The sequence below is a fragment of the Somniosus microcephalus genome, unplaced genomic scaffold (genome assembly GCF_052327205.1).
Source record: "Somniosus microcephalus isolate GS21.2 unplaced genomic scaffold, FLI_Smic_1.0 scaffold654, whole genome shotgun sequence".
Taxonomy (NCBI): domain Eukaryota; kingdom Metazoa; phylum Chordata; class Chondrichthyes; order Squaliformes; family Somniosidae; genus Somniosus; species Somniosus microcephalus.
The window spans coordinates 10,546-138,434 of NW_028225841.1; the positions used below are offsets into that span (position 1 = coordinate 10,546).

The 127,889-nt window shown below is 56.9% G+C and overlaps 1 protein-coding gene across 1 annotated transcript; it reads right to left on the bottom strand.

Annotated features, from left to right (window-relative positions):
- Positions 1-46,183: 46,183 nt before the first annotated feature.
- LOC147081222 (calmodulin-binding transcription activator 2-like) lies at positions 46,184-113,502 on the bottom strand. The gene is made up of 11 exons (XM_085980881.1): positions 113,291-113,502; positions 111,825-111,903; positions 109,246-109,549; positions 107,061-107,551; positions 104,096-104,283; positions 91,392-91,638; positions 58,352-58,423; positions 55,520-55,540; positions 51,453-51,646; positions 49,574-49,648; positions 46,184-47,974 (listed from the first exon to the last, which is right to left on the bottom strand). The coding sequence occupies exons 1-11, from the start codon at positions 113,500-113,502 to the stop codon at positions 47,911-47,913; spliced, it is 1,947 nt and encodes a 648-aa protein (XP_085837007.1). The 3' UTR covers positions 46,184-47,910.
- Positions 113,503-127,889: the final 14,387 nt, after the last annotated feature.

A 127,889-nucleotide genomic window follows, 5' to 3' on the forward strand; every position in this document is an offset into this window, starting at 1 on the left:
TCACAGTGATAAGGAGTGTGAGGGCTGCATGGTCAAATAGTTAAGTGAATGTGACCATAGAGAGAGAGGGAATGGGTAAGGGTGCAGGAATGTCAGTGTGAAGTGGGATGTGGAGGAAGAGGTTGGCAAAGCTGAGTGCTGGTGAGGAGAGGCGATGGGGATCAGATTGAGGGTGATGAGAAAGTCATACTCACTTTTCCTGTGCGGAGAAGGTCATGAAACCTCTTCCTGCATTGCAGCCAGGTTCTGTGGAACATAGAGATGGAGTTGACCTCCTGGGCCACTTGCAGCCACACAGCTTTAGTCTGCTGGGGAGGCTTTTTTCTCCCTGAGGAAGGGAAGAGCACCTCCTTATTTGCTCTTGCTCCCTGCACCAGAGCTTGGAGGGAGGGCTCATCAAAGCGAGGTGCACACTTTTGCTAGCTGGTGGACATGGTCGGTAAATGAAGTCCTTCAAACAATGTCCAAAGCATTTCCAGTCTCCAGAAGAAGCAAGGCTGCTTGCAGGCCTTAAATTCAGCAGCACTGATGATGTAATCGGAGGCGACTTTCTGGATGGAAAGACTAATTGGGCCAGGGGTTCCCACACACTGGAAATCAAGTGCCCAATTAGGGGAAAATCGCTCTTTTTTCCCACATTACACTGGAGTCAGCAAAAGGAAGCACTGGGTCTCTGCCGCGGTTCTGAGTCTCCCGCTTAGGGAGGGCGGTCAGGCGCTGGTGTGCCTTCGCACCCAGGCTGCGACTTTCCGTCTTCAGACGCTGCAGATACATGTACGTCGAGAATCCTCCGAGATGGTGTGCGCTGGCGACGTATTTCTTCCGCCAGCTGCACGGCCTCAATTACGACACGCAGCTCCTGTTTGTGAAAGTGGGCGGTATGCGTGCCAGCCTGCGGGAGCTGCCTGTCTTCTACCAGGAACTGCTATGGGTTTGGAACTACGTCGCTTCCAGGCGGAGCTCTCCCCCGTCAGGAGCGGCGGCTCTCCTTCGGGAGCCGCTGCTCAGGAATCCGCACCTCCACGACTGCGGGTTCGGGTGGCTGGCAGAGTCGGGGACCTGCTCGATGGCGGAGGAGCGGGCTGGATGGCGCCGGAGAAGCTGGCGCGGCGCCTGTCTTGGGCCAACGTCCGGCTCGCGGTCAAAGCCATCGAGTCGGTGAAAGTGGCACTGGGCCCCGGCTCCACTAGGTGTATCGAGGTGGCTCAAGCGAGTGGGGCGATCCCGTCCGAGCTTTCCCCCGTTCGGACGGAATTCCTCATCAGCGCCCAGCCCCGAAACTCCCCTCGGGAACCGGCGCCTCACAACTTGAGCCGTCTCGAGGAAATACCCTCCGTGCCTTTTCATTCTGCACGGAGGTGTTTCCTGTACGGGCTGCTCCTGCACACTCTCCACTTTGCCATCTTTGCCTGCTGTCTGGACACGCCTTGGCGTGCCGTCTTGCCTTCCGGCGGAGGCGGAGGTCCCCAATGGAGGGCTCTCTATGCGGGAGTCCTCCCTTGTTCTATCGGGGACTTGGCCTGGAGGGTGTTGCACAGAGCAGTCCCGTGCAATTTGGTTTTAAATAGGTTCACGGACTCCCAGGCCGCCTGCATTTTCTGCGGCCTGGAGGAGTCCGTGTTTCATATATATACGGAGTGTGAGAGGTTGCAGCCCCTCTTTCATTACTTGAAGGGGCTGCTCGATTTTTGGTTGCACTTCAGTCCCACGCTCCTGATCTACGGTCACCCGGTGCGGAGGGGAGCGGGCAGGTTGGAGGACCTCCTCGTGGGACTGCTCCTGGGCCTGGCCAAAAAAGCCATCAATTGGTCCAGGCAGCGGGTGGTCGAGGGGGTCGTTCAGCCCGATTGCCTGCCTCTCTTCCGCGGCCATGTTCACGCCCGGGTGGCCCTGGAGATGGAGCACGCGGTGTCCGGCGGCACGCTTGAGTACTTCCGCGACCGGTGGGCGCTGCGGGGACTGGAGTGCATAATCAATTTGGACAACCAAATTTTAATTTGATTTGTTAAGGTTTATTTAAAATTTGATTAATTTACAGACAATTTGTTTTTGGTCCAATCAGAAAAGTACACTGGAGTCAGGTTCAGAACTCTAAAAACACGTGACAGGCCCCAGCCCGCCCACACTGGCAAAACCGAGCCCGTTGTATTTGAGAGAGCGGCTGGGGGCCAGGACCGGAGAACCGTTCCGCCTCTGCCCCTGACCCCCACCCCGTCCAGGTCCGTGTCCTGGAGTCCCCGGGGAGGGCGTGTGATTTGTTAGGGCTTCGGACTGGTTTCCAGTGAAGGGTCAGTGTCGGCAAACCGCGCTATCCGGGCGGGGAAGGACATTCGGCCCATCAAATTACCCTAAAACAACATACATTCATATAGCGCCTTTAACAGGAAACCATCCCAAGGCGCTTCACAGGAGCGATTATCAAACAAAATTTGACATCGAGCCACATGAGATATTAGGACAGGTGACCAAAGGCTCGGTCACAGAGGTCGGTTTTAAGGAGTGTCTTAAAGGCGGAGAGAGAGGCGGAGAGGTTTAGGGAGGGAATTCCAGAGCTCGGGGCCCAGGCAGCTGAAGGCACGGCCGCCAATGGTGGAGCGATGGAAATCGGGGGATGCGCAAGAGCCCAGAATTGGAGGAGCGCAGCGCTCTCGGAGGGTTGTGGGGCTGGAGGAGGTTACAGAGATAGGGAGGCGGGGGGCGAGGGCCATGGAGGAATTTGAACACAAGGATGAGAATTTTAAAATCGAGGCGTTGCCAGACCGGGAGCCAATGTAGGTCAGCGAGCTCGGGGGCGATGGGTGAACGTGACTGGGTGTGAGTTAGGACACGGGGCAGTGAGCACAGGGGGCGATGGGTGAACGGGGCTCGGTGTGAGTTAGGACACGGGGCAGTGAGCACAGGGGGTGATGGTTGAACGGGACTGGGTGTGAGTTAGGACACGGGGCAGTGAGCACAGGGGGCGATGGGTGAACGGGACTGGGTGTGAGTTAGGACACGGGGCAGTGAGCACAGGGGGTGATGGGTGAACGGGACTCGGTGTGAGTTAGGACACGGGGCAGTGAGCACAGGGGGTGATGGGTGAACGGGACTGGGTGTGAGTTAGGACACGGGGCAGTGAGCACAGGGGGTGATGGGTGAACAGGACTGGGTGTGAGTTAGGACACGGGGCAGTGAGCACAGGGGGCGATGGGTGAACTAGACTGGGTGTGAGTTAGGACATGGGGCAGTGAGCACAGGGGGCGATGGGTGAACGGGACTGGGTGTGAGTTAGGACACGGGGCAGTGAGCACAGGGGGCGATGAGTGAACGAGACTGGGTGTGAGTTAGGACACGGGGCAGTGAGCACAGGGGGCGATGGGTGAACGGGACTGGGTGTGAGTTAGGAGACGGGGCAGTGAGCACAGGGGGTGATGGGTGAACGGGACTGGGTGTGAGTTAGGACATGGGGCAGTGAGCACAGGGGGTGATGGGTGAACGGGACTGGGTGCGAGTTAGGACACGGGGCAGTGAGCACAGGGGGTGATGAGTGAACGAGACTGGGTGTGAGTTAGGACACGGGGCAGTGAGCACAGGAGGCAATGGGTGAACGGGACTGGGTGTGAGTTAGGACATGGGGCAGTGAGCACAGGAGGTGATGGGTGAACAGGGCTTGGTGTGAGTTAGGACACGGGGCAGTGAGCACAGGGGGTGATGGGTGAACGGGACTGGGTGTGAGTTAGGTCACGGGGCAGTGAGCACAGGGGGTGATGGGTGAACGGGACTCGGGGCGAGTTAGGACACGGGGCAGCGAGCACAGTGGGTGATGGGTGAACGGGACTGGGTGTGAGTTAGGACACGGGGCAGTGAGCACAGGGGGTGATGGGTGAACGGGACTGGGTGTGAGTTAGGACACGGGGCAGTTTGCACGGGGTGATGGGTGAACGGGACTGGGTGTGAGTTAGGACACGGAGCAGTGAGCACAGGGGGTGATGGGTGAACGGGACTGGGTGTGAGTTAGGACACGGGGCAGTGAGCACAGGGGGTGATGGGTGAACGGGACTGGGTGTGAGTTAGGACACGGGGCAGTGAGCACAGGGGGTGATGGGTGAACGGGACTGGGTGTGAGTTAGGACACGGGGCAGTGAGCACAGGGGGTGATGGGTGAACGGGACTGGGTGTGAGTTAGGACACGGGGCAGTGAGCACAGGGGGTGATGGGTGAACGGGACTGGGTGTGAGTTAGGACACGGGGCAGTGAGCACAGGGGGTGATGGGTGAACGGGGCTGGGTGTGAGTTAGGACACGGGGCAGTGAGCACAGGGGGTGATGGGTGAACGGGGCTGGGTGTGAGTTAGGACACGGGGCAGTGAGCACAGGGGGTGATGGGTGAAGGGGACTGGGTGTGAGTTAGGACACGGGGCAGTGAGCACAGTGGGTGATGGGTGAACGGGACTGGGTGTGAGTTAGGACACGGGGCAGTGAGCACAGAGGGTGATGGGTGAACGGGACTGGGTGTGAGAAAAGACACGGGGCAGTGAGCACAGGGGGTGATGGGTGAACGGGACTGGGTGTGAGTTAGGACACGGGGCAGTGAGCACAGGGGTGATGGGTGAATGGGACTGTGTGTGAGTTAGGACACGGGGCAGTGAGCACAGTGGGTGATGGGTGAATGGGACTCGGTGTGAGTTAGGACACGGGGCAGTGAGCACAGGGGGTGATTGGTGAACGGGACTCGGTGTGAGTTAGGACACGGGGCAGTGAGCACAGGGGGTGATGAGTGAACGAGACTGGGTGTGAGTTAGGACACCGGGCAGTGAGCACAGGGGGTGATGGGTGAACGGGACTGGGTGTGAGTTAGGACACGGAGCAGTGAGCACAGGGGGTGATGGGTGAACGGGACTGAGTGTGAGTTAGGACACGGGGCAGTGAGCACAGGGGGTGATGGGTGAACGAGACTGGGTGTGAGTTAGGACACGGGGCAGTGAGCACAGGGGGTGATGGGTGAACGGGACTGGGTGTGAGTTAGGACACGGGGCAGTGAGCACGGGGTGATGGGTGAACGGGACTGGGTGTGAGTTAGGACACGGGGCAGTGAGCACGGGGTGATGAGAGAACGAGACTGGGTGTGAGTTAGGACACGGGGCAGTGAGCACGGGGTGATGAGTGAACGAGACTGGGTGTGAGTTAGGACACGGGGCAGTGAGCACGGGGTGATGAGTGAACGAGACTGGGTGTGAGTTAGGACACGGGGCAGTGAGCACAGGGGGTGATGGGTGAACGAGATTGGGTGTGAGTTAGGACACGGGGCAGTGAGCACAGGGGGCGATGGGTGAACGGGACTGGGTGTGAGTTAGGACACGGGGCAGTGAGCACAGGGGGCGATGGTTGAACGGGACTGGGTGTGAGTTAGGACACGGGGCAGTGAGCACAGGGGGCGATGGGTGAACGGGACTGGGTGTGAGTTAGGACACGGGGCAGTGAGCACAGGGGGCGATGGTTGAACGGGACTGGGTGTGAGTTAGGACACGGGGCAGTGAGCACAGGGGGCGATGGCTGAACGGGACTGGGTGTGAGTTAGGACACGGGGCAGTGAGCACAGGGGGTGATGGGTGAACGGGACTCGGTGTGAGTTCGGACACGGGGCAGTGAGCACAGGGGGTGATGGGTGAACGGGACTGGGTGTGAGTTAGGACACGGGGCAGTGAGCACAGGGGGTGATGGGTGAACAGGACTGGGTGTGAGTTAGGACACGGGGCAGTGAGCACAGGGGGCGATGGGTGAACTAGACTGGGTGTGAGTTAGGACATGGGGCAGTGAGCACAGGGGGCGATGGGTGAACGGGACTGGGTGTGAGTTCGGACACGGGGCAGTGAGCACAGGGGGCGATGAGTGAACGAGACTGGGTGTGAATTAGGACACGGGGCAGTGAGCACAGGGGGCGATGGGTGAACGGGACTGGGTGTGAGTTAGGAGACGGGGCAGTGAGCACAGGAGGTGATGGGTGAACGGGACTGGGTGTGAGTTAGGACATGGGGCAGTGAGCACAGGGGGTCATGGGTGAACGGGACTGGGTGCGAGTTAGGACACAGGGCAGTGAGCACAGGGGGTGATGAGTGAACGAGACTGGGTGTGAGTTAGGACACGGGGCAGTGAGCACAGGAGGTGATGGGTGAACGGGGACTGGCTGTGAGTTAGGACACAGGGCAGTGAGCACGGGGTGATGGGTGAACGGGACTGGGTGTGAGTTAGGACACGGGGCAGTGAGCACAGGGGGTGATGGGTGAACGGGACTGGGTGTGAGTTAGGACACGGGGCAGTGAGCACAGGGGGTGATGGGTGAACAGGGCTTGGTGTGAGTTAGGACACGGGGCAGTGAGCACAGGGGGTGATGGGTGAACGGGACTGGGGGTGAGTTAGGACACGGGGCAGTGAGCACAGGGGGTGATGGGTGAACGGGACTGGGTGTGAGTTAGGTCACGGGGCAGTGAGCACAGGGGGTGATGGGTGAACGGGACTCGGGGCGAGTTAGGACACGGGGCAGCGAGCACAGTGGGTGATGGGTGAACGGGACTGGGTGTGAGTTAGGACACGGGGCAGTGAGCACAGGGGGTGATGGGTGAACGGGACTGGGTGTGAGTTAGGACACGGGGCAGTGAGCACAGGGGGTGATGGGTGAACGGGACTGGGTGTGAGTTAGGACACGGGGCAGTGAGCACAGGGGGTGATGGGTGAACGGGACTGGGTGTGAGTTAGGACACGGGGCAGTGAGCACAGGGGGTGATGGGTGAACGGGACTGGGTGTGAGTTAGGACACGGGGCAGTGAGGACGGGGTGATGGGTGAACGGGACTGGGTGTGAGTTAGGACACGGGGCAGTGAGCACAGCGGGTGATGGGTGAACGGGACTGGGTGTGAGTTCGGACACGGGGCAGTGAGCACAGGGGGTGATGGGTGAACGGGACTGGGTGTGAGTTAGGACACGGGGCAGTGAGCACAGAGGGTGATGGGTGAACGGGACTGGGTGTGAGTTAGGACACGGGGCAGTGAGCACAGGGGGTGATGGGTGAACGGGACTGGGTGTGAGTTAGGACACGGGGCAGTGAGCACGGGGGGTGATGGGTGAACGGGGCTGGGTGTGAGTTAGGACACTGGGCAGTGAGCACGGGGGGTGATGGGTGAACGGGGCTGGGTGTGCGTTAGGACACGGGGCAGTGAGCACAGGGGGTGATGGGTGAACGGGAATGGGTGTGAGTTAGGAGACGGGGCAGTGAGCACGGGGTGATGGGTGAACGGGACTGGGTGTGAGTTAGGACATGGGGCAGTGAGCACAGGGGGTGATGGGTGAACGGGACTGGGTGCGAGTTAGGACACGGGGCAGTGAGCACAGGGGGTGATGAGTGAACGAGACTGGGTGTGAGTTAGGACACGGGGCAGTGAACACGGGGTGATGGGTGAACGGGACTGGGTGTGAGTTAGGACACGGGGCAGTGAGCACAGGAGGCAATGGGTGAACGGGACTGGGTGTGAGTTCGGACACGGGGCAGTGAGCACAGGGGGTGATGGGTGAACGGGACTGGGTGTGAGTTAGGACACGGGGCAGTGAGCACAGGGGGTGATGGGTGAACGGGACTGGGTGTGAGTTAGGTCACGGGGCAGTGAGCACGGGGTGATGGGTGAACGGGACTCGGGGCGAGTTAGGACACGGGGCAGCGAGCACAGTGGGTGATGGGTGAACGGGACTGGGTGTGAGTTAGGACACGGGGCAGTGAGCACGGGGTGATGGGTGAACGGGACTGGGTGTGAGTTAGGACACGGGGGCAGTGAGCACAGGGGGTGATGGGTGAACGGGACTGGGTGTGAGTTAGGACACGGGGCAGTGAGCACAGGGGGTGATGGGTGAACGGGACTGGGTGTGAGTTAGGACACGGAGCAGTGAGCACAGGGGGTGATGGGTGAACGGGGCTGGGTGTGAGTTAGGACACGGGGCAGTGAGCACACGGGGTGATGGGTGAACGGGACTGGGTGTGAGTTAGGACACGGGGCAGTTTGCACGGGGTGATGGGTGAACGGGACTGGGTGTGAGTTAGGACACGGAGCAGTGAGCACAGGGGGTGATGGGTGAACGGGACTGGGTGTGAGTTAGGACACGGGGCAGTGAGCACAGGGGGTGATGGGTGAACGGGACTGGGTGTGAGTTAGGACACGGGGCAGTGAGCACAGGGGGTGATGGGTGAACGGGACTGGGTGTGAGTTAGGACACGGGGCAGTGAGCACAGGGGGTGATGGGTGAACGGGACTGGGTGTGAGTTAGGACACGGGGCAGTGAGCACAGGGGGTGATGGGTGAACGGGACTGGGTGTGAGTTAGGACACGGGGCAGTGAGCACAGGGGGTGATGGGTGAACGGGGCTGGGTGTGAGTTAGGACACGGGGCAGTGAGCACAGGGGGTGATGGGTGAACGGGGCTGGGTGTGAGTTAGGACACGGGGCAGTGAGCACAGGGGGTGATGGGTGAAGGGGACTGGGTGTGAGTTAGGACACGGGGCAGTGAGCACAGTGGGTGATGGGTGAACGGGACTGGGTGTGAGTTAGGACACGGGGCAGTGAGCACAGAGGGTGATGGGTGAACGGGACTGGGTGTGAGAAAAGACACGGGGCAGTGAGCACAGGGGGTGATGGGTGAACGGGACTGGGTGTGAGTTAGGACACGGGGCAGTGAGCACAGGGGTGATGGGTGAATGGGACTGTGTGTGAGTTAGGACACGGGGCAGTGAGCACAGTGGGTGATGGGTGAATGGGACTCGGTGTGAGTTAGGACACGGGGCAGTGAGCACAGGGGGTGATTGGTGAACGGGACTCGGTGTGAGTTAGGACACGGGGCAGTGAGCACAGGGGGTGATGAGTGAACGAGACTGGGTGTGAGTTAGGACACCGGGCAGTGAGCACAGGGGGTGATGGGTGAACGGGACTGGGTGTGAGTTAGGACACGGAGCAGTGAGCACAGGGGGTGATGGGTGAACGGGACTGAGTGTGAGTTAGGACACGGGGCAGTGAGCACAGGGGGTGATGGGTGAACGAGACTGGGTGTGAGTTAGGACACGGGGCAGTGAGCACAGGGGGTGATGGGTGAACGGGACTGGGTGTGAGTTAGGACACGGGGCAGTGAGCACGGGGTGATGGGTGAACGGGACTGGGTGTGAGTTAGGACACGGGGCAGTGAGCACGGGGTGATGAGAGAACGAGACTGGGTGTGAGTTAGGACACGGGGCAGTGAGCACGGGGTGATGAGTGAACGAGACTGGGTGTGAGTTAGGACACGGGGCAGTGAGCACGGGGTGATGAGTGAACGAGACTGGGTGTGAGTTAGGACACGGGGCAGTGAGCACGGGGTGATGGGTGAACGAGATTGGGTGTGAGTTAGGACACGGGGCAGTGAGCACAGGGGGCGATGGGTGAACGGGACTGGGTGTGAGTTAGGACACGGGGCAGTGAGCACAGGGGGCGATGGTTGAACGGGACTGGGTGTGAGTTAGGACACGGGGCAGTGAGCACAGGGGGCGATGGGTGAACGGGACTGGGTGTGAGTTAGGACACGGGGCAGTGAGCACAGGGGGCGATGGTTGAACGGGACTGGGTGTGAGTTAGGACACGGGGCAGTGAGCACAGGGGGCGATGGCTGAACGGGACTGGGTGTGAGTTAGGACACGGGGCAGTGAGCACAGGGGGTGATGGGTGAACGGGACTCGGTGTGAGTTCGGACACGGGGCAGTGAGCACAGGGGGTGATGGGTGAACGGGACTGGGTGTGAGTTAGGACACGGGGCAGTGAGCACAGGGGGTGATGGGTGAACAGGACTGGGTGTGAGTTAGGACACGGGGCAGTGAGCACAGGGGGCGATGGGTGAACTAGACTGGGTGTGAGTTAGGACATGGGGCAGTGAGCACAGGGGGCGATGGGTGAACGGGACTGGGTGTGAGTTCGGACACGGGGCAGTGAGCACAGGGGGCGATGAGTGAACGAGACTGGGTGTGAATTAGGACACGGGGCAGTGAGCACAGGGGGCGATGGGTGAACGGGACTGGGTGTGAGTTAGGAGACGGGGCAGTGAGCACAGGGGGTGATGGGTGAACGGGACTGGGTGTGAGTTAGGACATGGGGCAGTGAGCACAGGGGGTCATGGGTGAACGGGACTGGGTGCGAGTTAGGACACAGGGCAGTGAGCACAGGGGGTGATGAGTGAACGAGACTGGGTGTGAGTTAGGACACGGGGCAGTGAGCACAGGAGGTGATGGGTGAACGGGGACTGGCTGTGAGTTAGGACACAGGGCAGTGAGCACGGGGTGATGGGTGAACGGGACTGGGTGTGAGTTAGGACACGGGGCAGTGAGCACAGGGGGTGATGGGTGAACGGGACTGGGTGTGAGTTAGGACACGGGGCAGTGAGCACAGGGGGTGATGGGTGAACAGGGCTTGGTGTGAGTTAGGACACGGGGCAGTGAGCACAGGGGGTGATGGGTGAACGGGACTGGGGGTGAGTTAGGACACGGGGCAGTGAGCACAGGGGGTGATGGGTGAACGGGACTGGGTGTGAGTTAGGTCACGGGGCAGTGAGCACAGGGGGTGATGGGTGAACGGGACTCGGGGCGAGTTAGGACACGGGGCAGCGAGCACAGTGGGTGATGGGTGAACGGGACTGGGTGTGAGTTAGGACACGGGGCAGTGAGCACAGGGGGTGATGGGTGAACGGGACTGGGTGTGAGTTAGGACACGGGGCAGTGAGCACAGGGGGTGATGGGTGAACGGGACTGGGTGTGAGTTAGGACACGGGGCAGTGAGCACAGGGGGTGATGGGTGAACGGGACTGGGTGTGAGTTAGGACACGGGGCAGTGAGCACAGGGGGTGATGGGTGAACGGGACTGGGTGTGAGTTAGGACACGGGGCAGTGAGGACGGGGTGATGGGTGAACGGGACTGGGTGTGAGTTAGGACACGGGGCAGTGAGCACAGCGGGTGATGGGTGAACGGGACTGGGTGTGAGTTCGGACACGGGGCAGTGAGCACAGGGGGTGATGGGTGAACGGGACTGGGTGTGAGTTAGGACACGGGGCAGTGAGCACAGAGGGTGATGGGTGAACGGGACTGGGTGTGAGTTAGGACACGGGGCAGTGAGCACAGGGGGTGATGGGTGAACGGGACTGGGTGTGAGTTAGGACACGGGGCAGTGAGCACGGGGGGTGATGGGTGAACGGGGCTGGGTGTGAGTTAGGACACTGGGCAGTGAGCACGGGGGGTGATGGGTGAACGGGGCTGGGTGTGCGTTAGGACACGGGGCAGTGAGCACAGGGGGTGATGGGTGAACGGGAATGGGTGTGAGTTAGGAGACGGGGCAGTGAGCACGGGGTGATGGGTGAACGGGACTGGGTGTGAGTTAGGACATGGGGCAGTGAGCACAGGGGGTGATGGGTGAACGGGACTGGGTGCGAGTTAGGACACGGGGCAGTGAGCACAGGGGGTGATGAGTGAACGAGACTGGGTGTGAGTTAGGACACGGGGCAGTGAACACGGGGTGATGGGTGAACGGGACTGGGTGTGAGTTAGGACACGGGGCAGTGAGCACAGGAGGCAATGGGTGAACGGGACTGGGTGTGAGTTCGGACACGGGGCAGTGAGCACAGGGGGTGATGGGTGAACGGGACTGGGTGTGAGTTAGGACACGGGGCAGTGAGCACAGGGGGTGATGGGTGAACGGGACTGGGTGTGAGTTAGGTCACGGGGCAGTGAGCACGGGGTGATGGGTGAACGGGACTCGGGGCGAGTTAGGACACGGGGCAGCGAGCACAGTGGGTGATGGGTGAACGGGACTGGGTGTGAGTTAGGACACGGGGCAGTGAGCACGGGGTGATGGGTGAACGGGACTGGGTGTGAGTTAGGACACGGGGGCAGTGAGCACAGGGGGTGATGGGTGAACGGGACTGGGTGTGAGTTAGGACACGGGGCAGTGAGCACAGGGGGTGATGGGTGAACGGGACTGGGTGTGAGTTAGGACACGGAGCAGTGAGCACAGGGGGTGATGGGTGAACGGGGCTGGGTGTGAGTTAGGACACGGGGCAGTGAGCACACGGGGTGATGGGTGAACGGGGCTGGGTGTGAGTTAGGACACGGGGCAGTGAGCACAGGGGGTGATGGGTGAACGGGACTGGGTGTGAGTTAGGACACGGGGCAGTGAGCACAGTGGGTGATGGGTGAACGGGACTGGGTGTGAGTTAGGACACGGGGCAGTGAGCACAGAGGGTGATGGGTGAACGGGACTGGGTGTGAGATAGGACACGGGGCAGTGAGCACAGGGGGTGATGGGTGAACGGGACTGGGTGTGAGTTAGGACACGGGGCAGTGAGCACAGGGGGTGATGGGTGAACGGGACTGGGTGTGAGTTAGGACACGGGGCAGTGAGCACAGGGGGTGATGGGTGAACGGGACTGGGTGTGAGTTAGGACACGGGGCAGTGAGCACGGGGTGATGAGTGAACGAGACTGGGTGTGAGTTTGGACACGGGGCAGTGAGCACGGGGTGATGAGTGAACGAGACTGGGTCTGAGTTAGGACACGGGGCAGTGAGCACAGGGGGTGATGGGTGAACGAGATTGGGTGTGAGTTAGGACACGGGGCAGTGAGCACAGGGGGCGATGGGTGAACGGGACTGGGTGTGAGTTAGGACACGGGGCAGTGAGCACAGGGGGCGATGGGTGAACGGGACTGGGTGTGAGTTAGGACACGGGGCAGTGAGCACAGGGGGCGATGAGTGAACGAGACTGGGTGTGAGTTAGGACACGGGGCAATGAGCACAGGGGGCGATGAGTGAATGAGACTGGGTGTGAGTTAGGACACGGGGCAGTGAGCACAGGGTTGATGGGTGAACGGGACTGGGTGTGAGTTCGGACACGGGGCAGTGAGCACAGGGGGTGATGGGTGAACGAGACTGGGTGTGAGTTAGGACACGGGGCAGTGAGCACAGGGGGCGATGGGTGAACGGGACTGGGTGTGAGTTAGGACACGGGGCAGTGAGCACAGGGGGCGATGAGTGAACGAGACTGGGTGTGAGTTGGGACACGGGGCAGTGAGCACAGGGGGTGATGGGTGAACGGGACTGGGTGTGAGTTAGGACACGGGGCAGTGAGCACAGGGGGTGATGGGTGAACGGGACTGGGTGAGAGTTAGGACACGGGGCAGTGAGCACAGGGGGTGATGGGTGAACGGGACTGGGTGTGAGTTAGGACACGGGGCAGTGAGCACAGGGTTGATGGGTGAACGGGACTGGGTGTGAGTTAGGACATGGGGCAGTGAGCACAGGGGGTGATGGGTGAACGGGACTGGGTGTGAGTTAGGACACGGGGCAGTGAGCACAGGGGGTGATGGGTGAACGGGACTGGGTGTGAGTTAGGACATGGGGCAGTGAGCACAGGGGGTGATGGGTGAACGGGACTGGGTGTGAGTTAGGACACGGGGCAGTGAGCACAGAGGGTGATGGGTGAACGGGACTGGGTGTGAGTTAGGACACGGGGCAGTGAGCACAGGGGGTGATGGGTGAACGGGACTGGGTGTGAGTTAGGACACGGGGCAGTGAGCACGGGGGGTGATGGGTGAACGGGGCTGGGTGTGAGTTAGGACACTGGGCAGTGAGCACGGGGGGTGATGGGTGAACGGGGCTGGGTGTGCGTTAGGACACGGGGCAGTGAGCACAGGGGGTGATGGGTGAACGGGAATGGGTGTGAGTTAGGAGACGGGGCAGTGAGCACGGGGTGATGGGTGAACGGGACTGGGTGTGAGTTAGGACATGGGGCAGTGAGCACAGGGGGTGATGGGTGAACGGGACTGGGTGCGAGTTAGGACACGGGGCAGTGAGCACAGGGGGTGATGAGTGAACGAGACTGGGTGTGAGTTAGGACACGGGGCAGTGAACACGGGGTGATGGGTGAACGGGACTGGGTGTGAGTTAGGACACGGGGCAGTGAGCACAGGAGGCAATGGGTGAACGGGACTGGGTGTGAGTTCGGACACGGGGCAGTGAGCACAGGGGGTGATGGGTGAACGGGACTGGGTGTGAGTTAGGACACGGGGCAGTGAGCACAGGGGGTGATGGGTGAACGGGACTGGGTGTGAGTTAGGTCACGGGGCAGTGAGCACGGGGTGATGGGTGAACGGGACTCGGGGCGAGTTAGGACACGGGGCAGCGAGCACAGTGGGTGATGGGTGAACGGGACTGGGTGTGAGTTAGGACACGGGGCAGTGAGCACGGGGTGATGGGTGAACGGGACTGGGTGTGAGTTAGGACACGGGGGCAGTGAGCACAGGGGGTGATGGGTTAACGGGACTGGGTGTGAGTTAGGACACGGGGCAGTGAGCACAGGGGGTGATGGGTGAACGGGACTGGGTGTGAGTTAGGACACGGAGCAGTGAGCACAGGGGGTGATGGGTGAACGGGGCTGGGTGTGAGTTAGGACACGGGGCAGTGAGCACAGGGGGTGATGGGTGAACGGGGCTGGGTGTGAGTTAGGACACGGGGCAGTGAGCACAGGGGGTGATGGGTGAACGGGACTGGGTGTGAGTTAGGACACGGGGCAGTGAGCACAGTGGGTGATGGGTGAACGGGACTGGGTGTGAGTTAGGACACGGGGCAGTGAGCACAGAGGGTGATAGGTGAACGGGACTGGGTGTGAGATAGGACACGGGGCAGTGAGCACAGGGGGTGATGGGTGAACGGGACTGGGTGTGAGTTAGGACACGGGGCAGTGAGCACAGGGGGTGATGGGTGAACGGGACTGGGTGTGAGTTAGGACACGGGGCAGTGAGCACAGGGGGTGATTGGTGAACGGGACTCGGTGTGAGTTAGGACACGGGGCAGTGAGCACAGGGGGTGATGAGTGAACGAGACTGGGTGTGAGTTAGGACACCGGGCAGTGAGCACAGGGGGTGATGGGTGAACGGGACTGGGTGTGAGTTAGGACACGGGGCAGTGAGCACAGGGGGTGATGGGTGAACGGGACTGAGTGTGAGTTAGGACACGGGGCAGTGAGCACAGGGGGTGATGGGTGAACGGGACTGGGTCTGAGTTAGGACACGGGGCAGTGAGCACAGGGGGTGATGGGTGAACGGGACTGAGTGTGAGTTAGGACACGGGGCAGTGAGCACAGGGGGCGATGGGTGAACGGGACTGGGTGTGAGTTAGGACACGGGGCAGTGAGCACAGGGGGCGATGGGTGAACGGGACTGGGTGTGAGTTAGGACACGGGGCAGTGAGCACAGGGGGCGATGGGTGAACGGGACTGGGTGTGAGTTAGGACACGGGGCAGTGAGCACAGGGGGCGATGAGTGAACGAGACTGGGTGTGAGTTAGGACACGGGGCAGTGAGCACAGGGGGCGATGAGTGAATGAGACTGGGTGTGAGTTAGGACACGGGGCAGTGAGCACAGGGTTGATGGGTGAACGGGACTGGGTGTGAGTTCGGACACGGGGCAGTGAGCACAGGGGGTGATGGGTGAACGAGACTGGGTGTGAGTTAGGACACGGGGCAGTGAGCACAGGGGGCGATGGGTGAACGGGACTGGGTGTGAGTTAGGACACGGGGCAGTGAGCACAGGGGGCGATGAGTGAACGAGACTGGGTGTGAGTTGGGACACGGGGCAGTGAGCACAGGGGGTGATGGGTGAACGGGACTGGGTGTGAGTTAGGACACGGGGCAGTGAGCACAGGGGGTGATGGGTGAACGGGACTGGGTGTGAGTTAGGACACGGGGCAGTGAGCACAGGGGGTGATGGGTGAACGGGACTGGGTGAGAGTTAGGACACGGGGCAGTGAGCACAGGGGGTGATGGGTGAACGGGACTGGGTGTGAGTTAGGACACGGGGCAGTGAGCACAGGGTTGATGGGTGAACGGGACTGGGTGTGAGTTAGGACATGGGGCAGTGAGCACAGGGGGTGATGGGTGAACGAGACTGGGTGTGAGTTAGGACACGGGGCAGTGAGCACAGGGGGTGATGGGTGAACGGAACTGGGTGTGAGTTAGGACACAGGGCAGTAAGCACAGGGGGCGATGGGTGAACGGGACTCGGCGCGAGTTAGGACACAGGGCAGTGAGCGCAGGGTTGATGGGTGAACGGGACTGGGTGTGAGTTAGGACATGGGGCAGTGAGCACAGGGGGTGATGGGTGAACGGGACTGGGTGTGAGTTAGGACACAGGGCAGTGAGCACAGGGGGTGATGGGTGAACGGGACTGGGTGTGAGTTAGGACACGGGGCAGTGAGCACAGGGGGTGATGGGTGAACGGGACTGGGTGTGAGTTAGGACACGGGGCAGTGAGCACAGGGGGTGATGGGTGAACGGGACTGGGTGTGAGTTAGGACACGGGGCAGTGAGCACAGGGTTGATGGGTGAACGGGACTGGGTGTGAGTTAGGACATGGGGCAGTGAGCACAGGGGGTGATGGGTGAACGGGACTAGGTGTGAGTTAGGACACGGGGCAGTGAGCACAGTGGGTGATGGGTGAACGAGACTGGGTGTGAGTTAGGACACGGGGCAGTGAGCACAGGGGGTGATGGGTGAACGGGACTGGGTGTGAGTTAGGACACGGGGCAGTGAGCACAGGGGGTGATGGGTGAACGGGGCTCGGTGTGAGTTAGGACACGGGGCAGTGAGCACAGGGGGTGATGGGTGAACGGGACTGGGTGTGAGATAGGACACAGGGCAGTGAGCACAGGGGGCGATGGGTGAACGGGACTCGGCGCGTGTTAGGACACGGGGCAGTGAGCACAGGGGGTGATGGGTGAACGAGACTGGGTGTGAGTTAGGACACGGGGCAGTGAGCACAGGGGGTGATGGGTGAACGAGACTGGGTGTGAGTTCGGACACGGGGCAGTGAGCACGGCGAGTGAGGGGTGAACGGGACTGGGTGTGAGTTAGGACATGGGGCAGTGAGCACAGGGGGTGATGGGTGAACGGGACTGGGTGTGAGTTAGGACATGGGGCAGTGAGCACAGGGGGTGATGGGAGAACGGGACTGGGTGTGAGTTAGGACACGGGGCAGTGAGCACCGGGGGTGATGGGTGAACGGGACTGGGTGTGAGTTAGGACACGGGGCAGTGAGCACCGGGGGTGATGGGTGAACGGGACTGGGTGCGAGTTAGCACATGGGGCAGTGAGCACAGGGGCTGATGGGTGAACGGGACTGGGTGTGAGTTCGGACACGGGGCAGTGAGCACAGGGGGTGATGGGTGAACGAGACTGGGTGTGAGTTAGGACACGGGGCAGTGAGCACAGGGGGTGATGGGTGAACGAGACTGGGTGTGAGTTCGGACACGGGGCAGTGAGCACAGGGGGCGATTGGTGAACGGGACTGGGTGTGAGTTAGGACACGGGGCAGTGAGCACAGGGGGTGATGGGTGAACGAGACTGGGTGTGAGTTAGGACACGGGGCAGTGAGCACAGGGTTGATGAGTGAACGGGACTGGGTGTGAGTTAGGACACGGGGCAGTGAGCACAGGGGGTGATGGGTGAACGGGACTGGGTGTGAGTTAGGACACGGGGCAGTGAGCACAGAGGGTGATGGGTGAACGGGACTGGGTGTGAGTTCGGACACGGGGCAGTGAGCACAGGGGGTGATGGGTGAACGGGACTGGGTGTGAGTTAGGACACGGGGCAGTGAGCACAGGGTTGATGAGTGAACGGGACTGGGTGTGAGTTAAGACACGGGGCACTGAGCACAGGGGGTGATGGGTGAACGGGACTGGGTGTGAGTTAGGACACGGGGCAGTGAGCACAGGGGGTGATGGGTGAACGGGACTGGGTGTGAGTTAGGACACGGGGCAGTGAGCACAGGGGGTGATCGGTGAACGGGACTGGGTGTGAGTTAGGACACGGGGCAGTGAGCACAGGGGGTGATGGGTGAACGGGACTGGGTGTGAGTTAGGACACGGGGCAGTGAGCACAGGGGGTGATGGGTGAACGGGACTGGGTGTGAGTTAGGACACGGGGGCAGTGAGCACAGGGTTGATGGGTGAACGGGACTGGGTGTGAGTTAGGACACGGGGGCAGTGAGCACAGGGTTGATGGGTGAACGGGACTGGGTGTGAGTTAGGACACGGGGCAGTGAGCACAGGGGGTGATGGGTGAACGGGACTGGGTGTGAGTTAGGACACGGGGCAGTGAGCACAGGGGGTGATGGGTGAACGGGACTGGGTGTGAGTTAGGACACGGGGCAGTGAGCACAGGGGGTGATGGGTGAACGAGACTGGGTGTGAGTTAGGACACGGGGCAGTGAGCACAGAGGGTGATGGGTGAACGAGACTGGGTGTGAGTTAGGACACGGGGGCAGTGAGCACAGGGGCTGATGGGTGAACGGGACTGGGTGTGAGTTAGGACACGGGGCAGTGAGCACAGGGGGTGATGGGTGAACGAGACTGGGTGTGAGTTAGGACACGGGGGCAGTGAGCACAGGGGCTGATGGGTGAACGGGACTGGGTGTGAGTTAGGACACGGGGCAGTGAGCACAGGGGGTGATGGGTGAACGGGACTGGGTGTGAGTTAGGACACGGGGCAGTGAGCACAGGGGGTGATGGGTGAACGGGACTGGGTGTGAGTTAGGACACGGGGCATTGAGCACAGTGGGTGATGGGTGAACGGGACTGGGTGTGAGTTAGGACACGGGGCAGTGAGCACAGGGGGTGATGGGTGAACGGGACTGGGTGTGAGTTAGGACACGGGGCAGTGAGCACAGGGGGTGATGGGTGAACGGGACTGGGTGTGAGTTAGGACACGGGGCAGTGAGCACAGGGGGTGATGGGTGAACGGGACTGGGTGTGAGTTAGGACACGGGGCAGTGAGCACAGGGGGTGATGGGTGAACGGGACTGGGTGTGAGTTAGGACACGGGGCAGTGAGCACAGGGGGTGATGGGTGAACGGGACTGGGTGTGAGTTAGGACACGGGGCAGTGAGCACAGGGGGTGATGGGTGAACGGGACTGGGTGTGAGTTAGGACACGGGGCAGTGAGCACAGGGGGTGATGGGTGAACGGGACTGGGTGTGAGTTAGGACACGGGGCAGGGAGCACAGGGGGTGATGGGTGAACGGGACTGGGTGTGAGTTAGGACACGGGGCAGCGAGCACAGGGGGTGATGGGTGAACGGGACTGGGTGTGAGTTAGGACACGGGGCAGCGAGCACAGGGGGCGATTGGTGAACGGGACTGGGTGTGAGTTAGGACACGGGGCAGTGAGCACAGGGGACGATTGGTGAACTCGACTGGGTGTGAGTTAGGACACGGGGCAGTGAGCACAGGGGGTGATGGGTGAACGGGACTGGGTGTGAGTTAGGACACGGGGCAGTGAGCACAGGGGGTGATGGGTGAACGGGACTGGGTGTGAGTTAGGACACGGGGCAGTGAGCACGGGGGGCGATTGGTGAACGGGACTGGGTGTGAGTTAGGACACGGGGCAGTGAGCACAGGGGGTGATGGGTGAACGGGACTCGGCGCGAGTTAGGACACGGGGCAGTGAGCACAGGGGGCGATTGGTGAACGGGACTGGGTGTGAGTTAGGACACGGGGCAGTGAGCACAGGGGGTGATGGGTGAACGGGACTGGGTGTGAGTTAGGACACGGGGCAGTGAGCACAGGGGGTGATGGGTGAACGGGACTGGGTGTGAGTTCGGACACGGGGCAGTGAGCACGGGGTGATGGGTGAACGGGACTCGGCGCGAGTTAGGACACGGGGCAGTGAGCACAGGGGGTGATGGGTGAACGGGACTGGGTGCGAGTTAGGACACGGGGCAGTGAGCACAGGGGGTGATGGGTGAACGGGACTGGGTGTGAGTTAGGACACGGGGCAGCGAGCACAGGGGGTGATGGGTGAACGGGACTGGGTGTGAGTTAGGACACGGGGCAGTGAGCACGGGGGGTGATGGGTGAACGGGACTCGGCGCGAGTTAGGACACGGGGCAGTGAGCACAGCGGGTGATGGGTGAACGGGACTGGGTGTGAGTTAGGACACGGGGCAGTGAGCACAGGGGGTGATGGGTGAACGGGACTGGGTGTGAGTTAGGGCACGGGGCAGTGAGCACAGGGGGGTGATGGGTGAACGGGACTGGGTGTGAGTTAGGACACGGGGCAGCGAGCACAGGGGGTGATGGGTGAACGGGACTGGGTGTGAGTGAGGACACGGGGCAGTGAGCACAGGGGGTGATGGGTGAACGGGACTGGGTGTGAGTTAGGACACGGGGCAGTGAGCACAGGGGGTGATGGGTGAACGGGAATGGGTGTGAGTTAGGACAAGGGGCAGTGAGCACAGGGGGTGATGGGTGAACGGGACTGGGTGTGAGTTAGGACACGGGGCAGTGAGCACAGGGGGTGATGGGTGAACGGGACTGGGTGTGAGTTAGGACACGGGGCAGTGAGCACAGGGGGTGATGGGTGAACGGGACTGGGTGTGAGTTAGGACACGGGGCAGTGAGCACAGGGGGTGATTGGTGAACGGGACTGGGTGTGAGTTAGGACACGGGGCGGCAGAGGTTTGGATGAACACGGAGGGTGGAAGGTGTGAGGCCGGCCAGGTGAGCGTTGGAATAGTCGAGTGTCGAGGTTTCAGCAGCAGATGAGCTGAGGCCGGGTGGAGACAGGCGACGTTACGGAGGTGGGAGGAGGCAGTCTTGATGATGGAGAGGAAATGGATTTCGGACCTTCAGCTCGGGGTCAAATAGGATGCCAAGATTGCCCAAGAATTGCCCTATGGGGCAGACGTGATGGACCAGCTGTCCTTTCCTGCCCAGCGTTTTCATATCATCGATCCAGGAATCCATTCCAAGAAGGGACTTGCATTTATGAAGCACTTTTCACAACCTCAAGATGTTTCACAGCCAATGAAGGACTTCTTGAAGTGTGGCCACAAACAGCAATGTGATAATGACCAGATCATCTGTTTTTAGTGATGTTGATTGAGGAATAAATATTGGCCCCAGGACACCGGGGAGAACTCCCCTTGCTCTTCTTCAAAATAGTGGCTGTGGGATCCTTTCCGTCCACCTGAGAGCAGACGGGGCCTCAGTTTAACGTCTCATCCAAAAGACAGCCCCTCCCACAGTGCGGTGCTCCCTCAGTACTGCCCCTCCGACAGTGCGGCGCTCCCTCAGTACTGCCCCTCCGACAGTGCGGCCCTCCCTCAGTACTGCCCCTCCGACAGTGCGGCCCTCCCTCAGTACTGCCCCTCCGACAGTGCGGCCCTCCCTCAGTACTGCCCCTCCGACAGTGCGGCGCTCCCTCAGTACTGCCCCTCCGACAGTGCGGCGCTCCCTCAGTACTGCCCCTCTGACAGTGCGGCCCTCCCTCAGTACTGCCCCTCCGACAGTGCGGCGCTCCCTCAGTACTGCCCCTCCGACAGTGCGGCGCTCCCTCAGTACTGCCCCTCCGACAGTGCGGCCCTCCCTCAGTACTGCCCCTCCGACAGTGCGGCCCTCCCTCAGTACTGCCCCTCCGACAGTGCGGCGCTCCCTCAGTACTGCCCCTCCGACAGTGCGGCGCTCCCTCAGTACTGCCCCTCCGACAGTGTGGCGCTCCCTCAGCACTGCCCCTCCGACAGTGCGGCGCTCCCTCAGTACTGGCGCTCCGACAGTGCGGCGCTCCCTCAGTACTGCCCCTCCGACAGTGCGGCACTCCCTCAGTACTGCCCCTCCGACAGTGTGGCGCTCCCTCAGCACTGCCCCTCCGACAGTGCGGCGCTCCCTCAGTACTGCCCCTCCGACAGTGCGGCGCTCCCTCAGTACTGCCCCTCTGACAGTGCAGCGCTCCCTCAGTACTGCCCCTCCGACAGTGGAGCGCTTCCTAAGCAATATTCCCGCTAAGCCACGCTGCCGGGTGGTCTGGGTGTCCCGCGCAGGCGGCTCACGGGCTTTTACATTGAAGAAACCGTGCATGCATGTAAATTTTAATGGTCTGTGTCGTCAATTAACGGGAACGTTGTCCCTCCGGACTGCCTGGGCCCTTTCTGGTCTGTGTGTCTCACCCTCTCACCGTGCCCTGGGGCCCAAGGCCAGGGGTTATCATATATTTCTTAAGGCTAAAGGGATCATGGGATATGGGGAGAAGGCAGGGACTGGGTACTGAATTTGGATGATCAGCCATGATCTCATTGAATGGCGGAGCAGGCTCGAGGGGCCGAATGGCCGACTCCTGCTCCTATCTTCTATCTCCTCCCTCCCTCTCCCCCTCCATCTCCTCCCTCCCTCTCCCCCTCCATCTCCTCCCTCCCTCTCCCCCTCCATCTCCTCCCTCTCCCCCTCCATCTCCTCCCTCCCTCTTCATCTCCCTGCCCTCCCCTCTCCCCATCTCCTCCCTTCCCTCTCCTCTCCCCATCTCCTCCCTTCCCTCTCCTCTCTCCATCTCCTCCCTTCCCTCTCCTCTCCCCATCTCTTCCCTTCCCTCTCCTCTCCCCATCTCCTCCCTTCCCTCCCCTTCCATCTCCTCCCTTCCCTCCATCTCCTCCCTCACCTCCCCCTCCATCTCCTCCCTCACTCACTCTGCTAGCACAGACCAACAGTGGGACCCTTCAGCTCCTGGAGCTGGTTCAATGTCTGACGTCGAGAGCGCACACCTCCAGGAGCAATGGTTTACGATAAATAACTTGCAGTATTCTGTAAAAATCCCTCAGCATCAAGTTATTGAAAAATTATAAGCAAAAAATGAATGAAAGATGATCTCAAACATTAAAATGAGGCAAGGGTGAATAGAGCAGCAGTGACACCAGCAGGCTTCCCGCAGGCCTGCACCCGGCTATCAGTGTGTCTAAAATCACCAGTCCATCCCAGGGCAGGTACAGCACGGGTTAGATAGAGTAAATCTCCCTCTACACTGTCCCATCAAACACTCCCAGGGCAGGTACAGCACGGGTTAGATACAGAGTAAAGCTCTCTCTACACTGTCCCATCAAACACTCCCAGGGCAGGTACAGCACGGGTTAGTTACAGAGTAAAGCTCCCTCTACACTGTCCCATCAAACACTCCCAGGGCAGGTGCAGCACGGGTTAGATACAGAGTAAAGCTCCCTCTACACTGTCCCATCAAACACTCCCAGGGCAGGTACAGCACGGGTTAGATACAGAGTAAATCTCCCTCTGCACTGTCCCATCAAACACTCCCAGGGCAGGTACAGCACGGGTTAGATACAGAGTAAAGCTCCCTCTACACTGTCCCGTCAAACACTCCCAGGGCAGGTACAGCACGGGTTAGATACAGAGTAAAGCTCCCTCTACACTGTCCCGTCAAACACTCCCAGGGCAGGTGCAGCACGGGTTAGATACAGAGTAAAGCTCCCTCTACACTGTCCCGTCAAACACTCCCAGGGCAGGTACAGCACGGGTTAGATACAGAGTAAAGCTCCCTCTACACTGTCCCATCAAACACTCCCAGGGCAGGTACGGCACGGGTTAGATACAGAGTAAAGCTCCCTCTACACTGTCCCATCAAACTCTCCCAGGGCAGGTACAGCCCGGGTTAGATACAGAGTAAAGCTCCCTCTACACTGTCCCATCAAACACTCCCAGGGCAGGTACAGCACGGGTTAGATACAGAGTAAAGCTCCCTCTACACTGTCCCTTCAAACACTCCCAGGGCAGGTACAGCACAGGGTTAGATACAGAGTAAAGCTCCCTCTACACTGTCCCATCAAACACTCCCAGGGCAGGTACAGCACGGGTTAGATACAGAGTAAAGCTCCCTCTACACTGTCCCATCAAACACTCCCAGGGCAGGTACAGCACGGGTTAGATACAGAGTAAAGCTCCCTTTACACTGTCCCATCAAACACTCCCAGGGCAGGTACAGCACGGGTTAGATACAGAGTAAAGCTCCCTTTACACTGTCCCATCAAACACTCCCAGGGCAGGTACAGCACGGGGTTAGATACAGAGTAAAGCTCCCTCTACACTGTCCCCATCAAACACTCCCAGGGCAGGTACAGCACGAGGTTAGATACAGAGTAAAGCTCCCTCTACACTGTCCCATCAAACACTCCCGGGGCAGGTGCAGCACAGGGTTAGATACAGAGTAAAGCTCCCTCTACACTGTCCCATCAAACACTCCCAGGGCAGGTACAGCATGGGGTAGATACAGAGTAACGCTCCGTGTAGATCCATTGTTTCAGCCTGTTCTTGCCCAACAGAACTGATTTCTTACAAAAAAATACCCAGATGCTGGAAATCTGAAATAAAAAGAGAAAATGCTGGAGATATTCAGCGGGTCAGGCAGCGTCTGTGAAGAGAGAAACCGAGTTAACGGTTCAGGTCAATGACCTTTAGTCAGAACTGGAATAAAGCAGGAAATGGAACAGATTTTTAAGCGAGTTTAGGGGCTAGGAAAGGGGGGAGGGGATGAAAGAACAAAAGGGAAGGTCTGTGATAGGACGGAAGGCAGGAGAGATTAAGAGACATTGAGAGATATTCAAGGCGAGCGGAGATGGTAATGGGACATGTTAAGAAACAGGCTGGCTCTCGATGAAGTATAAATCGCACTGGCAGAGTGAAAGATAGCTGCCCTGTGGGAGAGAAGAACAGGAGGCACAAACAAAAAGTGTGGATAAAATATATATATATGATAGGGGCCGAGGTTATGATCTGAAATTGTTGAACCCTATGTTGAGTCCAGAAGGCAGTAAAGTGCCTAATCGAAAGATGAGGTGCTGTTCCTCGAGCTTACGCTGAGCTCCGTTGGAACAATGCAAGATGCCGAGGACGGTGAGGTCCGAGTGGGAGTGAAGCGGAGAATTAAAGTGACAGGCGACCAGAAGCTCGGGGTCACCCTTACGGACTGAACGGAGGTGTTCCGCAAAGCGGTCACCCAATCTGCGTTTGGTCTCCCCAATGTGGAGGAGACCGCATCGTGAGCAGCGAATACAGTATACTAGATTGCGAGAAGTACAAGTAAATCGTTGTTTCACCTGGAAGGGGTGTTTGGGGCCCTGGACAGTGGGAAGTGGGGAGGTATAGGGGCAGGTGTTGCATCTCCTGCGCTTGCATGGGAAGGTGCCAGGGGAAGGGGTGTTGGTGGTGATAGAGGAGTGGACCAGGGTGTCGTGGAGGGTGCAGTCCCTACGGAATGCTGAAAGGGGAGGCGAGGGGAAGATGTGTTTGGTGGTGAGATCACGTTGGAGGTGGCGGAAATGGCGGAGTATGATCCGTTGAATGTGGAGGCTGGTGGGGTGAAAGGTGAGGACAAGGGGAGCCCTATCATCTCATCATAAGTCAACCCCCTCATCTCTGGAATTAACCTAGTGAATCGTCTCTGAACTGCCTCCAATGCAAGCATATCCTTTCTTAAATAAGGAGACCAAAACTGTGCGCAGTACTCCAGCACGGTGGCATAGTGGTTAGCACTGTTGCCTCACAGCGCCAGGGACCCGGGTTCGAATCCGGCCTTGGGCGACTGTCTGTGTGGAGTTTGCACATTCTCCCCGTGTTTGCGTGGGTTTACTCCGGGTGCTCCGGTTTCCTCCCACAGTCCAAAGATGTGCAGGTTAGGATGATTGGCTATGATAAATTGACCCTTAGTGTTAGGGGGATTAAATACGTGGGGTTACGGGGATAGGGTGGGATATGTGTTGGTGTAGGGGTTACAGGGATCGGGTGGGATATGTGTCGGTGCAGGCTCGATGGGCCGAAATGGCCTCTATCTGCACTGTGGGGTTTCTGTGAAAAAAAAATTCTGTGTGGTCTCACCAATACCCTGTACAGTTGTAGCAGGACTTCCCTGCTTTTATACTCCAACCCCCTTGAATTAAAGGCCAACATTCCATTTGCCTTTTTGATTACTTGCTGTACCTGCATGCTAACTTTTTGTGTTTCATGCACGAGGACCCCCAGGTCCCTCTGAACTGTAGCATTTTGAAATCTCTCTCCATTTAAATAATAATTTGCTTTTTTATTTTTCCTGCCAAAGTGGATAACCTCGCACTTTCCCACATTATACTCCATCTGCCAAATGTTTGCCCGCTCACCTAGCCTGTCTCTATCCCTTTGCAAATTCTTTGAGTCCTCTGCACAACTTGCTTTCCCACCCATCTTTGTGAGACAGTACGAGCTCGTCTTCCTCACCGACAGCAGGATCAGCACGACCTACAGACATGCAGTCATTGTGAGATTTTGTCAGAGCCCAAACATTTTTTTCTGGTCAAAAAAGTGAAATAGACACAATGGAATCAATTCATATTTTTATGAAGTTTAAATTAGCAAACATTTAGTAGTGCATCACAACCAGCATGTAACCATCCATCGGGTTGAAAGTTGCATTCCTGTACATAAACAATCCTATTATATTATCGTGATATATCACAGTCTGAAAAACATGTTTAGCTTTACATACAATCCTTTTCAGTGCAAAAATAGAAGCATTAAAAGTGATTCAGAAAAACACCCGGGTCAGGAGAAGATCAACAAAATGCGGGGCTAGGGAGTGGGACCTGGGAATGTCACCCTTGAACCGCCAACCCTTGCCCGAGACTCCCCGTCGACTGAACGGCTGATTCGATTGCACCCTTTCATGTTGCAGCTGTGCCTGTGGCCCTGCTTGCACACTCATGGAGCGGTGACACACACGCGGTGACACACACGCGGTGACACACACACGGTGACACACACACGGTGACACACACAATACAGTACAAGCTGATCACCCCTCAGTGAGGAACCCCTATGGACCAGATGGTGGCTGCCCATCATGGGATGGTGCAATCAAATCATGCACAATATTTACATTTCAAAAGTAATGCGCTTGTTTTATTTGCCCCACGTCTGTCAAATTATATTACCCCCACCTCCACTGTGAAATGTTTTATTATCTCCACAAAAGGCAGTTTTTAACAGTAAACATTTCTAATAGTTTCGGCCGAACCTGCAATCAGCATCCCGCCCTCCCCTGGGTTAATGCTTTCTCACATTGCAGTCGGCCAAACTCAGACACTCAGGCTGTCTGCAGTTGGGGGTTTGCAATCCTCACTCTGCAGTCTGACACAACCCAACAAATCACATCTAGCAGGTCAGAACTGCTCGCAAGCTGGAGGTAACAGTGACAATGCACCACCTCAGGTCACCGGCATCACCAAACACTGTCTCCGAATCACCAGACACCGTCTCCGAATCACCAGGCGCTGTCTCCGAATCACCAAACACTGCCTCCAATCACCAGACACTGTCTCCGAATCACCAGACACTGTCTCCGAATCACCAGGCGCTGTCTCCGAATCACCAAACACTGTCTCTGAATCACCAAACACCGTCTCCCAATCACCAGACACTGTCTCTGAATCACCAGACACTGTCTCTGAATCACCAGACACCGTCTCCGAATCACCAGACACCGTCTCCGAATCACCAGACGCCGTCTCTGAATCACCAAACACTGTCTCCGAATCACCAGACACCGTCTCCGAATCACCAGGCGCTGTCTCCGAATCACCAAACACTGCCTCCAATCACCAGACGCTGTCTCCGAATCACCAAACACTGTCTCTGAATCACCAAACACCATCTCCCAATCACCAGACACTGTCTCTGAATCACCAGACACCGCCTCCAATCACCAGACGCTGTCTCCGAATCACCAAACACTGTCTCTGAATCACCAAACACTGCCTCCAATCACCAGACGCTGTCTCCGAATCACCAAACACTGTCTCTGAATCACCAAACACCATCTCCCAATCACCAGACACTGTCTCTGAATCACCAGACACCGTCTCCGAATCACCAGACACTGTCTCTGAATCACCAGACACCGTCTCCGAATCACCAGACGCCGTCTCTGAATCACCAAACACTGTCTCTGAATCACCAGACACCGTCTCCGAATCACCAGACACCGTCTCCGAATCACCAAACACTGTCTCCGAATCACCAGACACCGTCTCCGAATCACCAGACACCGTCTCCGAATCACCAGACACCGTCTCCGAATCACCAGACACCGTCTCCGAATCACCAGACACCGTCTCCGAATCACCAGACACCGCCTCCAATCACCAGACACCGTCTCCGAATCACCAGACACCGCCTCCAATCACCAGACACCGTCTCCGAATCACCAGACACCGTCTCCGAATCACCAGACACCGTCTCCGAATCACCAGACACCGTCTCCGAATCACCAGACACCGCCTCCAATCACCAGACACCGTCTCCGAATCACCAGACACCGCCTCCAATCACCAGACACCGCCTCCAATCACCAGACACCGCCTCCAATCACCAGACACCGTCTCCGAATCACCAGACACCGCCTCCAATCACCAAACACCGTCTCCGAATCACCAGACACCGTCTCCGTCTCACCAAACACCGTCTCCGAATCACCAGACACCGTCTCCGAATCACCAGACACTGTCTCCGTCTCACCAAACACCGTCTCCGAATCACCAGACACTGCCTCCAATCACCAGACACCGCCTCCAATCACCAGACACCGCCTCCAATCACCAGACACCGTCTCCGAATCACCAGGCGCTGTCTCCGAATCACCAGGCGCTGTCTCCGAATCACCAGACACTGCCTCCAATCACCAGACACCGTCTCCGAATCACCAGACACTGTCTCTGAATCACCAGACACCGTCTCCGAATCACCAGGCGCTGTCTCCGAATCACCAGACACTGCCTCCAATCACCAGACACCGCCTCCAATCACCAGACACTGTCCCCCAATCACCAGACACCGTCTCCGAATCACCAGACACTGCCTCCAATCACCAGACACTGCCTCCAATCACCAGACACCGCCTCCAATCACCAGACACCGCCTCCAATCACCAGACACCGTCTCCGAATCACCAGGCGCTGTCTCCGAATCACCAGACACTGCCTCCAATCACCAGACACTGCCTCCAATCACCAGACACTGTCTCTGAATCACCAGACGCCGTCTCCGAATCACCAGACACTGCCTCCAATCACCAGACACTGCCTCCAATCACCAGACACTGCCTCCAATCACCAGACACTGTCCCTGAATCACCAGACACCGCCTCCAATCACCAGACACCGCCTCCAATCACCAGACACTGTCCCTGAATCACCAGACACTGCCTCCAATCACCAGACACTGCCTCCAATCACCAGACACTGCCCCCAATCACCAGACACTGCCCCCAATCACCAGACACTGTCCCTGAATCACCAGACACCGTCTCCGAATCACCAGACACCGTCTCCGAATCACCAGACACTGTCTCCGTCTCACCAAACACCGTCTCCGAATCACCAGACACTGCCTCCAATCACCAGACACCGCCTCCAATCACCAGACACCGCCTCCAATCACCAGACACCGTCTCCGAATCACCAGGCGCTGTCTCCGAATCACCAGGCGCTGTCTCCGAATCACCAGACACTGCCTCCAATCACCAGACACCGTCTCCGAATCACCAGACACTGTCTCTGAATCACCAGACACCGTCTCCGAATCACCAGGCGCTGTCTCCGAATCACCAGACACTGCCTCCAATCACCAGACACCGCCTCCAATCACCAGACACTGTCCCCCAATCACCAGACACCGTCTCCGAATCACCAGACACTGCCTCCAATCACCAGACACTGCCTCCAATCACCAGACACCGCCTCCAATCACCAGACACCGCCTCCAATCACCAGACACCGTCTCCGAATCACCAGGCGCTGTCTCCGAATCACCAGACACTGCCTCCAATCACCAGACACTGCCTCCAATCACCAGACACTGTCTCTGAATCACCAGACGCCGTCTCCGAATCACCAGACACTGCCTCCAATCACCAGACACTGCCTCCAATCACCAGACACTGCCTCCAATCACCAGACACTGTCCCTGAATCACCAGACACCGCCTCCAATCACCAGACACCGCCTCCAATCACCAGACACTGTCCCTGAATCACCAGACACTGCCTCCAATCACCAGACACTGCCTCCAATCACCAGACACTGCCCCCAATCACCAGACACTGCCCCCAATCACCAGACACTGTCCCTGAATCACCAGACACCGCCTCCAATCACCAGACACCGCCTCCAATCACCAGACACTGTCCCTGAATCACCAGACACTGCCTCCAATCACCAGACACTGCCTCCAATCACCAGACACTGCCCCCAATCACCAGACACTGCCCCCAATCACCAGACACTGTCCCTGAATCACCAGACACTGCCTCCAATCACCAGACACTGCCTCCAATCACCAGACACTGCCTCCAATCACCAGACACTGCCTCCAATCACCAGACACTGCCTCCAATCACCAGACACTGCCTCCAATCACCAGACACTGCCCCCAATCACCAGACACTGTCCCTGAATCACCAGACACTGCCTCCAATCACCAGACACTGCCTTCAATCACCAGACACTGCCTCCAATCACCAGACACTGCCTCCAATCACCAGACACTGCCTCCAATCACCAGACACTGCCTCCAATCACCAGACACTGTCCCTGAATCACCAGACACTGTCCCTGAATCACCAGACACTGCCTCCAATCACCAGACACTGTCCCTGAATCACCAGACACTGCCTCCAATCACCAGACACTGTCCCCAATCACCAGACACTGTCTCCAATCACCAGTCTCCAATCACCAGACACTGTCCCCCAATCACCAGACACTGTCTCCAATCACCAGACACTGCCTCTGAATCTCCAGACACTGCCTCTGAATCTCCAGACACTGTCTCCAATCATCAGACACTGTCCCCAATCATCAGACACTGTCCCCAATCATCAGACACTGTCCCCGAATCACCAGACACTGTCCCCGAATCACCAGACACTGCCTCCGAATCTCCAGACACTGCCTCCGAATCTCCAGACACTGTCTCCAATCTCCAGACACTGTCCCCCAATCATCAGACACTGTCCCCGAATCACCAGACACTGTCTCCGATCACCAGACACTGCCTCTGAATCTCCAGACACTGTCCCTAATCATCAGACACTGTCCCCCATCTCCAGACACTGTCTCCGATCACCAGACACTGCCTCTGAATCTCCAGACACTGTCCCTAATCATCAGACACTGTCCCCCAATCTCCAGACACTGTCCCCCAATCTCCAGACACTGTCCCCCAATCTCCAGACACTGTCCCCCAATCTCCAGACACTGTCCCCCAATCCCCAGACACTGTCCCCCAATCCCCAGACACTGTCCCCCAATCTCCAGACACTGTCCCCCAATCTCCAGACACTGTCCCCCAATCTCCAGACACTGTCCCCCAATCTCCAGACACTGTCCCCCAATCTCCAGACACTGTCCCCCAATCTCCAGACACTGTCCCCCAATCTCCAGACACTGTCCCCCAATCTCCAGACACTGTCCCCCAATCTCCAGGCACTGTCCCCCAATCTCCAGGCACTGTCCCCCAATCTCCAGGCACTGTCCCCCAATCTCCAGGCACTGTCCCCCAATCTCCAGACACTGTCCCCCAATCTCCAGACACTGTCCCCCAATCTCCAGACACTGTCCCCCAATCTCCAGACACTGTCCCCCAATCTCCAGACACTGTCCCCCAATCTCCAGACACTGTCCCCCAATCTCCAGACACTGTCCCCCAATCTCCAGACACTGTCCCCCAATCTCGACACTGTCCCCCAATCTCCAGACACTGTCCCCCAATCTCCAGACACTGTCCCCCAATCTCCAGACACTGTCCCCCAATCTCCAGACACTGTCCCCCAATCTCCAGACACTGTCCCCCAATCTCCAGACACTGTCCCCCAATCTCCAGACACTGTCCCCCAATCTCCAGACACTGTCCCCCAATCTCCAGACACTGTCCCCCAATCACCACACACATACTGTACGATGTACCATTAGTCAGAGCTCAGAGATACAGCCGGAATATCAGTGGTTCAGATGCTGCCCATCAGTTTCAAGGACTGAGAGGACTACGATGACAATGTGCCCTGAAGAATATGTTCGTCACCTCATTGCAAAAATGGTTCACGAGTCCCCAACTCGCTGGAATGAGCTCCACTGTATGTTCTCCCCAAGCTGCTGCTTCAAACTGCAGAAATATTCTGTCAGGTGTGTCAAAAGGTGACTTTTGTGCTGTGGCTTTCATCAATCTGTATTGGTTTCTTATAGTCTTCCAGAAAAATGTGGGAGCTGGATGGTCTCCCGGGTCAGTATCGGGTCTGGATGGTCTCACGGGTCAGTATCGGGTCTGGATCATCTCCCGGGTCAGTATCGGGTCTGGATGGTCTCCCGGGTCAGTATCGGGTCTGGATGGTCTCCCGGGTCAGTATCGGGTCTGGATGGTCTCCCGGGTCAGTATCGGGTCTGGATGGTCTCCCGGGTCAGTATCGAGTCTGGATGGTCTCCCGGGTCAGTATCGAGTCTGGATGGTCTCCCGGGTCAGTATCGAGTCTGGATGGTCTCCTGGGTCAGTGTCGGGTCTGGATGGTCTCCCGGGTCAGTATCGAGTCTGGATGGTCTCCTGGGTCAGTGTCGGGTCTGGATGGTCTCCCGGGTCAGTATCGGGTCTGGATGGTCTCCCGGGTCAGTATCGGGCCTGGATGGTCTCCCGGGTCAGTATCGGGTCTGGATGGTCTCCCGGGTCAGTATCGGGTCTGGATGGTCTCCAGGGTCAGTATCGGGTCTGAATGGTCTCCCGGGTCAGTATCGGGTCCGGATGGTCTCCCGGGTCAGTATCGGGTCCGGATGGTCTCCCGGGTCAGTATCGGGTCCGGATGGTCTCCCGGGTCAGTATCTGGTTCGGATGTTCTCCCGGGTCAGTATCGGGTCTGGATGGTCTCCCGGGTCAGTATCGGGTCCGGATGGTCTCCCGGGTCAGTATCGGGTCCGGATGGTCTCCAGGGTCAGTATCGGGTCCGGATGGTCTCCCGGGTCAGTATCGGGTCCGGATGGTCTCCCGGGTCAGTATCGGGTCCGGATGGTCTCCCGGGTCAGTATCGGGTCCGGATGGTCTCCAGGGTCAGTATCGGGCCTGGATGGTCTCCCGGGTCAGTATCGGGTCTGGATGGTCTCCCGGGTCAGTATCGGGTCTGGATGGTCTCCAGGGTCAGTATCGGGTCTGAATGGTCTCCCGGGTCAGTATCGGGTCCGGATGGTCTCCCGGGTCAGTATCGGGTCCGGATGGTCTCCCGGGTCAGTATCGGGTCCGGATGGTCTCCCGGGTCAGTATCTGGTTCGGATGTTCTCCAGGGTCAGTATCGGGTCTGGATGGTCTCCCGGGTCAGTATCGGGTCTGGATGGTCTCCCGGGTCAGTATCGGGTCCGGATGGTCTCCCGGGTAAGTGTCGGGTCTGGATGGTCTCCAGGTCAGTATCGGGTCCGGATGGTCTCCCGGGTCAGTATCGGGTCCGGATGGTCTCCCGGGTCAGTATCGGGTCCGGATGGTCTCCCGGGTCAGTATCGGGTCCGGATGGTCTCCCGGGTCAGTATCGGGTCCGGATGGTCTCCCGGGTCAGTATCGGGTCCGGATGGTCTCCCGGGTCAGTATCGGGTCCGGATGGTCTCCCGGGTCAGTATCGGGTCCGGATGGTCTCCCGGGTCAGTATCGGGTCCGGCTGGTCTCCCGGGTCAGTATCGGGTCCGGATGGTCTCCCGGGTCAGTATCGGGTCCGGATGGTCTCCCGGGTCAGTATCGGGTCCGGATGGTCTCCCGGGTCAGTATCGGGTCCGGATGGTCTCCCGGGTCAGTATCGGGTCCGGATGGTCTCCAGGGTCAGCATCGGGTCTGGATGGTCTCCCGGGTCAGTATCGGGTCCGGATGGTCTCCCGGGTCAGTATCGGGTCAGTATCGGGTACGGATGGTCTCCCGGGTCAGTATCGGGTCCGGATGGTCTCCCGGGTCAGTATCGGGCCCGGATGGTCTCCAGGGTCAGTATCGGGTCCGGATGGTCTCCCGGGTCAGTATCGGGTCCGGATGGTCTCCCGGGTCAGTATCGGGCCTGGATGGTCTCCCGGGTCAGTATCGGGTCTGGATGGTCTCCCGGGTCAGTATCGGGCCTGGATGGTCTCCCGGGTCAGTATCGGGCTTCGATGGTCTCCCGGGTCAGTATCGGGTCAGGATGGTCTCCCAGGTCAGTATCGGGTCCGGATGGTCTCCCGGGTCAGTATCGGGTCTGGATGATCTCCCGGGTCAGTAACGGGTCTGGATGGTCTCCAGGGTCAGTATCGGGTCTGGATGGTCTCCAGGGTCAGTATCGGGTCTGGATGGTCTCCCGGGTCAGTATCGGGTCTGGATGGTCTCCAGGGTCAGTATCCGGTCTGCATGGTCTCCCGGGTCAGTATCGGGTCCGGATGGTCTCCCGGGTCAGTATCGGGTCTGGATGGTCTCCCGGGTCAGTATCGGGTCCGGATGGTCTCCCGGGTCAGTATCGGGTCAGTATCGGGTCCGGATGGTCTCCCGGGTCAGTGTCGGGTCCGGATGGTCTCCCGGCTCAGTGTCGGGTCCGGATGGTTTCCCGGGTCAGTGTCGGGTCCGGATGGTCTCCCGGGTCAGTATCGGGTCCGGAGGGTCTCCCGAGTCAGTATCTGGTCCGGATGGTCTCCAGGGTCAGTATCGGGTCGGGATGGTCTCCCGGGTCAGTATCGGGTCCGGATGGTCTCCCGGGTCAGTATCGGGTCCGGATGGTTTCCCGGGTCAGTATCGGGTCCGGATGGTCTCCCGGGTCAGTGTCGGGTCCGGATGGTCTCCCGGGTCAGTATCGGGTCTGGATGGTCTCCCGGGTCAGTATCGGGTCCGGATGGTCTCCCGGGTCAGTATCGGGTCTGGATGGTCTCCAGGGTCAGTATCGGGTCAGTATCGGGTACGGATGGTCTCCCGGGTCAGTATCGGGTCCGGATGGTCTCCCGGGTCAGTATCGGGTCAGTATCGGGTACGGATGGTCTCCCGGGTCAGTATCGGGTCCGGATGGTCTCCCGGGTCAGTGTCGGGTCCGGATGGTCTCCCGGGTCAGTATCGGGTCTGGTCTCCGGGTCAGTATCGGGTCTGGATAGTCTCCCGGGTCAGTATCAGGTCCGGATGGTCTCCCGGGTCAGTATCGGGTCCGGATGGTCTCCAGGGTCAGTATCGGGTCAGGATGGTCTCCCGGGTCAGTATCGGGTCCGGATGGTCTCCCGGGTCAGTGTCGGGTCCGGAAGGTCTCCCGGGTCAGTGTCGGGTCCGGATGGTCTCCCGGGTCAGTGTCGGGTCCGGATGGTCTCCCGGGTCAGTATCGGGTCCGGAAGGTCTCCCGGGTCAGTCTCGGGTCCGGATGGTCTCCCGGGTCAGTATCGGGTCCGGATGGTCTCCCGGGTCAGTATCGGGTCCGGATGGTCTCCCGGGTCAGTATCGGGTCCGGATGGTCTCCCGGGTCAGTATCGGGTCCGGATGGTCTCCCGGGTCAGTATCGGGTCCGGATGGTCTCCCGGGTCAGTATCGGGTCCGGATGGTCTCCCGGATCAGTATCGGGTCTGGATGGTCTCCCGGATCAGTATCGGGTCTGGATGGTCTCCCGGATCAGTATCGGGTCTGGATGGTCTCCAGGGTCAGTATCGGGTCTGGATGGTCTCCCGGGTCAGTATCGGGTCCGGATGGTCTCCCGGGTCAGTGTCGGGTCCGGATGGTCTCCCGGGTCAGTGTCCGGTCCGGATGGTCTCCCGGGTCAGTATCGGGTCCGGATGGTCTCCAGGGTCAGTGTCGGGTCCGGATGGTCTCCCGGGTCAGTGTCAGGTCCGGATGGTCTCCCGGATCAGTGTCGGCTCCGCATGGTCTCCCGGGTCAGTGTCGAGTCCGGATGGTCTCCCGGGTAAGTGTCGGGTCTGGATGGTCTCCAGGTCAGTATCGGGTCCGGATGGTCTCCCGGGTCAGTATCGGGTCCGGATGGTCTCCCGGGTCAGTATCGGGTCCGGCTGGTCTGCCGGGTCAGTATCGGGTCCGGATGGTCTCCCGGGTCAGTATCGGGTCCGGATGGTCTCCCGGGTCAGTATCGGGTCCGGCTGGTCTCCCGGGTCAGTATCGGGTCCGGATGGTCTCCCGGGTCAGTATCGGGTCCGGATGGTCTCCCGGGTCAGTATCGGGTCCGGATGGTCTCCCGGGTCAGTATCGGGTCCGGATGGTCTCCCGGGTCAGTATCGGGTCCGGATGGTCTCCAGGGTCAGTATCGGGTCTGGATGGTCTCCCGGGTCAGTATCGGGTCCGGATGGTCTCCCGGGTCAGTATCGGGTCAGTATCGGGTACGGATGGTCTCCCGGGTCAGTATCGGGTCCGGATGGTCTCCCGGGTCAGTATCGGGCCCGGATGGTCTCCCGGGTCAGTATCGGGTCCGGATGGTCTCCAGGGTCAGTATCGGGTCCGGATGGTCTCCCGGGTCAGTATCGGGCCTGGATGGTCTCCCGGGTCAGTGTCGGGTCCGGATGGTCTCCCGGCTCAGTGTCGGGTCCGGATGGTCTCCCGGGTCAGTATCGGGTCCGGATGGTCTCCCGGGTCAGTATCGGGTCCGGATGGTCTCCCGGGTCAGTGTCGGGTCCGGATGGTCTCCCGGGTCAGTATCGGGTCCGGAGGGTCTCCCGAGTCAGTATCGGGTCCGGATGGTCTCCCGGGTCAGTATCGGGTCCGGATGGTCTCCCGGGTCAGTATCGGGTCTGGATGGTCTCCCGGGTCAGTATCGGGTCTGGATGGTCTCCCGGGTCAGTATCGGGTCTGGATGGTCTCCAGGGTCAGTATCGGGCCCGGATGGTCTCCCGGGTCAGTATCGGGTCCGGATGGTCTCCCGGGTCAGTATCGGGTCAGTATCGGGTACGGATGGTCTCCCGGGTCAGTATCGGGTCCGGATGGTCTCCCGGGTCAGTGTCGGGTCCGGATGGTCTCCCGGGTCAGTATCGGGTCTGGTCTCCGGGTCAGTATCGGGTCAGGATGGTCTCCAGGGTCAGTATCGGGTCAGGATGGTCTCCCGGGTCAGTATCGGGTCCGGATGGTCTCCCGGGTCAGTATCGGGTCCGGATGGTCTCCAGGGTCAGTATCGGGTCAGGATGGTCTCCCGGGTCAGTATCGGGTCCGGATGGTCTCCCGGGTCAGTGTCGGGTCCGGAAGGTCTCCCGGGTCAGTGTCGGGTCTGGATGGTCTCCCGGGTCAGTGTCGGGTCCGGATGGTCTCCCGGGTCAGTCTCGGGTCCGGATGGTCTCCCGGGTCAGTATCGGGTCCGGATGGTCTCCCGGGTCAGTATCGGGTCCGGATGGTCTCCCGGGTCAGTATCGGGTCCGGATGGTGTCCCGGGTCAGTATCGGGTCCGGATGGTCTCCCGGGTCAGTATCGGGTCCGGATGGTCTCCCGGGTCAGTATCGGGTCCGGATGGTCTCCCGGGTCAGTATCGGGTCCGGATGGTCTCCCGGGTCAGTATCGGGTCCGGATGGTCTCCCGGGTCAGTATCGGGTCCGGATGGTCTCCCGGGTCAGTATCGGGTCCGGATGGTCTCCCGGGTCAGTATCGGGTCCGGATGGTCTCCCGGGTCAGTATCGGGTCCGGATGGTCTCCTGGGTCAGTATCGGGTCCGGATGGTCTCCCGGGTCAGTATCGGGTCTGGATGGTCTCCAGGGTCAGTATCCGGTCTGGATGGTCTCCAGGGTCAGTATCCGGTCTGGATGGTCTCCAGGGTCAGTATCCGGTCCGGATGGTTTCCCGGGTCAGTATCGGGTCCGGATGGTCTCCCGGATCAGTATCGGGTCTGGATGGTCTCCCGGATCAGTATCGGGTCTGGATGGTCTCCCGGATCAGTATCGGGTCTGGATGGTCTCCAGGGTCAGTATCGGGTCTGGATGGTCTCCCGGGTCAGTATCGGGTCCGGATGGTCTCCCGGGTCAGTGTCGGGTCCGGATGGTCTCCCGGGTCAGTGTCGGGTCCGGATGGTCTCCCGGGTCAGTGTCGGGTCCGGATGGTCTCCCGCGTCAGTATCGGGTCCGGATGGTCTCCCGGGTCAGTATCGGGTCCGGATGGTCTCCCGGGTCAGTGTCGGGTCCGGATGGTCTCCCGCGTCAGTATCGGGTCCGGATGGTCTCCCGGGTCAGTATCGGGTCCGGATGGTCTCCCGGGTCAGTGTCGGGTCTGGATGGTCTCCCGAGTCAGTATCGGGTCCGGATGGTCTCCCGGGTCAGTGTCGGGTCCGGATGGTCTCCCGGGTCAGTGTCGGGTCCGGATGGTCTCCCGGGTCAGTGTCGGGTCCGGATGGTCTCCCGCGTCAGTATCGGGTCCGGATGGTCTCCCGGGTCAGTATCGGGTCTGGATGGTCTCCCGAGTCAGTGTCGGGTCTGGATGGTCTCCCGGGTCAGTATCGGGTCCGGATGGTCTCCCGGGTCAGTATCGGGTCTGGATGGTCTCCCAGGTCAGTATCGGGTCTGGATGGTCTCCCGGGTCAGTATTGGGTCAGTATCGGGTCTGGATGGTCTCCCGGGTCCAGATGGTCTCCCGGGTCCGGATGGTCTCCCGGGTCAGTATCGGGTCCGGATGATCTCCCGGGTCAGTATCGGGTCCGGATGGTCTCCCGGGTCAGTATCGGGTCTGGATGGTCTCCCGCGTCAGTATCGGGTCTGGATGGTCTCCCGGGTCAGTATCGGGCCTGGATGGTCTCCCGGGTCAGTATCGGGCTTCGATGGTCTCCCGGGTCAGTATCGGGTCAGGATGGTCTCCCGGGTCAGTATCGAGTCTGGATGGTCTCCCGGGTCAGTATCAGGTCTGGATGGTCTCCAGGGTCAGTATCGGGTCTGGATGGTCTCCAGGGTCAGTATCGGGTCTGGATGGTCTCCCGGGTCAGTATCAGGTCTGGATGGTCTCCAGGGTCAGTATCGGGTCTGGATGGTCTCCAGGGTCAGTATCGGGTCTGGATGGTCTCCCGGGTCAGTATCGGGTCTGGATGGTCTCCAGGGTCAGTATCGGGTCTGGATGGTCTCCCGGGTCAGTATCGGGTCCAGATGGTCTCCCGGATCAGTATCGGGTCCGGTTGGTCTCCCGGATCAGTATCGGGTCTGGATGGTCTCCAGGGTCAGTATCGGGTCTGGATGGTCTCCCGGGTCAGTTTCGGGTCTGGATGGTCTCCCGGTCAGTATCGGGTCTGGATGGTCTCCCGGGTCAGTATCGGGTCTGGATGGTCTCCCGGGTCAGTATCGGGGCCGATACGCTGTCCTTGTGTAAAGGCAGAAATGTTGGACCTCCATTTGAAATGTGAAGCATAAAAAGCTGCTTCACCCAATGGATCTGCTGCCTCCCTGGTCATCCCCACCCTCATCTCCTGCGCTCTCCCCCAACACCTCCGCTCCCCCCTCATCTCCTCCGCTCCCCCTCTCATCTCCTACGCTCCCCCCCATCACCTCCACGCCCCCTCTCATCTCCTCCACTCCCCCCCCCCCCGATCACCTCCGCTCACCCCCATCTCCTCCCTCCCCCAACAGCTTGACTGGATGGAAAGCTTTTCCCAGCCCCAGTATCAGGACATGAAACTGTCATCATCTTAAGCAGCCTGTCCCTCAGTGCCCTGTGAGCTGGGGTGTGCCGCGATATCGTGGTGCTCAGTGCCCTGTGAGCTGGGGTGTGATGGGATATCGCAGTCCTCAGTGCCATGAGCTGGGATGTGATGGGATATCGTGGTCCTCAGTGTCCTGTGAACTGGGATGTGATGGGTTATCGCGGTGTTCAGTGCCATGAGCTGGGATATCGCGGTCCTCAGTGCCCTGTGAGCTGAGGTGTGATGGGATATCGCAGTCCTCAGTGCCGTGAGCTGGGATGTGATATCGTGGTGCTCAGTTCCCTGTGAGCTGGGGTGTGATGGGATATCGCGGTCCTCAGTGCCATGAGCTGGGATATCGCGGTGCTCAGAGCCGTAAGCTGGAGTGTGATGGGATATCGCGGTCCTCAGTACCGTGAGCTGGGATGTGATATCGCGGTGCTCAGTTCCCTGTGAGCTGGAGTGTGATGGGATATCGCGGTCCTCAGTGCCGTGAGCTGGGATATCGCGGTGTTCAGAGCCGTGAGCTGGAGTGTGATGGGATATCGCGGTCCTCAGTGCCCTGTGAGCTGGGGTGTGCTGGGATATCGCGGTCCTCAGTGCCCTGTGGTGTGCTGTGATATCGCGGTGTTCAGTGTCCTGTGAGCTGGGGTGTGCTGGGATATCGCGGTGCTCAGTGTCTTGTGAGCTGGGATATTGTGGTGCTTAGTGCCCTGTGAGCTGGGGTGTGCTGGGATATCGCGGTGTTCAGTGTCCTGTGAGCTGGGGTGTGCTGGGATATCGCGGTCCTCAGTGCCATGAGCTGGGGTGTGCTGGGATATCGCGGTGCTCAGTGTCCTGTGATATCGCGGTCCTCAGTGCCCTGTGAGCTGGGGTGTGCTGGGATATCGCGGTGTTCAGTGTCCTGTAAGCTGGGGTGTGCTGGGATATCGCGGTGCTCAGTGTCCTGTGAGCTGGGATATTGCGGTGCTCAGTGCCCTGTGAGCTGGGGTGTGCTGGGATATCGCGGTGCTCAGTGCCCTGTGAGCTGGGGTGTGCTGGGATATCGTGGTCCTCAGTGCCATGAGCTGGGGTGTGCTGGGATATCGCGGTCCTCAGTGCCCTGTGAGCTGGGGTGTGATGGGATATCGCGGTCCTCAGTGCCGTGAGCTGGGGTGTGCTGGGATATCGCCGTGTTCAGTGTCCTGTGTAGCTCGAACCCTTGAACTTCGCTGCGATTAACAGCAGCATCCAGGGGCTGTGACGAAAGCTGTTTTGGTTTGAAAGGCAGGATGTTGCACTGCAGTCTGACAGTGTCTCTACTCTCGGCAGGTGAACGGAGCACCGTGATGTTCTGCCCAGTCACCAACACATATCCCCACCGTTCTCCTCGCCCCATCCTGTGGTCGTGTATATACATAAAAAACTGTTTCCCATACAGATTCATAAAGATCATGCAAGGTATAAATGGTGTCTCGCACCCCCACAAAAGTGCAAATCCACACACCCGCCCACCATCTAAAGCTTGTGTGTGGAAATATCAAGCCAGCTCAGTAAATGTACCGACTTAATATACAGTATTTACAAGGTGCTGAATCTCCTAGGACTGACTTTCTACATCATGTTTTAAGTTAAGTTGTCTCTACAATGTGGTTTCCATCAATTGTAGAGTACAGAGAGACTCGGGAAAGTGCGTGGAGTGAGGAATTATGGAGAGAGTATCTCCGTGTACTCTATCCGGACCGGCTACAGCGAGCCACGTCCCCCCGGACTGCACCCACCTCACTCAGTGCAGGCCACCGGGGCGGGGGCAGGCTGGGGAAATATCAATGCTGTGTTTCCTGCGAAAGGAACACAAACAAAACAAACACACAGACTAAAGGAGGGGGGTGAGGAGGGAAAGAGGGAGAGAGGCGGGGGGGAGAGGGAGAGAAGGGGGCGATAAAGGGGGGAGGGTGAGAGAGGCAGGGTGGGGGGTGGAGGGGGGAGGAGAGGGAGGGGAGGGGAGGGGAGGGGGGAGAGGAGAGGGAGGGGAGGGGAGAGGGGGAGAGGAGAGGGAGAGGAGAGGGAGGGGAGGGGAGAGGGGGGGAGAGGGGAGGGAGGGGAGAGGAGCGGGAGGGGAGAGGGGGAGGGAGAGAGAGAGAGGCGGGGCGGAGAGGGGGGGAGGGGCGACGGAGGGGGAGAGAGGGGGAAGAGGGTGGAGGGGGGAAAGGGGTGGAGGGGGGAGAGAGGGGGGAGGGGGTGGAGGGTGGAGGGGGAGAGGGCGGGAAACCTTCAATTGTTCCGATGCTATCTCTGTCCGTTAGGACAACTCACACACACACACAATCTTCCACTGATTGGTCAATCTGTGCACACAGTGCGAGCACTGGCTGCTCCACTCCCTCAATCTGTGCACACAGTGCGAGCACTGGCTGCTCCACTCCCTCAATCTGTGCACACAGTGCGAGCACTGGCTGCTCCACTCCCTCAATCTGTGCACACAGTGCGAGCACTGGCTGCTCCACTCCCTCAATCTGTGCACACAGTGCGAGCACTGGCTGCTCCACTCCCTCAATCTGTGCACACAGTGCGAGCACTGGCTGCTCCACTCCCTCAATCTGTGTACACAGTGCGAGCACTGGCTGCTCCACTCCCTCAATCTGTGCACACAGTGCGAGCACTGGCTGCTCCCTCCCTCAATCTGTGCACACAGTGCGAGCACTGGTTGCTCCACTCCCTCAATCTGTGCACACAGTGCGAGCACTGGCTGCTCCACTCCCTCAATCTGAGCACACAGTGCGAGCACTGGCTGCTCCACTCCCTCAATCTGTGTACACAGTGCGAGCACTGGCTGCTCCCTCCCTCAATCTGTGCACACAGTGCGAGCACTGGCTGCTCCACTCCCTCAATCTGTGCACACAGTGCGAGCACTGGCTGCTCCACTCCCTCAATCTGTGCACACAGTGCGAGCACTGGCTGCTCCACTCCCTCAATCTGTGCACACAGTGCGAGCACTGGCTGCTCCACTCCCTCAATCTGAGCACACAGTGCGAGCACTGGCTGCTTCACTCCCTCAATCTGTGCACACAGTGCGAGCACTGGCTGCTCCCTCCCTCAATCTGTGCACACAGTGCGAGCACTGGCTGCTCCACACCCTCAATCTGTGCACACAGTGCGAGCACTGGCTGCTCCCTCCCTCAATCTGTGCACACAGTGCGAGCACTGGCTGCTCCCTCCCTCAATCTGTGCACACAGTGCGAGCACTGGCTGCTTCACACCCTCAATCTGTGCACACACTGCGAGCACTGGCTGCTCCCCTCCCTCAATCTGTGCACACAGTGCGAGCACTGGCTGCTCCCCTCCCTCAATCTGTGCACACAGTGCGAGCACTGGCTGCTCCACACCCTCAATCTGTGCACACAGTGCGAGCACTGGCTGCTCCACTCCCTCAATCTGTGTACACAGTGCGAGCACTGGCTGCTCCACTCCCTCAATCTGTGTACACAGTGCGAGCACTGGCTGCTCCCCTCCCTCAATCTGAGCACACAGTGCGAGCACTGGCTGCTCCACTCCCTCAATCTGTGCACACAGTGCGAGCACTGGCTGCTCCACTCCCTCAATCTGTGTACACAGTGCGAGCACTGGCTGCTCCACTCCCTCAATCTGTGCACACAGTGCGAGCACTGGCTGCTCCACTCCCTCAATCTGTGCACACAGTGCGAGCACTGGCTGCTCCACTCCGTCAATCTGTGCACACAGTGCGAGCACTGGCTGCTCCACTCCCTCAATCTGTGCACACAGTGCGAGCGCTGGCTGCTCCCTCCCTCAATCTGTGCACAGTGCGAGCACTGGCTGCTCCACACCCTCAATCTGTGCACACTGTGCGAGCACTGGCTGCTCCACTCCCTCAATCTGTGCACACAGTGCGAGCACTGGCTGCTCCACTCCCTCAATCTGTGCACACAGTGCGAGCACTGGCTGCTCCACTCCTTCAATCTGTGCACACAGTGCGAGCACTGGCTGCTCCACTCCCTCAATCTGTGCACACAGTGCGAGCACTGGCTGCTCCACACCCTCAATCTGAGCACACAGTGCGAGCACTGGCTGCTCCACACCCTCAATCTGTGCACACAGTGCGAGCACTGGCTGCTCCACTCCCTCAATCTGTGCACACAGTGCGAGCACTGGCTGCTCCACTCCCTCAATCTGTGCACACAGTGCGAGCACTGGCTGCTCCACTCCCTCAATCTGTGCACACAGTGCGAGCACTGGCTGCTCCACACCCTCAATCTGAGCACACAGTGCGAGCACTGGCTGCTCCACTCCCTCAATCTGTGCACACAGTGCGAGCACTGGCTGCTCCACTCCCTCAATCTGTGCACACAGTGCGAGCACTGGCTGCTCCACACCCTCAATCTGAGCACACAGTGCGAGCACTGGCTGCTCCACACCCTCAATCTGTGCACACAGTGCGAGCACTGGCTGCTCCACTCCCTCAATCTGTGCACACAGTGCGAGCACTGGCTGCTCCACTCCCTCAATCTGTGCACACAGTGCGAGCACTGGCTGCTCCACTCCCTCAATCTGTGCACACAGTGCGAGCACTGGCTGCTCCACTCCCTCAATCTGTGCACAGTGCGAGCACTGGCTGCTCCACTCCCTCAATCTGTGCACACAGTGCGAGCACTGGCTGCTCCACTCCCTCAATCTGTGTACACAGTGCGAGCACTGGCTGCTCCACTCCCTCAATCTGTGCACACAGTGCGAGCACTGGCTGCTCCCTCCCTCAATCTGTGCACACAGTGCGAGCACTGGTTGCTCCACTCCCTCAATCTGTGCACACAGTGCGAGCACTGGCTGCTCCACTCCCTCAATCTGAGCACACAGTGCGAGCACTGGCTGCTCCACTCCCTCAATCTGTGTACACAGTGCGAGCACTGGCTGCTCCCTCCCTCAATCTGTGCACACAGTGCGAGCACTGGCTGCTCCACTCCCTCAATCTGTGCACACAGTGCGAGCACTGGCTGCTCCACTCCCTCAATCTGTGCACACAGTGCGAGCACTGGCTGCTCCACTCCCTCAATCTGTGCACACAGTGCGAGCACTGGCTGCTCCACTCCCTCAATCTGAGCACACAGTGCGAGCACTGGCTGCTTCACTCCCTCAATCTGTGCACACAGTGCGAGCACTGGCTGCTCCCTCCCTCAATCTGTGCACACAGTGCGAGCACTGGCTGCTCCACACCCTCAATCTGTGCACACAGTGCGAGCACTGGCTGCTCCCTCCCTCAATCTGTGCACACAGTGCGAGCACTGGCTGCTCCCTCCCTCAATCTGTGCACACAGTGCGAGCACTGGCTGCTTCACACCCTCAATCTGTGCACACACTGCGAGCACTGGCTGCTCCCCTCCCTCAATCTGTGCACACAGTGCGAACACTGGCTGCTCCCCTCCCTCAATCTGTGCACACAGTGCGAGCACTGGCTGCTCCACACCCTCAATCTGTGCACACAGTGCGAGCACTGGCTGCTCCACTCCCTCAATCTGTGTACACAGTGCGAGCACTGGCTGCTCCACTCCCTCAATCTGTGTACACAGTGCGAGCACTGGCTGCTCCCCTCCCTCAATCTGAGCACACAGTGCGAGCACTGGCTGCTCCACTCCCTCAATCTGTGCACACAGTGCGAGCACTGGCTGCTCCACTCCCTCAATCTGTGTACACAGTGCGAGCACTGGCTGCTCCACTCCCTCAATCTGTGCACACAGTGCGAGCACTGGCTGCTCCACTCCCTCAATCTGTGCACACAGTGCGAGCACTGGCTGCTCCACTCCCTCAATCTGTGCACACAGTGCGAGCACTGGCTGTTCCACTCCCTCAATCTGAGCACACAGTGCGAGCACTGGCTGCTCCACTCCCTCAATCTGTGCACACAGTGCGAGCACTGGCTGCTCCACTCCGTCAATCTGTGCACACAGTGCGAGCACTGGCTGCTCCACTCCCTCAATCTGTGCACACAGTGCGAGCACTGGCTGCTCCCTCCCTCAATCTGTGCACAGTGCGAGCACTGGCTGCTCCACACCCTCAATCTGTGCACACTGTGCGAGCACTGGCTGCTCCACTCCCTCAATCTGTGCACACAGTGCGAGCACTGGCTGCTCCACTCCCTCAATCTGTGCACACAGTGCGAGCACTGGCTGCTCCACTCCCTCAATCTGTGCACACAGTGCGAGCACTGGCTGCTCCACTCCCTCAATCTGTGCACACAGTGCGAGCACTGGCTGCTCCACACCCTCAATCTGAGCACACAGTGCGAGCACTGGCTGCTCCACACCCTCAATCTGTGCACACAGTGCGAGCACTGGCTGCTCCACTCCCTCAATCTGTGCACACAGTGCGAGCACTGGCTGCTCCACTCCCTCAATCTGTGCACACAGTGCGAGCACTGGCTGCTCCACTCCCTCAATCTGTGCACACAGTGCGAGCACTGGCTGCTCCACACCCTCAATCTGAGCACACAGTGCGAGCACTGGCTGCTCCGCTCCCTCAATCTGTGCACACAGTGCGAGCACTGGCTGCTCCACTCCCTCAATCTGTGCACACAGTGCGAGCACTGGCTGCTCCACACCCTCAATCTGAGCACACAGTGCGAGCACTGGCTGCTCCACACCCTCAATCTGTGCACACAGTGCGAGCACTGGCTGCTCCACTCCCTCAATCTGTGCACACAGTGCGAGCACTGGCTGCTCCACTCCCTCAATCTGTGCACACAGTGCGAGCACTGGCTGCTCCACTCCCTCAATCTGTGCACACAGTGCGAGCACTGGCTGCTCCACACCCTCAATCTGAGCACACAGTGCGAGCACTGGCTGCTCCCTCCCTCAATCTGTGCACACAGTGCGAGCACTGGCTGCTCCACTCCCTCAATCTGAGCACACAGTGCGAGCACTGGCTGCTCCACTCCCTCAATCTGTGCACACAGTGCGAGCACTGGCTGCTCCCCTCCCTCAATCTGTGCACACAGTGCGAGCACTGGCTGCTCCCTCCCTCAATCTGTGCACACAGTGCGAGCACTGGCTGCTCCCCTCCCTCAATCTGTGCACACAGTGCGAGCACTGGCTGCTCCCTCCCTCAATTTGTGCACACAGTGCGAGCACTGGCTGCTCCACTCCCTCAATCTGTGCACACAGTGAGAGCACTGGCTGCTCCACACCCTCAATCTGTGCACACAGTGCGAGCACTGGCTGCTCCACACCCTCAATCTGTGCACACAGTGCGAGCACTGGCTGCTCCCATCCCTCAATCTGTGCACACAGTGCGAGCACTGGCTGCTCCACTCCCTCAATCTGTGCACACAGTGCGAGCACTGGCTGCTCCCCTCCCTCAATCTGTGCACACAGTGCGAGCACTGGCTGCTCCACTCCCTCAATCTGTGCACACAGTGCGAGCACTGGCTGCTCCACTCCCTCAATCTGTGTACACACAGTGCGAGCACTGGCTGTTCCACTCCCAGTTACAGCAAAGACTGACTGTAACCTGCAACAGGTGAGGGCAAGCTGCCCAGTGACAGCAGAGAGCGCCTGCAATCAGCATTTAGTGAGTTAGATGCAATCGAGAGCCGAGAGCATTGAAACCTGACCCCTGAATCCTCTCGATGGGCCCTGCCAGAGCTGCTAACTGAAGCACTGGCTCTGCGATGTGATGGCTAGTCTTTGTCACAGACTGCCTGAGCAACTGCACGTTACTGGAGCGAGGTGCTCCCCGCTTCCCCGTTAATAAACCCCCGAGAGTGGGCGTGATGTGGCATCAGGAAACCCCAGAAAGCAACTGCCCGTGAAGGAGATTAGCTGGGATCGCGTGACAGCAATCTCCTCCCCTCTAAGTCCACCCATCGATTCGCCCCAGAAAACTGTGCCATTCTCCAAACTTTCCCGCAGCTGTGAAGGACACATTCTCTTCAAGAGTCCTACTTGCTTTTAAGAGGAAATGGCGGGATTATATACACACAGCCTTTCTACACAAAACATCACACCCGCCCGCCCCCCTGTTAAATTCATCTACAATCTCCCCGACCTGTGACAGTAACCTTCAATCCCACTCCCGCATTCCTCCACGGTTTCTACGTTACTGGATGCTGGAACCAGCCAGTCACCAGGGTGTCAGTGCCTAACTATTTCTGGACCTATGTAATTGCACATGTGAGATAACGAGGTGCTGAGCTGAGAGTGAAATGGTCGTCCATTCCCTCTCCTTTAAGACTGGCGATCCTTTATAAGCTCCCCTCGTTACTCCTAAGACTCAAAAGCACAAGGAAATGTGAACTTTTCGTTATCTGAAGATTATGAACTGATGGGAACAGTAAAATGCAAGGCAGTTTAGCTTTCTCCCCCAAAGCAGAGTGACGCGCTCACACCCATTCCTCCCACTCAGTCTCTGTCCTTCTACGAAGCTCTTTCACAAGTCTGTAACTCGCAGTCAGGCTTTAGGTGGTCAGGCCACGTTTCTGCACTCCCTCCAGCTCCTGCGACTGTTTCAGCTCCTTCATCCTGAAAGGCAATGAGACCTTTTAAAACAAATTCACGGCTTCTGGCAAACTTCCCCCAGTGAGAGTCAGTGTCTGTGGAACTGTACCCCAGTGAGAGTCAGTGTCTGTGGAACTGTACCCCAGTGAGAGTCAATGTCTCTGGAACTGTACCCCAGTGAGAGTCAGTGTCTGTGGAACTGTACCCCAGTGAGAGTCAGTGTCTGTGGACCTTGTACCCCAGTGAGAGTCAGTGTCTGTGGAACTGTACCCCAGTGAGAGTCAGTGTCTGTGGAACTGTACCCCAGTGAGAGTCAGTGTCTGTGGAACTGTACCCCAGTGAGAGTCAGTGTCTGTGGAACTGTACCCCAGTGAGAGTCAGTGTCTGTGGAACTATACCCCAGTGAGAGTCAGTGTCTGTGGAACTGTACCCCAGTGAGAGTCAGTGTCTGTGGAACGGTACCCCAGTGAGAGTCAGTGTGTGTGGAACTGTACCCCAGTGAGAGTCAGTGTGTGTGGAACTGTACCCCAGTGAGAGTCAGTGTGTGTGGAACTGTACCCCAGTGAGAGTCAGTGTCTGTGGAACTGTACCCCAGTGAGAGTCAGTGTCTGTGGAACTGTACCCCAGTGAGAGTCAGTGTCTGTGGAACGGTACCCCAGTGAGAGTCAGTGTGTGTGGAACTGTACCCCAGTGAGAGTCAGTGTGTGTGGAACTGTACCCCAGTGAGAGTCAGTGTGTGTGGAACTGTACCCCAGTGAGAGTCTGTGTCTGTGGAACTGTACCCCAGTGAGAGTCAGTGTCTGTGGAACTGTACCCCAGTGAGAGTCAGTGTCTGTGGAACTGTACCCCAGTGAGAGTCAGTGTCTGTGGAACTGTACCCCAGTGAGAGTCAGTGTCTGTGGAACTGTACCCCAGTGAGAGTCAGTGTCTGTGGAACTGTACCCCAGTGAGAGTCAGTGCCTGTGGAACTGTACCCCAGTGAGAGTCAGTGTCTGTGGAACTGTACCCCAGTGAGAGTCAGTGTCTGTGGGACTGTACCCCAGTGAGAGTCAGTGTCTGTGGGACTGTCCCCCAGTGAGAGTCAGTGTCTGTGGAACTGTACCCCAGTGAGAGTCAGTGTCTGTGGACCTTGTACCCCAGTGAGAGTCAGTGTCTGTGGGACTGTACCCCAGTGAGAGTCAGTGTCTGTGGAACTGTACCCCAGTGAGAGTCAGTGTCTGTGGGACTGTACCCCAGTGAGAGTCAGTGTCTGTGGAACTGTACCCCAGTGAGAGTCAGTGTCTGTGGAACTGTACCCCAGTGAGAGTCAGTGTCTGTGGAACTGTACCCCAGTGAGAGTCAGTGTCTGTGGAACTGTACCCCAGTGAGAGTCAGTGTCTGTGGAACTGTACCCCAGTGAGAGTCAGTGTCTGCGGGACTGTACCCCAGTGAGAGTCAGTGTACTGTGGACCTTGTACCCCAGTGAGAGTCAGTGTCTGTGGGACTGTACCCCAGTGAGAGTCAGTGTCTGTGGGACTGTACCCCAGTGAGAATCGGTACTTCCAGGTGCAGTGTGAAGAGGTGGAGGAAGCACTCTGAGATGGGGCCGGATCGACGAGGGCTCCCGCCGCTCAGACTCCGTACCTGTGCCGGCAGCGCCTCAGAAACCTCATAATCTTGCGAGCAGCTTGGTCTTGTTTCTTGGTCAGGAATGTGGCTCTGCAACAGGAACAGGAAGATCCCACTCAGTACTTACTCACCGCACATATTCCAACGTCCTCAGCTCAGTGTGTAACAGAGGGTGTGGTCGAGTGGGTGGGACTGCCGACCAATCCCCCGTGAGATACAGCATGGTAGGAGGCCATTCGGCCCATCGTGCCTCTGCCGGCTCTGTGAACGAGCTCTCCAATTAGTCCCACTCCCCCCTGCTCTTTCCCCACAGCCCTGTGAATTTTTCCCCTTCCAGTATTTATCCAATTCCCTTTTGAAAGTTACTATTGAATCTGCTCCCACCGCCCTTTCAGGCAGCGCATTCCAGATCACAACAACTCGCTGCGTAAAAACATTCTCCTCATCTCCCCTCTGGTTCTTTTGCCGATTATCTTCACTCTGTGTCCTCTGGTTACCGACCCTCCTGCCACTGGAAACAGTTTCTCCTTATTTACTCCATTGAAACCCCTCACGATTTTGAACGCCTCGATTAAATCTCCCCTTAACCTTCTCTGCTCTAAGGAGAACAATCCCAGCTTCTCCAGTCTCTCCACGTCACTGAAGTCCCTCATCCCTGGGACCATTCCGGTAAATCTCCTCCGCACCCTCTCCAAGGCCTTGACATCCTTCCTAAAGTGTTGTGCCCAGAATTGGACACAATACTGCGGCTGAGGTCTAACCAGTGTTTTATAAAGGTTTATCAGTCTGGAGCAGGTTGTGCAGGAGAGATTGTGCCTAGTCAATCATCACAGCCCCAGGACATCGCTACTGGAGCTCCTCAGGGCAGTGTCCTAGGCCCAACCATCTTCAGCTCCTTCATCAATGACCTTCCCTCCATCATAAGGTCAGAAATGGGGATGTTCGCTGATGACTGCACAGTGTTTAGCGCCATTCACAACTCCACAGATAATGAAGCAGTCCGTGCCCACATGCAACAAGACCTGGACGACGTTCAGGCTTGGGCTGATAAGTGGCAAGTAACATTCGCGCCACACAAGTGCCAGGCAATGACTATCTCCAACAAGCGAGAGTCTAACCACCGCCCCTTGACATTCAACGGCATTACCATTGCCGAATCCCCCACCATCAACATCCTGGGGGTCACCATTGACCAGAAACTTAACTGGACCAGCCACATAAATACTGTGGCAACAAGAGCAGGTCAGAGGCTGGGTATTCTGCGGCGAGTGTCTCACCTCCTGACTCCCCAAAGCCTTTCCACCATCTACAAGGCACAAGTCAGGAGTGTGATGGAATACTCTCCACTTGCCTGGATGAGTGCAGCTCCAACAACACTCGAGAAGCTCGACACCATCCAGGACAAAGCAGCCCGCTTGATTGGCACCCCATCCACCACCTTAAACATTCACTCCCTCCACTACTGGTGTACCGTGGCTGCAGTGTGTACCATCTACAAGATGCACTGCAGCAACTCGCCAAGGCTTCTTCGGCAGCACCTCCCAAACCCGCGACCTCTTCCACCTAGAAGGACAAGGGCAGCAGGTGCATGGGAACACCACCACCTCCAAGTTCCCCTCCAAGTCACACACACCATCCTGACTTGGAAATATATCGGCCGATCCTTCATCGTCACTGGATCAAAAGTCCTGGAACTCCCTCCCCAACAGCACTGTGGGAGCACCTTCACCACATGGACTGCAGCGGTTCAAGAAGGCGGCTCACCACCACCTTCTCGAGGGCAACTAGGAATGGGCAATAAATGCTGGGCCTTGCCAGCGACGTCCACGTCCCATAAACGAATAAAAATAAAATATGGGTGCAGGCCTCCCCGGGTTCTATTCCCAGCACCTACTTCATCTTCTGCTGCAAGGGGCCGCTCCCCCGGTGACCCTGCTTGAATTTCTCGTACTCTTTGTAGCTGCGGTAATACTGCTGGATCAGGACAGCCGCCCGCCTGCTCTGCTGGAACCTCTTCTGCTCGTAGTAACTGCGGAACTTGCTCTGGATCAGGATGGCCGCCTGCGTCATTTTCTTATAAAGTGCATACTGTGAAAAGAGAAAGCGACGAGAGTAAAAAGGGGAGAGTTACGGAACGGCCTCGGAACTGGCGTCAAGCGCACGTCATCGAAGATTTACCCAGCTCAGGCTGCTCAATACTGTCACAGAACTAGCAGCGCAAAACCCCGTTGGCTCATAGAAAGGCAGGAATACTTCAAATACAACAGGAGATCATCAGAAGGCAGAGCAATACAGGATTGGGCACAGATAAGGGTGACACTGCGCTCTGCTTGAGCTGTCTCCTGCTCTATTTGTGCTGTAATGTTTAATGCCCAGCGAACCCTGCTTAAATAAACCACTGTCCGTCCCACAGCCGCATAATAGTCCTACATCACGGTCACCGTGACTCTTACACATTGCCCCTGAACTTCCAGTGTCTCCGTATAACCCATCTACTACACACTCAGGGCTTGATGGCCGTCGCAGACACAATGGGCCAAAGGGCCTCTTTCTGTGCTGTATAACTCGATGACCCCTCTGTTCAACACAATCCCTGCAAGCAATATCCAGCACCTGACCTGCTGCAGTACCAGGGAGACATCTGCACTGTCAGACACTCGCGGCACCAGGGAGACGTCTGCACTGTCAGACACTCGCGGCACCAGGGAAACGTCTGCACTCTCAGACACTCGCAGCACCAGGGAGACGTCTGCACTGTCAGCTCGAGTGAGACGTCTGCACTCTCAGCTCGAGAGAGACGTCTGCACTCTCAGCTCGAGAGAGACGTCTGCACTGTCAGACACTCGCGGCACCAGGGAAACGTCTGCACTGTCAGACACTCGCAGCACCAGGGAGACGTCTGCACTCTCGGACACTCGCGGCACCAGGGAGACGTCTGCACTCTCGGACACTCGCAGCACCAGGGAGACGTCTGCACTGTCAGACACTCGCAGTACCAGGGAGACGTCTGCACTGTCAGACACTCGCAGTACCAGGGAGACGTCTGCACTCTCAGACACTCGCGGCACCAGGGAGACATCTGCACTGTCAGACACTCGCGGCACCAGGGAGACGTCTGCACTGTCAGACACTCGCGGCACCAGGGAGACGTCTGCACTCTCAGACACTCGCAGCTCCAGGGAGACGTCTGCACTCTCAGCTCGAGAGAGACGTCTGCACTCTCAGCTCGAGAGAGACGTCTGCACTCTCAGCTCGAGAGAGACGTCTGCACTCTCAGCTCGAGAGAGACGTCTGCACCCTCAGACACTCGCAGCACCAGGGAGATGTCTGCACTGTCAGCTCGAGAGAGACGTCTGCACTGTCAGCTCGAGAGAGACGTCTGCACTCTCAGCTCGAGAGAGACGTCTGCACTGTCAGACACTCGCGGCACCAGGGAAACGTCTGCACTGTCAGACACTCGCAGCACCAGGGAGACGTCTGCACTCTTGGACACTCGCAGCACCAGGGAGACGTCTGCACTGTCAGACACTCACAGCACCAGGGAGACGTCTGCACTCTCAGACACTCGTGGCACCAGGGAGACGTCTGCACTGTCAGCTCGAGAGAGACGTCTGCACTCTCAGCTCGAGAGAGACGTCTGCACTCTCAGACACTCGCGGCACCAGGGAAACGTCTGCACTCTCAGACACTCGCCGCTCCAGGGAGACGTCTGCACTCTCGGACACTCGCGGCACCAGGGAGACGTCTGCACTCTCGGACACACGCAGCACCAAGGAAACGTCTGCACTGTCAGACACTCGCGGCACCAGGGAAACGTCTGCACTCTCAGACACTCGCGGCACCAGGGAGACGTCTGCACTGTCAGACACTCGCGGCACCAGGGAGACGTCTGCACTCTCAGACACTCGCAGCACCAGGGAGACGTCTGCACTGTCAGACACTCGCAGCACCAGGGAGACGTCTGCACTGTCAGACACTCGCAGTACCAGGGAGACGTCTGCACTGTCAGACACTCGCAGCACCAGGGAGACGTCTGCACTGTCAGACACTCGCAGCACCAGGGAAACGTCTGCACTCTCAGCTCGAGAGAGACGTCTGCACTCTCGGACACTCGCAGCTCCAGGGAGACGTCTGCACTCTCAGCTCGAGAGAGACGTCTGCACTCTCAGCTCGAGAGAGACGTCTGCACTCTCGGACACTCGCAGCTCCAGGGAGACGTCTGCACTCTCAGCTCGAGAGAGACGTCTGCACTCTCAGACACTCGCGGCACCAGGGAGACGTCTGCACTCTCGGACACTCGCGGCACCAGGGAGACGTCTGCACTCTCGGACACTTGCGGCACCAGGGAGACGTCTGCACTCTCAGACACTCGCAGCACCAGGGAAACGTCTGCACTCTCAGACACTCGCAGCACCAGGGAGACGTCTGCACTGTCAGGCACTCGCAGCACCAGGGAGACGTCTGCACTCTCAGACACTCGCGGCACCAGGGAGACGTCTGCACTGTCAGGCACTCGCAGCACCAGGGAGACGTCTGCACTCTCGGACACTTGCGGCACCAGGGAGACGTCTGCACTCTCAGACACTCGCAGCACCAGGGAAACGTCTGCACTCTCAGACACTCGCAGCACCAGGGAAACGTCTGCACTCTCAGACACTCGCAGCACCAGGGAGACGTCTGCACTCTCAGACACTCGCGGCACCAGGGAGACGTCTGCACTCTCGGACACTCGCGGCACCAGGGAGACGTCTGCACTCTCAGCTCGAGAGAGACGTCTGCATTCTCAGACACTCGCAGCACCAGGGAGACGTCTGCACTCTCAGCTCGAGAGAGACGTCTGCATTCTCAGACACTCGCAGCACCAGGGAGACGTCTGCACTGTCAGACACTCGCAGCACCAGGGAGACGTCTGCACTCTCGGACACTCGCGGCACCAGGGAGACGTCTGCACTGTCAGACACTTGCAGCTCCAGGGAGACGTCTACACTCTCAGACACTCGCAGCTCCAGGGAGACGTCTGCACTCTCAGACACTCGCGGCACCAGGGAGACGTCTGCACTGTCAGACACTCGCAGCACCAGGGAGACGTCTGCACTCTCGGACACTCGCGGCACCAGGGAGACGTCTGCACTGTCAGACACTTGCAGCTCCAGGGAGACGTCTACACTCTCAGACACTCGCAGCTCCAGGGAGACGTCTGCACTCTCAGACACTCGAGGCACCAGGGAGACGTCTGCACTGTCAGACACTTGCAGCTCCAGGGAGACGTCTGCACTCTCAGACACTCGCGGCACCAGGGAGACGTCTGTCTGTCTGGGGAATGGGCTTTATCTCGTGCACTGTGCTATTCAAACAAACACTAATCTTGACGTGATGAAACCTCAAAGATCAGGGATTGCTGACTTTCGACCCCAATTCCAACACAATTTTTAACAGAAATAAGCTCCCATCACCCACCGATTCTTGTCCAATCCTTTAAAAATGTAATTATATGTATTTTCAAACATATACTCGTTCCCACCCATTTTAACCTCTCCCTTTTTTAAAAAAACATTAAGTGTTTCACCGTGATGCTCCCTCTGCACCATCCGCTATGGAAGTGGGAGTATGTTAGTTAACAGAAGAGTTATCGAGGCTGTAAAGGGGTTGCCAGACTGACAGGGGCAGTAAATGTGACGAGGTCAAGGGTCGATGCGAGTCCCCACTCTGAGTGTGGGTCAGAGAGAACGGGAAGCAAATCAAATCTCCAGAATCTTAACACTGTTTAAGAGAATATTTTAAATACTTTCCAGAACTGAAGATGGAATTTGAGTGGACATTTTTACAAATAGGCTTACTGGAGAATCCGCAGTGACTCTAGCTGCTGGGGAATATTACGGGGAAGGGCCAGGACTGGCAATAGAGTTCAGTCAAACAGTTACATGAGCAAACAGAAAGTTGTTAACCTTGAACTTGTTTTACCTTCAGTGCTATCCATGTTAGCTAGTGAAATGAAGAGAGCAGTGTTAGTGTGATCAGTGCAGATCTGCTCCAGCACACAAAGCACATCGACCAGACCACAATGTACCTTCTCCCACACGCCCTGGTCTCCTTTCACAAGCCCTAGCAGGGCAATTATTCCCTCGACCTTTCGATTTGTAGCATTTTGGCTCTCTACGTTGTGTAGCAGTGTTCAATTGGAGGGCTGTGTGGGTGGAAATGGACACAGGTGGGTGGTCAGACAGAGCGTGACACTCAGACACGTGGGTAATCGGAAAGAGTGTCACCTCAAACATGTCCGTACTGAGGGAGTGCCGCATTGTTGGAGGGGCAGTACTGAGGGAGTGCCGCACTGTCGGAGGGGCAGTACTGAGGGAGCGCCGCACTGTCGGAGGGACGGTACTGAGGGAGCACTGCATTGTCAGGGGCAGTACTGAGGGAGCACTGCACTGTCGGAGGGGCAGTACTGAGGGAGCGCCGCACTGTCAGGGGCAGTACTGAGGGAGCGCCGCACTGTCGGAGGGGCAGTACTGCGGGAGCACTGCACTGTTGGAGGGTCAGTAGTGAGGGAGCGCTGCACTGTCGGAGAGGAAGTACTGAGAGAGCACTGCACTGTTGGAGGGGCAGTACTGAGGGACACCGCACTGTCGGAGGGGCAACAGAGAGTGCTGCACTGTCGGAGGGTCAGTACTGAGGGAGCGCCGCACTGTCGGAGGGGCAGTACTGAGGGAGCGCCGCACTGTCGGAGGGGCAGTACTGAGGGAGCGCTGCACTGTCGGAGAGGCAGTACTGAGGGAGTGCTGCACTGTTGTTGGGGCAGTACTGAGGGAGCGTCGCATAGTCGGAGGGGCAGTACTGAGGTAGTGCTGCATTGTCGGAGGGGCAGTACTGAGGGAGCGCTACACTGTCGGAGGGGCAGTAATGAGGGAGCGCCGCACATTCGGTGGGGCAGTACTGAGGGAGTGCCACACTGTCGGAGGGGCAGTAATGAGGGAGCGCTGCACTGTCAGAGGTGCAGTACTGAGGGAGCGCCGCACTGTCAGAGAAGCAGTACTGAGGGAGTGCCGCACTGTCGGAGGTGCAGTACCGAGGGAGCGCCGCACTGTCAGAGGTGCAGTACTGAGGGAGTGCCGCACTGTCGGAGGGGCAGTACCGAGGGAGCGCCGCACTGTCAGAGGTGCAGTACTGAGGGAGTGCCGCACTGTCGGAGGTGCAGTACTGAGGGAGTGCCGCACTGTTGGAGGGGCAGTACTGAGGGAGCACTGCACTGTCGGAGAGGCAGTACTGAGGGAGTGCCGCACTGTTGGAGGGGCAGTACTGAGGGAGTGCCGCACTGTCGGAGGTGCAGTACCGAGGGAGCGCCGCACTGTCGGAGAAGCAGTACTGAGGGAGTGCCGCACTGTCGGAGAAGCAGTACTGAGGGAGTGCCGCACTGTCGGAGGTGCAGTACCGAGGGAGCGCCGCACTGTCAGAGGGGCAGTACTGAGGGAGCGCCGCACTGTCGGAGGGGCAGTACCGAGGGAGCGCCGCACTGTTGGAGGGGCAGTACTGAGGGAGTGCCGCACTGTCGGAGGTGCAGTACCGAGGGAGCGCCGCACTGTCGGAGAAGCAGTACTGAGGGAGTGCCGCACTGTCGGAGAAGCAGTACTGAGGGAGTGCCGCACTGTCGGAGGTGCAGTACCGAGGGAGCGCCGCACTGTCAGAGGGGCAGTACTGAGGGAGCGCCGCACTGTTGGAGGGGCAGTACCGAGGGAGCGCCGCACTGTTGGAGGGGCAGTACTGAGGGAGTGCCGCACTGTCAGAGGTGCAGTACTGAGGGAGTGCCGCACTGTCGGAGGTGCAGTACCGAGGGAGCGTCGCACTGTCAGAGGTGCCGTCTTTCAGATGAGACGTTGAACCAAGGCCCCATCTGGCCTCTAAGATGGCCGTAAAAGATTCCTTGGCACTGAAACCGATTATGTGACCATTATCACGTTGCTGTTTGTGGGAGCTTGCTGTGCGTAAATTTGCTGCTGATTTGGGACAGCCCGCGGATTTGAGAGGTGCGATATAAATGCAAGATGGACGTGAAAACGAGCTTGGTCCCGTTGGATTCTCACTTAATGCTGAGCTCCAGCGGCAGGGGGAAGCACAACTGGTCTTAACACCTCTGGTCACCTCTCTCTGCGGTGAACAGTCTGACAGATCTCGTGGCTCGGAGACTGGAGACATCAGACAGAACTGGGAAACATACCTTGTGGTCCCAAAGCAGCGGCATTAACGCCAAGCAAACATACAGGCTAAGCACCAACCGTGAACCGGGCAGGAACAGACTTTGCACAGCAGGGCACAGCTGCAACTGGCGGCCTTTGAAGAATATGCAGCACCTTCTACAGAGCATTTAATAAACTGCGAAAACAAGGAAAGTAGATTCGCATTTTCGGGACAAGGAGGAGGAGAATGGCCCTCCCTCAGACCGGGCTGTTTATCGACACACACGGGGCAGATTGCAGCGCCTCAGCGCTGGGTCCTCCCTTGGGTCAGTTTTGGGATCGATGAACAAGGCAAACAGGTAAAAGACTCAAACCTGTCGCTGCTCGTGTTGGTGGCAGTTTCTGACTTGCTATTGATAGTTACTGGGGCTGTCGGCCCTCGAGGGTCCTTTCACAATCCACAGGGACACCCGGAAGGTTGGTACAAGGGGAGGGGGGACTGAGCGATTGTCTGTCAGATGACCACAGGCTGACCATTGCTGCAGATCTCCATCGCCCTGGCCTGATCCTGACACACGGCAGCACACGCACTAGATCGCACACGGTCACACCCACACTCTACCTGCTTGTACTTCCTGTAGCAACGTTGGATGACGGCGGCAGCGATCTCCTGTTGCTCCTTCAGTCTCCGGCCCTGCTCAACAAAAACAGGCCACTGGTTAAAACTAAACCGCAAAAATCAGGCTCCAAAAAATCCTGAGCATCCATCCCTCCGACTAACAACAAAACTAGAATACTGCGCGTGCTGGAAATCTGAAATTAAAAAATACAACAAGAGGGAATGCTGGAGACACTCAGCAGGTCAGGCAGCATCTGTGGAGAGAGGAACAGAGTTAGCGTTTCAGGTCAGTGACCTGTCGTCAGATCTGGAAGGTACCAGACAACAGACCAGACGCACACTGTACCCAGTCTGGGCTGGAGAGGAACCCAGGCCGCCGATGTTTCTAGGCTGCAGTCTCGCTGACAGAAGCAGTGCTGTTGCCGCTCTGGCCGACGCTCGGTGTGTGACGTGCATCTGGTGACAGATCTTGTGGCACATGGATCAGAGTTTTAAAATACTGCTGGGATCCCAGTGTGTCTATAGGGCGCGGGGTCGCTGGGGTCAGGGCGCGGGGTCGCTGGGGTCAGGGGTCGCTGGGGTCGGGGCGCGGGGTCGCGTCGCTGGGGTCAGGGCGCGGGGTCGCTGGGGTCAGGGCGCGGGGTCGCTGGGGTCGGGGCGCGGGGTCGGGTCGCTGGGTCGCTGGGGTCAGGGCGCGGGGTCGCTGGGGTCAGGGCGCGGGGGTCAGGGCGCGGGGTCGCTAGGGTCGGGGCGCGGGGTCGCGTCGCTGGGGTCAGGGCGCGGGGTCGCTGGGGTCAGGGCGCGGGGTCGCTAGGGTCAGGGCGCGGGGTCGCTGGGGTCAGGGCGCGGGGTCGCTGGGGTCAGGGCGCGGGGTCGCTGGGGTCAGGGGTCGCTGGGGTCGGGGCGCGGGGTCGGGGCGCGGGGTCGCGTCGCTGGGGTCAGGGCGCGGGTTCGCTGGGGTCGGGGCGCGGGGTCGCTGGGGTCGGGTCGCTGGGGTCAGGGCGCGGGGTCGCGGGGGTCAGGGCGCGGGGTCGCTAGGGTCGGGGCGCGGGGTCGCGTCGCTGGGGTCAGGGCGCGGGGTCGCTGGGGTCAGGGCGCGGGGTCGCTAGGGTCAGGGCGCGGGGTCGCTAGGGTCAGGGCGCGGGGTCGCTGGGGTCAGGGCGCGGGGTTGCTGGGGTCAGGGCGCGGGGTCGCTGGGGTCAGGGGTCGCTGGGGTCGGGGCGCGGGGTCGCGTCGCTGGGGTCAGGGCGCGGGGTCGCTGAGGTCAGGGCGCGGGGTCGCTGGGGTCGGGGCGCGGGGTCGCTGGGGTCGGGTCGCTGGGTCGCTGGGGTCAGGGCGCGGGGTCGCTGGGGTCAGGGCGCGGGGGTCAGGGCGCGGGGTCGCTAGGGTCGGGGCGCGGGGTCGCGTCGCTGGGGTCAGGGCGCGGGGTCGCTGGGGTCAGGGCGCGGGGTCGCTGGGGTCAGGGCGCGGGGTCGCTGGAGTCAGGGCGCGGGGTCGCTGGGGTCGGGTCGCTGGGGTCAGGGCGCGGGGTCGCTGGAGTCAGGGCGCGGGGTCGCTGGAGTCAGGGCGCGGGGTCGCTGGGGTCGGGTCGCTGGGGTCAGGGCGCGGGGTCGCTGGGGTCAGGGCGCGGGGTCGCTGGGGTCAGGGCGCGGGGTCGCTGGGGTCAGGGCGCAGGATCGCTGGGGTCAGGGCGGGGGTCGCTGGGGTCAGCACGCGGTCGCTGCGGTCAGGGCGGGGTCGCTGGGGTCAGGGCGGGGGTCGCTGGGGTCAGGGCGGGGGTCACTGGGGTCAGGGCGCCGTTGCTGAATGCTCGCTGTCTCTGTAACCTGCCTGCTATGCTTGGAAGGCGTTTTATTAGTTTGTCGCTGAACTGCCAGTCACAGAACGCGAGGGAAGGGGAAGGAGAAAAGGAGATTTCACACTCGCCGCGCAGCCTGTGAGAATCTGTGGAACACGGCCTGATCCACCCCAGGTGAGGTCATCCAGGATCACCTTAAACTCTCAGCTCCAGGAGGGTGCACAGAGTGAGCAACGCTCAAAATACTGGAACATTAATATAACGTTAAACATATATTTCAGACCAAAATATATCAGGAGGCATTCTGCAACTTAAAATGCCGCAATAATTAAATACCTCGAGTCACAGAAACTCACTCCTGTAATCCATGGACACAGAGAATAAAGTGAGTGTGAACAGGGGAGTACGATCAGTGACTGAGGGAGAGTGAGCGTGAACAGGGGAGCAGGATCGGTGACTGAGGGAGAGTGAGTTGAACAGGGGAGTAGGATCGGTGACTGAGGGAGAGTGAGTGTGAACAGGGGAGTAGGATCGGTGACTGAGGGATAGTGAGTGTGAACAGGGGAGTAGGATCGGTGACTGAGGGAGAGTGAGTGTGAACAGGGGAGTAGGATCAGTGACTGAGGGAGAGTGAGTGTGAACAGGGGAGTAGGATCGGTGACTGAGGGAGGGTGAGTGTGAACAGGGGAGTAGGATCAGTGACTGGGGGAGAGTGAGTGTGAACAGGGGAGTAGGATCAGTGACTGAGGGAGTGAGTGTGAACAGGGGAGTAGGATCGGTGACTGAGGGAGAGTGAGTGTGAACAGGGGAGTAGGATCAGTGACTGAGGGAGTGAGTGTGAACAGGGGAGTAGGATCGGTGACTGGGGGAGAGTGAGTGTGAACAGGGGAGTGGGATCGGTGACTGAGGGAGTGTGAGTGTGAACAGGGGAGTAGGATCAGTGACTGAGAGAGTGAGTGTTAACAGGGGAGTAGGAAAAGTGACTGAGCGAGACTGAGTGTGAACAGGGGAGTAGGATCGGTGACTGAGGGAGTGAGTGTGAACAGGGGAGTAGGATCGGTGACTGAGGGAGAGTGAGTGTGAACAGGGGAGTAGGATCGGTGACTGAGGGAGAGTGAGTGTGAACAGGGGAGTAGGATCGGTGACTGAGGGAGAGTGAGTGTGAACAGGGGAGTAGGATCGGTGACTGAGGGAGAGTGAGTGTGAACAGGGGAGTAGGATTGGTGACTGAGGGAGAGCGAGTGGGAACAGGGGAGTAGGATCGGTGACTGAGGGAGAGTGAGTGTGAACAGGGGAGTAGGATCGGTGACTGAGGGAGAGTGAGTGTGAACAGGGGAGTAGGATCGGTGACTGAGGGAGAGTGAGTGTGAACAGGGGAGCAGGATCGGTGACTTAGGGAGAGTGAGTGTGAACAGGGGAGTAGGATCAGTGACTGAGGGAGAGTGAGTGTGAACAGGGGAGTAGGATCAGTGACTGAGGGAGAGTGAGTGTGAACAGGGGAGTAGGATCGGTGACTGGGGGAGAGTGAGTGTGAACAGGGGAGTAGGATCGGTGACTTAGGGAGAGTGAGTTGAACAGGGGAGTAGGATCGGTGACTGAGGGAGAGTGAGTGTGAACAGGGGAGTAGGATCAGTGACTGAGGGAGAGTGAGTGTGAACAGGGGAGTAGGATCGGTGACTGGGGGAGAGTGAGTGTGAACAGGGGAGTGGGATCGGTGACTGAGGGAGTGTGAATGTGAACAGGGGAGTAGGATCGGTGACTGAGGGAGAGTGAGTGTGAACAGGGGAGTAGGATCGGTGACTGAGGGAGAGAGAGTGTGAACAGGGGAGTAGGATCAGTGACTCGGAGAGTGAATGTGAACAAGGGAGTAGGATCGGTGACTGAGGGAGTGAGTGTGAACAGGGTGCAGGATCGGTGACTGAGGGAGTGTGAGTGTGAACAGGGGAGCGTGAGTGTGAACAAGGGGAGCAGGATCGGTGACTTAGGGAGGGTGAGTGTGAACAGGGGAGTAGGATCGGTGACTGAGGGAGGGTGAGTGTGAACAGGGGAGTAGGATCGGTGACTGAGGGAGAGTGAGTGTGAACAGGGGAGTAGGATCGGTGACTGAGGGAGGGTGAGTGTGAACAGGGGAGTAGGATCGGTGACTGAGGGAGGGTGAGTGTGAACAGGGGAGTGGGATCGGTGACTGAGGGAGGGTGAGTGTGAACAGGGTAGCAGGATTGGTGACTGAGTGAGTGAGTGTGAACAGGGTAGCAGGATTGGTGACTGAGGGAGTGAGTGTGAACAGGGTAGCAGGATTGGTGACTGAGGGAGAGTGAGTGTGAACAGGGGAGTAGGATCGGTGACTGAGTGAGTGAGCGTGAACAGGGGAGTAGGATCGGTGACTGAGGGAGTGAGTGTGAACAGGGGAGTAGGATCAGTGACTGAGGGAGAGAGTGAGTGTGAACAGGGGAGTAGGATCGGTGACTGAGGGAGTGAGTGTGAACAGGGGAGTAGGATCGGTGACTGAGGGAGAGTGAGTGTGAACAGGAGAGCAGGATCGATGACTGAGGGAGTGAGCGTGAACAGGGGAATTGGATCGGTGACTGAGGGAGAGTGAGTGAACAGGGGAGTAGGATCGGTGACTGAGGGAGAGTGAGTGTGAACAGGGGAGTAGGATCGGTGACTGAGGGAGGGTGAGTGTGAACAGGGGAGTAGGATCGGTGACTGAGGGAAGGTGAGTGTGAACAGGGGAGTAGGATCAGTGACTGAGGGAGAGTGAGTGTGAACAGGGGAGCAGGATCGGTGACTGAGGGAGAGTGAGTGTGAACAGGGGAGTAGGATCGGTGAGTGAGGGAGAGTGAGTGTGAACAGGGGAGTAGGATCGGTGACTGAGGGAGTGAGTGTGAACAGGGGAGTAGGATCGGTGACTGAGGGAGAGTGATTGTGAACAGGGGAGTAGGATCGGTGAGTGATTGTGAACAGGGGAGTAGGATCGGTGAGTGAGGGAGAGTGAGTGTGAACAGGAGAGCAGGATCGGTGACTGAGGGAGAGTGAGTGTGAACAGGGGAGTAGGATCGGTGACTGAGGGAGAGTGATTGTGAACAGGGGAGTAGGATCGGTGACTGAGGGAGGGTGAGTGTGAACAGGGGAGTAGGATCGGTGAGTGAGGGAGTGAGTGTGAACAGGGGAGTAGGATCGGTGACTGAGGGAGGGTGAGTATGAACAGGGGAGTAGGATCGGTGACTGAGGGAGAGTGAGTGTGAACAGGGGAGTAGGATCGGTGACTGAGGGAGAGTGAGTGTGAACAGGGGAGTAGGATCAGTGACTGAGGGAGAGTGAGTGTGAACAGGGGAGTAGGATCGGTGACTGAGGGAGGGTGAGTGTGAACAGGGGAGTAGGATCAGTGACTGAGGGAGAGTGAGTGTGAACAGGGGAGTAGGATCAGTGACTGGGGGAGAGTGAGTGTGAACAGGGGAGTAGGATCAGTGACTGAGGGAGTGAGTGTGAACAGGGGAGTAGGATCGGTGACTGAGGGAGAGTGAGTGTGAACAGGGGAGTAGGATCAGTGACTGAGGGAGTGAGTGTCAACAGGGGAGTAGGATCGGTGACTGGGGGAGAGTGAGTGTGAACAGGGGAGTAGGATCAGTGACTGAGGGAGTGAGTGTGAACAGGGGAGCGGGATCGGTGACTGGGGGAGAGTGAGTGTGAACAGGGGAGTGGGATCGGTGACTGAGGGAGTGTGAGTGTGAACAGGGGAGTAGGATCAGTGACTGAGGGAGAGTGAGTGTGAACAGGGGAGTAGGAAAAGTGACTGAGGGAGAGTGAGTGTGAACAGGGGAGTAGGATCGGTGACTGAGGGAGAGTGAGTGTGAACAGGGGAGCAGGATCAGTGACTGAGGGAGAGTGAGTGTGAACAGGGGAGTAGGAAAAGTGACTGAGCGAGACTGAGTGTGAACAGGGGAGTAGGATCGGTGACTGAGGGAGTGAGTGTGAACAGGGGAGTAGGATCGGTGACTGAGGGAGAGTGAGTGTGAACAGGGGAGTAGGATCGGTGACTGAGGGAGAGTGAGTGTGAACAGGGGAGTAGGATCGGTGACTGAGGGAGAGTGAGTGTGAACAGGGGAGTAGGATCGGTGACTGAGGGAGAGTGAGTGTGAACAGGGGAGTAGGATTGGTGACTGAGGGAGAGCGAGTGGGAACAGGGGAGTAGGATCGGTGACTGAGGGAGAGTGAGTGTGAACAGGGGAGTAGGATCGGTGACTGAGGGAGAGTGAGTGTGAACAGGGGAGTAGGATCGGTGACTGAGGGAGAGTGAGTGTGAACAGGGGAGCAGGATCGGTGACTTAGGGAGAGTGAGTTGAACAGGGGAGTAGGATCGGTGACTGAGGGAGAGTGAGTGTGAACAGGGGAGTAGGATCAGTGACTGAGGGAGAGTGAGTGTGAACAGGGGAGTAGGATCAGTGAATGAGGGAGTGAGTGTGAACAGGGGAGTAGGATCGGTGACTGGGGGAGAGTGAGTGTGAACAGGGGAGTGGGATCGGTGACTGAGGGAGTGTGAATGTGAACAGGGGAGTAGGATCGGTGACTGAGGGAGAGTGAGTGTGAACAGGGGAGTAGGATCGGTGACTGAGGGAGAGAGAGTGTGAACAGGGGAGTAGGATCAGTGACTCGGAGAGTGAATGTGAACAAGGGAGCAGGATCGGTGACTGAGGGAGTGAGTGTGAACAGGGGAGCAGGATCGGTGACTGAGGGAGTGTGAGTGTGAACAGGGGAGCGTGAGTGTGAACAGGGGAGCAGGATCGGTGACTTAGGGAGGGTGAGTGTGAACAGGGGAGTAGGATCAGTGACTGAGGGAGAGTGAGTGTGAACAGGGGAGTAGGATCGGTGACTGAGGGAGGATTAGTGTGAACAGGGGAGTAGGATCGGTGACTGAGGGAGGGTGAGTGTGAACAGGGGAGTGGGATCGGTGACTGAGGGAGGGTGAGTGTGAACAGGGGAGCAGGATTGGTGACTGAGAGAGTGAGTGTGAACAGGGTAGCAGGATTGGTGACTGAGGGAGTGAGTGTGAACAGGGTAGCAGGATTGGTGACTGAGGGAGTGAGTGTGAACAGGGTAGCAGGATTGGTGACTGAGGGAGAGTGAGTGTGAACAGGGGAGTAGGATCGGTGACTGAGTGAGTGAGCGTGAACAGGGGAGTAGGATCGGTGACTGAGGGAGTGAGTGTGAACAGGGGAGTAGGATCAGTGACTGAGGGAGAGAGTGAGTGTGAACAGGGGAGTAGGATCGGTGACTGAGGGAGTGAGTGTGAACAGGGGAGTAGGATCGGTGACTGAGGGAGGGTGAGTGTGAACAGGGGAGTGGGATCGGTGACTGAGGGAGTGTGAATGTGAACAGGGGAGTAGGATCGGTGACTGAGGGAGAGTGAGTGTGAACAGGGGAGTAGGATCGGTGACTGAGGGAGAGAGAGTGTGAACAGGGGAGTAGGATCAGTGACTCGGAGAGTGAATGTGAACAAGGGAGCAGGATCGGTGACTGAGGGAGTGAGTGTGAACAGGGGAGCAGGATCGGTGACTGAGGGAGTGTGAGTGTGAACAGGGGAGCGTGAGTGTGAACAGGGGAGCAGGATCGGTGACTTAGGGAGGGAGAGTGTGAACAGGGGAGTAGGATCAGTGACTGAGGGAGAGTGAGTGTGAACAGGGGAGTAGGATCGGTGACTGAGGGAGGGTGAGTGTGAACAGGGGAGTAGGATCGGTGACTGAGGGAGGGTGAGTGTGAACAGGGGAGTGGGATCGGTGACTGAGGGAGGGTGAGTGTGAACAGGGGAGCAGGATTGGTGACTGAGAGAGTGAGTGTGAACAGGGTAGCAGGATTGGTGACTGAGGGAGTGAGTGTGAACAGGGTAGCAGGATTGGTGACTGAGGGAGTGAGTGTGAACAGGGTAGCAGGATTGGTGACTGAGGGAGAGTGAGTGTGAACAGGGGAGTAGGATCGGTGACTGAGTGAGTGAGCGTGAACAGGGGAGTAGGATCGGTGACTGAGGGAGTGAGTGTGAACAGGGGAGTAGGATCAGTGACTGAGGGAGAGTGAGTGTGAACAGGGGAGCAGGATCGGTGACTGAGGGAGAGTGAGTGTGAACAGGGGAGCAGGATCGGTGACTGAGGGAGAGTGAGTGTGAACAGGGGAGTAGGATCGGTGAGTGAGGGAGAGTGAGTGTGAACAGGGGAGTAGGATCGGTGACTGAGGGAGTGAGTGTGAACAGGGGAGTAGGATCGGTGACTGAGGGAGAGTGATTGTGAACAGGGGAGTAGGATCGGTGAGTGATTGTGAACAGGGGAGTAGGATCGGTGAGTGAGGGAGAGTGAGTGTGAACAGGAGAGCAGGATCGGTGACTGAGGGAGAGTGAGTGTGAACAGGGGAGTAGGATCGGTGACTGAGGGAGAGTGATTGTGAACAGGGGAGTAGGATCGGTGACTGAGGGAGGGTGAGTGTGAACAGGGGAGTAGGATCGGTGAGTGAGGGAGTGAGTGTGAACAGGGGAGTAGGATCGGTGACTGAGGGAGGGTGAGTATGAACAGGGGAGTAGGATCGGTGACTGAGGGAGAGTGAGTGTGAACAGGGGAGTAGGATCGGTGACTGAGGGAGAGTGAGTGTGAACAGGGGAGTGGGATCAGTGACTGAGGGAGAGTGAGTGTGAACAGGGGAGTAGGATCGGTGACTGAGGGAGGAGAGTGAGTGTGAACAGGGGAGTAGGATCAGTGACTGAGGGAGAGTGAGTGTGAACAGGGGAGTAGGATCGGTGACTGAGGGATAGTGAGTGTGAACAGGGGAGTAGGATCAGTGACTGAGGGAGAGTGAGTGTGAACAGGGGAGCAGGATCGGTGACTGAGGGAGAGTGAGTGTGAACAGGGGAGTAGGATCGGTGAGTGAGGGAGAGTGAGTGTGAACAGGGGAGTAGGATCGGTGAGTGAGGGAGAGTGAGTGTGAACAGGGGAGTAGGATCGGTGAGTGAGGGTGAGTGAGTGTGAACAGGGGAGTAGGATCGGTGACTGAGGGAGAGTGAGTGTGAACAGGGGAGTAGGATCGGTGACTGAGGGAGAGTGAGTGTGAACAGGGGAGTAAGATCGGTGACTGAGGGAGAGTGAGTGTGAACAGGGGAGTAGGATCGGTGACTGAGGGAGAGTGAGTGTGAACAGGGGAGTAGGATCAGTGACTGAGGGAGAGTGAGTGTGAACAGGGGAGTAGGATCGGTGACTGAGGGAGAGTGAGTGTGAACAGGGGAGTAGGATCACTGACTGAGGGAGTGAGTGTGAACAGGGGAGGAGGATCGGCGACTGAGGGAGAGTGAGTGTGAACAGGGGAGTAGGATCGGCGACTGAGGGAGAGTGAGTGTGAACAGGGGAGTAGGATCGGCGACTGAGGGAGAGTGAGTGTGAACAGGGGAGCAGGATCGGTGATTGAGGGAGAGTGAGTGTGAACAGGGGAGCAGGATTGGTGACTGAGAGAGTGAGTGTGAACAGGGGAGCAGGATCAGTGACTGAGGGAGAGTGAGCGTGAACAGGGGAGCGGGATCGGTGACTGAGGGAGAGTGAGTGTGAACAGGGGAGTAGGATCGGTGACTGAGGGAGTGAGCGTGAACAGGGGAGCAGGATCGGTGACTGAGGGAGAGTGAGTGTGAACAGGGGAGTAGGATCGGTGACTGAGGGAGTGAGTGTGAACTGGGGAGTAGGATCGGTGACTGAGGGAGAGTGAATGTGAACAGGGGAGTAGGATCAGTGACTGAGGGAGAGTGAGTGTGAACAGGGGAGTTGGATCGGTTACTGAGGGAGTGAGTGTGAACAGGGGAGTAAGATCGGTGACTGAGGGAGAGTGAGTGTGAACAGGGGAGTAGGATCGGTGACTGAGGGAGAGTGAGTGTGAAGAGGGGAGCAGGATCGGTGACTGAGGGCGAGTGAGTGTGAGCAGGGGAGTAGGATCGGTGACTGAGGGAGAGTGAGTGTGAACAGGGGAGTAGGATCGGTGACTGAGGGAGAGTGAGTGTGAACAGGGGAGTAGGGTCGGTGACTGAGGGAGAGTGAGTGTGAACAGGGGAGTAAGATCGGTGACTGAGGGAGAGTGAGTGTGAACAGGGGAGTGGGATCAGTGACTGAGGGAGAGTGAGTGTGAACAGGGGAGTAGGATCGGTGACTGAGGGAGAGTGAGTGTGAACAGGGGAGTAGGATCAGTGACTGAGGGAGTGAGTGTGAACAGGGGAGTAGGATCGGTGACTGAGGGAGGGTGAGTGTGAACAGGGGAGTAGGATCGGTGACTGAGGGAGGAGAGTGAGTGTGAACAGGGGAGTAGGATCGGTGACTGAGGGTGAGTGAGTGTGAACAGGGGAGTAGGATCAGTGACTGAGGGAGGGTGAGTGTGAACAGGGGAGTAGGATCGGTGACTGAGGGAGAGTGAGTGTGAACAGGGGAGTAGGGTCGGTGACTGAGGGAGGGTGAGTGTGAACAGGGGAGTAGGATCGGTGACTGAGGGTGAGTGAGTGTGAACAGGGGAGTAGGATCAGTGACTGAGGGAGAGTGAGTGTGAACAGGGGAGTAGGATCGGTGACTGAGGGAGTGAGTGTGAACAGGGGAGTAGGATCGGAGACTGAGGGAGTGAGTGTGAACAGGGGAGCAGCATCAGTGACTGAGGGAGTGAGTGTGAACAGGGGAGTAGGATCAGTGACTGAGGGAGTGAGTGTGAACAGCAGAGTAGGATCGGTGACTGAGGGTGAGTGAGTGTGAACAGGGGAGTAGGATCAGTGACTGAGGGAGTGAGTGTGAACAGGGGAGTAGGATCGGTGACTGAGGGAGAGTGAGTGTGAACAGGGGAGTAGGATCGGTGACTGAGGGAGAGTGAGTGTGAACAGGGGAGTAGGATCGGCGACTGAGGGAGAGTGAGTGTGAACAGGGGAGTAGGATCGGTGACTGAGGGAGAGTGAGTGTGAACAGGGGAGTAGGATCGGCGACTGAGGGAGAGTGAGTGTGAACAGGGGAGTAGGATCGGTGACTGAGGGAGAGTGAGTGTGAACAGGGGAGTAGGATCGGTGACTGAGGGAGGGTGAGTGTGAACAGGGGAGTAGGATCGGTGACTGAGGGAGTGAGTGTGAACAGGGGAGTAGGATCGGTGACTGAGGGAGTGAGTGTGAAGAGGGGAGTACAATCGGAGACTGAGGGAGAGTGAGTGTGAACAGGGGAGTAGGATCGGCGACTGAGGGAGAGTGAGTGTGAACAGGGGAGTAGGATCGGCGACTGAGGGAGAGTGAGTGTGAACAGGGGAGTAGGATCAGTGACTGAGGGAGAGTGAGTGTGAACAGGAGAGCAGGATCGGTGACTGAGGGAGTGAGCGTGAACAGGGGAATTGGATCGGTGACTGAGGGAGAGTGAGTGTGAACAGGGGAGTAGGATCGGTGACTGAGGGAGAGTGAGTGTGAACAGGGGAGTAGGATCGGGGACTGAGGGAGGGTGAGTGTGAACAGGGGAGTAGGATCGGTGACTGAGGGAGAGTGAGTGTGAACAGGGGAGCAGGATCGGTGACTGAGGGAGAGTGAGTGTGAACAGGGGAGTAGGATCGGTGACTGAGGGAGAGTGAGTGTCAACAGGGGAGCAGGATCGGTGACTGAGGGAGAGTGAGTGTGAACAGGGGAGTAGGATCGGTGACTGAGGGAGAGTGAGTGTGAACAGGGGAGTAGGATCGGTGACTGAGGGAGAGAGTGTGTGAACAGGGGAGTAGGATCGGTGACTGAGGGAGAGCGAGTGTGCACAGGGGAGTAGGATCGGTGACTCAGGGAGAGTGAATGTGAACAGGGGAGCAGGATCGGTGACTGAGGGAGTGAGTGTGAACAGCGGAGCAGGATCGGTGACTGAGGGAGAGTGAGTGTGAACAGGGGAGCAGGATCGGTGACTGAGGGAGTGTGAGGGTGACTGAGGGCGAGTGAGTGTGAACAGGGGAGCAGGATCGGTGACTTAGGGAGGGTGAGTGTGAACAGGGGAGTAGGATCAGTGACTGAAGGAGAGTGAGTGTGAACAGGGGAGTAGGATCGGTGACTGAGGGAGAGTGAGTGTGAACAGGGGAGTACGATCGGTGACTGAGGGAGAGTGAGTGTGAACAGGGGAGTAGGATCAGTGACTGAGGGAGTGAGTGTGAACAGGGGAGTAGGATCGGTGACTGAGGGAGAGTGGGTGTGAACAGGGGAGTAGGATCGGTGACTGAGGGAGAGTGAGTGTGAACAGGGGAGTAGGATCAGTGACTGAGGGAGAATGAGTGTGAACAGGGGAGTAGGATCGGTGACTGAGGGAGAGTGATTGTGAACAGGGGAGTACGATCGGTGACTGAGGGAGAGTGAGTGTGAACAGGGGAGTAGGATCAGTGACTGAGGGAGTGAGTGTGAACAGGGGAGTAGGATCGGTGACTGAGGGAGAGTGGGTGTGAACAGGGGAGTAGGATCGGTGACTGAGGGAGAGTGAGTGTGAACAGGGGAGTAGGATCGGTGACTGAGGGAGAGTGAGTGTGAACAGGGGAGCAGGATCGGTAACTGAGGGAGAGTGAGTGTTAAAAGGGGAGTAGGATCAGTGACTGAGGGAGAGTGAGTGTGAACAGGGGAGTAGGATCGGTGAGTGAGTGTGAACAGGGGAGTAGGATCGGTGACTGAGGGAGAGTGAGTGTGCACAGGGGAGTTGGATCGGAGACTGAGGGAGAGTGAGTGTGAACAGGGGAGTAGGATCGGTGAGTGAGTGTGAACAGGGGAGTAGGATCGGTGACTGGGGGTGAGTGAGTGTGCACAGGGGAGTAGGATCGGAGACTGAGGGAGAGTGAGTGTGAACAGGGGAGTAGGATCGGTGATTGAGCGAGAGTGAGTGTGAACAGGGGAGTAGGATCGATGACTGAGGGAGAGTGAGTGTGAACAGGGGAGTAGGATCGGAGACTGAGGGAGAGTGAGTGTGAACAGGGGAGTAGGATCGATGACTGAGGGAGAGTGAGTGTGAACAGGGGAGTAGGATCGGAGACTGAGGGAGAGTGAGTGTGAACAGGGGAGTTGGATCGGAGACTGAGGGAGAGTGAGTGTGAACAGGGGAGTAGGATCGGTGACTGAGGGATAGTGAGTGTGAACAGGGGAGTGCGATCAGTGACTGAGGGAGAGTGAGTGTGAACAGGGGAGTAGGATCGGTGACTGAGGGAGAGTGAGTGTGAACTCGGGAGTAGAATCGGTGAGTGAGTGTGAACAGGGGAGTAGGATCAGTGACTGAGGGAGTGAGTGTGAACAGGGGAGTAAGATCGGTGACTGAGGGAGAGTGAGTGTGAACAGGGGAGCAGGATCGGTGACTGAGGGAGAGAGAGTGTGAACAGGGGAGTAGGATCGGTGACTGAGGGAGAGTGAGTGTGAACAGGGGAGTAGGATCGGTGACTGAGGGAGAGTGAGTGTGAACAGGGGAGCAGGATCGGTGACTGAAGGAGAGTGAGTGTGAACAGGGGAGTAGGATCGGTGACTGAGGGAGAGTGAGTGTGAACAGGGGAGTAGGATCGGTGACTGAGGGAGAGTGAGTGTGAACAGGGGAGTAGGATTGGTGACTGAGGGAGGAGAGTGAGTGTGAACAGGGGAGTAGGATCCGTGACTGAGGGAGAGTGAGTGTGAACAGGGGAGCAGGATCGGTGACTGAGGGAGTGTGAGTGTGAACAGGGGAGTAGGATCGGTGACTGAGGGAGAGTGAGTGTCAACAGGGGAGTAGGATCAGTGACTGAGGGAGTGAGTGTGAACATGGGAGTAGGATCGGTGACTGAGGGAGGGTGAGTGTGAAAAGGGGAGTAGGATCGGTGACTGAGGGAGAGTGAGTGTGAACAGGGGAGTAAGATCGGTGACTGAGGGAGAGTGAGTGTGAACAGGGGAGTAGGATCGGTGACTGAGGGAGAGTGAGTGTGAACAGAGGAGCAGGATCGGTGACTGAGGGAGAGTGAGTCTCAACAGGGGAGCAGGATCGGTGACTGAGGGAGAGTGAGTGTGAACAGGGGAGTAGGATCGGTGACTGAGGGAGAGTGAGTGTGAAAAGGGGAGTAGGATCAGTGACTGAGGGAGAGTGAGTGTGAACAGGGGAGTAGGATCGGTGACTGAGGGAGAGCGAGTGTGCACAGGGGAGTAGGATCGGTGACTCAGGGAGAGTGAATGTGAACAGGGGAGCAGGATCGGTGACTGAGGGAGTGAGTGTGAACAGGGGAGCAGGATCGGTGACTGAGGGAGTGTGAGTGTGAACAGGGGAGCGTGAGTGTGAACAGGGGAGCAGGATCGGTGACTTAGGGAGGGTGAGTGTGAACAGGGGAGTAGGATCAGTGACTGAAGGAGAGTGAAAGTGAACAGGGGAGTAGGATCGGTGACTGAGGGAGAATGAGTGTGAACAGGGGAGTAGGATCGGTGACTGAGGGAGAGTGAGTGTGAACAGGGGAGTACGATCGGTGACTGAGGGAGAGTGAGTGTGAACAGGGGAGTAGGATCAGTGACTGAGGGAGTGAGTGTGAACAGGGGAGTAGGATCGGTGACTGAGGGAGAGTGAGTGTGAACAGGGGAGTAGGATCGGTGACTGAGGGAGAGTGAGTGTGAACAGGGGAGTAGGATCGGTGACTGAGGGAGAGTGAGTGTGAACAGGGGAGTAGGATCGGTGACTGAGGGAGAGTGAGTGTGAACAGGGGAGTAGGATCGGTGACTGAGGGAGAGTGAGTGTGAACAGGGGAGTAGGATCGGTGACTGAGGGAGAGTGAGTGTGAACAGCGGAGTAGGATCGGTGACTGAGGGAGGGTGAGTGTGAAAAGGGGAGTAGGATCAGTGACTGAGGGAGAGTGAGTGTGAACAGGGGAGTAGGATCAGTGACTGAGGGAGAGTGAGTGCGAACAGGGGAGCAGGATCGGTGACTGAGGGAGAGTGAGTGTGAACAGGGGAGTAGGATCGGTGACTGAGGGAGGGTGAGTGTGAAAAGGGGAGTAGGATCAGTGACTGAGGGAGAGTGAGTGTGAACAGGGGAGTAGGATCGGTGAGTGAGTGTGAACAGGGGAGTAGGATCAGTGACTGAGGGAGAGTGAGTGTGAACAGGGGAGTAGGATCGGTGACTGAGGGAGAGTGAGTGTGCACAGGGGAGTAGGATCGGAGACTGAGGGAGAGTGAGTGTGAACAGGGGAGTAGGATCGGTGACTGAGGGAGAGTGAGTGTGAACAGGGGAGTAGGATCGGTGACTGAGGGAGAGTGAGTGTGAACAGGGGAGTTGGATCGGTGACTGAGGGAGAGTGAGTGTGAACTGGAGAGTGGGATCAGTGACTGAGGGAGAGTGAGTGTGAACAGGGGAGTAGGATCGGTGACTGAGGGAGGAGAGTGAGTGTGAACGGGGAGTAGGATCAGTGACTGAGGGAGAGTGAGTGTGAACAGGGGAGTAGGATCGGTGACTGAGGGAGAGTGAGTGTGAACAGGGGAGTAGGATCAGTGACTGAGGGAGAGTGAGTGTGAACAGGGGAGCAGGATCGGTGACTGAGGGAGAGTGAGTGTGAACAGGGGAGTAGGATCGGTGACTGAGGGAGAGTGAGTGTGAACTCGGGAGTAGGATCGGTGAGTGAGTGTGAACAGGGGAGTAAGATCGGTGACTGAGGGAGAGTGAGTGTGAACAGGGGAGTAGGATCGGTGACTGAGGGAGAGTGAGTGTGAACAGGGGAGTAGGATCGGTGACTGAGGGAGAGTGAGTGTGAACTCGGGAGTAGGATCGGTGAGTGAGTGTGAACAGGGGAGTAAGATCGGTGACTGAGGGAGAGTGAGTGTGAACAGGGGAGTAGGATCGGTGACTGAGGGAGAGTGAGTGTGAACAGGGGGTTAGGATCGGTGACTGAGGGAGGAGAGTGAGTGTGAACAGGGGAGTAGGATCGGTGACTGAGGGAGAGTGAGTGTGAACAGGGGAGTAGGATCGGTGACTGAGGGAGGGTGAGTGTGAACAGGGGAGTAGGATCAGTGACTGAGGGAGAGTGAGTGTGATCAGGGGAGTAGGATCGGTGACTGAGGGAGAGTGAGTGTGAACAGGGGAGTAGGATCGGTGACTGAGGGAGAGTGAGTGTGAACAGGGGAGTAGGATCGGTGACTGAGGAAGAGTGAGTGTGAACAGGGGAGTAGGATCGGTGACTGAGGGAGAGTGAGTGTGAACAGGGGAGCAGGATCGGTGACTGAGGGAGTGTGAGTGTGAACAGGGGAGCAGGATCGGTGACTGAGGGAGTGAGTGTGAACAGGGGAGTAAGATCGGTGACTGAGGGAGAGTGAGTGTGAACAGGGGAGTAGGATCGGTGACTGAGGGAGAGTGAGTGTCAACAGGGGAGTAGGATCGGTGACTGAGGGAGAGTGAGTGTGAACAGGGGAGTAGGATCGGTGTCTGAGGGAGAGTGAGTGTGAACAGGGGAGTCGGATCAGTGACTGAGGGAGTGAGTGTGAACAAGGGAGTAGGATCAGTGACTGAGGGAGTGAGTGTGAACAGGGGAGTACGATCGGTGACTGAGGGAGAGTGAGTGTGAACAGGGGAGTGGGATCGGTGACTGAAGGAGGGTGAGTGTGAACAGGGGAGTAGGATCGGTGACTGAGGGAGAGTGAGTGTGAACAGAGGAGTAAGATCGGTGACTGAGGGAGGGTGAGTGTGAACAGGGGAGTAGGGCCGGTGACTGAGGGAGAGTGAGTGTGAACAGGGGAGTAGGATCGGTGACTGAGGGAGAGTGAGTGTGAACAGGGGAGTCGGATCTGTGACTGAGGGAGAGTGAGTGTGAACAGGGGAGTAGGATCGGTGACAGAGGGAGAGTGAGTGTGAACAGGGGAGTGGGATCGGTGACTGAGGGAGAGTGAGTGTGAACAGGGGAGTAGGATCGGTGACTGAGGGAGAGTGAGTGTGAACAGGGGAGTAGGATCGGTGACTGAGGGAGAGTGAGTGTGAACAGGGGAGCAGGATCGGTGACTGAGGGAGTGTGAGTGTGAACAGGGGAGCAGGATCGGTGACTGAGGGAGTGAGTGTGAACAGGGGAGTAAGATCGGTGACTGAGGGAGAGTGAGTGTGAACAGGGGAGCAGGATCGGTGACTGAGGGAGAGTGAGTGTCAACAGGGGAGTAGGATCAGTGACTGAGGGAGTGTGAGTGTGAACAGGGGAGCAGGATCGGTGACTGAGGGAGTGAGTGTGAACAGGGGAGTAAGATCGGTGACTGAGGGAGAGTAAGTGTGAACAGGGGAGTAGGATCGGTGACTGAGGGAGAGTGAGTGTGAACAGGGGAGTAGGATCGGTGTCTGAGGGAGAGTGAGTGTGAACAGGGGAGTAGGATCAGTGACTGAAGGAGTGAGTGTGAACAGGGGAGTAGGATCAGTGACTGAGGGAGTGAGTGTGAACAGGGGAGTACGATCGGTGACTGAGGGAGAGTGAGTGTGAACAGGGGAGTGGGATCGGTGACTGAAGGAGGGTGAGTGTGAACAGGGGAGTAGGATCGGTGACTGAGGGAGAGTGAGTGTGAACAGAGGAGTAAGATCGGTGACTGAGGGAGGGTGAGTGTGAACAGGGGAGCAGGGCCGGTGACTGAGGGAGAGTGAGTGTGAACAGGGGAGTAGGATCGGTGACTGAGGGAGAGTGAGTGTGAACAGGGGAGTAGGATCTGTGACTGAGGGAGAGTGAGTGTGAACAGGGGAGTAGGATCGGTGACTGAGGAAGAGTGAGTGTGAACAGGGGAGTAGGATCGGTGACTGAGGGAGAGTGAGTGTGAACAGGGGAGTAGGATCGGTGACTGAGGGAGTGTGAGTGTGCACAGGGGAGTAGGATCAGTGACTGAGGGCGGGTGAGTGTGAACAGGGGAGCAGGATCGGTGACTGAGGGAGAGTGAGTGTGAACAGCGGAGCAGGATCGGTGACTGAGGGAGTGTGAGTGTGAACAGGGGAGCAGGATCGGTGACTTACGGAGGGTGAGTGTGAACAGGGGAGTAGGATCGGTGACTGAGGGAGAGAGAGTGTGAACAGGGGAGTAAGATCGGTGACTGAGGGAGAGTGAGTGTGAACAGGGGAGTAGGATCAGTGACTGAGGGAGGGTGAGTGTGAACAGGGGAGTAGGATCAGTGACTGAGGGAGGGTGAGTGTGAACAGGGGAGTAGGATCGGTGACTGAGGGAGAGTGAGTGTGAACAGGGGAGTAGGATCAGTGACTGAGGGAGAGTGAGTGTGAACAGGGGAGTAGGATCAGTGACTGAGGGAGGGTGAGTGTGAACAGGGGAGTAGGATCGGTGACTGAGGGAGAGTGAGTGTGAACAGGGGAGTAGGATCAGTGACTGAGGGAGAGTGAGTGTGAACAGGGGAGTAGGATCGGTGACTGAGGGAGAGTGAGTGTGAACAGGAGAGTCGGATCGGTGACTGAGGGAGAGTGAGTGTGAACAGGGGAGTAGGATCAGTGACTAAGGGAGTGAGTGTGAACAGGGGAGCAGGATCACTGACTGAGGGAGTGAGTGTGAACAGGGGAGCAGGATCGGTGACTGAGGGAGGGTGAGTGTGAACAGGGGAGTAGGATCGGTGACTGAGGGAGAGTGAGTGTGAACAGTGGAGTAGGTTCGGTGAATGAGGGAGAGTGAGTGTGAACAGGGGAGTAGGATCGGTGACTGAGGGAGAGTGAGTGTGAACAGGGGAGTAGGATCGGTGACTGAGGGAGGGTGAGTGTGAACAGGGGAGTAGGATCAGTGACTGAGGGAGAGTGAGTGTGATCAGGGGAGTAGGATCGGTGACTGAGGGAGAGTGAGTGTGAACAGGGGAGTAGGATCGGTGACTGAGGGAGAGTGAGTGTGAACAGTGGAGTAGGATCGGTGAATGAGGGAGAGTGAGTGTGAACAGGGGAGTAGGATCGGTGACTGAGGGAGAGTGAGTGTGAACAGGGGAGTAGGATCGGTGACTGAGGGAGGGTGAGTGTGAACAGGGGAGTAGGATCAGTGACTGAGGGAGAGTGAGTGTGATCAGGGGAGTAGGATCGGTGACTGAGGGAGAGTGAGTGTGAACAGGGGAGTAGGATCGGTGACTGAGGGAGAGTGAGTGTGAACAGGGGAGTAGGATCGGTGACTGAGGAAGAGTGAGTGTGAACAGGGGAGTAGGATCGGTGACTGTGGGAGTGAGTGTGAACAGGGGAGTAGGATCGGTGACTGAGGGAGAGTGAGTGTGAACAGGGGAGTAGGATCGGTGACTGAGGGAGTGTGAGTGTGCACAGGGGAGTAGGATCAGTGACTGAGGGCGGGTGAGTGTGAACAGGGGAGTAGGATTTGTGACTGAGGGAGAGTGAGTGTGAACAGGGGAGTAGGATCGGCGACTGAGGGAGAGTGAGTGTGAACATGGGAGCAGGATCGGTGACTGAGAGTGTGAGTGTGAACAGGGGAGCAGGATTGGTGACTGAGGGAGAGTGAGTGTGAACAGTGGAGCAGGATTGGTGACTGAGGGAGTGAGTGTGAACAGGGGAGCTGGATTGGTGACTGAGGGAGAGTGAGTGTGAACAGGGGAGTGGGATCGGTGACTGAGGGAGAGTGAGTGTGAACAGGGGAGCAGGATTGGTGACTGAGGGAGTGAGTGTGAACAGGGGAGTAGGATCGGTGACTGAGGGAGAGTGAGTGTGAACAGGGGAGCAGGATCGGTGACTGAGGGAGAGTGATTGTGAACAGGGGAGTTGGATCGGTGACTGAGGGAGAGTGAGTGTGAACAGGGGAGCAGGATCGGTGACTGAGTGAGAGTGAGTGTGAACAGGGGAGTAGGATCGGTGACTGAGGGAGTGTGAGTGTGAACAGGGGAGTAGGATCAGTGACTGAGGGAGAGTGAGTGTGAACAGGGGAGTAGGATCGGTGACTGAGGGAGTGAGTGTGAACAGGGGAGTAGGATCGGTGACTCAGGGAGAGTGAGTGTGAACAGGGGAGTAGGATAGGGAGAGTGAGTGTGAACAGTGGAGTAGGATCGGTGAATGAGGGAGAGTGAGTGTGAACAGGGGAGTAGGATCGGTGACTGAGGGAGAGTGAGTGTGAACAGGGGAGTAGGATCGGTGACTGAGGGAGGGTGAGTGTGAACAGGGGAGTAGGATCAGTGACTGAGGGAGAGTGAGTGTGATCAGGGGAGTAGGATCGGTGACTGAGGGAGAGTGAGTGTGAACAGGGGAGTAGGATCGGTGACTGAGGGAGAGTGAGTGTGAACAGGGGAGTAGGATCGGTGACTGAGGAAGAGTGAGTGTGAACAGGGTAGCAGGATCGGTGACTGAGGGAGTGTGAGTGTGAACAGGGGAGCAGGATCGGTGACTGAGGGAGTGAGTGTGAACAGGGGAGTAAGATCGGTGACTGAGGGAGAGTGAGTGTGAACAGGGGAGTAGGCTCGGTGACTGAGGGAGAGTGAGTGTCAACAGGGGAGTAGGATCGGTGACTGAGGGAGAGTGAGTGTGAACAGGGGAGTAGGATCGGTGACTGAGGGAGAGTGAGTGTGAACAGGGGAGTAGGATCGGTGACTGAGGGAGAGTGAGTGTGAACAGGGGAGTAGGATCGGTGACTGAGGGAGAGTGAGTGTGAACAGCGGAGTAGGATCGGTGACTGAGGGAGGGTGAGTGTGAAAAGGGGAGTAGGATCAGTGACTGAGGGAGAGTGAGTGTGAACAGGGGAGTAGGATCAGTGACTGAGGGAGAGTGAGTGCGAACAGGGGAGCAGGATCGGTGACTGAGGGAGAGTGAGTGTGAACAGGGGAGTAGGATCGGTGACTGAGGGAGGGTGAGTGTGAAAAGGGGAGTAGGATCAGTGACTGAGGGAGAGTGAGTGTGAACAGGGGAGTAGGATCGGTGAGTGAGTGTGAACAGGGGAGTAGGATCAGTGACTGAGGGAGAGTGAGTGTGAACAGGGGAGTAGGATCGGTGACTGAGGGAGAGTGAGTGTGCACAGGGGAGTAGGATCGGAGACTGAGGGAGAGTGAGTGTGAACAGGGGAGTAGGATCGGTGACTGAGGGAGAGTGAGTGTGAACAGGGGAGTAGGATCGGTGACTGAGGGAGAGTGAGTGTGAACAGGGGAGTTGGATCGGTGACTGAGGGAGAGTGAGTGTGAACTGGAGAGTGGGATCAGTGACTGAGGGAGAGTGAGTGTGAACAGGGGAGTAGGATCGGTGACTGAGGGAGGAGAGTGAGTGTGAACGGGGAGTAGGATCAGTGACTGAGGGAGAGTGAGTGTGAACAGGGGAGTAGGATCGGTGACTGAGGGAGAGTGAGTGTGAACAGGGGAGTAGGATCAGTGACTGAGGGAGAGTGAGTGTGAACAGGGGAGCAGGATCGGTGACTGAGGGAGAGTGAGTGTGAACAGGGGAGTAGGATCGGTGACTGAGGGAGAGTGAGTGTGAACTCGGGAGTAGGATCGGTGAGTGAGTGTGAACAGGGGAGTAAGATCGGTGACTGAGGGAGAGTGAGTGTGAACAGGGGAGTAGGATCGGTGACTGAGGGAGAGTGAGTGTGAACAGGGGGTTAGGATCGGTGACTGAGGGAGGAGAGTGAGTGTGAACAGGGGAGTAGGATCGGTGACTGAGGGAGAGTGAGTGTGAACAGGGGAGTAGGATCGGTGACTGAGGGAGGGTGAGTGTGAACAGGGGAGTAGGATCAGTGACTGAGGGAGAGTGAGTGTGATCAGGGGAGTAGGATCGGTGACTGAGGGAGAGTGAGTGTGAACAGGGGAGTAGGATCGGTGACTGAGGGAGAGTGAGTGTGAACAGGGGAGTAGGCTCGGTGACTGAGGGAGAGTGAGTGTCAACAGGGGAGTAGGATCGGTGACTGAGGGAGAGTGAGTGTGAACAGGGGAGTAGGATCGGTGACTGAGGGAGAGTGAGTGTGAACAGGGGAGTAGGATCGGTGACTGAGGGAGAGTGAGTGTGAACAGGGGAGTAGGATCGGTGACTGAGGGAGAGTGAGTGTGAACAGCGGAGTAGGATCGGTGACTGAGGGAGGGTGAGTGTGAAAAGGGGAGTAGGATCAGTGACTGAGGGAGAGTGAGTGTGAACAGGGGAGTAGGATCAGTGACTGAGGGAGAGTGAGTGCGAACAGGGGAGCAGGATCGGTGACTGAGGGAGAGTGAGTGTGAACAGGGGAGTAGGATCGGTGACTGAGGGAGGGTGAGTGTGAAAAGGGGAGTAGGATCAGTGACTGAGGGAGAGTGAGTGTGAACAGGGGAGTAGGATCGGTGAGTGAGTGTGAACAGGGGAGTAGGATCAGTGACTGAGGGAGAGTGAGTGTGAACAGGGGAGTAGGATCGGTGACTGAGGGAGAGTGAGTGTGCACAGGGGAGTAGGATCGGAGACTGAGGGAGAGTGAGTGTGAACAGGGGAGTAGGATCGGTGACTGAGGGAGAGTGAGTGTGAACAGGGGAGTAGGATCGGTGACTGAGGGAGAGTGAGTGTGAACAGGGGAGTTGGATCGGTGACTGAGGGAGAGTGAGTGTGAACTGGAGAGTGGGATCAGTGACTGAGGGAGAGTGAGTGTGAACAGGGGAGTAGGATCGGTGACTGAGGGAGGAGAGTGAGTGTGAACGGGGAGTAGGATCAGTGACTGAGGGAGAGTGAGTGTGAACAGGGGAGTAGGATCGGTGACTGAGGGAGAGTGAGTGTGAACAGGGGAGTAGGATCAGTGACTGAGGGAGAGTGAGTGTGAACAGGGGAGCAGGATCGGTGACTGAGGGAGAGTGAGTGTGAACAGGGGAGTAGGATCGGTGACTGAGGGAGAGTGAGTGTGAACTCGGGAGTAGGATCGGTGAGTGAGTGTGAACAGGGGAGTAAGATCGGTGACTGAGGGAGAGTGAGTGTGAACAGGGGAGTAGGATCGGTGACTGAGGGAGAGTGAGTGTGAACAGGGGGTTAGGATCGGTGACTGAGGGAGGAGAGTGAGTGTGAACAGGGGAGTAGGATCGGTGACTGAGGGAGAGTGAGTGTGAACAGGGGAGTAGGATCGGTGACTGAGGGAGGGTGAGTGTGAACAGGGGAGTAGGATCAGTGACTGAGGGAGAGTGAGTGTGATCAGGGGAGTAGGATCGGTGACTGAGGGAGAGTGAGTGTGAACAGGGGAGTAGGATCGGTGACTGAGGGAGAGTGAGTGTGAACAGGGGAGTAGGATCGGTGACTGAGGAAGAGTGAGTGTGAACAGGGGAGTAGGATCGGTGACTGAGGGAGAGTGAGTGTGAACAGGGGAGCAGGATCGGTGACTGAGGGAGTGTGAGTGTGAACAGGGGAGCAGGATCGGTGACTGAGGGAGTGAGTGTGAACAGGGGAGTAAGATCGGTGACTGAGGGAGAGTGAGTGTGAACAGGGGAGTAGGATCGGTGACTGAGGGAGAGTGAGTGTCAACAGGGGAGTAGGATCGGTGACTGAGGGAGAGTGAGTGTGAACAGGGGAGTAGGATCGGTGTCTGAGGGAGAGTGAGTGTGAACAGGGGAGTCGGATCAGTGACTGAGGGAGTGAGTGTGAACAAGGGAGTAGGATCAGTGACTGAGGGAGTGAGTGTGAACAGGGGAGTACGATCGGTGACTGAGGGAGAGTGAGTGTGAACAGGGGAGTGGGATCGGTGACTGAAGGAGGGTGAGTGTGAACAGGGGAGTAGGATCGGTGACTGAGGGAGAGTGAGTGTGAACAGAGGAGTAAGATCGGTGACTGAGGGAGGGTGAGTGTGAACAGGGGAGTAGGGCCGGTGACTGAGGGAGAGTGAGTGTGAACAGGGGAGTAGGATCGGTGACTGAGGGAGAGTGAGTGTGAACAGGGGAGTCGGATCTGTGACTGAGGGAGAGTGAGTGTGAACAGGGGAGTAGGATCGGTGACAGAGGGAGAGTGAGTGTGAACAGGGGAGTAGGATCGGTGACTGAGGGAGAGTGAGTGTGAACAGGGGAGTAGGATCGGTGACTGAGGGAGAGTGAGTGTGAACAGGGGAGTAGGATCGGTGACTGAGGGAGAGTGAGTGTGAACAGGGGAGCAGGATCGGTGACTGAGGGAGAGTGAGTGTGAACAGGGGAGCAGGATCGGTGACTGAGGGAGAGTGAGTGTCAACAGGGGAGTAGGATCAGTGACTGAGGGAGTGTGAGTGTGAACAGGGGAGCAGGATCGGTGACTGAGGGAGTGAGTGTGAACAGGGGAGTAAGATCGGTGACTGAGGGAGAGTAAGTGTGAACAGGGGAGTAGGATCGGTGACTGAGGGAGAGTGAGTGTGAACAGGGGAGTAGGATCGCTGTCTGAGGGAGAGTGAGTGTGAACAGGGGAGTAGGATCAGTGACTGAAGGAGTGAGTGTGAACAGGGGAGTAGGATCAGTGACTGAGGGAGTGAGTGTGAACAGGGGAGTACGATCGGTGACTGAGGGAGAGTGAGTGTGAACAGGGGAGTGGGATCGGTGACTGAAGGAGGGTGAGTGTGAACAGGGGAGTAGGATCGGTGACTGAGGGAGAGTGAGTGTGAACAGAGGAGTAAGATCGGTGACTGAGGGAGGGTGAGTGTGAACAGGGGAGCAGGGCCGGTGACTGAGGGAGAGTGAGTGTGAACAGGGGAGTAGGATCGGTGACTGAGGGAGAGTGAGTGTGAACAGGGGAGTAGGATCTGTGACTGAGGGAGAGTGAGTGTGAACAGGGGAGTAGGATCGGTGACTGAGGAAGAGTGAGTGTGAACAGGGGAGTAGGATCGGTGACTGAGGGAGAGTGAGTGTGAACAGGGGAGTAGGATCGGTGACTGAGGGAGAGTGAGTGTGAACAGGGGAGTAGGATCGGTGACTGAGGGAGTGTGAGTGTGCACAGGGGAGTAGGATCAGTGACTGAGGGCGGGTGAGTGTGAACAGGGGAGCAGGATCGGTGACTGAGGGAGAGTGAGTGTGAACAGCGGAGCAGGATCGGTGACTGAGGGAGTGTGAGTGTGAACAGGGGAGCAGGATCGGTGACTTAGGGAGGGTGAGTGTGAACAGGGGAGTAGGATCGGTGACTGAGGGAGAGAGAGTGTGAACAGGGGAGTAAGATCGGTGACTGAGGGAGAGTGAGTGTGAACAGGGGAGTAGGATCAGTGACTGAGGGAGGGTGAGTGTGAACAGGGGAGTAGGATCAGTGACTGAGGGAGGGTGAGTGTGAACAGGGGAGTAGGATCGGTGACTGAGGGAGAGTGAGTGTGAACAGGGGAGTAGGATCAGTGACTGAGGGAGAGTGAGTGTGAACAGGGGAGTAGGATCGGTGACTGAGGGAGAGTGAGTGTGAACAGGAGAGTAGGATCGGTGACTGAGGGAGAGTGAGTGTGAACAGGGGAGTAGGATCGGTGACTGAGGGAGGGTGAGTGTGAACAGGGGAGTAGGATCGGTGACTGAGGGAGAGTGAGTGTGAACAGGGGAGTAGGATCAGTGACTGAGGGAGGGTGAGTGTGAACAGGGGAGTAGGATCGGTGACTGAGGGAGAGTGAGTGTGAACAGGGGAGTAGGATCAGTGACTGAGGGAGAGTGAGTGTGAACAGGGGAGTAGGATCGGTGACTGAGGGAGAGTGAGTGTGAACAGGAGAGTCGGATCGGTGACTGAGGGAGAGTGAGTGTGAACAGGGGAGTAGGATCAGTGACTAAGGGAGTGAGTGTGAACAGGGGAGCAGGATCACTGACTGAGGGAGTGAGTGTGAACAGGGGAGCAGGATCGGTGACTGAGGGAGGGTGAGTGTGAACAGGGGAGTAGGATCGGTGACTGAGGGAGAGTGAGTGTGAACAGTGGAGTAGGTTCGGTGAATGAGGGAGAGTGAATGTGAACAGGGGAGTAGGATCGGTGACTGAGGGAGAGTGAGTGTGAACAGGGGAGTAGGATCGGTGACTGAGGGAGGGTGAGTGTGAACAGGGGAGTAGGATCAGTGACTGAGGGAGAGTGAGTGTGATCAGGGGAGTAGGATCGGTGACTGAGGGAGAGTGAGTGTGAACAGGGGAGTAGGATCGGTGACTGAGGGAGAGTGAGTGTGAACAGTGGAGTAGGATCGGTGAATGAGGGAGAGTGAGTGTGAACAGGGGAGTAGGATCGGTGACTGAGGGAGAGTGAGTGTGAACAGGGGAGTAGGATCGGTGACTGAGGGAGGGTGAGTGTGAACAGGGGAGTAGGATCAGTGACTGAGGGAGAGTGAGTGTGATCAGGGGAGTAGGATCGGTGACTGAGGGAGAGTGAGTGTGAACAGGGGAGTAGGATCGGTGACTGAGGGAGAGTGAGTGTGAACAGGGGAGTAGGATCGGTGACTGAGGAAGAGTGAGTGTGAACAGGGGAGTAGGATCGGTGACTGTGGGAGTGAGTGTGAACAGGGGAGTAGGATCGGTGACTGAGGGAGAGTGAGTGTGAACAGGGGAGTAGGATCGGTGACTGAGGGAGTGTGAGTGTGCACAGGGGAGTAGGATCAGTGACTGAGGGCGGGTGAGTGTGAACAGGGGAGTAGGATTGGTGACTGAGGGAGAGTGAGTGTGAACAGGGGAGTAGGATCGGCGACTGAGGGAGAGTGAGTGTGAACATGGGAGCAGGATCGGTGACTGAGAGTGTGAGTGTGAACAGGGGAGCAGGATTGGTGACTGAGGGAGAGTGAGTGTGAACAGTGGAGCAGGGTTGGTGACTGAGGGAGTGAGTGTGAACAGGGGAGCTGGATTGGTGACTGAGGGAGAGTGAGTGTGAACAGGGGAGTGGGATCGGTGACTGAGGGAGAGTGAGTGTGAACAGGGGAGCAGGATTGGTGACTGAGGGAGTGAGTGTGAACAGGGGAGTAGGATCGGTGACTGAGGGAGAGTGAGTGTGAACAGGGGAGCAGGATCGGTGACTGAGGGAGAGTGATTGTGAACAGGGGAGTTGGATCGGTGACTGAGGGAGAGTGAGTGTGAACAGGGGAGCAGGATCGGTGACTGAGTGAGAGTGAGTGTGAACAGGGGAGTAGGATCGGTGACTGAGGGAGTGTGAGTGTGAACAGGGGAGTAGGATCAGTGACTGAGGGAGAGTGAGTGTGAACAGGGGAGTAGGATCGGTGACTGAGGGAGTGAGTGTGAACAGGGGAGTAGGATCGGTGACTCAGGGAGAGTGAGTGTGAACAGGGGAGTAGGATAGGGAGAGTGAGTGTGAACAGTGGAGTAGGATCGGTGAATGAGGGAGAGTGAGTGTGAACAGGGGAGTAGGATCGGTGACTGAGGGAGAGTGAGTGTGAACAGGGGAGTAGGATCGGTGACTGAGGGAGGGTGAGTGTGAACAGGGGAGTAGGATCAGTGACTGAGGGAGAGTGAGTGTGATCAGGGGAGTAGGATCGGTGACTGAGGGAGAGTGAGTGTGAACAGGGGAGTAGGATCGGTGACTGAGGGAGAGTGAGTGTGAACAGGGGAGTAGGATCGGTGACTGAGGAAGAGTGAGTGTGAACAGGGTAGCAGGATCGGTGACTGAGGGAGTGTGAGTGTGAACAGGGGAGCAGGATCGGTGACTGAGGGAGTGAGTGTGAACAGGGGAGTAAGATCGGTGACTGAGGGAGAGTGAGTGTGAACAGGGGAGTAGGCTCGGTGACTGAGGGAGAGTGAGTGTCAACAGGGGAGTAGGATCGGTGACTGAGGGAGAGTGAGTGTGAACAGGGGAGTAGGATCGGTGTCTGAGGGAGAGTGAGTGTGAACAGGGGAGTAGGATCAGTGACTGAGGGAGTGAGTGTGAACAGGGGAGTAGGATCAGTGACTGAGGGAGTGAGTGTGAACAGGGGAGTACGATCGGTGACTGAGGGAGAGTGAGTGTGAACAGGGGAGTGGGATCGGTGACTGAAGGAGGGTGAGTGTGAACAGGGGAGTAGGATCGGTGACTGAGGGAGAGTGAGTGTGAACAGAGGAGTAAGATCGGTGACTGAGGGAGGGTGAGTGTGAACAGGGGAGTAGGGCCGGTGACTGAGGGAGAGTGAGTGTGAACAGGGGAGTAGGATCGGTGACTGAGGGAGAGTGAGTGTGAACAGGGGAGTCGGATCTGTGACTGAGGGAGAGTGAGTGTGAACAGGGGAGTAGGATCGGTGACTGAGGGAGAGTGAGTGTGAACAGGGGAGTAGGATCGGTGACTGAGGGAGAGTGAGTGTGAACAGGGGAGTAGGATCAGTGACTGAGGGAGAGTGAGTGTGAACAGGGGAGTAGGATCGGTGACTGAGGAAGAGTGAGTGTGAACAGGGGAGTAGGATCGGTGACTGAGGGAGAGTGAGTGTGAACAGGGGAGCAGGATCGGTGACTGAGGGAGTGTGAGTGTGAACAGGGGAGCAGGATCGGTGACTGAGGGAGTGAGTGTGAACAGGGGAGTAAGGTCGGTGACTGAGGGAGAGTGAGTGTGAACAGGGGAGTAGGATCGGTGACTGAGGGAGAGTGAGTGTCAACAGGGGAGTAGGATCAGTGACTGAGGGAGTGTGAGTGTGAACAGGGGAGCAGGATCGGTGACTGAGGGAGTGAGTGTGAACAGGGGAGTAAGATCGGTGACTGAGGGAGAGTGAGTGTGAACAGGGGAGTAGGATCGGTGACTGAGGGAGAGTGAGTGTGAACAGGGGAGTAGGATCGGTGTCTGAGGGAGAGTGAGTGTGAACAGAGGAGTAAGATCGGTGACTGAGGGAGAGTGAGTGTGAACAGAGGAGTAAGATCGGTGACTGAGGGAGGGTGAGTGTGAACAGGGGAGCAGGGCCGGTGACTGAGGGAGAGTGAGTGTGAACAGGGGAGTAGGATCGGTGACTGAGGGAGAGTGAGTGTGAACAGGGGAGTAGGATCTGTGACTGAGGGAGTGTGAGTGTGCACAGGGGAGTAGGATCAGTGACTGAGGGCGGGTGAGTGTGAACAGGGGAGTAGGATTGGTGACTGAGGGAGAGTGAGTGTGAACAGGGGAGTAGGATCGGCGACTGAGGGAGAGTGAGTGTGAACATGGGAGCAGGATCGGTGACTGAGGGAGAGTGAGTGTGAACAGGGGAGTAGGATCGGTGACTGAGGGAGGGTGAGTGTGAACAGGGGAGTAGGATCAGTGACTGAGGGAGAGTGAGTGTCAACAGGGGAGTAGGATCGGTGACTGAGGGAGAGTGAGTGTGAACAGGGGAGTAGGGTCGGTGTCTGAGGGAGAGTGAGTGTGAACAGGGGAGTAGGATCAGTGACTGAGGGAGTGAGTGTGAACAGGGGAGTAGGATCAGTGACTGAGGGAGTGAGTGTGAACAGGGGAGTACGATCGGTGACTGAGGGAGAGTGAGTGTGAACAGGGGAGTGGGATCGGTGACTGAAGGAGGGTGAGTGTGAACAGGGGAGTAGGATCGGTGACTGAGGGAGAGTGAGTGTGAACAGAGGAGTAAGATCGGTGACTGAGGGAGGGTGAGTGTGAACAGGGGAGTAGGGCCGGTGACTGAGGGAGAGTGAGTGTGAACAGGGGAGTAGGATCGGTGACTGAGGGAGAGTGAGTGTGAACAGGGGAGTCGGATCTGTGACTGAGGGAGAGTGAGTGTGAACAGGGGAGTAGGATCGGTGACTGAGGGAGAGTGAGTGTGAACAGGGGAGTAGGATCGGTGACTGAGGGAGAGTGAGTGTGAACAGGGGAGTAGGATCAGTGACTGAGGGAGAGTGAGTGTGAACAGGGGAGTAGGATCGGTGACTGAGGAAGAGTGAGTGTGAACAGGGGAGTAGGATCGGTGACTGAGGGAGAGTGAGTGTGAACAGGGGAGCAGGATCGGTGACTGAGGGAGTGTGAGTGTGAACAGGGGAGCAGGATCGGTGACTGAGGGAGTGAGTGTGAACAGGGGAGTAAGATCGGTGACTGAGGGAGAGTGAGTGTGAACAGGGGAGTAGGATCGGTGACTGAGGGAGAGTGAGTGTCAACAGGGGAGTAGGATCTGTGACTGAGGGAGAGTGAGTGTGAACAGCGGAGCAGGATCGGTGACTGAGGGAGTGTGAGTGTGAACAGGGGAGCAGGATCGGTGACTTAGGGAGGGTGAGTGTGAACAGGGGAGTAGGATCGGTGACTGAGGGAGAGAGAGTGTGAACAGGGGAGTAAGATCGGTGACTGAGGGAGAGTGAGTGTGAACAGGGGAGTAGGATCAGTGACTGAGGGAGAGTGAGTGTGAACAGGGGAGTAGGATCGGTGACTGAGGGAGGGTGAGTGTGAACAGGGGAGTAGGATCGGTGACTGAGGGAGAGTGAGTGTGAACAGGGGAGTAGGATCAGTGACTGAGGGAGGGTGAGTGTGAACAGGGGAGTAGGATCGGTGACTGAGGGAGAGTGAGTGTGAACAGGGGAGTAGGATCAGTGACTGAGGGAGAGTGAGTGTGAACAGGGGAGTAGGATCGGTGACTGAGGGAGAGTGAGTGTGAACAGGAGAGTAGGATCGGTGACTGAGGGAGAGTGAGTGTGAACAGGGGAGTAGGATCAGTGACTAAGGGAGTGAGTGTGAACAGGGGAGCAGGATCACTGACTGAGGGAGTGAGTGTGAACAGGGGAGCAGGATCGGTGACTGAGGGAGGGTGAGTGTGAACAGGGGAGTAGGATCGGTGACTGAAGGGGAGTGAATGTGAACAGGGGAGTAGGATCAGTGACTGAGGGAGAGTGAGTGTGAACAGGGGAGTAGGATCAGTGGCTGAGGGAGAGTGAGTGTGAACAGGGGAGTAGGATCGGTGACTGAGGGAGAGAGAGTGTGAACAGGGGATTAGGATAGGTGACTGAGGGAGAGTGAGTGTGAACAGGGGAGTAGGATCGGTGACTGAGGGAGAGTGAGTGTGAACAGGGGAGTAGGATCGGTGACTGAGGGAGAGTGAGTGTGAACAGGGGAGTAGGATCGGTGACTGAGGAAGAGTGAGTGTGAACAGGGGAGTAGGATCGGTGACTGAGGGAGAGTGAGTGTGAACAGGGGAGCAGGATCAGTGACTGAGGGAGTGTGAGTGTGTACAGGGGAGCAGGATCAGTGACTGAGGGAGTGAGTGTGAACAGGGGAGTCGGATCAGTGACTGAGGGAGTGAGTGTGAACAGGGGAGTACGATCGGTGACTGAGTGAGAGTGAGTGTGAACAGGGGAGTGGGATCGGTGACTGAAGGAGGGTGAGTGTGAACAGGGGAGTAGGATCGGTGACTGAGGGAGTGTGAGTGTGAACAGGGGAGTAGGATCGGTGACTGAGGGAGAGTGAGTGTGAACAGGGGAGTAGGATCGGTGACTGAGGAAGAGTGAGTGTGAACAGGGGAGTAGGATCGGTGATTGAGGGAGAGTGAGTGTGAACAGGGGATCAGGATCGGTGACTGAGGGAGTGTGAGTGTGAACAGGGGAGCAGGATCGGTGACTGAGGGAGTGAGTGTGAACAGGGGAGTAAGATCGGTGACTGAGGGAGAGTGAGTGTGAACAGGGGAGTAGGATCGGTGACTGAGGGAGAGTGAGTGTCAACAGGGGAGTAGGATCGGTGACTGAGGGAGAGTGAGTGTGAACAGGGGAGTAGGATCGGTGTCTGAGGGAGAGTGAGTGTGAACAGGGGAGTAGGATCAGTGACTGAAGGAGTGAGTGTGAACAGGGGAGTAGGATCAGTGACTGAAGGAGTGAGTGTGAACAGGGGAGTAGGATCAGTGACTGAGGGAGTGAGTGTGAACAGGGGAGTACGATCGGTGACTGAGGGAGAGTGAGTGTGAACAGGGGAGTGGGATCGGTGACTGAAGGAGGGTGAGTGTGAACAGGGGAGTAGGATCGGTGACTGAGGGAGAGTGAGTGTGAACAGAGGAGTAAGATCGGTGACTGAGGGAGGGTGAGTGTGAACAGGGGAGCAGGGCCGGTGACTGAGGGAGAGTGAGTGTGAACAGGGGAGTAGGATCGGTGACTGAGGGAGAGTGAGTGTGAACAGGGGAGTAGGATCGGTGACTGAGGGAGAGTGAGTGTGAACAGGGGAGTAGGATCGGTGACTGAGGGAGAGTGAGTGTGAACAGGGGAGTAGGATCACTGACTGAGGGAGTGAGTGTGAACAGGGGAGTAGGATCGGTGACTGAGGGAGAGTGAGTGTGAACAGGGGAGCAGGATCACTGACTGAGGGAGTGAGTGTGAACAGGGGAGCAGGATCGGTGACTGAGGGAGGGTGAGTGTGAACAGGGGAGTAGGATCGGTGACTGAGGGAGAGTGAATGTGAACAGGGGAGTAGGATCAGTGACTGAGGGAGAGTGAGTGTGAACAGGGGAGTAGGATCAGTGGCTGAGGGAGAGTGAGTGTGAACAGGGGAGTAGGATCAGTGACTGAGGGAGAGTGAGTGTGAACAGGGGAGTAGGCTCGGTGACTGCGGGAGAGTGAGTGTGAACAGGGGAGTAGGATGGGAGAGTGAATGTGAACAGGGGAGTAGGATCGGTGACTGAGGGAGAGTGAGTGTGAACAGGAGAGTAGGATCAGTGACTGAGGGAGAGTGAGTGTGAACAGGGGAGTAGGCTCGGTGACTGAGGGAGAGTGAGTGTGAACAGGGGAGTAGGCTCGGTGACTGAGGGAGAGTGAGTGTGAACAGGGGAGTAGGATCGGTGACTGAGGGTGAGGGAGTGTGAACAGGGGAGTAGGATTGGTGACTGAGGGAGAGTGAGTGTGAACAGGGGAGTAGGATCGGTGACTGAGGGAGGAGACGGTGTCGGTGAATAGTGTCGGTGAATAGTGTCGGTGAATAGTGTCGGTGAATAGTGTCGGTGCACAGTGGACAGTGTCGGTGAATAGTGTCAGTGAATAGTGTCAGTGAATAGTGTCGGTGAATAGTGCCGGTGCACCGTGGACAGTGTCGCTGAATAGTGTCAGTGCACAGTAGACTGTGTCGGTGAACAGTGTCGGTGAACAGTGTCAGTGCACAGTGGACAGTGTTGGTGAACAGTGTTGGTGCACAGTGGACCGTGTTGGTGAATAGTGTTGGTGCACAGTGGACAGTGTCGGTGAACAGTGTCAGTGCACAGTGGACCGTGTTGGTGCACAGTGGACCGTGTCGGTGAATAGTGTTGGTGCACAGTGGACCGTGTCGGTGAATAGTGTTGGTGCACAGTGGACCGTGTCGGTGAATAGTGTCAGTGGACCGTGTCGGTGAATAGTGTCAGTGGACCGTGTCGGTGAATAGTGTCAGTGGACAGTGTCGGTGAATAGTGTCAGTGCACAGTGGACAATTTCGGTGCACAGTGGACAGTGTCGGTGAATAGTGTCGGTGCACAGTGGACTGTGTCAGTGCACAGTGTCGGTGAATAGTGTCGGTGCACAGTGGACAGCGTCAGTGGACGGGAGCAGAGGTCGTTCACTAGCCGATGCCTTACCTTATACTTGCGGAACGCGGTCTGGATTATCCGCGCGGCCTCGTACAGCTCCCGCTGCTCATGGTCCGAGAGGGTCAGCAGCGCAAATTCACTCTCCATCTTCCCGTTGGCCGACGCGTTCAGGAAATCCGACCAATCGGTGTTGGCGGCAGTTTCGACTTTCTCAAAGGTGATGTCGCTGAGCGGAGAGCTGACGGGGCTGAGGCAGGGGTTGGACGGTGGGGTCAGAGGCTGACTGCACTCCGATCTGGGAAAGATGCAAGAGGAACAATGAGAAACACTTCCAGCGACCGGCAGTCACTGCACAAACAATGGAAATGCAATGTCCAATGATCTCATATCAGAATGATCCAATTTACTGTATCGTAATTTTAAAAATATTTTGATGACTTTTGAATTTAAATTAAAAGATGTTCTGTGTGGTAGCACCAAGCATGCCTAGGTTAGATACAGAGTAAAGCTCCCTCTACACTGTCCTGTAAAACACTCCCGGGCAGGTACAGCACGGGTTAGATACAGAGTAAAGCTCCCTCTACACTGTCCCATCAAACACTCCCAGGGCAGGTACAGCACGGGTTAGATACAGAGTAAAGCTCCCTCTACACTGTCCCATCAAACACTCCCGGGCAGGTACAGCACAGGGTTAGATACAGAGTGTGGTAAACCACGTTCACTATCGTTAGCACTGTTCACCACTGTTCGTTATAACTGTATCACTGACCACTATTGTATCACGGTACGAGGTCGCCTCTTGCCACACTGCTATACCTGGGATGACCACTGCCGACTCCGCCTTGGCTCCACCCACCAGGCCAGGTATAAAGGTGAGCGACTGGCTGGTATTCCTCCTGCTTGGATCGGATCACCCACGAGAGTGGGCTGTTATTTAGTCAATAAAAACCTTTAGTCACCTTCGTAACTCTTCGCCTTTTATTGGAGGAATTGATAGGTATATCAATTTTATTGACTAAATTTAATGATGTCCGACAACGAGTCACAACCGGCGGAGGAGCCACCAGCGCAGCTCCCAGGAGCACAGCCACACCAGCCAGCTTGGCTGCGAGCCCTCAGACCGCCGTACCTGGACCTGAACCCACGAGCAGCAAACTCAGCCGCAGACTTTAAACACTGGCTGGTCTGCTTCGAATCATACCTGAGAGAATCCAGCGTCCCTCAGGCATCCAAACTAAGTGTCCTGCAGGCACAACTGAGCCCGAGAGTATACACTCTCATCGAGGACATGACTACCTACGAGACCGCCATCAACCTGCTGAAACAGAAGTACCGGACCCCGGTAAACTACATGTACGCTAGGCACCTCCTAAGATCACGGCCGCAACAGCCAGGAGAATCAGTAGCCGAATTCTCACAGGCGCTATATGCACTCGCCAGGAACTGTGACTTTAAATCGGTGTCGGCAGCCGAAAATACTGAAGATAATATCCGCGACGCATTCCTGAAAGGCCTACGGTCCGAGTACTCACGGCAAAGACTGCTGGAAGCTAAAGACCTCAGCATGGAAAAAGCTGAAGCCCTCGCTATCTCCCTGGAAGTGGCCCACCAAGATCAGGAAGCATTCACCAGGTACTGCTCGCGACCCTGGGACTCGGGCCCGACCCCTACCACAGCACCCTTCCCAGCGCCGCCCCCGGGACCTACCTCTGCGTCGGCGTCCCGGACCCGACCGGCCCCGCCACCCCCGGCACCGGCCCCGACATCGGGCATCCGCGATCGGGCCGCCGGCTGTTTTTTTTGTGGCCAGGAGAAGCACCCGAGGTCGCGCTGCCCAGCCAAGAACTCCATATGTAGAACCTGCCTGAAGAAAGGCCACTTCTCCAAGGCCTGCAGGAGCGGATCCTCAGAGGCCAGCAGTGCCGCATGCGAACTATGGGGGCGGCCATCTTCGTTTAGGGCAACTGAGGCCAGCATCCCCACACATGAGTCATGGGGGCGGCCATCTTTGTTTAGGGCAACTGAGGCCAGCATCCCCACACATGAGTCATGGGGGCGGCCATCTTTGATTAAGGCAACCGACCCCAATAGTGCCTCATGGGGCCCTACCTCGTGGGAGACGCCATTTTACTCACCACGCCCGACCGCCTCGCCCGCAGATGACAACGACTCGCTCAGCTACACACTAGCTTCCGTCACCCTGGACCAAGCCCGCCCGCACCATCTGTCCAAGTCAATGATGGACATCAAAGTGAACGGCCACGCCACGACCTGCCTGTTCGACAGCGGAAGCACGGAGAGCTTCATCCACCCAGACACGGTGAGCCACTACTCCCTCTCTGTCCTACCAACGCGCAGCCGAATCTCGATGGCATCGAGGTCCCACGCCACGGACATCAGCGGCTACTGTGTCGTGACCCTGTCGGTTAAGGGCACGGAGTATAAAAACTTTAAACTCCTCGTCCTCCCCCATCTCTGCGCTGCCGTCCTACTAGGGCTGGACTTCCAATCCCACCTCCAAAGCGTAACCCTAGCATACGGTGGACCCCTCCCCCCACTCACAGTCAACAACCAGCAAACGTTAAACCGCCCACCGCGTAACACCTGCAGCCTCTCCACCCTCAAGGTCCCGCCACCCTCTCTGTTTGCTAACCTTACCCCTGACTGCAAACCCGTCGCTACCAAAAGCAGGCGGTATAGCGCCGGGGACAGAGCCTTCATTAGCTCTGAGGTGCGGCGCCTCCTGAAAGAGGGCATTATCGAGGGGAGCAGCAGCCCCTGGCGTGCCCAGGTCGTAGTCGTAAAGACCGGCGATAAAAACCGCCTGGTCATCGACTACAGCCAGACCATAAACAGATATACCCAGCTGGACGCATACCCCCTCCCCCGCATATCTGACATGGTCAATCAGATTGCACAGTATAAAGTATTCTCGACCATCGACCTGAAGTCGGCCTACCACCAACTCCCTATCCACCCTGAGGACCGCCAGTATACCGCCTTCGAGGCGAATGGGCGCCTATACCACTTCCTTAGGGTCCCCTTCGGTGTCACTAATGGGGTCTCGGTCTTCCAAAGGGAGATGGACCAGATGGTTGACCAGAACGAACTGCAGGCTACATTCCCCTACCTAGATAACGTCACTATCTGCGGCCGCGACCAGCAGGAACATGACGCGAATCTGGAGAAATTCCTCCGTACGGCCCAACGGCTGAACCTCACCTACAATAAGGAGAAATGCGTGTTTAACACCACGCGCCTTGCCATCCTCGGCTGCGTAGTGGAGAACGGAATCATCGGCCCCGACCCAGAAAGAATGCGCCCCCTCATGGAGCTACCCCTCCCCCACTGCCCTAAAGCACTTAGGAGAACCCTGGGGCTTTTCGCCTACTATGCCCAATGGGTACCCAATTACGCGGACAAAGCCAGACCCCTCCTGAAAGCCACTTCCTTCCCCCTCACGGAGGAGGCGTGCGCGGCCTTCTCCCTCATTAAGGGAGACATAGCCAAGGCCACGATGCACGCAGTGGACGAGTCCATCCCCTTTCAGGTGGAGAGCGACGCCTCCGACTTCGCCTTAGCCGCCACCCTAAACCAGGAGGGGAGGCCAGTGGCCTTCTTCTCAAGGACCCTACAGGGCCCCGAGATCCGACATTCGTCGGTCGAGAAAGAGGCCCAGGCGATCGTGGAGGCAGTACGGCGCTGGAGGCACTACCTGGCAGGCAAACGATTTACCCTCCTCACCGACCAGCGTTCGGTGGCTTTCATGTTTAATAACAAGCTGAAGGGCAAAATCAAGAATGACAAGATTTTGAGATGGAGAATCGAGCTCTCCACCTACGATTATGAGATCTTGTACCGGCCAGGCAAGCTGAATGAATCCCCTGATGCCCTTTCACGAATGACATGCGCCAGCGCGCATATCGATAGGCTTCAGACCCTCCACGACCAGCTCTGCCACCCCGGAGTCACCAGACTCTACCATTTCATTAAGGCCCGCAACCTGACCTACTCCATCGAGGAGGTCAGGACCATGACCAGGAACTGCCAGACCTGTGCGGAGTGCAAACCGCACTTCTATAGGCCGGACCGAGCAAGCCTGATCAAGGCCACCCGCCCCTTCGAGCGCCTGAGCATCGACTTTAAGGGGCCCCTCCCGTCCTCTGACCGTAATGTGTACTTCCTCAACATCGTTGATGAGTACTCCCGTTTCCCCTTTGCCTTCCCCTGCCCCGACATGACCAGTAGCACGGTCATTAAGTGCCTGAATGCCCTCTTCGCCTTGTTCGGGTTCCCGAACTATATACACAGCGACCGGGGCTCCTCCTTCATGAGCGAGGAACTCCGGCAATTCCTCCTAGAGAGAGGTATTGCAGCAAGCAGGACCACCAGCTACAACCCCAGAGGTAACGGTCAGGTGGAAAGAGAGAACGCGACGGTATGGAAGGCCGTCCTCTTAGCCTTAAAGTCTAAGGGCCTCCCAACCTCCCGCTGGCAAGAAGTCCTCCCGACAGCGCTGCACTCCATCCGGTCATTACTTTGCACGGCCACTAACACCACCCCCCATGAACGAATGTTCGTTTTCCCCAGGAAGTCGACTACGGGAACCACTCTACCAACCTGGCTGACCGCCCCGGGGCCGGTCTGGCTGCGGAAACACGTGAGGACCCATAAAACGGACCCCCTGGTCGAGAGGGTGAACCTCCTGCACGCCAACCCCCAGTACGCCTACGTGGCGTACCCAGACGGGCGGGAGGACACTGTCTCCCTACGAGACCTCGCACCCTCAGCCGATCCGGAAACACCGCCACCACCCCCCCCAACCTCAGTCCAGGTAGACGGCATGCCGGAACCCCACGAGCCCTCGCCGACCACGCAAACACCAGCATCAACACCGGATAAGGCACCAGCACCGGATAAGGCAACACCACCGCTGCGGCGATCGGAGAGGCTTACGAAGCCTCCGGACAGACTGACCTACCAGAATTGGTAGTACACTTCACCCCGCCGGACTTAATTCTAAACAAGGGGTGAATGTGGTAAACCACGTTCACTATCGTTAGCACTGTTCACCACTGTTCGTTATAACTGTATCACTGACCACTATTGTATCACGGTACGAGGTCGCCTCTTGCCACACTGCTATACCTGGGATGACCACTGCCGACTCCGCCTTGGCTCCACCCACCAGGCCAGGTATAAAGGTGAGCGACTGGCTGGTATTCCTCCTGCTTGGATCGGATCACCCACGAGAGTGGGCTGTTATTTAGTCAATAAAAACCTTTAGTCACCTTCGTAACTCTTCGCCTTTTATTGGAGGAATTGATAGGTATATCACAGAGTAAAGCTCCCTCTACACTGTCCCATCAAACACTCCCAGGGCAGGTACAGCACGGGGTTAGATACAGAGTAAAGCTCCCTCTACACTGTCCCATCAAACACTCCCAGGGCAGGTACAGCACGGGTTAGATACAGAGTAAAGCTCCCTCAACACTGTCCCATCAAACACTCCCAGGGCAGGTACAGCACGGGTTAGATACAGAGTAAAGCTCCCTCTACACTGTCTCATCAAACACTCCCAGGGCAGGTACAGCATGGGTTAGATACAGAGTAAAGCTCCCTCTACACTGTCCTGTAAAACACTCCCGGGGCAGGTACAGCACGGGGTTAGATACAGAGTAAAGCTCCCTCGACACTGTCCCATCAAACACTCCCAGGGCAGGTACAGCACGGGTTAGATACAGAGTAAAGCTCCCTCTACACTGTCCCATCAAACACTCCCAGGGCAGGTACAGCACGGGGTTAGATACAGAGTAAAGCTCCCTCTACACTGTCCCATCAAACACTCCCAGGGCAGGTACAGCATGGGTTAGATACAGAGTAAAGCTCCCTCTACACTGTCCTGTAAAACACTCCCAGGGCAGGTACAGCATGGGTTAGATACAGAGTAAAGCTCCCTCTACACTGTCCCCATCAAACACTCTCAGGGCAGGTACATCACGGGTTAGATACAGAGTAAAGCTCCCTCTACACTGTCCCATCAAACACTCCCAGGGCAGGTACAGCACGGGTTAGATACAGAGTAAAGCTCCCTCTACACTGTCCCATCAAACACTCCCAGGGCAGGTACAGCACAGGTTAGATACCGAGTAAAGCTCCCTCTACACTGTCCCCATCAAACACTCCCAGGGCAGGTACAGCACGGGTTAGATACAGAGTAAAGCTCCCTCTACACTGTCCCATCAGACACTCCCAGGGCAGGTACAGCACAGGTTAGATACCGAGTAAAGCTCCCTCTGCACTGTCCCATCAAACACTCCCAGGGCAGGTACAGCACGGGTTAGATACAGAGTAAAGCTCCCTCTACACTGTCCCATCAAACACTCCCAGGGCAGGTACAGCACGGGTTAGATACAAAGTAAAGCTCCCTCTACACTGTCCCATCAAACACTCCCAGGGCAGGTACAGCACGGGTTAGATACAGAGTAAAGCTCCCTCTACACTGTCCCATCAAACACTCCCAGGGCAGGTACAACACGGGTTAGATACAGAGTAAAGCTCCCTCTACACTGTCCCATCAAACACTCCCAAGGCAGGTACAGCACGGGTTAGATACAGAGTAAAGCTCCCTCTACACTGTCCCATCAAACACTCCCAGGGCAGGTACAGCACGGGTTAGATACAGGGTAAAGCTCCCTCTACACTGTCCCATCAAACACTCCCAGAGCAGGTACAGCACGGGTTAGATACAGAGTAAAGCTCCCTCTGCACTGTCCCATCAAACACTCCCAGGGCAGGTACAGCACGGGTTGGATACAAAGTAAAGCTCCCTCTACACTGTCCCATCAAACACTCCCAGGGCAGGTACAGCCCAGGTTAGATACAGAGTAAAGCTCCCTCGACACTGTCCCATCAAACACTCCCAGGGCAGGTACAGCACAGGTTAGATACCGAGTAAAGCTCCCTCGACACTGTCCCATCAAACACTCCCAGGGAGGTACAGCACGGGTTAGATACAGAGTAAAGCTCCCTCTACACTGTCCCATCAAACACTCCCAGGGCAGGTACAGCACAGGTTAGATACAGAGTAAAGCTCCCTCGACACTGTCCCATCAAACGCTCCCAGGGCAGGTACAGCACGGGGTTAGATACAGAGTAAAGCTCCCCCTACACTGTCCCGTCAAACACTCCCAGGGCAGGTACAGCACGGGTTTGATTCAGAGTAAAGCTTCTTCTACACTGCCCTTCCTAAACTTGAGGGTTTAATAGCTTTTTTCACAAAATCAGGATGTCCTACAGCACTTTGGCAATGTTGTAATGTAGGGTATGCGGCACAGCAAGATCCCACAAACAGCAATGAGATCAATGAGCAGGAGTGGTTGAGGGATAACCTCCCCTGTATCTCCCCAAAAGCCGTCCTCGCCGAGACTGGGTAACAGCAGAGACCCAGGATGGAAACTGGGATCATCCAGGTCATACACCAATGAAGCACTGGGGGAGGCTCTTGCAGTGCTGATGTGCGGAGGCAGACTCTGGCAGGGTTGACGTGTCTGAAGGAGTCAGTGCCGCCGAGTATGAAGGGTGTGAAATAACTAACTGCGCTCATGTTTCAGAGTAAACACTTCCTGCACTTCACCTCGGGGCCGAGCGAGGCTGCAGACTCGCCCTCACCCACTCTGCCCACAGCTCAGCTCCCCTGGCATTTCCTAGCGATTCGAAGCAGTCAGCATGTGCGTCAGGCCGGGAACTTAATACCGGACGACACGTCACCTCAATCAGGATATCTCGCTCTGTAAACCCCGGGGGAGGGGGGGAGCAAATCACATTCAGGCGGCCTCATCCTGACCCAAACACAATGTCACCTCTACCAAGCCGCACAGCACTCTGTACCACATCGACCCTCGCTCAGCAGTGTGTGCCACAATCCTCTTCAATAATGGGGAGCCTCACAGCCGAGCCACAACCGTCCACACCCATTCCCAGCCCTGTCAATGAGGAATTACCTGTCCCCACCAGTACTGTACCCCAGTGTTAGTGACAGACCTGTCCCCACCAGTACTGTACCCCAGTGTTAGTGACAGACCTGTCCCCACCAGTACCGTACCCCAGTGTTAGTGACAGACCTGTACCCACCAGTACTGTACCCCAGTGTTAGTGACAGACCTGTACCCACCAGTACTGTACCCCAGTGTTAGTGACAGACCTGTACCCACCAGTACTGTACCCCAGTGTTATACAGTGACAGACCTGTACCCACCAGTACCGTACCCCAGTGTTAGTGACAGACCTGTAGCCCCCAGTACTGTACCCCAGTGTTAGTGACAGACCTGTACCCACCAGTACTGTACCCCAGTGTTAGTGACAGACCTGTCCCCACCAATACTGTACCCCAGTGTTAGTGACAGACCTGTACCCACCAGTACTGCACCCCAGTGTTAGTGACAGACCTGTCCCCAGCAGTACTGTACCCCAGTGTTAGTGACAGACCTGTCCCCACCAATACTGTACCCCAGTGTTAGTGACAGACCTGTACCCACCAGTACTGTACCTCAGTGTTAGTGACAGACCTGTCCCCACCAGTACTGTACCCCAGTGTTATACAGTGACAGACCTGTACCCACCAGTACTGTACCCTAGTGTTAGTGACAGACCTGTACCCACCAGTACTGTACCCCAGTGTTATACAGTGACAGACCTGTACCCACCAGTACTGTACCCCAGTGTTAGTGACAGACCTGTACCCACCAGTACTGTACCCCAGTGTTATGCAGCGACAGACCTGTACCCACCAGTACTGTACCCCAGTGTTAGTGACAGACCTGTACCCACCAGTACTGTACCCCAGTGTTATACAGCAACACACCTATCCCCACCAGTACTGTACCCCAGTGTTATACAGCGACAGACCTGTACCCACCAGTACTGTACCCCAGTGTTATACAGTGACAGACCTGTACCCACCAGTACTGTACCCCAGTGTTAGTGACAGACCTCTACCCACCAGTACTGTACCCCAGTGTTAGTGACAGACCTGTACCCACCAGTACTGTACCCAGTGTTAGTGAGAGACCTGTACCCACCAGTACCGTACCCCAGTGTTAGTGACAGACCTGTCCCCACCAGTACTGTACCCCAGTGTTATAGTGACAGACCTGTACCCACCAGTACTGTACCCCAGTGTTATACAGTGACAGACCTGTACCCACCAGTACTGTACCCCAGTGTTATACAGTGACAGACCTGTACCCACCAGTACTGTACCCCAGTGTTATACAGTGACAGACCTGTACCCACCAGTACTGTACCCGTGTTATACAGTGACAGACCTGTACCCACCAGTACTGTACCCCAGTGTTATACAGTGACAGACCTGTACCCACCAGTACTGTACCCCAGTGTTATACAGTGACAGACCTGTACCCACCAGAACTGTACCCCAGTGTTATACAGTGACAGACCTGTACCCACCAGTACTGTACCCCAGTGTTATACAGTGACAGACCTGTACCCACCAGTACTGTACCCCAGTGTTATACAGTGACAGGCCTGTACCCACCAGTACTGTACCCCAGTGTTATACAGTGACAGACCTGTACCCACCAGTACTGTACCCCAGTGTTATACAGTGACAGACCTGTACCCACCAGTACTGAACCCCAGAGTTAGTGACAGACCTGTACCCACCAGTACTGTACCCCAGTGTTAGTGACAGACCTGTCCCCACCAGTACTGAACCCCAATGTTAGTGACAGACCTGTACCCACCAGTACTGTACCCCAGTGTTAGTGACAGACCTGTACCCACCAGTACTGTACCCCAGTGTTAGTGACAGACCTGTCCCCACCAGTACTGAACCCCAATGTTAGTGACAGACCTGTACCCACCAGTACTGTACCCCAGTGTTAGTGACAGACCTGTACCCACCAATACTGAACCCCAGTGTTAGTGACAGACCTGTACCCACCAGTACTGTACCCCAGTGTTATACAGCGACAGACCTGTACCCACCAATACTGTACCCCAGTGTTATGCAGAGACAGACTGTACCCACCAGTACAGTACCCCAGTGTTATACAGTGACAGACCTGTACCCACCAGTACTGAACCCCAGTGTTATACAGTGACAGACCTGTACCCACCAGTACTGTACCCCAGTGTTATACTGTGACAGACCTGTACCCACCAGTACTGTACCCCAGTGTTAGTGACAGACCTGTACCCACCAATACTGAACCCCAGTGTTAGTGACAGACCTGTACCCAGCAGTACTGTACCCCAGTGTTGTACAGTGACAGACCTGTACCCACCAGTACTGTACCCCAGTGTTATACTGTGACAGACCTGTACCCACCAGTACTGTACCCCAGTGTTAGTGACAGACCTGTACCCACCAATACTGAACCCCAGTGTTAGTGACAGACCTGTACCCAGCAGTACTGTACCCCAGTGTTATACAGTGACAGACCTGTACCCACCAGTACTGTACCCGTGTTATACAGTGACAGGCCTGTACCCACCAGTACTGTACCCCAGTGTTATACAGTGACAGGCCTGTACCCACCAGTACTGTACCCCAGTGTTAGTGACAGGCCTGTACCCACCAGTACTGTACCCCAGTGTTAGTGACAGACCTGTACCCACCAGTACTGTACCCCAGTGTTAGTGACAGACCTGTCCCCACCAGTACTGAACCCCAATGTTAGTGACAGACCTGTACCCACCAGTACAGTACCCCAGTGTTAGTGACAGACCTGTACCCACCAATACTGAACCCCAGTGTTATACAGAGACAGACCTGTACCCACCAGTACTGTACCCCAGTGTTATACAGTGACAGACCTGTACCCACCAGTACTGTACCCCAGCGTTATACAGAGACAGACCTGTACCCACCAGTACTGTACCCCAGTGTTATACAGTGACAGACCTGTACCCACCAGTACTGTACCCCAGTGTTATACAGTGACAGACCTGTACCCACCAGTACCGAACCCCAGTGTTATGCAGTGACAGACCTGTACCCACCAGTACTGTACCCCAGTGTTATACAGTGACAGACCTGTACCCACCAGTACTGAACCCCAGAGTTAGTGACAGACCTGTACCCACCAGTACTGTACCCCAGTGTTAGTGACAGACCTGTACCCACCAGTACTGTACCCCAGTGTTAGTGACAGACCTGTACCTACCAGTACTGTACCCCAGTGTTCGTGACAGACCTGTACCCACCAGTACTGTACCCCAGTGTTATACAGTGACAGACCTGTACCCACCTGTACTGTACCCCAGTGTTAGTGACAGTCCTGCACCCCAGTACTGTACCCCAATGTTAGTGACAGGCCTGTACCCACCAGTACTGTACCCCAGTGTTATACAGTGACAGACCTGTACCCACCAGTACTGTACCCCAGTGTTAGTGACAGACCTGTACCTACCAGTACTGTACCCCAGTGTTCGTGACAGACCTGTACCCACCAGTACTGTACCCCAGTGTTATACAGTGACAGACCTGTACCCACCAGTACTGTACCCCAGTGTTATACAGTGACAGACCTGTACCCACCAGTACTGTACCCCAGTGTTAGTGGCAGACCTGTACCCACCAGTACTGTACCCCAGTGTTATACAGTGACAGACCTGTACCCACCAGTACTGTACCCCAGTGTTAGTGACAGACCTGTACCCACCAATACTGTACCCCAATGTTCGTGACAGACCTGTACCCCCCAGTACTGTACCCCAGTGTTATACAGAGACAGACCTGTACCCACCAGTACTGTACCCGTGTTATACAGTGACAGACCTGTACCCACCAGTACTGTACCCCAGTGTTATACAGTGACAGACCTGCACCCACCAGTACTGTACCCCAGTGTTATAGTGACAGACCTGTACCCACCAGTACTGTACCCCAGTGTTATTGTGACAGACCCGTACGCACCAGTACTGTACCTCAGTGTTATACAGAGACAGACCTGTACCCACCAGTACTGTACCCCAGTGTTATAGTGACAGACCTGTACCCACCAGTACTGTACCCCAGTGTTATACAGCGACAGACCTGTACCCACCAGTACTGTACCTCAGTGTTATACAGTGACAGACCTGTACCCACCAGTACTGTACCCCAGTGTTATACAGGGACAGACCTGTACCCACCAGTACTGTACCCCAGTGTTATAGTGACAGACCTGTACCCACCAGTACTGTACCCCAGTGTTATAGTGACAGACCTGTACCCACCAGTACTGTACCCCAGTGTTATACAGAGACAGACCTGTACCCACCAGTACTGTACCCCAGTGTTATACAGTGACAGACGTGTACCCACCAGTACTGTACCCCAGTGTTATAGTGACAGGCCTGTACCCACCAGTACTGTACCCCAGTGTTATACAGAGACAGACCTGTACCCACCAGTACTGTACCCCAGTGTTATACAGCGACAGACCTGTACCCACCAGTACTGTACCCCAGTGTTATACAGTGACAGGCCTGTACCCACCAGTACTGTACCCATGTTATACAGCGACATATACCCTGTGCCCAATGATCCGGATCAGATACCCTGTCCCCAGTGATCCGGATCAGATACCCTGTCCCCAGTGATCCGGATCAGATACCCTGTCCCCAGTGATCCGGATCAGATACCCTGTGTCCAGTGATCCGGATCCGGTTCTAACATCAGCTGAGGAACTAATCAGGGAGGGAATGCCTCCAGCCTTCTGCCTTGCTGGAGCCACAGATCCTACCTGTGCTGGGAGAAGTTGGGCAGCTGGTCCACATTCTCCAGGTAGCTGGCGAGCCAGGTCATGGTGTCGTTGATGGTGGTGTTGTCCTGTCGCTCTTTCAGAGCTGTGTCGACTGTGTTAAAATCTTCCTGTTTGATGCGTTCCGGCGTGGCGTCAATAATCTGTTCAGCCAAGGTGATCATGTCCACCTGATGGGAAAGGAAGAGGGGGATGACGAGAGATCAGCAGCGGGGGCGGGGGGTGGGGGGGGGCGGACGATAACCGGATCGGCCTGCAGGGCAAGGGGAGAAGATCAGCTCGCTGCTTCCACTACAAGCAGCAGCAACTCAGATACAACATTCTACCATCATGTTGTAAGGTGCACGGAGGGGGAATGGTGAGGAGGGCAATGGACACCAACAGGAGTTAGAACAAGGGCTAGGGAGGTCAAACAGGTAACTTTTGAGGAGACTTTTTCACGTCAGGAGGCATGGAAGCAAGGCAGAGCTTTTTTAAAATTCATTCTTGGGATGTGGGCGTCGCTGGCAAGGCCAGCATCTATTGCCCATCCCTAGTTGCCCTTGAGGAGGTGGTGGTGAGCCGCCTTTTTCAACTGAGTATCTTGCTCGGCCATTTCAGAGTCAACCACGTCTGGAGTCACATATCGGCCAGACCGGGTAAGGGCGGCAGATTTCCTTCCCTAAAGGACATCAGTGAACCAGATGGGTTTTTACGGCAGTCCAATAGTTTCATGGTCACCATTACTGATACGAGCTTTTTATTCCAGATTTATTTAATTCACTGAATTTAAATTCCCCAGCTGCCGGGGTGGGATTCGGACTCACGTCTTTGGGTCACCTGTCCAGGCCTCGGGATTACTGGTCCGGTGACATAACCACAATGCGACCGAAGTAGAGAGTCGAGGGTTATGGGGAACAGGCAGGAAAGGGGAGGTGAGGCCAAGATCAGATCAGCCCTGATCTCATTGAATGGAGGACCAGGCTCGAGGGGCCGAATGGCCGACTCCTGCTCCTATTTCTTATCTTCTTAAGGGAGGCTTCAGGTGTACAGAGCCTGGGTCAGACCCCACCTGGAGTGACCGGGGTCAGTCCTGGGCCCCGCCCCTCAGGAAGGATATCTCGGCCTCGGAGGGGGAGCCGCGCAGATTCACCAGAACGATACCCGGGGCTAAAAGGGTTAAATTCCGAGGCCAGGTTGCACAGACTGGGCTTGTGTTCCCTCGAGTTTAGAAGATTAAGGGGTGATCTAATCGAGGTGTTGAAGATGATTAAAGGAGTTGATCGGGTGGAGAGAGAGAAACTATTTCCTCTGGTGGGGGGAGTCCAGAACAAGGGGGCAGAACCTTAAAATTAGAGCCAGGCCGTTCAGGGGTGATGTCAGGAAGCACTTCTTCACACAAAAGGGGGTGGAAATCTGGAACTCTCTCCCCCAAAAAGCTGCTGAGGCTGGAGGTCAATTGGAAATTTCAAAACTGAGATTGATAGACTTTTGTTGGGTAAGGGGTATTAAGGGTTACGGAACCGAGGCGGGTGGATGGAGTTAAGATACAGATCAGCCCTGATCTCATTGAATGTCAGAACAGGCTCGAGGGGCCGAATGGCCGACTCCTGCTCCTATTTCTTATGTTCATATGTAGTCCGGAGAGTCCTGGAGTGCAGGGGTGTGATTGCTAATCGCTTTATCAGCAATGACAGTATCAGTGAAGGGGGCACAGTGTACAACAGGCCAATCAGAAGAGCAGGGCTGGAGAAGGTTGAGGTATTCACAATATATATTAATGATCTAGACGAGGGAACTAGATGTAATATCTCCAAGTTTGCAGACGACACAAAGCTGGGTGGGCGTGTGTGCTGTGAGGAGGATGCCGAGAAACTCCAGTATGATTTGGACAGGTTGGGTGATTGGGCAGAAGCATGGCAGATGCAGTATAATGTGGATAAATGTGAGGTTATCCACTTTGGTGGCAAAAACAGGAAGGCAGATTATCTGAATGGCAATAGATTGGGAGAAGGGGAAGTGCAACGAGACCTGGGTGTCCTTGTGCACCAGTCGCTGAAGGTAAGCATGCAGGTGCAGCAGGCAGTTAAGAAGGCAAATGGTATGTTGGTCTTCGCAGCGAGAGGGTTTGAGTACAGGAACAAGGATGTCTTGCTGCAGTTGTACAGGGCCTTGGTGAGACCACACCTTGAGTATTGTGTGTAGTTTTGGTCGCCTTATCTGAGAAAGGATGTTCTTGCCATGGAGAGAGTGCAGCGAAGATTCACCAGACTGATACCTGGGATGGCAGGAATGACGTATGAGGAGAGATTGGGTCGATTGGGCTTGTACGCGCTGGAGTTTAGAAGAATGAGAGGGGATCTCATTGAAACATAAAATTCTGACAGGACTGGACAGACTAGATGCAGGAAGGATGTTCCCGATGGCCGGGGAGTCCAGAACCAGGGGTCACAGTCTAAGGATAAGGGGTAAGCTATTTAGGACAGAGATGAGGAGGAATTTCTTCACCCAGAGAGTGGTGAACCTGTGGAATTCTCTACCACAGAAGGCAGTGGAGGCCAATTCATTAAATATATTCAAGAAGGAGTTAGATATATTTCTTAAGGCTAAAGGGATTAAGGGATATGGGGAGAAGGCAGGGACAGGGTACTGAATTTGGATGATCAGCCATGATCTCATTGAATGGCGGAGCGGGCTCGAGGGGCCGAATGGCCTACTCCTGCTCCTATCTTCTATGTTTCTAGGTGGGCCGAAGTCTTATTGCGATTTGTAAATGATAAGGACTTTGCAATCAATGGTTTGGAAGGCAGGGTGGTCTCCAGAGACTGCGATGACAGACAAGCGGGACACACGTCGGATTGGATCCAGGGGGCCCCGGGAATGAGTGGGAGTTTGTATCGGGTGGCGCTGGCGAGGCCAGTGACGACAGCACAAGGCATTGACAGTGGGATGGGAGTTTTGTTTTTACCTGTAGCACATCGACGGAAGGCAAGAACTCCTCATTCTCGGCATTCTCACTGAAACGTAGCAGCTCCGTCTCCATGGGATCTCGACCGGTTGCCTTAGAGAACTGCCTCGTGCTATTTGTCACCAAAGTGGCCTCATAGTCCAGGAAGAAGTGCGATTCCGTGTTCCGCACTTTCCGAGGCTCGGGCTCCGCGCACAGGTACCACAGATTGCCAGCTTGATCCTTGCTTTCCCCAGTGCCAGAGCTCTCAACGCAGAGGCCAGTCCAGCCGTGATCCTTCGGTGTCGAGGACATGGTGTTGTGAGCTGCCTGCTGCTGTGGCTCGCAGATCTCCATGGCAACATCTCGCTCACCGGTAGGGCAGAGCTCGGGGCTGGTGACTGGCGTGTCTCTGTGCACCGAGCCACTGGAGTAGTCAGAGGTCACCGACAGGGGTCCCGACCCTTCAGACAACGAGCAGGGAGACGAGTTACTGCTCACAGTGCTCAGACCTGTGTGGCGAGAGGCATCAATGGCAGATCAAAACTAACACACGACAAGCACGACTACCAACTCTGAACTGAAAGCCTCCACGCCGGTTAAAAGCTGACTTAAATCCACAGCTATCCAGAGTGTAACATACCGAAATACCGCTTCACGGATTCAAACACAATGGGCTCGAATTTCCAAGCCCCGTGGAGGCGGGTTTGGAGGCGGGAGTGGTGGTAAAATTGCAGAATCGGGGGGCACGAACCCATCCCGCCCCCAACCCGCCTCTGTGCCAATGTCCCAGGAGGCGGGTCTCCGACCTGTGCTGGGAGCCGCCTCCCCGAGGCGGGAAGGGGATTAGTGCCAATTAATTTTAGCCTAATCCCTATTTTTATCTCTGAAGTGTGGGATTCCCGACGGCTCCAAACCACGCCAAGTTAGCGAGACGGAACGTCGGTCTGCAGGGGTTGGAGGGATCGAGATGTCCGGTGTTCAGGTGAGTGATGGGTGCATGTGTGCAGAGCTAAGTGTGTGAGGTAAGTGTAAATGTTTTAATAAGTTTTACTTACCGTTACTTTCTCCTGCAGGCTTCCTCCCTTCAGTTTTCGGCAGTCCCTCAGCTCACCGGCACAGAAAGCAGAATGGCCGCTGAACTGTCAAAAGCTGCAGCCTCTGCTTTCTGGTCTGGAGAGATCTCTAACTGAGTCTGAGTAGAAGGACTCAAGTTAGAAGACAGATTGTCAGTGTTGGACAGCTTCACAGAGCTGGCAAACACTGATATTTCATCTGTCAAAAGCTCTCGACAGATGAAATGTCAATCCCTGACGTCACCTGTTGCCGGGTGGCCCTTAATTGGCCTGCTGAGCCCGCTGGGCGGGCTTAACAAGGTCAATCAAGGGAAAATCGCGTGGATTGGCCACAAGTCGATGGAGGCGGGACTACAACCCAAAAAGTGGGAGTCCCGCCTCCATCACATCCCCATTGACAAAATCCAGCCCAATATCTCTCTCTGTGCAGTCCCACAGCGACCCTCTATTCCCGGGGTATCCAAGCAATGGCCTGGGAACAGTCAGGCGGGTTGTGTGGAGGACTGTGTCCCACAGCTCCCTGGTGCAGTCATCGAGTTATACAGCACAGAAAGAGGCCCTTCGGCCCATCATGTCCGCGCCGGCCATCAAGCCCCATCTATTCTAATCCCATTATCCAGCACTTGGTCCGTAGCCTTGTATGCTATGGCGTTTCAAGTGCTCATCTAAATGCTTCTTGAATGTTGTGAGGGTTCCTGCCTCCACCACCCTTTCAGGCAGTGAGTTCCAGATTCCAACCACCCTCTGGGTGAAAAAGTTCTCCCTCAAATCCCCTCTAAACCTCCTGCCCCTTACCTTGAAACTATGCCCCCTGGTTATTGATCCCTCTACTAAGGGGAAAAGTTCCTTTCTATCTACCCTATCGATGCCCCTCATAATTTTGTACACCTCAATCTGGTCCCCCCTCAGCCTTCTCTGCTCCAAGGAAAACAACCCCAGCCTGCCCAGAGTGTCGATGCACCAAAGCAAGTTCGATCCTATGCCGGCCCCCATGATCTAATGCAATCCTAGGCTGAGTGATGTGTCAGACAGCCAAGCCTCTCACTGTGCCCACAGTATCGACGGAGCAAGGCTTTGGAGAGGGGCGGAGGGAACTTTGAAAAGGACCTGGGTAGAGGGTGCGCTCGTACCTGTGTCCGGACTCGCCGATAAGGGTGAAGGTGCCTTGGCAATGTCCGGAGTGCTGCCTGTCCACGGCTGCCAGCTGGCGTCTGTTCCATCGGTCTCCTGCAGCTTGGGCCTTAGCGGGCTTCCCTGGGCCTGACCATCCTGCCTCTGCAGCTCTTCCAGACGCACGGCCAGCGTCACGTGACCGCGGGAGCGCGCCACATGCAAGGGGAGGCGTCCCAATGAGTCAGGGATGGACAGGGCGTTGCTATTCCACCCATAGAGGATAACAGCTGCTTCAACATGGCCTAATGCACAGGCCCACATCTGCAGAAATAAAAATAAACCAGCGAGTATTTTACTAGAAAGGAACCGCTTGTCAGATCACGCCCCGATATTCAGACACATATAATCTGTTCTGCAATCGCACCTTCAACTCATCCAACACTCTGCTGCCCCGTGTCCGAACTCGCGCCGAGTCCCGTTCACCTATCGCCCCCTGTGCTCACTGCCCCGTGTCCGAACTCGCGCCGAGTCCCGTTCACCTATCGCCCCCTGTGCTCACTGCCCCGTGTCCGAACTCGCGCCGAGTCCCGTTCACCCATCACCCCCTGTGCTCACTGCCCCGTATCCGAACTCGCGCCAAGTCCCGTTCACCTATCGCCCCCTGTGCTCACTGCCCCGTGTCCGAACTCGCGCCGAGTCCCGTTCACCCATCACCCCCTGAGCTCGCTGCCCCGTGTCCTAACTCACACCCAGTCCCGTTCACCCATCACCCCCTGAGCTCGCTGCCCCGTGTCCGAACTCGCGCCAAGTCCCGTTCACCCATCACCCCCTGTGCTCACTGCCCCGTGTCCTAACTCACACCCAGTCCCGTTCACCCATCACCCCCTGAGCTCGCTGCCCCGTGTCCTAACTCACACCCAGTCCCGTTCACCCATCACCCCCTGAGCTCGCTGCCCCGTGTCCGAACTCGCGCCGAGTCCCGTTCACCTATCGCCCCCCGTGCTCGCTGACCTACATTGGCTCCCGGTCCAGCAACGCATCGATTTTAAAATTCTCATATTTGTGTTCAAATCCCGCCATGGCCCTCGCTCCCCCCTCCCTATCTCTGTAATCTCCTCCAGTCCGACAACCCTCCGAGATCTCTGCACTCCTCCAATCCTGGCCTCTTGCGCATCCCCCCGATTTCCATCGCTCCGCCATTGGCGGCCGTGTCTTCAGCCGCCTGGGCCCCGAGCTCTGGAATTCCCTCCCTAAACCTCTCCGCCTCTCTACCTCTCTCTCCTCCTGTAAAACGCTCCTTTAGGTCCACTTCTTTGACCAAGCTTTTAATCATCTGTCCTAATATCTCCTATTCCTGTTCCTGGGACTAGGGACAGGGTCACTGGCAAGGCTTGAAAGCTAAGCAGAGCCAGGCCTGGTTAGTACCTGGAGGGGTGACCATTAGGGAAGACCAGGTGCAGAAGGTCACGGAAGGAGCCCCGAGGAGGGGCGGTTGGTGAGAAGGTCATGGAAGGAGCCCCGGGAGGGGCGGCTGGTGAGCAGGCCTGGGCGTTGGGCTGAAGATTGTCGGACAGGAGGAATGGTGGAAATGGAATGGCGGCGCGCACCGACTTTGCTTCTCCCAGGACGGTGCTATTTACGTTTAATGTTAATGTTATTTGTACCGGACTCATGGGAGCTTGCAAGATCACATTTCGTTGTTCTTGTACTTGTGCATTGTACAATGACAATAAAGTTGAATTATTATTATGTGGCTCGGTGTTTGATAATCACTCCTGTGAAGCGCCCTGGGACGTTTTACTACGTTAAAGGCACTGTGCCATGAATCAGTCATTCATGAAAGAAAGACTTATGAAATAATACTGAGCGGCCTGGGGGTGGCGCTGTCCAGGGAGAGTATAAATACTCGGGCACGGGCCCAGCTTGCGCAGGACATTCTTAACAGGAACTAGTGAAGGACACAACTAGACTTCCATAGAAACACAGAAGATAGGAGCAGGAGTCGGCCATTCGGCCCCTCGAGCCTGCTCCGCCATTCAATGAGATCATGGCTGATCATCCAAATTCAGTACCCTGTCCCTGCCTTCTCCCCATATCCCTTGATCCCTTTAGCCTCAAGTTGTAAAACAGTTGATTAAAGCTTTGATTAACGCATAGACCAAGTGCCTAGTAGTTTTCTTACATCACACTGTATGACTGCAAGTTGGTGACTGAAGTGGGCTAGAGCTTCCCGATTAGCTTGGTATATCCCCCTCCCCCAGGTGCACCAGTCACTCTCTGGCACCTCCCCATTCTTCACGTGAGGCCAGTGAGTGCCACCAGAGTATTCAGTGATCGGGGGTGGATGGTCTGCGGGGGCGAGGAAGATCCTGAGCCCCAATCTCACTGGACGTCCATACGCAGAGCTTCAAGCCACAGAAACCCTGAGGCCCTGAGCCCAACCCTTGCCTGGTTGAATTCGGCTGTCTCAGCGCAGAGCAGGGCCCTCTGATCCATCCGCCACTCCGGGGAGAGGGGGGGCCCTTCACACACTCAAACACAATCAATGGCAGCAGACAGATTCATGAATCAGCTCCTGGTAATTGACTGAACTCACCAGAGGGGTACAGGAGAAATGATCGACGTTCAGCGGATCCACCTCCTGTTCCAGATCCAAACTTTCAGCATTCACTGTCCTGCAAGGTTTCAAAACAAGCGACAGGCCTGTTAAATATTGTGGGGTGGTAATCACCGAATCTCAAGTCCAAATGTGTTACTGTGACAGATAACACCAATAGAAACCAGCTCTCTACACTGTGGCTACAATTATACCCATATTACAGCACGGAGCGCGGTGTGTAGCCGGGACTGATATTACAGCACTGAGCGCGGTGTGTAACCGGGACTGATATTACAGCACTGAGCGTGGTGTGTAACCGGGGCTGATATTACAGCACTGAGCACGGTGTGTAACCGGGACTGATATTACAGCACTGAGCGCCGTGTGTAACCGGGACTGATATTACAGCACTGAGTGCGGTGTGTAACCGGGACTGATATTACAGCACTGAGCGCGGTGAGTAACCGGGACTGATATGACAGCACTGAGCGCCGTGTGTAACCGGGACTGATATTACAGCACTGAGCGCGGTGTGTAACCGGGGCTGATATTACAGCACTGAGCGCAGTGTGTAACCGGGACTGATATTACAGCACTGAGCGCGGTGTGTAACCGGGACTGATATTACAGCACTGAGCGCCGTGTGTAACCGGGACTGATATTACAGCACTGAGTGCGGTGTGTAACCGGGGCTGATATTACAGCACTGAGTGCGGTGTGTAACCGGGACTGATATTACAGCACTGAGCGCAGTGAGTAACCAGGGCTGATATTACAGCACTGAGCGCGGTGTGTAACTGGGGCTGATATTACAGCACTGAGCACGGTGTGTAACCGGGACTGATATTACAGTACTGAGCGCGGTATGTAACCGGGGCTGATATTACAGCACTGAGCGCGGTGTAACCGGGGCTGATATTACAGCACTGAGCGCGGTGAGTAACCGGGACTGATATTACAGCACTGAGCGCGTCGTGTAACCGGGACTGATATTACAGCACTGAGCGTCGTGTGTAACCGGGACTGATATTACAGCACTGAGTGCGGTGTGTAACCGGGGCTGATATTACAGCACTGAGTGCGGTGTGTAACCGGGACTGATATTACAGCACTGAGCACGGTGTGTAACCGGGACTGATATTACAGTACTGAGCGCGGTATGTAACCGGGGCTGATATTACAGCACTGAGCGCGGTGTAACCGGGGCTGATATTACAGCACTGAGCGCGGTGAGTAACCGGGACTGATATTACAGCACTGAGCGCGTCGTGTAACCGGGACTGATATTACAGCACTGAGCGCGGTGTGTAACCGGGACTGATATTACAGCACTGAGCGCGGTGTGTAACCGGGACTGATATTACAGCACTGAGCGCCGTGTGTAACCGGGACTGATAGTACAGCACTGAGCGCGGTGTGTAACCGGGACTGATATTACAGCACTGGGGGAGATGTTCTCTTGCCTCCATTTGATGAGAGTCTCAATCAGCCTCGCGTATCCCTGTGCAGCAGCGAGGTGCAGCAGCGTCATCCCACGGAAACTGATGCCGTGAATCAGACGCTCAGACCGGAGCCAGCAGGAGCGTGACATCATCGTCTCGCAGACTGCGATAATTCGCTTCTCAAAGGAGTCTGAAGAGGCCTGTGGAGAAGAGAAACACGTATTCGTTGACATGAATCAGTCATTGATGTGGAAATGACTTATGAAATAATACTGGGCGGCCTGCTGGTGGCGCTGTCCAGGGAGAGTATAAATACTCGGGCACGGGCCCAGCTTGCTCAGGACATTCTTTAACAGGAACTAGTGAAGGACACAACTAGACCTCCATGTTGTAAAACAGTTGATTGAAGCTTTGTTTAATGCTTAGACCAAGTGCCTAGTAGTTTTCTTAAGTCACTTGTTATACACTCGGTGCAGTCCACATTTCTTGGGTCTGGCCACATTCACACAATTTGCTTTCATTCCCTGGAAAGGCGATATCCGCACATAGTTCTGGCGTCAGAGCCCGTGGAGAGAATGGAGTCAATGAGATACTGAAAGCGCTCTCACTGTTCTCGCTGGGTTGAGGGATATAGAAGAGGAGCGTCTCGGAGCCCATCCCCCATCTGTTAGCAGGTCTGAGCCAGCGCAGCAGTAGGGGGACTACAATGGGCCCCCGGGCTAGGGAGAGGAACAGCGACCATGGTTCCTGCTGCTCATCGCTGCCTGGTTGGCCCATTCTTGAAAAGTGCGCACGTGTGAAACTCAAGTTGTGCTCAGCTGCGAAGCCCCTGTGGTCGGATAGCCCGGGAAGATGCACACCTGCAGAACGGCCGCTTGTGTGAGGTGCTGGAGGGCAGGCATTGGAGCTGTACCTCAGCCAGTACTCAGCACCATCAGGAGGGAAGAAATACGCCGACTAAATCCCGTACAAATCACATCTTCACAGTCAAGAGACAAAACCCGCGGGGTGCGTCACTCCCTGGACTCCGTGTCGGTAAATGACACGCGTCGCACCGTGCAGTTAACAACACCCATTCTGTGCCGTGATTTTATGGCTCCTTATAATCTAAGTACATTGCTCACTGAGCCCAAATAGCTCCTGATGTGGCAGCCTCCGATCCAAGCGCTTGTCTGAAGTTGGCAGAGAGGCAACGGTGCGGGTGGAAAATGCAGCGTTAGCTCCAAGCGGGCTCCACTTAACGCAGACATGTTCAAGTCATCACTCACTGGGACACCCACAAGGAGCAAGGTTCTACCCTGACTCTACCACCCTGCTGAAACACACCACACGAGCTGGCACCAAAAGCAGCACAGAGCCAGCGTCAGACTTCCAGGGAGGAAAGCTCTCATCGCAAGATAATGGGTGACTCACTCACTGCTCCTCCTTGAAAACATCTTTAAACCCAACGGCCTAGAAATTCAGTATAGCCACTTTTGGGGCGGTAAAGTCGGGCGGCCGCTAAAGTTTGCGCCCGGCGCAAAGTCGCACCCCCTTCGCCGATATTCAGTCGCATCGCCCCAAGAGGTTGCTGCTGCGCTAAAACAGGCGATGCACGACTATCTTTAGGCGCTAAGCCGGCGGTGCTGAGCGATACCCCCGAGGCCAGGCGCAGCGCAGTTGCGGCGAGTTTTTGATTGACGGCAGACACTCTGGCGCCAGTCAGCTCTTAAAGGGGGAGGGTCGATTTGTTTGCCTGCCACACCCTGCACACTGCAGCCCTCAACCTAGGCCTGACCACTTCAGCTTCACCTGCACAACGCCCAGGACTATGGAGAAGGCCAGGGAGAGAGCGCAGCGCTTCAGCGACGGTGACCTGAGGGTGCTGGTTGGCGGAGTGGAGCGCAGGCGCCGTGTTTTGTACCCAGAAGGTGGCAAGAGGCCGCTGCCCAGCGCCTACCGGAAAGCCTGGAGGGAGGTGTCCAACAGGGTGTCTTCCAACAGCGTGGTTGCCAGGACTGCTGTGCAATGCCGGAAGAAGTTCAACGACCTCACTCGGGTTGTCAGGGTGAGTACCCTTTCCAGTGTCCTCCTCATCCCTGCATGTGCACCTCACATTATGGCCAAAGGGACCTGAAAGCCCTAATGGCCAGCCCTCATACAGCAGCTATGGGACTGGCATGAAAATCACTTGCACATTCAGCACTTTACACACTGTCCAAGCTATTCGACCATGGGAGGCAGTGCAGACAAGATCAGGGCTACACACTGTCCAAGCTATTCGACCATGGGAGGCAGTGCAGACAAGATCAGGGCTACACTCTGTACTTAGAGGCCGTCCTTTCTCTTGCAGGCCAAGGTTGCGCACAACCGGCGCAACCAAACTGAGACCGGGGGAGGCCGTCCTGACATCAAAGAGCTCTCCGACCTCGACCAGTGTGTGGAGCGCATTATGGGAGGCCGGCTGATTGGCCCTGTCGCCACTGGAGATGCCGACCCTGTTCTGGGCACCAATGGTAAGGGCATGACCTTTTGGACCTCTCTCGTTCCACTTGCGCATCAGATCAGCATCCTTTGCCACTGTCCGACCAATGCGGTGAATGGCACCACTCATGCCTCCCTCGCTGCCGCCCTGTCCTCACTCTAAAGCCACTCTTGTGCCTTCCTGCTTTCAGATGGTGAATCGCCAGGTGAGGAGGCGGGCCCTCAAGCTGCCACTGTCAGCCCTTCGGAAGACGAGGAGGAGGAAGAGGAAGCCGGCCCATCAGTGCCACCCTCAGCCGCGCCAGCCCATGCCGATGTAGGGGACACGTCTTCCCTGGAGGGGAGCCGGGGGTAAGGGTCGGAGGAGAGTGAAGCTCCGGGGCCCAGCGGCCTGCAGCAACGCGGGAGGGGTGGGGAAGCTCGGCGGACTTCTCCCCAGAGGGTGAGTGCGGCCTCCAGTTCTGCGACGGTCAGCGCAGAGGAGGTGCACCTCCTAGAGGAAATGGCCGTCCAGGCTGAGCGCAGGCACACTGAGCTCATGGCTGCAGTGGCACGGATGCCTGACTCCATAGAGTCACTGGCAAGGAGTGTGCAGGAATTCGGGTCAGCACAGGCCAGGAGTCTGGAACAATTCAATGCAGCACAGGCCAGGAGTGTGCAGGACATCAATGCAGCACAGGCCACGAGTCTGCAGGACTTCACGGCAGCACAGTCGGCTTCTAGCCAAGTGCTCAGTCGTGCCGTCCATTCACTGGCTGGTGTATTGCGGACACAGACCAGGGCCACACGGGCACTAACTGCTGCCACCCTCGCTGGATCAGCCGGGCCTCGCCAGGGCACTCGCCGCGCAGCAGCAGCCCAGCAATCTGTCCTTCAGCTGGTTGCTGCGCATGCTGCAGTGCTGGCCCGTGCGAGTGCCAATGTGTCAGGCGACCAGCGAGCACCTGCGATCTGCCAGGTTGCCACCATTCCTGCAGCCGACACTGCCACTCCGCCATTGCAGCTGCCACGAGCTGCTGGACACACTGCTGCCGCCCAGCCAGAGTTGGAGCAGTCAGCAGCCGGCCCCTCCAGGGCCAGAGCTGGTGCAGGCCGACCCCCAAGGGCATCTGCCGTCTCGCCATCTGCCCCTCAGCAGCCTTCCCCCAGCCTTGCTGCAGCCACTGGGCTCCCATTGAGGAGCAGCAGGGCGGGCAGGGGCCAGGCAAGGATGCGCAAGGCATCGCCCTCGCAGGGCAAAAAGTAGAGGTATGCACAAATGCCTGGTGCTTGTTGGAAGGCCGACACTTGTGCAGTTGTTTTGGTGTAAGGCCGAGACTGGTGTCTTTCTTTATTTGTGTAAGGCCGAGACTGGTGTCTATCTGTTTTTGTGTAAGGCCGAGACTGGTGTATTTCTTTATTTGTGTAAGGCCGAGACTGGTGTCTTTCTTTATTTGTGTAAGGCCGAGACTGGTAGTTTTGTGTTTTTGGAGGGGGCTTCTCCACATGAGCATGTAATGTGGGAAGGGCAGAGGTTTTCAATAAATTTTTGTTGTTAAATTGCAGTGTGCATGGTTTTTTGGTTAAGTCCTGGTTGGCCTGCTCGGCTGAGGGCTTGTGGAGCGGCTACGTTCATCTGCTGACATTGGCACAAGCCAGTCCCTGAGAGGGGGCCTAGAACCGACGTTCAATAAGCCGGCGACGGGTGGCCCTTGCACTTTGTGCCTCCCTCCTGTGCTGGTCCTCCTCCTCCTCCTCCTCCTCCTCAGGTGGTCCTCCAATGCGTGGTGGCAGTGGCTGAGTCCTGCGGATAGCCAGGTTGTGCAGCATGCAGCAAACGACGACGAAATGGGAGACTCGCTCCGGCGAATACTGCAGTGCTCCCCCGGAACGAGCGAGACAGCGGAACCGTTGCTTCAGGATGCCGATTGTTTGTTCGATGATGTTCCTCGTCGCTTGATGGCTCTCGTTGTATCGCTCTTCAGCAGGGGTGCTGGGCGCACGGAGCGGGGTCATCAGCCAGGTACACAAAGGATAGCCTTTGTCCCCGATAAGCCATCCTCGTGGGTGAGGCTGGGCCTGGAACATGTCTGCCACAGAAGTCTGTCGGAGGATGAAGGCATCGTGGCTGCTGCCTGGAAAGCGGGCATTGACAGCTAGGATGAGCTGCCTGTGGTCACACACCAGCTGTACGTTCAGCGAATGGTAGCCCTTCCGGTTGCGGTAATCCTCGGCATTCTCCAGAGGTGCCTGCAAAGCCACATGCGTACAGTCAATGGCGCCCTGCACCATGGGGAAGCCCGCGAATGCTGCAAAGCCCATTGCACGCTGTTGCTGCTTGTCAAGGGCCATGGAGAAGGAGATGAACTGACGTCTCCTTTTGAAAAGGGCATTGGTCACCTGGCGGATGCAGCAATGCACGGCGAACTGGGAGATGTTGGCAATGTCCCCAGTAGCGGATTGGAAGGAGCCGGTGGCATAAAAGTTGAGAGCCACCGTCACCTTCACTGCCACCGACAGAGACATCCTGCTCCTCAGCTGTGGCTGCAGATCACCGGCAAGCAGCTGGCAGATCTCTGTGACCACCTCCCTTCTGAATCGCAGCCTCCGAACACACTGCTCCTCAGGCATGTTGAGATAGGAGAACTGCTGGCGGTATACCCTGGGTGGGTAAGGCCTCCTTTGCCGACGCCTGTTGCCCCCTCTCCGTCTAGCCAGGGCTGCCAGTCTCTCATGGCGTCTCTGAGCCCTTTGGATGTAATTGAGAAAGCCAGCGTTTACACCCATTGCAGCCCCCATAATATGCTGGCAAACAATGAGATGTCAATGAAGGCAAAAACTTTTGTAAAGCTGTGGCCTGAAGCCAGAAGTACCTGTCCGAGTGTTGGGCCAAAGCAGAAAGCTCTCTACCTTGGTCTCTCTCCAAAGATCCGTTTCGCAAGAAGGTGTGCTGCAAAATGGCAGCCTTTTATATTGCAGGATGAGTGCCCTTTAATTTGCGCCCCCCGCGCCCCGCATTGGCTGAGCACCGTTCCACTTAACAGTCGCTAGGGGCGCCAGGCGCACAATGGGGCGGCGCGACTGAAGTTCCGGTTGGGGGCGCACAAAGGGCGTTGCACGAGGAAATGACGTCATGATCTGCGCGCGCAGCTGAGCGCGTGCAAAGACTTTGCACCGCCGCTAAATCTCTAGTGAAGTTGGGGCGAGGCGCAGTTCGCGCTTCGCCCGGGCGCAAGCCGCCTAGCGCCCGGAATCTACTCCTCCTAAGGCGCTAACGGCTGGCGCAACCAACTGAATTTCTAGGCCAACCTCTTTGACCCAGCTTTTGGTCGCCTGCCCTAGTAGTGCCTTACATGGCTGGGTGTCTCATTGAAACTTATAAAATTCTAACAGGACTGGACAGACTAGATGCAGGAAGGATGTTCCCGATGGTCGGGGAGTCCAGAACCAGGGGTCACAGTCTAAAGATAAGGGGTAAGCTATAGGGTCGGGCGGGGAGGGGAGGTTATAGGGTCGGGCGGGGAGGTGATAGGGTCGGGCGGGGAGGGTGATAGGGTCGGGCGGGGAGGGTGATAGGGTCGGGCGGGGAGGGTGATAGGGTCGGGCGGGGAGGGTGATAGGGTCGGGCGGGGAGGGTGATAGGGTCGGGCGGGGAGGGTGATAGGGTCGGGCGGGGAGGGTGATAGGGTCGGGCGGGGAGGGTGATAGGGTCGGGCGGGGAGGGTTATAGGGTCGGGCGGGGAGGGTTATAGGGTCGGGCGGGGAGGGTTATAGGGTCGGGCGGGGAGGGTTATAGGGTCGGGCGGGGAGGGTTATAGGGTCGGGCGGGGAGGTTATAGGGTCGGGCGGGGAGGTTATAGTCATAGAGATAGGAACAGGAGTAGGCCATTCGGCCCTTCGAGCCTGCTCCGCCATTCAATGAGATCATGGCTGATCTTCGTCTGAGATCATAGCTGATCTTACCAGTTCAGTACCCCGTCCCCGCCTTTTCTCCGTAACCCTTAATCCCCTTAGCCTTCAGAAATATATCCAATTCTCTCTTGAAAATATTTATTGAATTAGCCTTCACAGCCCTCTGTGGCAGGGAATTCCACAGGCTCACCACTCTTTGAGTGAAGAAATTCTTCCTCATCTCTGTTTTAAATGATTTGCCCGCTATTTTTAGACTGTGGCCCCTGGTTCTGTGCTCCCCTGCCATTGGAAACATTCTCTCTGAATTCAGCCTGTCCAGGCCTGCCATATAGGGTCTGACCATAGGTAACAACACATAATCTAGTTCAGTTGTCGATGGGAAGCGTGTGCGAGTTAATCCTTCTCCCGGCAGGGTGAGAGGTCACAGCTGGGCCCCGTCGACACTACAATTTACAATTTACAATTTAAATCGCTTTATTGGCATGATAAGTTACATCTTATGTTGCCAAAGCATCAAAATACATTTATGGTTCAGCACATAAACGCAGTTCTATTCATACAGTGTATAAACAGGTATAAACACTAACTCAGCATGAATCAGCACCCTGTGGAGACGAGGGGGCGGGGGCGGTTCAGTGGTTGAGTCTGTCCAGCCACAAGACTGATGAGAGGAACAGGAAGTCGGGCGAGCAGCATGAATCAGCTCTGCCGTTTGATTTCTCACAATCCCACGCCTCCTGCTCGGACACCCCTATTAAGGAGCGACGGTCACAGAGCACATAGAGGGAAGAACTTGCATTTCTGTAGCGCCTTTCACATCCTCAGAACGTCCCAAAGCGCTGCACAGCCAATGAGTTACTTTGTGAAGTGCAGACACTGTTGTAATGTAGGAAATGCAGCAGCCAATGTGCGCACAGCAAGCTCCCACAGTTAATTGAGGGGTAAATATTGTCAAGGGCAGGAACATGACAAGAGTGAATGGGCTGATGGGGATATGCAAGGAAGCTCATTCCCACACAATCCTGGTGACTGAAGACTGCCTGTCCGACAAGTGATGGGATCTCACTGATTAGAAAGCGGTGCAGTAACAGCAACTTCTAATAACCTTCAGAGCCAGTGGGTCCATTCCTGCCGTGCGTGGTGTGATAAACAAATGGGGGAAAGAATTGGTCTCAATGTCTAGGAAGGATTTAGTAATCACTGGGCTCGGGCCAGGCACATTTAGCTGATTGACAGAGTCGGACTCATGCACACACAGAGATAACAGCAACACGGTAAAGAGCCAGAACAGGAAATGAGACAGGAAAGGGAGAACGGAAAAGCACAGTGAGAAAGAAACAAAATGAAAGTGAGAGCCAGCAACAGGGAGAGAAACATACAGTGCGGGGGAGGGGAGAGAGAGGGGGAGAGAGGGGTGGAGGGGGAGAGAGGGGTGGGGAGAGAGAGAGGGGGGAGAGAGAGAGGGAGAGGGGGAGAGGGAGAGGGGGGAGAGGGAGGGGAGAGAGAGGGGGAGAGAGAGAGGGGGAGAGAGAGGGGGAGAGAGAGGGGGAGAGAGAGAGGGGGGAGAGAGAGAGGGGGAGAGAGAGAGGGGGGAGAGAGAGAGGGGGGAGAGGGGGAGAGGGAGAGGGAGAGGGGGGAGAGGGAGAGGGGGGAGAGAGAGGGGGGAGAGGGGGGGAGAGAGAGAGGGGGGAGAGAGAGAGGGGGGAGAGGGAGAGGGAGAGGGAGGGGGAGAGAGAGGGGGGAGAGAGAGATGGGGAGAGAGAGAGGGGAGAGAGAGGGGGAGGGGGGGAGAGAGGGGGGAGAGGGAGAGGGGGGAGAGGGAGGGGGAGAGAGAGAGGGGAGAGAGAGGGGAGAGAGAGGGGAGAGAGAGGGGGGGGAGAGGGAGAGGGGGAGAGGGAGAGGGAGAGGGGGGAGAGGGAGGGGGAGAGAGAGGGGGAGAGAGAGAGGGGAGAGAGAGAGGGGAGAGAGAGAGAGAGGGGGGAGAGAGAGAGGGGAGAGAGAGAGGGGGGAGAGAGAGAGGGGGGAGAGAGAGAGGGGAGAGAGAGAGGGGGGGAGAGAGAGGGGGGAGAGAGGGGAAGAGAGAAGGGGAGAGAGAGAGGGGGGAGAGAGAGAGGGGGAGAGAGAGAGGGGGAGAGAGAGAGGGGAAGAGAGAAGGGGGAGAGAGAGAGGGGAGAGAGGGGGGGAGAGAGAGGGGGGGAGAGAGGGCAGAAACAACAAAAACCCAAAGCAAACTCAAATGCTACTTGGCCCTAAACAGACAATACAACATGGCTGATTACCTGACCAGGGTAAAGGACAGCAAACTGAGAAAAACCTTGACAATGTACAGACTTAGTGAACATAGCCTGGCGATCGAAAAAGGTAGACACAGGCAGTCCCGGCTACCAAGAGAGGACAGGATATGCTCTCACTGCAGGCAGGGAGTGGTGGAGACAGAGATGCACTTCCTCACAGCTTGTAGAAAATATCAGGGCAAAAGGGAGAATTTCTACCCAAAATTCACAAAGATATGCCCGGAATTCAGAAATTTGAATGACGACCAAAAACTCCCATACCTACTAGGGGAAGAGAGAAATTGTGTAACCTTAGCGGCACACTATGTTACAGCTTGCCATAAACAGAGGGACAACCACGAAATATAAGAAGAGTATATACAAATTATATGAATGTATATTTATACACTCAGGGATATATCTGTTTGTACACTGTATGGATAGATCTGTATTTTTGTGTACAACCATGAATGTTTTTCGATGCTTTGGCAACATAAGATGTACCTTGTCATCATGCCAATAAAGCGATTTGAATTGAATTGAATTGAATTGAGAGGGAGGGGGAGAGAGGAAGGGGGAGAGAGGAAGGGGGGGAAGAGAGAGAGGGAGGGGGAGAGAGAGATGGAGGGGAAGAGAGAGATGGAGGGGGAGAGAGAGATGGAGGGGGAGAGAGAGATGGAGGGGGAGAGAGGGAGGGGGAGAGAGGGAGGGGGGAGAGGGAGGGGGGAGAGAGGGGGGAGAGAGGGAGGGAGGGAGGGAGGGGGAGGGAGAGAGAGAGGGGGAGAGAGGGGGGAGAGAGAGAGGGGGAGAGAGAGAGGGGGAGAGAGAGAACGGGCGAAGAACCAGACTTCACCAATAATCAGGGAAACAATTACGTATTCGGGAATAACCACTTTGACATCCCTTCCCTTCCATACAGGCATAACTGCGACAAGCAGTCAAATACCAACGGAAAACAGCTACTACAGCTCTGTCGAAACCTGGGTCTGTACATTGTCAATGGTAGGTTCATAGGAGACCTCCTAGGAAGATCGACTTTTTGCTCACCTCTTGGCTGCAGCACAGTAGACTATATGATTACAGACTTAGACCCATCCTCTTTCAGAGCATTCACAGTCAAACCACAAACAACACTGTCAGATCACAGTCAAATTACTATGTTTCTCAAAAAGACAGAAACAAACAACATAGAAACACAACCCAGTAAACTGTACAACACCAAAAAATCGTACAGATGGGCCAAAAATGACACGGAAAAATACCAGAAATCAATCAGCAATGCATCAACTCAAGCTCCCTTAGACACCTTTCTGGATAACATATACACTCACAATAGAGAAGGCGTAAACCGGGCAGTTAGTAAGCTAAACAATATTTTTGATAATTTGGCAACAAATGCAAACTTGAAAGCTCGCAAGAACAAACCCAAAACAAAAAACTATGAAAAATGGTTTGACCATGATTGCCATAACATGAGGAAAAAACTTAGAAAAATATCAAACCAAAAACACAGACATCCAGAAAACGAGGAATTACGCCTTACTTATTGTCAGACACTAACACAATACAGAAACACACTCAGAACCAAAAAAGAGCAATTTATTAAGAATACACTCAGCTCCATGGAGGAATCCATTGATTCCAATTGTTTCTGGGACAACTTGAATACACTACACAAAAAACAACACGACTATTTGTCCATTCAAAATGGGGACACATGGGTAAACCACTTTGAAAAATTATACCAGAAAAACACACTAAGACCAGAGCAACACCAAATACGGAAAAAACTGGAAAAGCTTGAAATGGCCATAAAAGATAACCAAAACCCGCTAGACGCCATAATAACAGAAAAAGAACTTCTTGAAAAACTCAAGGACCTGCGACCAGGAAAAGCTTGCGGGACAGACGACATACTAAACGAGATGATTAAACACGCAGACGACAAAATGAAACTGGCTATCCTAAAACTCTTCAACTTGGTTCTGAGTGTCGGTTATTTCCCTGACATCTGGAACAAAGGACTCATAACGCCCATATACAAAAGTGGGGACAAAATCGACCCAAACAACTATCGAGGCATCTGTGTAAACAGTAACCTGGGGAAGGTATTCTGTAGCATCATAAACAAAAGACTTATAAACTTCCTTGAGGAGCACAATGTCTTGAGTAAAAGCCAAATTGGATTCCTGCCAAACTATAGAACATCCGATCATATCTTCACCCTACAGACCCTAATTGACAAACACGTTCACCATAACAAAAGCAAAATCTACGCATGCTTTGTTGATTTCCAGGAGGCTTTCGACTCCATCTGGCATGACGGTTTATTCCTGAAACTTATCGAAAGCGGGGTAGGAGGAAAAACATATGATGTAATTAAATCAATGTATACAAACAATAAATGTGCAGTTAAAATTGGAGACAAACAAACAAAATACTTCCCACAGGGGCGGGGGGTGACGCAGGGCTCGCCAATCTCACCGACACTCTTTAATATTTACATTAATGGATTGGCAAAACTACTTGAACAATCTACAGCACCCGGCCTCACCCTATATGAATCCAAGGTTAAATTCCTCCTCTATGCAGACGACCTGGTTCTGCTGTCACCAACTAAGGAGGGTCTACAGCAGAACCTGGACCTGCTGGAGTCATACTGCCAGACTTGGGCCCTGACAATAAATCCCCAAAAAACCAAAGTCCTTGTGTTCCAGCAAAGATCCAAACATCAGGGACCCAAAATAAATTTCACAGTAGGAACAACCAAAATCGAACAAACCACTCACTACACATACTTGGGCTTAAAAATCAGTTCTACGGGGAACTTCAAACTGGCTGTGAATGAACTGAAAGAGAAAGCAAGAAGGGCTTTCTATGCCATCAAAAAATCAATCCAAATAGAAATCCCAATTAGCATTTGGCTCAAAATTTTCAAATCAGTAATTGAACCAATTGCACTCTATGGCAGTGAGGTATGGGGACCGCTAACACAACAAGAATTTGCAAAATGGGACAAACACCCTATTGAGATCCTACATGCAGAATTCTGTAAAAGTATCCTCCGGACTCAAAGGAAAACAGTAAACAATGCATGCAGGGCAGAACTAGGCCAATATCCATTAATAATCACTATCCAAAAAAGAGCCACCAAATTTTGGAATCACCTACAAATGAGCAACCCCCAATGCTATCACTACGACGCCCTGAAATGCCAAGAGCTGACCATAAAGAAGAATACCCTCAGTCAACTAGTCCTGGGACTCAGTGAAGTAACTACTAACAATACTAACAATAACCAGTCCCAGGACAGTGACAGGGTAACACAAAGTATTCGACCCAACACAATCGTCGCTAAGCAAAAGGAAAAATATCTGACATATTGGGCAGAAACAACAAAAACCCAAAGCAAACTCAATTGCTACGTGGCCCGAAACAGACAATACAACATAGCTGATTACCTGACCATGGTAAAGGATAACAAACTGAGAAGAACCTTGACAAGGTACAGACTTAGCGAACATAGCCTAGCGATCGAAAAAGGCAGACACAGGCAGACCAGGCTGCCAAGAGAAGACAGGATATGCTCTCATTGCAGTCAGGGAGTAGTTGAGACAGAGATGCACTTCCTCACAGCCTGTGGAAAATATCAGGGCATCAGGGAGAATTTCTACCAAAAATTTTCACAAATATGCCCTGAATTCAGAAATCTGAATGACAACCAAAAAACTCCCATTCCTACTGGGGGAGGAGAGAAGCTGTGTAACACTGGCGGCACGCTATGTTACAGCTTGCCATGAACAGAGGGACAACCAGTAAACTAAGAAAAGAGTATATATAAACAATGCGAATGTATATTTATAAACTCAGGGATATACCTGTTTATACATTGTATGAATAGAACTGCGTTTATGTGCTCAACCATAAATGTATTTTGATGCTTTGGCAACATAAGATGTAACTTATCATGCCAATAAAGCGATTTGAATTGTGAAAAAAATTGGGAGAGACGGGGTGGGGGGGGGGGGGGAGAGACGGGGTGGGGGGGGAGAGACGGGGTGGGGGGGAGAGACGGGGTGGGGGGGAGAGACGGGGTGGGGGGGGAGAGACGGGGTGGGGGGGGAGAGACGGGGTGGGGGGGGAGAGACGGGGTGGGGGGGGAGAGACGGGGTGGGGGGGGAGAGACGGGGTGGGGGGGAGAGACGGGGTGGGGGGGGAGAGACGGGGTGGGGGGGGAGAGACGGGGTGGGGGGGAGAGACGGGGTGGGGGGGGAGAGACGGGGTGGGGGGGGAGAGACGGGGGGGGGGGAGAGACGGGGTGGGGGGGGAGAGACGGGGTGGGGGGGAGACAGGGTGGGGGGAGACAGGGGGGGGGAGACAGGGGGGGGAGGGGGGGAGACAGGGGGGGGGGAGACAGGGTGGGGGGGGGAGACGGGGTGGGGGGGAGAGACGGGGTGGGGGGGGTAGAGAGACGGGGTGGGGGGGAGAGACGGGGGGAGAGACGGGGTGGGGGGGAGAGACGGGGGGGAGAGACGGGGTGGGGGGGAGAGACGGGGTGGGGGGAGAGACTGGGGGGAGAGACGGGGGGGAGAGACGGGGTGGGGGGGAGAGACTGGGGGGAGAGACGGGGTGGGGGGGAGAGACGGGGTGGGGGGGAGAGACGGGGTGGGGGGAGAGACTGGGGGGAGAGACGGGGGGGAGAGACGGGGTGGGGGGGAGAGACTGGGGGGAGAGACGGGGGGGGAGAGACGGGGTGGGGGGGAGAGACTGGGGGGAGAGACGGGGGGGAGAGACGGGGTGGGGGGGAGAGACTGGGGGGAGAGACGGGGGGGAGAGACGGGGTGGGGGGGAGAGACGGGGTGGGGGGAGAGACTGGGGGGAGAGACGGGGGGGAGAGACGGGGTGGGGGGGGAGAGACGGGGTGGGGGGGAGAGACGGGGTGGGGGGGGAGAGACGGGGGGGGGGGGAGAGACGGGGGGGGGGGAGAGACGGGGGGGGGGGGAGAGACGGGGGGGAGAGACGGGGTGGGGGGGAGAGACGGGGTGGGGGGAGAGACTGGGGGGAGAGACGGGGGGGAGAGACGGGGTGGGGGGGAGAGACGGGGTGGGGGGGAGAGACGGGGGGGAGAGACGGGGGGGAGAGACGGGGTGGGGGGGGAGACGGGGTGGGGGGGAGACGGGGGGGGAGAGACGGGGTGGGGGGGGAGAGACGGGGGGGAGAGACGGGGGGGAGACGGGGGGGAGAGACGGGGTGGGGGGGGAGACGGGGGGGAGAGACGGGGTGGGGGGGGAGACGGGGTGGGGGGGGAGACGGGGGGGGAGAGACGGGGTGGGGGGGAGACGGGGGGGAGAGAGACGGGGTGGGGGGGGAGACGGGGGGGGAGAGACGGGGTGGGGGGGGAGACGGGGGGGAGAGAGACGGGGTGGGGGGGGAGACGGGGTGGGGGGGGAGAGACGGGGTGGGGGGGGAGAGACGGGGTGGGGGGGGAGAGACGGGGTGGGGGGGAGAGACGGGGTGGGGGGGGGGAGAGACGGGGTGGGGGGGGGAGACGGGGGGGGGGAGAGACGGGGTGGGGGGGGAGACGGGGTGGGGGGGGAGACGGGGGGGAGAGACGGGGTGGAGGGGGGGGAGACGGGGTGGGGGGGAGACGGGGGGGGGAGAGACGGGGTGGGGGGGGGAGACGGGGTGGGGGGGGAGAGACGGGGTGGGGGGGGGAGACGGGGTGGGGGGGGGAGACGGGGTGGAGGGGGGGGAGAGACGGGGTGGGGGGGGGAGAGACGGGGTGGGGGGGAGACGGGGTGGGGGGGGGAGAGACGGGGTGGGGGGGGGAGAGACGGGGTGGGGGGGGAGACGGGGTGGGGGGGGAGACGGGGTGGGGGGAGACGGGTGGAGGGGGGGGAGAGACGGGGTGGGGGGGGAGACGGGGTGGGGGGGGGAGAGACGGGGTGGGGGGGGAGAGACGGGGTGGGGGGGGAGAGACGGGGTGGGGGGGA

Coding starts and splice junctions, on each gene's coding strand:
- LOC147081222 (XM_085980881.1), bottom strand. CDS start 113,502: ATGTCAACGAATACGTGTTTCTCTTCTCCACAGGCCTCTTCAGACTCC. Junction 49,649..51,452: donor CCCTTGCAGCAGAAGATGAA/GTAGGTGCTGGG, acceptor TTCCTGTTGCAG/AGCCACATTCCTGACCAAGA. Junction 47,975..49,573: donor CTGAGGCGCTGCCGGCACAG/GTACGGAGTCTG, acceptor ATTGCCTTTCAG/GATGAAGGAGCTGAAACAGT.